Raw genomic sequence first — 142,095 nt, 5'->3', positions numbered from 1 at the left:
AACAGTCATTGCTTGTTAATTAATCTGGTGGTAGTGTCATCTTCCAAAACATGATTTCTTAAATTGATTGGCTTTTAGAAGTGGTATAGCTTTACATTTGTATAAAGGTTAAAACTCTGACAGCTACTATTCATGCCAAATAGGGGATGTTGTATTACACAGAATTTTGTTAAATGCAGAAGTTTTTAAATAAAGCTTGTTCTATGGAGGTAAAACACTGAGATAAAACTACTACTTTCTTACAGTGCTGTGCTGTTTCTTTATTTTGTAGTAATACAGTTAATGTATCGATAGTTCTAATATGAAAACATGAGCTTTGCTAATAAAACAATTTCATGGGTAGATGCTATAGATCTAAGGAAAAGAATAAAAAACCAGAATGCATTTATTTAATATTTTTTGCTGCCTCATATTAATATACAGGACACTTCAGACTGATGTTCCGTTCTATATGTATGGATATGTCCTGGGCTTACAGAACTGCATGTCCTTACGAACATACTTGTACAATGTGGTAACCTGTCCTGACTTTCACTGTTGGTGTGAATCTTAGAAGAAAACACAAAGCAGAGAACATTTGCATACAAAGCTTTGCATGCATCTGTGTGTATGTAAATATGCACACAGTGCTGTTAGTAATATAACTGGTGCTTGCCAATGGCATTTTATCAAAGTTCCTCGTTGTCTCACAACACTAATAGTAATAACGCATGTGCAGATGGAAGATACTATGTTGCAAATTTGGTAACAATATTATTTTTGGAAGGCTTAGTGAATGGAATGCCTAGCAGAAGTGATCATTCTGGTGTCCGTGTTGTGCCAACATCTGCTGGAAAATGAGATGCCTCTGCAAAAGTTCTCTGTAGATTGGCCAAAATTTAAGTCTGTCCAAGTGACATGTGTCACAGTAAATTGGTTTTGAGCACTGCTAACAGTCATTGTGGTGTTCCTGCTTCACTAATTAGCTGAGATGTAAGGCTTAGTATTGATGAAATACCACATGAATATAGCCATACTACTTTTCACTCTCAAAGCGAGCTTCAGACTTTCATGTTGACGTAGCACTGTGTTATGCATGACAACTGCTAAGAAAGTCACGCTAATGATTATCTTCAGCAATGCACTTTCCCTGAAGTGGCTGAACAACTTGTTGTTTCAGAAATAGAGCGTCCCTGTCAGGAATGTCCATTATACTTCAAAAGTGTAAAATTCAGTACAAATAAGATAAGGTTTGTTGGTGGCCCGGTGTCAGGAGTAGCTTAAGGTGGCAGAAAGGCAAGCAGGTGTTAGTGGAAACAGAAACACAAGACTACCTGGGACTGCAGACTGCATGGACAAGTAAGCTGCTTTGAGTTGGGGGCTAGCATTACTCAAGCAGCCACGCTTCGGTGTTCAGATGGTCTTGGAGCTTGGTAGTGAGACTTTGGCCTAGTTCACGTTTATGGAAGGACTTCAGTGAGGCAAGGTGCTATAACTTCTGGTTCTGCTAGCATTCAAAATGCTGCACTTCTCATTACTTTAATTTCTGCAATATGAATGGACCTGATCAGCAAATTAATAAAGTGTAACTTGCTTTGACAGAGCCAGAGGGAGTTATAAAAGAGATATACTGGAGACAGGAGAATGAGACATGCTGCAGAAGAAGCAGTGAGGCTCCCATGAGTGCCTGGTGATGGCATATTGTGCTTTGCTGTCAGTCTGTTGACTCGCGTACACTTCAAAAGAGCTCTCTGGGGAGCCAGTTATACGAGTCACTGGCTGATGCATTGTAAATCACGGCAGTACATTTTTTTTTTTTTGTTTGGATGGGCCTTGAGTGTGCCTAATGCTGCTTTGAAACATCATCTAATGCCATAGGAGCTTGGGGATTTCAATGAAAGTGGGGCAGAGGGATAAGAAAACCTGCCCTCACAGATGTGATCAGTCAGAGCTGCTTCTGGGTTGGCTGGTCATCTGTTCTTTAGTATCATGTACTGCTCCTGCTCAAAGCTAAGGAAGCAGCAAGAACCATGAGTGTTATGGAAGCTGAATAGAGACGAAACCGAAGACTTAGTGAGTCTGCTCTGTCTCCATGGCCTATCCAAGGGAAGCTGCGCTCCAAAGATCTGGCCAGGTCAAAGGCTTCAGGGGGTCAGGGTAGGGGTTGGTGCTGCCAGGTGCTGCTTTGGCATGGAGTTTCCTCTTAGGAACAAATGATTGCTGCTTCTTTAAGGAGCAGACAGCAAAGGGTACCCGGTAGCACTGAATGAGCCTTGAAATGTTACACTCATAACAAAGAAGAACTAGCTAAGGAGTTTTATCTGGGATTCCTAAGGAAAGGAGGTTTACAATTGTGTTGCCCTTGTCTGCTGGTCTGTCTGGGTTCCTCAGTAACTTTAAAAGTTGTAGGGCAGTTTCAGGTAAATTTTATGGAATTCAAATATCTTAAAAATGCTTTGTTCTTGATGACAGTGATTGAGTGGGCAAAGGCCTGAATCTCTGCACAGAAGGAAAGGCTTTGAAAGGAGTTCAGTTATGTTGTTAGACAGTGACACACCCCACAAGGGGAAGATACTGAATGCCACAAGCACAACAGAAAAGGTGGTGAGAGTTTGTATCTCAGTTGAAATGGGACAGTACAAACATGATACACAAAGCGGCAGGTACACATGAAGAGCATTTCACTCCCTGGGAAACTATTTGGGCCTTTTAAAGTTTTGATGAATCATTTATGGTTTTAAAGCCAAAGCTGGGCTGCTTACAGTTACAAACCCTCAGGCATAACTGTGGTGATTGCACAGATGATGAGTGACTTACCAACACCAAATCTGATGTCTACTTAATTCCTCTCCTCAAAAAAAAAACCCAAAACAAAACAAGAACAACAACAACAAAAAAAAAAAAACAACAACAACAAAAAAAAAAAAAAAACCACCGCACCATTTGTCTTGGTGAAGTTAGTTTGTGCAGAGATGTTAAAGCAGGAGCTTGGCTTGTCTGTCCCCAGTCAGACTTCAATTTCTAGGGTCCAGCACAAAGAAGTCAGTAATACATTCAGTTGTCTTCCTCTTCTTTTTAGTTACAGTAGATCACCAGTGGAATTTAAACAATAGGCATCGATGACTTTTATTTAAATTGCTGACAATAGAACAATGCCTTCAACTATGTTGTCAGAAGTATTTCTTTTTAGTTTTTAATAACTAATGGAAATCAGTTCTCTCAAATTAGTTGAAGCAGTGGCTGTTCCTATACATTGAAAGTACAGAATTGCCTATGTAAAGACTTGCAGATCAAAGAGGATATGGTTATGAAACATTAAAACAAACCGCAACATCCAGGTCAGAGATTATCTATGAACCCTTGGTGCTGGCAATTCAGGAGTTCCCAGAGCTGTGTGGGTTTGCCTCTTGCTTTCATGCTGAGAATGGAGGAAATCCCTCTTCTCCTGAGGAGAAGCCAAGGAGATAATTTTTATGTATTTTAAAATTAACAGGGGTGAACATTTGCCAGGAAGTTAAGGTATTCAACTTCTCATGGTTCTTCACAAAACCCAGGAGGGTTATTTTAGATGTCCTTACTTAGCTCAGAGATGTTGTGATTTCTACATACTTCCTGAGGACAGAAGAGGTTCTGATCTCTGACTCCCAGTTTACTAACTCATACTTTCATGGCTATCAAAGGTTGTAGAGTTGATTATCCTGCTTTGTCAATAGCAGTGATCATAGCAGTTACAGCTTGAAAAAATCATGTTCAGCCATGAAGACGCAACATAACCACTAGTGTCCAGACCTCAGATTTTAACTTGTTTCTAGGCCTTGTCTGGTATTTGCAGTGTCAAATGGCAATACTCTTATTTAATAATTTATAAAACACATGGAATACATTTGAAGTATGTGGAGAACTTTCATTAGAATAGAGGAATTAAAAGCAAGGGACCTGGCTTCCATATCTGACACTGAAGGACTTGGCACAGGGAAGCAGCAGTGGTCTTTCCATATGTGTAAAACTAGAACGGCTGTTACTGCTGGGCAAATACTGGGGAAAAGGTTATGTCCAGTTAACATGATGCCATTTGCATTGCCACAAATATGACCAAGCTCACAAGATTACTTTGTGCTGTTTTGGTATGCATCCTTTGCCTTCTTGTAAAGTTATTGTATATGCTGTAATATTTTCTGGGCATTACTACAGGTCGGTCAGTCAGTCTCACTTCTGTGCCCAGCAAGATCATGGAGCAGATCCTCCTGGAAACTATGCTAAGGCACATGGAAAATAAGGAGGTGATTGGTGACAGACAACATGGCTTCACTGAGGTGAAATTTACCTATCCAATTTGGTGGCGTTCTCCAATGGGAGTACAGCAATGGTGGATAAGGGAAAAGCAACTGACACATCTACTTGGACTTGTGCAAAGTGTTTGACACTGTCCTGCATGACATCCTTGTCTATAAAATGGAGAGGCATGGGTTTGATGGATGGGTCACTTGCCCTAGGAAACGAACATGAGGAGTTTCAGTTCGTATGGTCAAATAATGAGCATGTATGTGTGATTCGGAGCTCACTATCTATTGCCGTTGTCTCTGCTGGTGTTCCTTCAATAATATGGCTAAGTTATGGTTTACTCGATTGGTTTTGCAGGTGGTAGTTGAATGTAGAACTTGCTGCAGAGACAGGACTATAACTTCTTTTTATGATTGTGCTATCTTGTCCTCCTCTGAGTCAGATATGGATGTCCTAGCCAAAAAAAAGCCTATTCTTATCTGAGCTGTGGCTTCCCTGATTAGTATATCAGGGGAGCTGAACTAGTAATGAATTGCATATCTGAGTTCTAGCAAGGCAGGTGCTGTCTGCTGAATGTGTGCCAAAAGCGCCAGTGTCAACAGTAAGGGTGAATGATGTAATGCCACCTTACAGCCAGAACCACCCTGAGGTCATGAGCTCATTTCATATTAAATAATAATGATCAGTTGGAATTCTCTATCATTACTAATCTGCCAACAGATTTACTAGTCAATTTGCTCTCGATCATGGCAAGGAGATTGGGGCAGCTCTTTCTGGTAGAGCCTTTGTTGAGCCAAAACCACCAAATCAGATATTTTGGCTGTGCTGCAGCCAGTATCTAACCTAAAAGTAATTTTTAACCATTTGTAGAATGAACATTGAAAACCCCAGTGCAGAGGTAAAGATTGCAGCAGGAGAAAGGAGTGGGAGGCAGTAAGCTGCTAGGAAGGGAGTTTTGGCAAGGATTCCCATGTGCTACTTATATCTTTAGCTGTATTTTCCAAGCTCTTCTAGCTGTTACAGTGAATGATAGTCTTGGGAGACCTCAGAATTCTCAAGCCTTTCATGACAAACTTGGGTAATTCTCCTTTTAGGAAATATTACACTATTTTGAAGTAGTAAAATTCTGCAGAGATGTATGTAAGTGGGTTCATAAAGATAATCGTGGTGAATTTTATGGATCTGGGAAATAAATTGCCTCTGCCACCTCTCCGCGCCCTGTGTCTATATAGCTCAGTAGGTGTCTAGGTTAGTGGTAGGATGGAAAAATAATTTTCCTCCCTGTTTCTCCCTTTCACCCTTTGCTACTATTTCCCTCTTGCTATTATTTATTTCAAAAACATCTGTGTTATAAGAAACATAGCTATTACTGCTATTTATATTGTAACGTGAAAAGAATGAAAAAGAGTGTAAAGTAATGGTATATCTCACAGTTTGGGGGTCTGTTGTTTGGGATTTGGTTTTGATTTTAAGCATCAGGTTATTTATCAGAGGCATGGATGTTTCTTCTAACCTAAGTACATGTTTTTCTGCTACTGAGACATCAGTGCTAAGTAATTGCTGAAATCTTTTTCATTTTTCTTTTTATCTTCACTTGGCCTTCACTGACTTTGAAGTTTTGTTCAGGTCAAATTGTACATTCATCTTTTAAAGCATCTGAAGTGATAACCTCAGTTTGTCCTTTAGATCCTGAAAGCTTACATTTCTGCTCAACTTTAATTCAGCTCTTCATGGTCTGTGCTGAAATTATTAGAGGTACCGAGTAATTTCTTTTTAATGAAGAATAAAAGGCATGCATCAGGCGTTGCACAGACTTTGCAAGAATGTATCTTAGGAAAAAAGCTCTTGGATTTTGCTGCAACTATCACTGGTCAGTTTGTTTTCTAACAAAATCTGATTTATGGACATGAAAACAGGACCCTTGAAAGCTGCCTGTCCAGTGAGAACAATTCATTAATTAGCACTTCTTCACTTGTGATTACAAGCAATATAACCTTATGTCCTGGAATTTCCTTTTTGCCCCCAGAGAGTCTAATCTGTATAACACATCTGTGTCTCCACCTATGGTTATATGCACTGGGGTAAAAAAGTGTTATAGATACTTCACAAAATTACATACTTCATAAAGGTTTACATTTTCTGCATCAGCACTATAATCTATCTGGCAGATTTCTGTCATCATTCTGCTGGGGAATTTTGCACTCTCCAAAATGGAGACCGCATTAGGACATCCATTTTGAGTTATGTTTAGATATCTTAGAGAACAGCAGTGGTATGACAATTTTTTATTTGATCTCAGAACGAACAGAGTAGGCCCTTGAAGTAGAGGGCTCTAGATTCTTTTTTAATTTATTTTTATTTTTACTTTTTGCTTTGTTTTACAGAAGGGAATCATCATGGCTGACAGACATGGTGCTTCTCAGCAGGAGCAGATAACAAATGGAGGGAGAGCCTGCTTGTTCAAAGAGACAGGTAGGAGGCAGACCTGGATTCTCTGTGAACAGGGGTGCTTGGAGAGAGAGGAAGCAGAAAATCTTTGCCTGGCTTAAAACACTGAAAACACTTGGACTGCCGTGGAGGCAAGGGCAAGCTTTACAGAACTCTGGGACTCTGCAGCACTTCTTAGCAATAATGCAACTGGTTGAGAAATTCCTTTACCAAGCGTAAGTACCGTATGTTTTGAGTTGGTTGGGGTTTTTTTGTGTGTCAGATAGTACCTGGAGGTATCAAACTAGAATTACAACAGTGAGGAGGAGTTCTGAGAAAATATAAGATTTCTGAATGGGAAGAGGGAATCTTGGATATATATATAAGACTGCAGTTCAAAGCTCTGTGATAGCTGGGTCAGGAAGCAATGTAGCTCAGGGAAACCTTTACACAAGGAATCTGGGCCTGTGTGAGAGCAATGCTGATCCAAAGCTAGAAACAGTAACCAAATCGGTTTAAACATGGTTGGCTTTGGATTCAGCTGACTCTTACAGCAGGTCAGCTACTATCCCAGGCCTGGTGGCTCAGCCTTAGATTTCAGTGAAGAGTTGCAGCAATCTTTGATCCTGCAGCTCTTAATGCCATGAAGAATCTTGATTTTCAGAAGAGCAGAAGTTGCAGAAATGGCTGCTGTTGTCTTCCATGGCAGCTTTTGGGCATTTCTAGTTTGGCCGTGTTCGTGGAATGGGAACAAAGTGATGCTGCGGTTCTTTGTGAGACTTAATTTGCTGTGTTATTGTGGGCAAGGCAAGATCCATGTTTAAGAATGGAATATGGAGATGCTAATGGAGGAATTGGACCAAATGTTAATGTTCCAGTGCCTGTATTTAGGTACTGTATGTTCTTACTTAGTGCCTTACTAAGAGGTGACATATGTGTCCTGCATAATGAGCACTGAGACCTGTTGCCAATCTGATAGTATTTTATCATGAATTTAGCTTTGACAGCAGTGAAATTATTGCTCACAGGTTTTATTCTTTGAAGCAGAAGAATTAGGGTTTTGCATCTGTCTAACTCTGGGGAGACCTTGACATTGGTTGTAGTCTTCCCTTGTTCTGTGTAGCCTCACATCTCAGTGATAATACTGAGATACTTCTGAAGCTTAATTATAAAGCAGCTTTTACAGGATCTGCTACTAAGATAATGAAGTAGCTGCCAAAGTTCAGGTTTGTTAAGAATCACTCCCTTTTTCTGGAATTAACAGAATACCTTCACAGACACATGCATATAAACTCAGTTCTAAAGCATTACGATAAGGCCATAATGATCATGGACCAATTTGTAACAGTTGAGTACTTCCTTCATGAATTTTTATTTCACTGTTTACAGAAAAAACCCCCAAAACCAACCAATACCAAAACCCCAAAAAACAAGTAAAGAAGATAGGAGGAGAGGATAAAAAGGGAAAACTTTTACTGGAAATAAGTACATTAGCTTTTCTGAGAAGTGTCCTGTGTAAGAGACTGGAAGTTTGGAGATCTGGGTAAAGGCAACGCATTTGAATTTCTTTGCTCAGAGAGCTACTGCAGTAACAAGTGATAGGATGAGAGAAAATGGCATCAAGTTCCACCAGGGAAGGTTTAGATTGGATATTAGGAAAAAATTCTTCACTGAAAGGGTTGTCAAGCACAGGCTTGACCTGGATGGTAGAGTCACCATCCCAGGATGTATTTAAAAGATGTATAGATGTGGCACTTAGGGACATGGTTAAGTGGTGGACTTGGCAGTGCTGGGTTAACAGTTGGAGTCGTTAATCTTAAAAGTCTCTTCCAATCTAAATGATTCTGTGATTCTGTGTGTACTGTGTTGTGATAACTGCCACCGCATATGTGCTGCTAGGCTAGAGGAAGCCTAAGGTAAAACATGTTAGCATGAACCCCTAGGAAAAAGGTTTAATCTAAATCATCCTGTCTCCTTTTGATAAGCTGAGAGCAGCCACATACTGTGTTCCTGCAGCACCCTGTAAAGTGTCATCATTCAGCCATACATCAGGATCCTGAGGTGGAACTGCCCTGAAAAAGTAATTAAAATCTGGATCTGCAATGTTTCTTCTTTGGTGGCATTACCATTTGTTTTCAAAACAGTGGATTAAATGAGGAAGGTTTTGGTTAGATATAGTTATCCTGTTAGCAATTTTAAAAGTATTTTGGGACCTGTGACTTGAGTTCTTGCTGCTGGTCATCCCTGCATTTACTGAAGTGCAAAGTCTAGCTTTGTAAATGGTATTTGTTTGACTGGGCAGTCAGCCCTGGCTTAATCCCTAACGCTGACTCTGTCCAAGGAAGGCTTGGACTGAATTTGCTTGAAGGAATGAATACATGCAATGATATGCTTGCACTCTATGTCCTGTTCACTCATTCATACCAAGTGGGAAACTGGACAGTGTGTACACCAGCTCCTGTCTGGCTGTCCCATATGGAAGGAACAGCATAGGGAATGCTGAGTCTTGTCAGATCTCACCCTGGTGGGACTCACTTTGTGTGTAATGTTGCTGGAATGGTTTACCCCTTTACAATCAAATCTAAAATACATCTAACCTGACTGTTACTATCCCCATACCCCATATATTTATTTGTATCTGCATGTGTTTGTTTACAGAAAGCTGTTTCCGTTGTGCTTAGTACCATCTCAGATACCTTGTGATCAACGCTCACCCACAGGTCAATTGATAAAAATCAGTGATCCAGAGGTCTGGGTCAAACATGCCTTTGTGTGGTACGTCATTTTCTCCTTGATCTGTGACGTAGAGATCATATTAAAAAGGCCATGATTTAGAAGAACTAAAATTGGGTAAATTTGATTTTGATATTTTCCAGAGGCAAAATTCACTGTTTCAGGAGTTTATATCCAACATGGCAGGAGAGAGGCAAGGAAAACCAAAGTGGTCGTTAGAAACTTTTATGTTTTCAGACCATATTGCTAGTTTCCTCTGCTTGAATTTAAACACTGTAAATTCTAGGGAGTTTCATTTTTTGAATACTTCACCCCTGCCACTTGCTTAACTCTTTGTCAGGTATTCAGTTTCACATGTTTGTCTCGGTGACTGTTACGAGACATGTTCCTTGTCTTCAGTCCACTGTATGTTTTTTCAGTTTCAATTCAGACCATTGGGTTGCTCCTCTTGTGAGTAGATAGCTATTCTTGATGTCTTGCCCTTGCGTTTAAAACCTCTTTTGGAAGGCTTACTGTTTTTTCCAGGTCACTATATTAAGCTGGCTGTGCAAACAGCAGGGTGAACTGGAATAGCTGTGGTTTCCAGTATCACGAGGACTGTTCAAGTCCTCCTTAAGGCTTAAGGTTGTGATCTTTCTCTCTCTGTCATCATCCTCTCCTGGAGCTCTTTCCCAACCACACTGTGGAAACTTTTTTTTAAAGCTGTGATCTTTAAATCTGGCGAGTCATTCTGCCAGTCATTAGCTAGAACAAGCATATGCTGCTTAGTCACGAAGTGACACACATCCCAAGGGAATGTTCCAGCTGCTGGATTCTTGTATGCTCGGTAACAGATCTCTCCCAGTCTCTTGGAACTAAATATTTATCAAGTCACAGAGAATTACTTCCTCTCTCACTCAGCTGCATTGTCACAGAATGTGGTTTGTATTTTTGCTTTAATGGATATGTAATTATTTATACAAAGCTCTATAAAGTTATTTAAACAGCTTACCTAATAGACACTTACCCAACAGTCAGTGTTACACAGAGTTAGAGACCCCTGGGTTAAAGTCCAGTTTAAGGGCCTGAAACAAGATCTTCCATGGTAGCTGTAAATACTCTAACCACTAAGCTAATAGGAGAAGCGCTAAACATACAGGGAGAAAGGTCTTGGTTTACCTTTTGTGAGCATTACGTGTAGCTTAGGGATGTTCAGAGCTGACCTCCAATTGTCCTGGTGAACATGCTGGAGGAAGAGCCTGGTTGAAGGTTTGTGCTTTGAGACTTCAGGGATTTGCTTCAGTTAGTGACATACCTATGGAGTAACACTAGGATGGGTTTGAGGACATCAGATCATGAAAGCGGACCCACCTGCAGGGTTGGAAAGCAGCTTCTGCAGAAATCAGTAGTGCTTATAGTGGCCTTAGTCATCAAGTATCGCTTGATGTTGGATTTTTTTCTTCTGTGTTTATATGTTGTTTAAGTTGGAGTTACTGATACAGGGAGGCATTAGTTATATGTGTCCCAGTATTTTCATTTTAGAATGCAAACCAAAAAAAGTAAAATTGTCCTTGAAGGATTAATGAAAGTATCTCTGTTTCTTAGGGAACAAACAGATCTAAATAACTATTTGTATACTTTTAGGTTCTTGTTCCAAAGAAAGAAACACTTATTCTTGTTTCTAGATGCTTCTTCACCCATTTGAAAATGTGACTAGAAAAAAGACTGAGCAACTGCATTTCAACTAAAGATATGATCATAGTAGGCTTGGGGGAACACCACCTACCCCTTCCTTTCCAACAGGAAGGATTTAACAGTCAGGTTTTTTTTGCTCTCAGGAGCATTTTCATAGACTCTGGAAGACAGGAAAATATATAGGCTTTACATCATGGGCAGAAGATCAGTAGAACAATTGCTTTCAGTCTTGGCAGGCAGTGGGACGCTGAGCAACCTTTTTGGAGAAACCCGGCAGGCTGTACTTACAACCTGATAGATTCAAGGACTGCATGGAGCTCTCCAGAGCAAAACCAACCACTTCAATTCAGTCTGCTACTGAATAAGTAACCCATGCAGACGCAAAGCACAAACCTTTGATGCCTGTGAAAACTAAGTTTCTGTAATTAAGGAACTTCTCAACTCTGCAATAGTTTCAGTGCCTGGATATGTTTAAAATGCAACGTGACGTGAAGGAAGGGGAAGAACAGTTTTGGGGATTATACTTTCATCTGTGCTACTAAGCCTAACCATTAATTTAACATCAGGTTTAATTTCATTCCAGGTTTTCATTTGCTCAGTTACCTGGGGTAAATATGAAGTGGATTTAAGCGGCATTGTTTCAGGCTTGTGCTGAATTAAATCAGGATGTGAAATCAGGATGTGGCCTAAACCGTAGCAAGTACAACATATTTTTCCACAGTTCTCTTTTCAGTGCTTATTTCAGTTTACGCTGACAAATATTTCATGCTTTCTCTACTTGTCTTTTTTGCACTGTTGTTTTGAAAAAAAGTATGGTTGATGTTTAGGCCTGACTTAATGAATTGAGTTTGAAGGGTTTTTTTTCCTTGTCTCAGCAACAGCAAAGTAGATTTAGGAGAGGATTAAGATACATAATTACGTGTAAAAATAAATTAATTCAGTCACTCTTTTTATGGAGGCACTCATGCTGCTCCTTGATATGTTTATGCATATGAAGTTATCACCGTTTCTAACATGAAGGCTCGCAAGCAGTCTCCTTCCTTCTGATGGCACTTTTGAGCAGTGGGACTGCGCAGCCAAGCTGCTCTGATGCATCAGGCAAAGACAACACAGTTTTCAGTTAAACCTTAAAAGGGCCCTACAGCATCCTTCATCCTTGATTTGCACTATATGCATGTGGGAGTCATATCTGCAGTTGCGGTTTTGGGAAGGGCCTCTGTATCATTGGGGGGGGGGGCAGTTTTCCTGAGGGTAGGCAGCAAGGCTGGATGTTTCTGGGAAAGATGTTTACGGAACAGGGGCTGAAACTATCACAGACCAACACCATGCCTTTTGCGTGGAAGGCAAAACCTTACAAGCAGTGTGCCATCCCTGCTCTGCAGCACTGGGGAGAGGTCTATGGCTATGTGAGAGCTGGGACAGCCAAGTGGGAGCACCTCACATGCAGCCTGGCAAAAGGAGGATAGTCCCCTGGTAGAGGGAGCAGGTCTGGGAGAAACCTGCCTAGCCAGGGCTTCCCCTTCATCTGGCACGCTGAGCTCTCCTTCACCAGAAGTAGTGGTCTTGTCAGTGGTTCCTCCTCTGTGCGAAGGGCAAAGCACAGTGGCATTTCAACAGGGGGAATTTTCTTCACCTGCCAGAGGGGAGAGAGAATAACAGGGCCTGAACTGCTGAATCCATGTAAGAAAGACAGGTCTTATAACTACAGCTCTGCTCTACAGAGTTACACTGGGTGTTTGGCCCGGTGGGTGTGAAAAGTCTGGCCTTCCTTGGCAGGACGCTTTGCATACAGTGGCAATGTAGGAGGTTCAACCAAAGCAACAAATCCAGCAGCACTCCATTTGACGTGTGTGTCTCCTTTACCCAGCACACCCAGCTCCACCAGTGAAAGTAACCTTGTCAGTAGTTCAGTTTGTGAGATGGGTCCAGTCATGTGGCATTGCAATAGATTCAAGACCTTAGTTCCTTTGAGTTCTCTGTTCTGAACTTGGGTCTTCCCCAGTATTCAAGGCAGCAGCCTTCAGGGTGCAAGTTGAAGCTTGTGACCACCGTGCCTCAGCTAACTATGCAAGGAAGGGTAGTTTTGTCAGTGTGAGAACTATGCCAGCGGCCCACACAGAAGAGGGCTTCTCATTTAGTATGCCCTGATGTAATGGGTGCAGGGTATTTCCAGATCAGAAGGTGCCACTCATAATCCCTGTTTAATCAGATATGCTTCCCAAGTACTAGATTTGATGTGGCTGTTTTAATTTCCAGTTCTATGTGAAAAACTTTGGTTTTATTAAAGAACCCTTGTCTGCTTAAGAAGATAATTAGCTTCCTACCACTACCAGGATTTTGATGGAAAACTTTTAAGTAAATGTTATGGAAAAAGTGTTTGCCTAGGTTCAGAATGCTAGTTTAGTAGAATGGCAGTGTAATATATTAAAAAAGTTTTGCCCAGGAATGCTGGATGCATTAAAGATTACCTTGGTAAGTTGTTAAGCTAGGTGTCTGTGGAAAGAGAAGTAAATTCTGTGTTTGATACCTTGGTCTTTGCTGTACAGTGCATCCAGCAACATGAATATTTACCTCGTACATTATTTTCTCTGGTTTGAGAATGCAAATATGTAGTTATAGCTATGCTTATAGCTACAAGGTCATGTTAATTTTATCAGGAGATTCAGTTTGCCCAGTCTTGCAATTGGACTGTTGCCAATGTTGTGACTTACAATCAAAGAGGAGAAAAGGGGAATCCAGTGAGATTGCTCAAATATATAATAGGTGAGGCCTTAGTGAGTCAGACTGATTTGGTAAGTGACATGTTTTTCATGATGCCTGTATAACAGGATGACTAAGAAACTCAAACCCCAGTATGAGTATGAAAATAAAAAGGAAAAACTCTTTGCTCATATCCTGACCAACTGGGAACAGTCCAGGTCCAGTATTTGGATCCCCATTTTGCCAGCCCTTTTTCTAATGTTCAGAGAGCTGCACCAAAATAAATGGTATTCTACGGTTCTGTTCCAGCCTGTCATCCACAATGTCTGAGACTAAAGAACAGCAGGAACACTGACAGCAACAAAATACCTCCAGTTCAAGATAGAAATAGCTTTTAACAAAAGGAGGAAAAATATTTCTCCTTTGGACTCAGCCCACAAATGGGACATCTCAAGTACATGAAGTCAGAGTTTAAAATGGAGATCTGCAAATAATTTTAGCTATATGGCTTTTGCTGCACATGTTCTGACAGTGAGTGCTTGCTGCAGCAATAGTGCTGTGCAGTAATTACTTGCAAAAATAACTTCTGTCTCTCTGTTCACGTTCATCAGTCATCATTAAAGGGCTCCTGTAACATTAAATGCAAGTCTGCTGTTAAAGTGATGGTTGTAATGAGAAAAGGAAAAGATACAGGGTTAACATCTAAATAAACAGGAGGAGGTGATCCATGAATGACTGATCAAGGTTATTTTCACCCATCATTGTTTTTATGTGCAAGTCAAAAGTTTTCTCAGTAAAGAGAAAGCAGCTTCGGGAGGTGACTGAACTTGTAGTGAAATATCATTTTAATATTTGGCTAAGCAGAAAAGCCTTATTTTAAGTTTGGAGGGGGGTAGCAAACTATTTTGCTGTTACTGTTTCCGCTCAGGCAAACTTTCAAAGTGTAATCAAAACCATATCTATCATATAGTGTGTCTTTTCCATGTTCTTGCCAAAAATATTTCTATGTAAATCAAATGTTTTTCTTTCTAATCAGAAAGAGTGCTATGACCTCCAGAGGGCACCCAGCCAGAAACTCTTCAGTTTTAATCTCAGCTCCTATGTGGTTTTTTAGCTTGTTTCCCTTCTCTGAAGAGCAGCAATAGCTGCCTACATAACTTCTCATCTCTCAGGATGGGTCCTTGTTCTTGTCTGGAATGTGGAAGGGAGCAGGGAGCCAGCAGAGCCCATTAGGTCCAATATTTGGTCATCAATGGAGGAAGGAGGAGGAGTTGTTCTATTGAAGCCCCGCTGTGTCAGGTCCTCTGCGCATTAATGCTGCCAAGCAGTACCTGATTCAGACCTCAGTATTACTGTTTTCTGGACTTGGTTATATATTATTTGAATATGGGAGGATTTCTGTCTGCATGTCTCCAATGGATCTACTTGCCATCTAAGTCCTCAGCTACCTTTAGCATTTTCTTCACTGATAGTAGCATTTGTCCTCTCCTGAGCCCTGATAGTTTACTCAGTAGCTATATAAAGCTGTCTGCTGTAAGACCTTACTGGCAGCATAGGTGTCTCTGCCAGTGAAAGCCCATGCAGGATAGCAAAACAGTCCCAACCAGCCCAAAGTCCTGATCTTAGTCACTTAATGATGTTGCAGCACAGCCTTTGACAACAAAACCTATACACGGAAAGCTATTTTGTGGAGCAAATATTTATCTTGCGTATTACTTTTAGGTCACCATTTTACCTTTAAATGCTCTGTATGACACATTTATGTCTGTACATTTAGCATCAGTATTGAAATCTGTAGGGTCACTTCCAGGGTAAGAAGGAATCTGCATGAGTAAGGATGACAGATGGCTTCAAAAAATTCAAGAGGCAAAGCAAGAGAAGATTAGAAACAGGGCAGTGCTGTCCCTTGCCAGGTGAGTCTGTCACCTTCTCTCACCAGTTGCAGAATTTTCCGGCTGGTTCCCAGCCTACCTGCCCTGCCTACAGCCCATGTGCTGTGTTTACCTGGTCCCTCCATAGGACTTGTGCGCTGTGCAGCACTGCTGATCGTGGCTGTTGCCTCGTGTAGTGCCAAACCGTGAACTCGACAGGCTGTTCTTTTACCCGTCCACCTCTCTCTCTCTCCTCATCTGCTGGCATTCTCCAGTTCATAACACCCCCTTTCCCACAAACCTTTGCCTTTAGCTTTCCCAGCCTCCATCCCCTGTCCTGGGGCAGCACACACAGGATAGTGCTCATTGCAGAGAAAAGAGGAGTCTTGATCTATACACATATTTCCTAGAGAGAAAAAGCAGGGGGGCACAGAAGACAATAAAATTTGAACTTGATGGTGTTACTTTATTTTTTGTGCTTGTTCTGTACGCATCTGAATGGATTGTGCCAGCTGTATGGATAGCAAAATCTCTGGTTTCCAAGAAATTTCCTACTTTTGCTTTAAAATGGCTGTCAGGGTTCTGGGGTTACATTATCAAAACTGACTACAGAGGAGTGGAATCAATGCAAAATCTTGATTTCTATGATGAAATATTAAGTAAACTTCTTGATGAAGCAAATCAGCAGAACTGAAGTGTGGTTTGATCTGAATTCTCCTTTGTGTGTTGTTTTTTTTTTTTGTCTCAGTCTGATTACACTCAGTACAGTCAGTTCTGTTCTTGCCCTCGCTGGGAATGGTTCTTTGCTTGTCTCCCAGAACTGCTCCTGGGCTCACCTACCTGATGCTCCTTTGTTCTATATGTTTTTCTATCGTCTCATCACTCAGAAAATGACTAGCCAGTGCCTTTCTGAACATACTGTTCCTATTTCAGCCAGATTTCACCATCATCTTCTATCCCTTGCTAACCTTTCTCCTCTAGCTATTATGGATGTGAACAGTTATATTTGGCCTATTGGTATCTCCTTTCAAGACCAGGGACTTTCTCCATGCCTCAAGGAATTGCAGCACAAAGTAATTTGGGATTCTCAAGTAGAAAATACAAAGATAATGGCTTTCCTCATCTGTCAGATATACTGATGCCACAGTATTCTACACTGCTCTCAGCAGCACGCTGATTTCTGTTATTCACTGCTATCAGAAGACACTAGTAATTTCAACTCCATTTTCAAAACCAGTAACTTTCATCTCTCTAGTCAGTTTGTTTTCTCCATTTGGCCTTTTCCCTAAGCCTCATGCAAAGAATTTTGATCTTTGTAGTAATGTAAATTCTCTCCCTCCTTCAAATATCCCCCCCTCCCCAACTTCTATTGCTACTAGTTTGCCTCCTTCTAACTCATACCAGTAGGCTCTTAATCCTTCTCATCACTTAAGAAACCCTGCTATAACATTTGGTCTGGGCTCTCAGTCATCACTGTTGTTGCCCATTGCACAGATTGCCTGAGCTTGCTCTGTAGCGGGAGCCCCTCTGCACTCTGCTCTGATCAATCGCTCCTTTCATGTTGAAAGTCCGACTGCTTCCTGTTAAATCTCAAAAGCTCCCTTTTCAGCGAGCAAATGATGAAAGCACTGTTGTTTCATCTTCCTAGATTTTTCACCAAATACAGTTGAAATTTTAATCTTTATTAATCTTTTCTACTAGGTAATTAATAACGCTATTACTAATGCTTTTCTTTCTTTTGATAGTCTTTGTGTGTCTTGAACTTGGTACCACTTTATGTACTACTTATTGCTTCTATACTAGTTATGCAGGCATTTTCCCTGTTAGGATTCTTGCTTCCTTTAGTCCATAGTGATTCCCTTTTACTACCATGATTTCTCTTCCATGGCAGCCCAGAAAGATCGAATCAGACAGTGATGTTTAGTCCCAATTCCTTCTCCTCTGCAATCATGTCAGCTTGGACCAAAAGTATTTCAGTTGGGTATATTCTGACTGCTTGGACTGGATCAGGAGCTGTGAACAGATTGTCTTGTGCTGTTCTTGGATTCACAGAGCTTAGATAGAAACTGGGACTAGAAAGGTGTGGAACGTAGCACAAGCTGACATTGCTGAAATTGGCTTAGAAAGCTGAGAAGAGGCAGGCTTGTAGAGAAATGTGCCAGGAGAAAGGGAATGTGCTGACTTGCATAGCCCCAAAACTAAGAGCAGGATGTCTTGGGATGCAGCAGATATGCAAAGGGTTGCCTGGGTCAGACAGCTGAAAAAGGACTTATCTGGAGTGTGGAATAGGCTCAATTCCAGACAATTTAAAAGGAGCGTGGCAAACAAGCAGGCTTGTTGCATAATTTAGACACACATCAGAGAATGAGCCACTGGATCAATGCCTTGCCACCAATGGAACCACAGATGTGCAGCCAGAACCAGTTCACTTTCATGCCTTGCCATACCCATACTACTTCTGCCAGGATCTGGGGTAGGGACAGATGAATCCTCCCACAGTACACTGTAAAAACATTGACAGAGCTACACAACTTACTGCAATGTTACAAACCCCAAGCACTACATCTGGAGAAAATGGAGGAGTGTGAATGCATGACTTCACTCATGCAGGCACTTATATGCTCCCTTTCCCCCAGTGCTTGACCATTATGCTGTCATTGTCCATTATGGTAAGAAAAAACAATGGGGGTGTATTGAAGGTGTCCCTCCGTCAAATTAATCCTGCACTGGAGAGCCAGTCTGGCTGGGAGTTGAGGGCAGGGAAAATCCATGCCTGGAAAAGTAGCATTATTTAAAGGCATGGAGGTCTGTATGTTGGCACACTTGGGCTGTGGAATAACAGCTCTGCTGAGAGGGAGCTAAAAATTGGCAAGACTGGTGTTTGAGGGTAGCGTCGGGCAGGAACCTGAGCAAAAGCAGACGTAATGTGTAGCACGGATTTGGTATGTTCCTATGTACCACCCCTTCTCCTCCTACCTTTTACAGTTATTTAGGCTTGGCAAATGCTAAACCTCTGAATTGCACTTAAAACTTGAAACATTGCTTCAGGTGCTTTGGCACTGAAGACCATTCTAGGAACCTGAGGAGCTCTTCCATGATTTTCCTCATGTCATAGGCCTAGGCTATACCTGCTATGTAGGGCTTTTATGTATGGCCATCTTTCTGTTGAATATTAAAGAGGGGGCAGGTAGAGAGAGAGAATGCGTAAGACTTGTACATTGCAGGTGTTTTACCAGGAATGGCAGGTCCAGATTTGCCCTGTGACCTTTCCCCAGCTGGGGGAATTTTGATGTGCAGTTGCTTCCTGAGTTATGTAGTGAAGGAGTTCATCCCTTGCCTGCACACACCGCAGCCTCATCAGCAATTAGTTACAGCTGTGATGGAGGTTATACTCATGCTTTACTGGATGTATAGTGTAGGAGCCTGTATGCTCTACTGGATATATAGTGGAGGAGCCTGTAGATGAAGGGCAGAAAAGAGCCCTCATTGCCTGTGTGTTCTCAAAACCTATAGAAACTCACTGGCTAGAAGTTTAGACCCAAGCACCAGCGGAAGTGGAGAGTGTAGACAGCCTCTTTCTCCTACCTACCTATGTCCTTACAGAACACAGTACCCAAACCTAATCGACAGGAAATCAGGAAACCAGCACCTTAACTCTGTGTTTCCCTTAAATCCAGATAGAACAGTTGCCCTATTAAGAAAAAAAAATAAATGCAGTAATCCTTAATAACTCAGAGCCTATATTAGGAATTGCCATTACAACTAATGCAGCATATGAAGTCCCTTCACCCAGTTTGCGTCTGCAGTTCCCACTACTATATCCAATAAAAAGATAAAATTTTGTATGCAAAAATGAGACTGATGTCAATCATCGTTCTAGGAAGGGAAACCTCTTATTTGGACAAAAAGAAACACCATTAATAAGGGTATGTACAAAATAGAAAAGGAGGTGGAAAAAGGAAAATGCTGACCCCACTTTTACAGTTCAGTAAGAAGAACACTTCCTAAGAGAGAAGGTAGGCCTGGCTTCTTCTGAGGAATTGTTTGCTTTACCAAAATGCACAGACCGTGTTGGGCCTCACACTAAAGAAGCCCATTGTCAAGTGCTTCAGAAACATTTCAGTTACAGAGCCAGGCACACATGCTGTCTCCTTCCATCCTTCCTTGTCCTTCCATGAATCTGACCCTCCTGTAGAAGTCCAGCTTCAACAGGAAGAGCAGAAAAAGGTCTCCGTCTAGAATAGCTTCTGGTATAAGAGCCTTCAGCGTCCTCAAGCTCAAAAGGAAATCACACGCAGGTCTCTACTTGCTGTATGTAAGCTCTACATACTGAGCTGGAATGCAAAAGGCATGAATCTTGTCAGATGTGATTCTGCACTAGCTGCCACTGTGCTTGTACTTAATTCAGTGTTGTCCACCCTTACTAAACATGTTCAGCATATGGTTGCTGGACTCAGGCTGTGAAGGAGTGACACACAAGCTAGGCCCAAAGACATCATCATCATGTTGTAGACCACATATGGCTTTAGGTTGGAAGTAACAATGAAGTTGTTAATCTCAGCTCAGAACATTAGCTATGGTATGAATCTTCTAGGAAAAAAAAATAATAAAAAAAAATAAAAGGCCACTTCAGACATCAGTCACGTAAGCAGTTAGGACAGTAAAAGTACAGTTCACTCTGTAAAGAGTTCAAGTTCAGGATGGATTGAAACCTGGAAGTTTTTTGCAAAACCTGTGTGCCCATGTTTATAGGACATTGGTAGATGATGAAGTCATTTGCTATCTTAGTTATCTCATGTTCTCAAAAACAGAAGTTCCTTTCAAACACTTTAGGATGGAAACAGATCTTCACTTGTTAAAAAGTGAGTTGCAGGCATGGAGCCAAAGTTTCCCTGTCAAACTTGTATGAGTACTGGATTTACTTGTATGGATGTAGACTAGGATTTGTCCAATACAACTTGTCATAGTCCCAGGTGTTTTAAATGGCAATAACATGCTTTAACTCTGGCTAGCCATTAGGGTAAGGGCAAGAAGGTCAACATAATGTCACTGAACTTGGTTCCTAGGCTTATAAAACCAGTCTTGCTGAGGCTTCGGCACTGCTTTCACCTATGTGATTCATGCTTATATGGGCACCTGCAGCTATAATTACCTGGGTTAAGTGAGAAGCTCTTCGGGAACCTCTCTGAGGGCTCTTAGTAGCTCACTAATTTGCGCTACTCTAGGAATTAATTCAGACTTCATTTCCTCTTTCTCTGTGTGAAAGGACTTAGCCTGCTGCCACATTTAACCCAGTCACTTCCAGCAACATGTGTGTGTTGGTTTTGTCCATTCAAGCAAAGTGCCAAAGCAAGACGCCAGTGTAGAATGGACTTCTTTTGCAAGACAAATTCAAAGCTGCATAAGTTGAGCTCATTTAAGCCACAGTTTCAGACATCCAAATACAAGACAAGTTCTCTGAGGGGGCATTATAGCTGCAGACACCAGGGTGCAGAGCTGTAGGCTGTGCAGCACGACTGACGTTGAACAGCTAGCTTACTTATTCATCCGTGCCTGGGAGGGTCAGCAGAAACACCAGCACTTCCATAAAGGAACAAAATCCTTCTGGTACTTTACGAGAGGCTTTCCCTGATTCTCCTCACAACACACTGGTGTGGAAGCCTTACTGCTGCTAAAGCAGATCACTACTGAGGCTGGAAGCTAGCAATCTCACCTGACTGCTTGGAGGGCTCTACTGGATGTATGTAACTCAGCTCTAGTCAGAAGCATGCAAACCATATGGTGTCCAGATGATGCATAATAGCGTTTATTTAGTGGCCTGGAGATATGATGATGCACTGACTGGCAAAAGGAACAACTTCCCTTTAAACAACAGTTATCGACAGGTGCCAATGCTTGTTTGCTCTTTTGCAATACCATGCCTGGGTAATGCAGCCAAGAGGTGCACCGAGGAGCTGTGCAGACTGTGTCACAGAATGATGGTTAGCAACTTGGTGACAGCATAAGCCAAAATGCAAGATAAAGCACAGCATGTAGTTAGCAAACAAGGCACAATTGTCTCCTTTTGTCATTAGGCTGTGGGATAAGAAAGGATGAGGCAGCCTTGGAATATTCTGTTTGCCACTTGTTATCTAGAACACTGCTAACAGAAAGCTGCTAAATCAGCCTAGCCATAGCCAGAGGTGAAGATGATGTTCTGATGAATTAGAGAGGGCCCAGAGAAAGCTGTTCAAACAGAGCTTTTGTCACCTCCACTGGAAAAGTGCTTATTACTTTTATTATGGAAATGCCTTAAGACATTATAATTTTGCACACACACAACCCCCACCTGTTTTGCTAGACACTGTACAAACACTGAGAGACCTACTCACCTGTCTGGAGCCCTGGGAGCATTGTGAGCATTGGCACAGAAGTTGCTCTTCAGACAGCTTTTTGCAGTGTAGTAGTAGGAAATACATCAGCCTAATAGCAAAATTCCTACTGAAGCCAACTCAGGAGTCTCTCTCCCAGTAAAGACATAGCTTACTTTAGGAGTCCAGCACTAATTCTGACTATGGATTATAGGACAGACTGGCTTTGCCCAAAGTTCCTATCTTAACTCTGCTCTTATTTATTACTTGGCTATGGTAATAGCATATTGTATAAGATTATATAAAACAAGATTGTACTGTGCAAAGGGCCCCAATTTATTTACTCAATATGTCTCATGGTGTCTGGATGATTACATACAAATGCCAGGGGCAAAAAAGCAATAAAAGCAACAAGACACTAGAAGTATTGTTCAGATAGCTGTGTAATAATATTAAGCAATTTAATTTTCTGTGTTGAAAGTTAATTACTTACTTTAGGGAAAGGCCAATTTAACGTCTTCAGTCACCTAAGTGGCGAAGATTCATTAAAAGGAACCCATACTACAAATAACTTCATGCCACATTGCTTTTATTTCCAGGGATAAAACTTCTTGTCCCCTGCCCCTAGCCTAACTTCTGTTCTAAACAGATTTTATGCCATCCTTTTCTCCATAGCTTCAGGGGGGAGGGGAGGAAGCTTGAAACAAACCTTTGTGGACCGTGTAAGGACATGCCCAGATATTCCAGGTGTCTGACATCAGCCGCATATAGCAGAGAAATGCAAGGAGATTCGCCAGGTGAACATTTCAACTGCCACAGACATAAAGTGGGGCAAACTGTATAGGGAAGTCACTAATGTAATACTGATTAGAGGCTGAAACTCAAGCAAACTGTACGTTTAAAAAAACCACAAAAGTTAAAACCAAAATGAAAATAAAAGACCAAACGAAAACTAAGAACAGCAGAGTCAGGAAAATGAGCCAGGGTTATGTATTGGTATGTAAAGGTAAATACTGGTAATTCACATAATGTTGCTGAAATGACCTTTTTTAGGTAAGCTTCACTGAATTCAGTACAACGTCCCTGTAGAAGGAAAGCCTGTGAATAGGCTTAAGGGAGGCATGGAGGGATTGGAAGAAGAAATAACTAAAATAAACACACCCTAACCTGTTCATAATAACAGCATCTCCCAAATGCTTTCCCTGCTTTTATAGTCACTTTAAAAACCACCAGTAGGTAACAAAAACATTCCTGCAAAGGGTGTGTGTGAGCACTAAATCTGTCATGGGTAAGAATAATCCAGAATCAGTCACATATGTGTAAAGTACCCTTTGAGGCTGGAGAGTGGTTGTGAAAATAAGCAGCCAGCACCCCTTTGTTTGACATTTGCTCTTTCATAGCAGTACGTGCGATCAGTGGTGGAAGAGGCACAATTGAAACCCTGGCGTAGGGTAAGGTCTTCCAGGCATCGTCAGTAAGAATATCAGCCCAAACGGTCTCCTATTTTCCTAGCTTCCTTACCTACTGCCCTCAGCTGACAGTTTTGTCATGTGCTGCCCTATTGCCCTGCATCCAGCGATGTGCACAAGAATCTGGTTGAGCCAAGAGCCTGAAATGTCTGAGGTACTGATGTCCCATTTAGATACCGCCAGCATTTTCAAAGCTGACACTGGATTGCTCCTTAATCCTGGAGGTGCTTGAATTTTTACTCATCAAAATTTGCAAAGCCTGCCTTACAGCTTATTAGCTGCTTTGAATCTTATCTCAAGGTGAGGCCCAAGGTGTGGTACACAAAGCAGGGAAGGGAATGCCTTTCTCGCTTCAGGGCCTCAACCCTTAGGCATGTGTAAAGCTTGTAATAGAAGGGGTTAGATGCAGGCCCCTGGCGTGTGGAAGGCATTTAAGTGCTTGCATAAAGGACAGGAGGAAGGGGGGTGAGAGGGGGAGTGGGTGAAACATCACATATGAAACAACTCTGGAAGAGCTACTGTGCATTGCTAAAGTAAGGAGCTACCTAAAGAGTTGCCTAGGCGTTGGTGTCCAGCCCCTGTAGAAGGCAGGCTACTGGGATCTCAACCGAGAGTCATCTCTCTGATCAACTGCATCAGGAAATACTTCAGTGCCTCAGCCCTTATCTTCTCTCCTCTTTCTGGTATTTTAATATTCATCGGTTTAGATGGCTCCTGAGTTACCGAAATTCTGTGTCCGGAGCTTGGGGCAGAAAATGTCAGGGGCTGCAAGGCTGCATGCACTGCAATAGGAGCAGAGTACACTCAAGTACTTCCTACAAGCCTCATCCCTGTCTTCTGATTGCTGGCCCATCCATCCACATCGTAACTTGCCTCCAAATTTGGCTCTAGTTGCTACCAGGTAGGGTTTCCGCTAATCACACAGTTGTACCTAGCACTCCATGACAACAGTTTATCCTCCTTTTTGAGGTTCAGGTGACCTACAGTCATCTCCCAGTAAGTGAATCGGAGTTTGGTGGTTTTGCAGTGTATTCCTTACCATTTTGTACAAGTTTGATGACTTCTCCTTTGCCTTAGGTCTACCATGTAGTAAGACTTCCCCCAATACAGTTGTAACAGTGCTGCTGTTCTCTGCCCCACCCAGGTAAACAGACCATGGAATAGATGTACATGCTAAAAAGCAACAATACAAACACTGGCGAGACACATGCAGTGTGCGTTACCTATACCTATTACAGCAGAGAAACAAGTTAAATTCTAAAATTATGTTGAATTAGTTAAAAAAACCCAAACAAACAGAAAGTCTGAAAGAAATGTTGTCTTCTGACAACTGAGAATTACATTGCTACCTTTTTTAATCAGCAGAGGAGGGGGCAAAGTGGAAGGGTTAAGATTCATGGCCAAGTTCCCCTGGTTGCCAACAGGATAGCAATAACAGTGTCATCACTGATGTTTTGCACAACATGTATCTCAGGTTCTAATACATATACAATACCTTATCCCCTGAATCAGTAAAAGAAACAGGCAAGCACCAACTACAAGTAATTTTGTTCAATTTCTCTTCTAAAAATGTACCACAAAGTTCACGAGCTTATCTTTCTAACATGAAACTTGTCAACTCCCCTTTTAAGTGACTCCAGCCCTGGAGCTTTGAAGCTCCCTAAGGCTGTGGGGCACAGAGCGCAGCACATTTGTCGGGAAATCTTGTATATATGTGTGGGGGTCGGCGGCAGCATGCAATGATTGTGGTCTCACTGCAGCTTTTTGCAACCATTTCCAATGTCACAGTGACCTGCAGTTATTTGAAAAGGAAGTTTCCAGCTGCAAGTATCTTTAATTTGTAACTTCTACCTCCTCACTGAAAGAAGCCTGCTGGGACTGGTATGCATCCCTGTTAAAGTTGTGTGGACACTTTTTTACATTCTTCAACACTCAGGTTCCATGAGACCTGTGATCTCGTGGTGATTACAGAGGAACTCTAGTTAGGTTTGCCTTCCACAGCTAATGAGTGCTGCTGAAACAAGTTTTATACTTCAGCAATGGGATGCGTAGAGTGGAACTAGAGATGAGTCAGCAGTTAGCTAAGGTTGTTTGAATAGCGATATAAACCATGCCTGCCGCTAAGAAACAGTCCACAAAGGTTATACCAAGCGCCTAGCATTTAGACACCACTACCCTGGTGATAGGAATTCTCGTAAGACACTCATGGTTTTTCGACCAAGCATCATTCTATTTGACATTTGGATATCGTCACATTAAATACCCCCTACTTTGGTATCTGGGTGACAGGGAAGAATGCTTCACATCATTGGTACTATTGGCAGTGAGGCATGCCTGCCAGATTGACAGATGCTGCTTTCTCCCCATCTAGGGGAGTTAGGCACTAAAATTAGTGACTATTAAAGCAAGCGCACTGAGTAAGGATCTGCTGAATCTCATCAACAAGAAGAACTGAGGTGGAGGTAAGGAGTCACCACTGCTCCTTCTACATGAGTTTGGGCTGTAACTCACAAGCAGGGACAGCACAGCTTACAAAATGACTGCCCCTAGGGTGGAGATGGACGAATTGCTCAAGGATAACCAGGTGCTGAGCCATGGCAGATCACAGCACACCCCGTTAAAGGAGAGGAAAGCCAGTTACGACCTACACTGACAGCTAGTGTGTGTGTGTGTGGGGGGGGTGTCAGGCCAGATACAGGATGTGCGAGACAGTTCCCTGGTGACTCCCAGGCACTGCTTCTCACAAACAGCCCTAGAGAGGAAAACATTTACAAACAGCCCTAGAGAGGAAACAGTTTATAAGCTAAAACTCAGTTAGGGTTCAGCTCTGTTGCCTCTGCAAGCACAGGAAACAAACATACCAGCCCCACTTGTGAATCATAGCTTTTGGGAACTTCATCTTGAAGAGCAGGAAAGAGTCTTTCTTCAGGTAGAATTGATCGCTTTAATCCCTTCTGCTGGGATCGTTGCCTAAGATCCTTCATTTGCCAAAAAAAAAAAAAAAAAGGGAAAAAGCAGCACAATAAGAAACACAGCCGCTTGTGATGGTTCCACCCTCCCTCCTTCAATTGTTCAGTGGTTTAACATTCAGCCTGAATGCTGCAGACCTACTTTTAATTCTCTCTTCTAGCTGAGAGGATTGAAGGCCACATTGTTCCAGCCCTCCACTCAAGTGGCCTAGCTACAAAACAACTGAATTAATAATAATAAAAAGAGAAAGGCATCCCCCCACAAACGCCTTCACGTTCTGCTGACCCACTTCAGTGAGAACACTTGGAGACTCTGCGCGGCTCTTAGGGTTTTGCCAGGAGTGAGAACTGCAATTAAGTCTCTAAAACCAGTGTTACTGGTTCCAGGCAGACACAGACTTCAAGGCACCTTCTGCATCAGAGGTGAGTGGGGGTTTAAAGTGTCTTTGCAAGAGAAATCCCAGGCCTCTGAATTACCCACCAGAAGTCCGTTTTTATCAGTCTCCCTGACATGATTTTATGAGCATTAAATGCCACTAAACTTGGGAGAGTAAAACAAAGATTGTCCCCAAGGCAAGGGGAAGAACAATAGCATTAGTGAATTACGGTTCGTCACCACAAGACCAAACAGCATAGAGGCGTTGCTATATGGCAACATCATCACCCTGGCCAAGAAGCGAGAACTGGGGTTTAACAACTGGCTTTTATTGCTGTAGATAGATAAATACCAGCTGCCTCACTCCAAGCATCAACAGTTTAGTTTGTATCACAGGTTTTAGTCTTTCATATGTAAACAAAGTTATGCAAACCTATAAATTTGAATGGGGAGGGGGTAGTTTTTCAAAGCTGATCTCACAAAACAACAAGGGTGCTTACTGAGATGCCAAGAAATGAAATGCACGAGTGTGTATCTGGTTTGAGTTACAAGAAAGGCCTTACGTCTCTTTGAAACCCAATCTTTTTCAAACATACACCACATGTGCGTTTGTACATCCATGACTGTAACAACGGCTGGCAGATACCTCTTTTTACCCACTTCTGTAATGAATGAATTCGATTAGTGCCATACAAAAGCTGCAATTTGAAAAATCCCAACAGCACTAGTCCTTGTTGTGGTAGGAGCGGAGCTTCTGTGGGAACTGAACGGGCCGTGTTTTCCTCTGTGCACGGCAACAAGCGAGCTCTTCGGGAGTCAACAACAAAGTTGTGCTGGGAACCGTTTACCCTTCAGCCAAGCCAGCGCCGGGAGCTGCGATGCCACCTACCGATGGTGCTGGGAACTGGCCTCAAGCCCCCGGCCGGCTCCCTGGGGAGCAAAGCCAGGCCCAGGCTTCCGAGCAGAAACTGCACAGCTTTTTCTTACTAGTACCAGTGAACGACTTCTACAGCACTGTCCTTCTCAAAAGACGACAGCCTTCGTAGGTTACTCATGGAAGAACAGTGTGTTTCTAAAACAAATAACCACTGCCCTCTAACGAAGTTTACTACAAGTTCAGTTCAGAAAAGCAGCCTACCAAGAAACGTCAGCACTCTCTCCACCAAGTGACATTTATCCTAAAGGGATAACAATGTAATTCCTTGAAGTGACAGAAGCAGCACTGATCACCCTTTCTCTCAAGGCCAAAAAACCAAACCTACAAGTATTCTGATTATGGCAAAATTGCTTCAGAGTACTGGAGCCAATCTGCCGCGCATCCCTACCACAGGAATGGGAGGATATAATTATGAGAAATAGAACAAAAAGGAATGCCTCCTTCTCACACACCCAAAGCACCACTCTCAGCAGAAGCTCTTAAAAATATATTGTACATTGTTTCATTTGGAAAGCAATAATGTAATTTTCAGACAGAGAGAGCACACCTCCCTTCTTCATCCAGAAGATGAAGCTGAGCTTTGAAAAAAGATGGGAAAAGAAAAAAAAAAAAGGCTGCAACAAAATGTAATGAAATCTATATTGTTAGTCCTGCAGATCTGGTAAGAGGTATCACTCGAGCATTCTACTCATATATGGTATCTTTTTTAAGACAACACCAGGATTTACTATAGAAGTTTTTAATAGCAGTATTAATATTGTGCTCAGTGTCAAGAAATGGAGGCGCCAAAGTGGTAAAATACCCCCTCGATTACATCTGTAAGATTTAAAATGTTTAATGTGCAAGTCCTGGACAGAAATTATTAATTTACAGTGTAGTAAAATTTGAAGGATGGCATTTCTTCATTGTACGTGTTCACAGTAGCAAGTGAAGTTGCTGAAGTACAAACATCAGTACACTTAAGTGACTTATGCTTCATTTTTAAGGCAAAAATAGGTAACAACATGACTGCATATAGTTGCAAAAAATGATATGATTAGATAAACAGTCCACTTCTAGCGTGAAAATTTTAATGATGTGCTTAATATAGCAGTGTTTTATTTGAAAAGCTACCGTCACAAGTCTGAAATGAATCTAGGGTGAGTAGCACTGACATTTTTACCTGGGCCTGCACGCTCACTGATCTTTGTCTCTAAACCTCTATCACTGTAAGCTGTCCTCCCTCCCTGTTCATGTCCAGTCTTATTACAAATGTGCAAGTGTGTCTGAGCAGCCCCAGAGTCCACAGAGGTAAAAAGCTGGAATGCTAAAAATGTATGCAAAAGGTCCCAACAGGAAAAAAGAGAAAACAGATCCTGAGAAATAAAATTAATGTGTAGGGGGAAAAGCTATCTGCAGTTATCTACGGATCTGCTCAGTCATCCTTGTCTTTTGCTCCGTGTTTCAGGATGCGTGTGAACTCGATGTAGTTGAAATTCCCCTTTTTGTCAATGGGTGCCTCCCTGTACAGCTCATCTACCTCCTCATCCGTGAACCTGTCTCCCATTGTGGTGAGCAGCTCTCGCAGGTAGTCTTCTTGGATGAACCCTAGAAAGAAACACAAAAGGGAAGCTGTTTCTTAGCCGAGCCTTCAAGAGCAATAGGACAGACATACCGACAGACATGCAATTAACTAATACAGTGGGCAATATATCCGTTTGCACCAAGAACCCAAAACACTTTCTTACCTGGATTCTAAAGAAACTCCTTGAATGCAAAGGGGAGGAGAGGGAGGAGAGGGAAGTTTAATGCAATTCATACAGATTTTTGAAAAGAGGGCCTGATCTGCTGTTATCGGGTAACACCTATTTCCATCCACTGATCTTTAACAGCTGAAAGTGGAAAAACAAGTTCCTGCCACTGCTAGTCTTCATTACACAAGCTGTTCTCTTAATTCAATTATATTTTTCTTGACTTAATTAGATATATTTGCGTATGCTCTATAAACTAGTTTCCTCTGGGGACTAAATAACCATTGATTGGCTCTTCACTCTACACAATACTGTTACTGGAGGCGGTTTACGTGGATACAGAGAGCTGCTGGCAAGCGTCCAGGGGCAGAGTTTATAACAGAAAAGACTTTCAGACAGGATTGAGCAAGTTAACTCAGAAGGGAGGAAGAATGTTTACAGTGGAGACGCAGAGGTAGAGAAGCTAGGAAAAAAAAAGGTACGATATATTAAGTTATTTATGCTAAAATATTAGCAGATGATTTTGGAGGAAAGCAGTTGCTAAGTATGCCCTGTTAAGTCAATTTCAATAGATGAGCAGAACCACTAGTTGCCAAACAATTCCAGGAAAGTTTTGAGATGAAAAAAGGGATGCGCATAGCAAATAGCAGACAGAAGAATGCAGAAACCAATTAATGACGAATTAAGACCTACCGTGCCTTTAAATGCACAATAGTTGCTTCATTTGAGAAAGAAATTGGTTATTGAACTTTAGTTGGAAAAATATCAATAACTGAACAGAGGAGGTAGAAGTGTGTTCCAAAAAAGAACGTGTAAACTGTGCAGAGCAGCTGGAAATCATACGTAGTCACCCACATCAACTGATGTAGATTCAATTAGAATGTGATAAAAGAAAAAAAAAACAAAGCAGCTCTGCTTTGGAAAGAGAGTTGAAGAACTGTCGTGGTTTAAGCCCAGCCCCTCCATGAGTGAGTGAGCGGCTGCGTGGTTCTGACTTACCAGCTGGGCTTAAACCACGACAATAACTTAAGCAAACAGAGTTCATTAGAGAGACAAAACCGAAGAGGGAATCAGGGGACTGAAAGGCAGTCAGCGAACATGGCAAATTATCATGGGGTTGGTGTATGCTGCGGGGAAGGGAAAACGTGTTTCAACATATGCTAATTAAACCAGCATCATATCCCAGCGTAGGCAAACCCCTGACTGCTGACTCCAAATGAAGAAGGCTAACAGCAATGTTCTACTTCAAAAATGGGGAGAATGTTCAGTTAGCCAGGCTCATCTTAATCAGGTCAAACTCCGGAGCTGTCTCTTTGCAGATGTGCATAAAGAAGGGGGAAAAGCAGCAACACAGATTAGGCTCTCTATTTCTGCAGTCCTACAGAGATCAAGTGCTGAGAGATGACAAAAGGATTAGTATTCAAAGAATGCAAGGCTTTGGTGCTCCAAGTTTAGCCTCAAGGAGACAGATTGCTCCTGTCTGAGCATTAGGTGTTTAAACACTGAACTAGGTTGCTAGACTAGGAATACACTAGAAGTTTTAGCAGCACCAAATTGTACAGCAAACAGCAAACCCCCTCTCCCTCACACACAGCTTCAGTGTAGATGGGGAGTAACAAATTAATGAAGCAAAATTTACAATTCAGCCTGTAGCAGGCTGAAACAGATGACAATGCAGGATCAAAGATCAGACAAAAGATATAACAAATGCAGACAGATATAACTTTTATAGTTATAATTTATAGTTTTTATATACTATAATACTATAGTATAATTTCATAGTACTACACACGATAGTAATGCTAATGCAATATACCCAACTAGATTTGCAATATAGGAAATGTAAGTAAAAACCAGCAAGTACAACTACCTTATCCTCATCAAGAGGATCTGATTAGTATTATTCTCTTTCAAAAGAACTACACTGAGGTAGAGCTAGAAAATCAGGCCCATGACACACACACACTTGTGGAGTATGAAAACAAAACCAAAAAGGTTTGACATAACTGGGAACGCTTTTGCTTATTTTTAAAAGGAACAAACTTATCATAAGCCAACTCTGAGAATAAAATGAATAAAAGGCAAACATAACATGGGTTCTACAAATACATCACATTATTCTGAAGACTGTATTTTGACTGCTATGAATCAAAAATCAATAAAACAGCATAACTATCTGACATGTTTCTTGGTTAACATTCGAGGATGGCGTAAGACACAAAAGAGACTGTGGAACCATTATCCTCAAATCATCCTAGGACTAGACTAAAACATTTACCACACAGAGTTGAAAGATAATAAAATCAATCTTATCAGTACATGGGGGCCTGAACTAGTAACTTATTGTTTACATAGACGTAGAAGGTTACTGTTCAAAAGAACTGTTAGCACAATCATTTTCTTTATATCGTAATTCGCAGGCTCTTGTTTTGGTGCACACAAAAAACCCCTGTAGCACGGTGAGTCAGACTACCTGTGGAGAGAAAATAATTAACCTACTAACAAAACTTCCTGCACTAGGAGATGGTAAAGAGATTTTCCTTGAGAGGGAGGAAGTCAATTAACATTTGAAAAGGCCTTACCAACAGAAAGCCTGTTTACCTACACCTCAGCAGGAAGGGGACGCTCTTTGAAAAGGCAAAAAGTGCTAAAAATACACAGACTGAAAATAGCTGTTTGAAATGGAATAATATCCTTTGAAAGGCTCAGAGTACACGTCCACAGGTTAGACTGAAATACTGTGGTGGACAGTTGTGAGGAAAGTTATAGGTGCGGTGACATCTCTAGTACAGATGCTACGTAATTTTGGCACGCATGAGTGAGACGTTCACAGCATGTCAAAGCGCTGATATCCTGTAATTCCGCACAACTGCCCTAAGGATTCACCCACACTTCTCGGGAATCTTACCCTAAATAAATAAATAACCCCTAACCTCTAGATTACAGGCGCAACATTGTAAGTCTGATACAGTAAAACTGAGCTCTGTCTTTTCCTTTCTCCCCATCTTGCTACACAAGTCAGTCAAACCTGTCATTTCTGTCTTCTCGACCCCACCCGGTTTTTATCTTTAGATCACTAAGGTACAGCCCTTCCTGCAACCTGAAAACAAACTGAGCTGCATGTGAGGGCATGACACACGATATTTGTCATCAGAGCTGTAACATACGTGAGGCAAGATGAGGTTTCAAAAGAGTTTATGTAGTCTGGACACCTTGTCTTGAAATATTAGAAACATTGAAGAATTCGGATGCATCTCAGACCTACTGCAGGGAGTGGATACACTCAGTTGTAATATAGATTTCACATCTGTTACCTTTTTAATGCTGTAGAAAATCACATATTTCCAATTTTAATTCCACATCTTCTCAGAGCAAACACACCTTATTTTGCACGCAGAGGAACATACATGCTGCCCAGTTAAAACACTTCTTTTCAAAGACTGACAGAACATTACTACTAGTCCTCAGTACTCACACAGAACAGCCAGTTTTTACTCTCACTCAGTAAAAGTCAAATTCTTACTACTTGGTAGAATGTGCCATCTAGGATTACTGTTTCATATTTCATTTATAAAGGTGCAAAAATCAGCATACTATTTAGAAACCCAAATAAATAACACAAAAGTACCATCTGCCCCCCTCCCCCCAAGTGGCTGAGTTTCACCTACGTACCTGTTGCTTCTTCATCAAAGCAAGCAAAAGCATTCCTGATTACGTCTTCCGGGTCGGTGCCATTTAACTTCTCACCAAACATTGTGAGGAACATAGTGAAGTTTATGGGGCCTGGAGCCTCATTCATCATGGCATCTAGGTATTCATCTGTTGGATTCTTTCCTACAAATAAAGGGATTCATGCTGATTTAGCTTTCAAACTAAAACAAAAAGTAACCTTAAGAGTGTAACACAAACTGAGACACCTCTCGTAAGCTATCCCAAACTCCGTTATTCTAATTCTAACAGCAGAAATTTGCTTGTCAACCACAAACAGAAAAATGACCTTACCAAGGGAGGCAAGCATGTCATGCAAGTCCTCTTTATCAATGAAGCCATCCCTGTTCTGGTCGATCATGTTGAAGGCCTCCTTGAATTCCTGAATCTGGGACTGATCAAACATCGCAAACACATTGGAAGTGGCGCGCTGAGGGCGCTTCTTGGTGGTCTTCGTCTTTGCCTTTTTGCTGGACATGTTGGCTGTTGGACGCTAGGGAGAGAAGTAAATATTGTAAATACAGTAAACCCAGGACTTTAAAAAAAAATGTACCGAAGTTTAACATTACAGTTCACAGAAAACACCTCTTACACACTTCCATTTCCTCTCATCAATGTATTTCCCTAATGAAGAAGGAAAAAAGCGAAGTGGAAAATACAAACAAATGAAAGGCAGACTCCTAAGTAAAACAGTCACTAAATTAAGATGTAAGTTAAACTCGAATTTCAGTCTTCAAAGGGACAGCTTTTGTCTGGGATCCCTTCTTGATACATTCACCTGCAAGGGAACTAAAAGAAGAGAGGTTTTGAGAGCTGTCGTTAAGCCTGTGAGAGAGCTCTGTTTGGATATACAGATGGGTGGACAATAACTATGTGCAATATTAAGTAGCAGGGAAAGGAGAAACACAACTCGGTTAACCTGAACAAACTCTGAAGCGCCTATACTTGGCACTTGACAGCGGTAAGTAGTTGCTATTTTGTATGATGATGAGTTTCTTCCTCGCCTTGTTTTCCATTATTAAAAACACCCTAAAACTAGGAGAAAATCATGCAAGCTACTTTTCTGCTCATACCAATAAGTTCTGCCTGACCTCCATTTACTTTTACGCATTTAATTTTACCTGAAGTACACTACAGGTCTGTTGTACCTGAAAGCTCACTTCTGCTGCCTGCTTCTTTAAGCAAAAAGGGAAAGCAACCAACTCATACCTCTTTTGCTCATCTCCCTAGAAAAAAAGCTGCTCAGAAAAAGCCATCTTCACCTGTAGCACTCAGGCTGTGCTTGGGTCTGAACAACACAGCGCAATGGCCATGCTTTGGTCCATTACATCACTACCACTGTCATTTAATTAACCTGTTGCTGAGCTTGCTGACCGTTTCCATCCTATGGTGCTGAGGAGCATGCTTTTAAGATTTTATAACATGAACAGGGGCAGATTGCATTTGTCCTTTCGGTTGGCTGGGGGGGATTGATGGGGGAAACCTACAGGCAGCCCCTTTCAGCTTTAACCACACAAGCTGTGACCTGAAAAATAACCTGGCAGCCAACCCTTGCCCTAAGCTTGGGCGTGTGGGGAGAATCAAGCTCGGCCGACACACTCAGCTGTCCAGCGACCACAGCACTCAGGAGATTCTTTCAAAAAAGAAATACTCTTTATTTCTGCCGGCAGAAGGCTGATCTCTGTTCTAAAGCAGCATCCCGCCCTAGGCTCCAAGGGCGTACGGAGCCGCAGCGCTCCTGCCCTCCCCACGGAGAGACGACGCCATCGCTTCCCCTCAGCGGCAGCTGCCCCAACGGCTGCCGCCAACAGTCGCCAGCTCGAACGCGGCTCCCAACGGTCACTCTCCCCGTCCCCTCTCGGCCCCACCGGCAGCACCGGAACCCTCCCGGTCTCACCCCAACGGTCGCTGCGGTGGCCCGGTACGACGGTGACGCGGAACGCAGGAAGCGGCGGCGGCAGACCCGGCGCTTCCCGGAGAAACCATCGTCCTCCGGAGCGGCGGGTGGGGACCAGCGGCGGGCGGACACCGGGTGGCGGCGGGAGAAGCGGCGCAGGGCAGCGAAACGGCACCGAGGCCTTTCCCCTAACGACCGCAGCCCCCTTCACCTTCCAGGGGCGGCTGGCTCGGGGCGGCGCCGCAACCGCTCCCCCCCTCCGGCAGCGTTGGCGCAGCCCGGGGGAAGTGGCCGCTGCCGGTGCGGGGCCCTGGGCGCCGCCCGCGGGTGCCGGGCAGCGGGGAGGGATGGAGGGAGCCGCGCTGGTGACTGCCGAGCCCCGACAGCTGATGGGGAAGGATAAGCCCGCACCCGAGCCGGGCGGCGGCGGTGGGATGTCCCGCTCTGTGCTCGCCTCCTGAGAGGTGGAAGCGTAGCAGCAGAGGGCTGCTGCGGGTCAGCGAGTTCTTCCCCTGTGCTTTTCATGTATCACGTTGGAGACGGAGCTTCGGTCCGTATTCCTGAAGCCTCTACTGGCGACCGCGGCGTAACAGGTTGGTGGTGTGCTAGCAGTGAGATAAATGAAGCCTGATGGGTTGGTAACATACTGAATTAACAAGCGTAAGGTGTTAGCCTTACGGTATTCCTCATGTTTCGCTTAAGGGATCAGAAAAACGTCTGGTTTGCATCTTCTGAGTCTTGTAAATGAGTACTCGCGCACCTCTCACCTTCTTATAAAGATTTACTCTTGCTTGTATTTTCTTAATGAAAACAGTGTAGAGGATAACACTATTTTTTTTTTTTTTTCGTTTCTTCATTTACTCGTGTAGGATTTCAAAAAAATTGAGGTATAAGCTCTTTTTAGTGTTCACCTGAGGATGGGGTCTGAAATGAAGTCAGGAACTGCTTGGTTTTAGCCAATTTTAGACTGCTTCTGTATTTTTGAAATTCCTCTGAAGAGAGTGCTTATTCCCATTTTGCACATAGAAGTACCATATAAATCACTTGGGCTTCAAGAAGCTGTGGTTTAGCACACAATAATTATATTGTGAAATATTGTTAAATGGGAAAGCTACACTGTCAGTTCATCATTCTTTTAACTAATTTCCTGGCTGTTACCAGTTTTGTTGGTATACAGTCGGTATCTTGATAAACAGTAACGCCTAAGTTAGCATGAATTTATTTAAGGAGGAAAGTTAAAAAATAGGTGAACATGCTTTTGCTGAAATTACCAATTATATTTACAAATGTAAATGGATTACATTTAGGCACTGTACAATCTAGAATTTGCAGGCCCAAATTTGAAGGGAAACACTTTAATTGCTAAAAGGCCCAGCTTTCTTTCCCTGCTCTCCCTCAGACCAGAAGAGTTATTTCATGAGGTCTGAGCATTTGGTCTAATTAGCTATAGGAATAAGTTGGATGGGGCTTTGAGTAACCTGGGCTAGTGGAAAGTGTCCCTGCCCATGGCAGGGAGGTTGGAAATAGATGGTCTTTAAGGCCCCTTCAAACCCAAACCATTCGGTGATTCCTTGATGAATTTTAATATTGCTCTTCTAAAATTTGTCTGAAAATGCAATGGAAAAAAAACCCCACAAAACCCAAACAACTTTGCTGAGTTGAGAGCATCCTTACGGAAAAAGTTTGGAGAAAAGTGCTCTGTACTTACCAGACATGGCGTGTAGTTTCAGGATAATTATATGCAAAGCATGAGTGGGCAGAAAAGCAGTAGAAACACCAAGGTAGTAACAGAGTTATTAAAATGCTCTGTGATAATGTTGAACAACTGAATCGTGTGTTGAAATTTATTTATTAAAATAGTTATTTGGTATCTTAATTTAAAATCCTTTCATCAGTTACTGTACATTGAACCACCGCTGCAAACATGCTACTCTATATTTTATTGTTTCTCATGCTATTAAAAAGGTGTTATATGAAACCTGCCACTGTGGATGTTGTTCCTAGTCTTTAACTTCCAAAGATGTGAGAATAGGTAGAGTAATGTACTTACCCTGTATGAGATCAGTTCTTACTGGAAATTGTGTGTGTGTCTCTTAAAGCTTTTGTCTCCAGTTTGTCACATCATAATGGATTGAAAAGCAGTTGCTAATGCAGACCATTTTCTGCACGATTTAAATCTGTATAATGCTTTTACAGTGGTTCCATTTTACTTGATACCAGCATTTACGATACCACCAAAGAAATTTAAAAGGGAAAAAAGGGATTTATTTTGCCTCTTAAAATATTATATAAATATTATATTCTTTTACTCATTGACATAAATCTTGAAAAGGTAAAAAAAAAAAAAAAGGTCTTTTTTGTGAATGTATTAGCTTGTGCTTCATCTCTTAATTAAGATTTATTGTGATGGTCTTGCAAGTGAACAGGACTTTGTTTCTGCTGTGTAAACTTCACTCCGGAGAGGATGCTGCTTGAGGATGGTACCTGTGAGCTGCCCACAGCCTTGAACAGCTGTGACTGTCCATCCCTGGCTGATGATGGAGAAGGGTGCAGCTGTGATCCTATTCCCTGCTGCCTTACAGACTGGTTTTGAAGCCACATGCTGCTTTCTGGAGTGCGCAGGCTCCTCTGTGCTCAGGTGGTGCTCCCTGACTGCAGGGAGAGCTGTGCTTGCAGGTTGCTATCTGATGGGACAGCAGGCCTCGTCATGAAGATGGCCTTCGGGCTCTTCTCAAGAAAACAGTCCAGGCACATCCTAGGGAGAGCGTGTTCTGGGAAGCCCAAGGTTGTAGTTCTGCTAAGTGATTCATTCAGCCTTTTGCCATCACACGGTGCAGAGTAGAAATGCTTCGCTCCGCACATAAAATTGCTGTGCAGAAGGGGTGCCCCACAGCTGGCCTGCGCAGGTTGGGCACCGCGGGAGCGTTTGGTTTGGGTGCCGGGGGTTCTCACTCTGGCTGTGGTGCCGGGAGGATGCTCGGGTAGCTGGTGGTGCTGTACCGCCAAATAGTGCCGCCTAGTGGTGGGCCTCAGTTTCGCACAGCGTTTGTTTTGCGGGCTGGGGAAAAATGTTTGCACTGCCATATGCAAGAATGTATCCAAAAAAATTGTTTATTTCTCAGTACCGAATAATTTCCTGCACAGAACCGTGCGGAATAGGAATTAATTTATCCATTCTGAAAACGTTAATTTTTTTAAATTATTTTAATGCTGAGCTCTTAACTCCGTTTTCTTCTTTCTACTATTTTTTCCTTTGTTACTTCCACCTTCTTTCTCGTTTATGTCAGTCTTGTTTAAGAAAAAAACCCTTTTAAGGGAAATGTATAAAATTTTCCCATTCTTTCCATCAAAATACTCAAATACTTTGGTGCTGTTGAAATGTTTTCCTAGGCTTGTTTTCTTTGGATTGTCTAAAAGCCTTCAAAATTATCTGTTTCATGCTGAAGTTCTACAGCTGTTATAGACAGCAAGCAATTTACAGTGAACCTTTTCCCTAATTTCATTTCATTTTCTGCATTTCCTCACCTCTGCTGAGTTATGATGACCATGCAGATATTTGTGATTAACTTGGTTGCTTAATGAAGCCAAGTCAGTCTGTGTCATTTGATGTTTCTTTATGAACCTAATTAATGTTACAGGAACAGCTGCACTGGCTCACAGTGAAAGTCTGCCTAGTGCCCTAGCTGTAAAGAGGTGTGTATTTTGGATGTGGGAAGCAGGGAGTCTTGGCCATCCTTTGGCAAGCTGCTGTTCCCACAGGCTGTCTGCACTGTCTGCTCCACAAAGGCAACTGCGCTGCACAAGTGGTGGCCAGGGAACTGGTCTACTTGTTTGAGGTCCTGGTGTGCTGTTTGCTCGCTGCAAGGCCAGAAAAAATACCAGGATCATTCCCAGCGCCTGCCTTTGGCCCTACACGACAGTGAGGAGCAGAGCAGGCGTGTCAGGATTACTCAGGCTGGAGTTTTGCTCAATATCCAGATCTTGCTGCCTCCTAAGAAGATGAGAACCATGGAGCAGGGATTAAATGAGGTTGTCCATGTCTCACCCAGATTTTTCAGCAAGTCAAAATCAGTCGTGAGAGTGGGGAGGGGAAGCCCAGCAGCTGTGTCCTCTTCCTGCTTCTTGCATTTCTAGATGGAGCACCCCAGGATGTGTCTGCTGGTTTCTTGGATGCCTTCAACAATGCTGCAATGCTTTGAGGTCTCCCCTACCAGATGGCCGGAGGGTTTTATTGTGGTGTTTTGTTGTTGTGTGTTTGGTTTTTTTTTCCCCTGAAACTTGGAATCATCAGGTGTTTTTAAAATCTCTTTCTCTATACTTGCTCTTCTTTTTGGAGGAGAGAGCATACTGGGTACTTTTATCCTATTCTTAAGGGGAGAGCAGCAGCAATGGCCATATGCAGGTATTTAGGGCAGAATAAGAATCGTGGTAGCCTGTGATATCTTCTCAGAATCCTTTCCCAACCTCTACTGGTTTTAGCTCATGGAGGAGTAAGCCACCCTGAGCCAGATGTAGTATTTAGTAACCCATGATGAACTTCTTTCATGAGCTTGCCTAATATGTCATCCTTGAATTGATGTAAATCTAGCATCCACAATACCATTTGCAGGTGGTTTTGAATTCCTTTGCACGGTTGCTATTTGTTACATGAAGAACTTCACCTTACTAATTTTGAGCCTACCTGTTCCTATTTTTATTCGATAGTCTCAACTTTGTGCTGGAAGAAATGCTAAGGCTGAACTGTGTGTCCACCTTTTTGGTATTACTTTTGCTTCTAGTGAGCTCTTGCATGTTCTGCCAGCTGTAACAGAGTCCTGCTTAGGTTGTTTTTCTTGTACAAAAGCTATTCCACACTTACAGTCATTTTATAAGTAAGACTGAGGATATGCATAGGAAACAAACAAAAGAGTCTAAAAAGAGAAACTAGATGAAAAAGCATGTTTGTGATTTTCACATTGAATTACAAATTAAAAACGTGTGAAAGTTGGATGGAAGTTTTTGTCAGTTAAGAGATTTTTTCCTGATCATATTATCACTGTTCAACAGAAGTTGCAAATGCTAATTGCAGAGGTTATGTATTGACAGCACTATCAAAATCAGTTCTAGTTCAACAGTCATTTAATAAAATAATTTTGGCTGCCAATTGCTTCACCTCGTAATTTGATTCATCCTTCTGCCTTTCCATCCCTTCTTCCCTGATCACATCTGACATCTATTGTCTCTGTCAAGCTATCCCAAGTGCAGCACTGTATCAGCCAGAGTGACAGTCATTCTTTTTATGATGCTGGGAGTGTCACAGAGCTGTTCTGGAATTTCTCCAAAAATAGCTTCAGCACTGTGATCCAAAGGGAAAAGTTTTGAGAAGTCATGAGACAAAGAAGGGATTCTGAATGCATGTCTTCACGTGCGTCTCTTGGAGGGCCTCGGAGCAAGACTTCTAACCGTCTGAGGGGTATTCCCTGCTTTCATTCACAGATCTCATGAATAAAAGTGGTAAGTTAGTGCTTTCCCAGGTAGATGCTGAAGCATGAAAAATAAATACTCTTGGAATACTGGAGCCAGTAGAAGAAAGATATATTATTTCTCCATAGTGAAAATGAGAAATAGCTCTGTTTTGACTTTCTGGTAACTTCTGGTGTGCATAGGTGAGGAAAAGCAGAGAACATAAGTTGAGTATTGTATGACAGTGATATGCCAAGGACAAGGCAGAGAAATGTAATGCAACATAAATAAAATAAAGTCAGTCTCCAAAGTGTTATAAAACAGGAAAAACCCAAAACACCTCAATATAATTATCTAAATCTGCATCTCAATCACTCTATGAGTAGGCACTGAAATGTGTTTGATGGACTATCGAGGGACTGGAGCCAGCACACAAGGTGCTCCTTCCATTTTGCATTCCCACGTTCAAGGTCCATTATATGTAACATCGTATATAAGAACACAAATTAAAAAAAAAAGGGGGGGGGGAAGAAAGACTTGAAAAGTACATCTTGGGCTGTTGATTTCTCCTAGGATTTTTTGTCTTGCTACCTGTTCTCTGTGATAAAGAAGTCACTGCACTGCCACTTGTGATGTATGTCTATCACTTGTTTTTTATCCCAGCTGGTAAGTTGCAGTAATTTTAGCCAAATCTTAGTGTGTTCCCCCTTCCCCCCCCCTCCCTTGCACTAGTTTTAAGCAGAAATATTGCCAGACACCATGATTCCACAATGTTTATAAGTGAAATGCAAAAATAAGTGTTCATAAGGTATTCTTAGTGAGAAGAGGGTGACGCCTCCAGTCTTTCAAACACATGTAATTCTGCTAAACCTAAGAACATACCTCTTTGCCCTCTCCCTTCTATGTTAAATTTGCATTTGTATCTGTCTGACAATGTGTATGTACAAACAATAAAATGAAATATGCTCAGGCGTGGCTGAAGGCCTAAAATGGTATTTTAAAACATACTCGGAAAACAAGGAGCGTATTCAGTCAGGTGTTTGACGTATAAAAAGTATCTGTTACCAGTTTTCTTTAGCTGATACCCATGCAAGTTTGGTTGGTGGAGCAATTTCAAAATCAACATGCTTCTTGCGGGATGGTAAGATGTTGCCAGTATAAAACCTATTGCATTATAAGGAAGAAGGTGATAGAGGTAAAAAACCCCAGTATCTGTAAGATACAATGCTAAGTCAAGGCTCAAGTTACTTGTTTCTGATGCCAGCTCTATTTTAGCACATACAAAGAGAGGGCTTGCAGGCCTTGTTTTACACCCACTCACTTGAATATGCTGGACAAAGGCTGGAAATTCTTGTGACATGCTGCCTTTTAACTCCCAAGGAGCTATGCGTGCACAAAGAAAAAACAACACTGACAAAGAAAAAACCCAAAACATAGCGTAATATTTAGTGAGGTTGCACTCACTGATACCCCGACATAGTGAGAGAGAAAATTACAAATTGAGGATTAAATCTTGCAAAATCGAGCAGTGATGGTTTATAAGAATGCTAAAATGAATACTGCTGTCACGTACCACATACTCCGTTAGGTGCATGTCTTGAAGTTAGTCTTGGCCTGCCTAACCACGTAGTATTTGCAAGTGATTGTCAGTCTTTATCAAAGTGCAAGGCTGGCTTACTAAGGGGTGGAGCATGGCTGCGTGGCAGAGAATCTGCATGCAGCCGGTTGTTGGGATTTTCCAGGAAGCAGTTTGATTTCCTGTTCTGCTGTTAATTACCTGCTTCCAAGAAACATGTGAACACCTGCCCTTAGATTTATTACATTCATATAAACTGCATGACCCTTTACACCCTGTGATGCGATCAATGTATGAATCTGTTATGTATGATCTGTTCTCTAGGGAATATCGCACGTTTGGTGTGTAAACATTCCTTGGCAATTTTTTTGTGTGGTGTTGAAATTTGAAATACAAGTTGTTTTTCGCAAGGTCCAGTGCAGCAGTTCCCAAAGGGTGTGCTGCCACATCAACCCGCCTGTTTTGTCTGCCCGCAGCAATTGAGCTCTCTCCTACCTACCCAGATGAGTGGTCCTGGCGAAAGATGTGTGTATGGGCCCACGGGCTGCAGAGTTAAACAGCAAGAGCAGCCATGTGCTCCTACTTTTGTTTTTAAAGACGAAAAATTTTCTATCTATCTAGTATGTCTGAAGTTTAGGAAAATGGTGATCTCTGTGGAATTGCTGCTCAGAGCAAAACAAAACTGAGCTGTGTGGAATTTCGCGCCCACCCCCAGTATTGCTTTTCAACATTTCATGGTAACTTGTTTTCATTTTGCCTCTATATTGTTCCTGGCTTCTGTAATACTGTTTCTGAGTTACTGTCATCCTAAATAATTTTTCCACAGGAGGAGGCTATCTAAAAATATCAGTCAAGTGTGAAAAATGAAGCAAGCGAGCCAAAACAGGAGCATGGGTACATAGGCAATACCAATGGCAGATTAACTGCTGATACCTAAATGTTCCTGACTGTGCTTTGATTATTACTCATCCATTACTTGGACTTGGATTGTCTGAATGCCTTTACTGTGGTAAAAGAGCTATTCGTAGTCTTTTGAAAGTCCATGGGAACATGCCAAATAATAGGTTAGTATTATTCAAGACAGAAAAAGGCCACAAGGAACATGTAATGACAAGATTTCAGATATTTTCCAGCTTTTTGGAACAAATACACGGGGCAGGACACAAACGCATACTGTTACTGATGTCTTCTGCCAGGATGGGGCCCCTGTGCTACATTTTGTTTCTCTACATACCCTGGTGATCCTAGAAACAAGCAGTCTAAAGATAGTTCTTAGGTCAGTGGGGAAACAGATCCTTACTTCAAAGTGTACAAACACCGTCTCTGTGACATCAGTTAGCTGCTGACCTAGTATGTTAAGCTGACTTCATGTTGTGAAATGCTTCAGTCATCTGATCACTGTGTGATAAAGTATGGTTTTATTTCCGTAAAGGCAGGTGAAGAGCTGAATCAAGTGTATCCTGAGTGTTAAAATGTTGCGCATTACCAGTATCTCCAGCAACAGTCATGGGGGGTAAGCAGCAGACAAGCATATACTGGCAGCACATCAGACGCCCATTCTGGAGGTTTCTCATGCAGCTGCAGTAGCTCCTTGGCTTCAGTTTGGCCTCTGTGGATGTAGCCTTAGAACAGGGTAAATGGGTCACGCAAAATAAATCACTGCTTTTCAGTAGTGCTTCACAGGGCATTATACATCACTATAGATGTAGGGCTATTAAACGCGTGCATCTGCTGTGTAAGTAGTTTTTCACCATAAGCTTAGTCTGGCGTGGAACTTGGAGACCATTATATATGAACCTCAAGGGAGAAAAGATTAGGCTCCAAGATCTTGACTGTAAACTGCAAAGCTAAGTCATCAGAATCTTAAGCTGTTTCAGTGACCAAAGTTATTTTTATTTTTGGAAGTGGATTATTGATGACACATCCCTACAGCTTCGGCATGCAGCCTCAGCTGTCTGGACGTCCCTTGTGGCCTAGCCACAAAGCGCATTTGATGCTCTTATATGGTCTCTTGGCTGGCTCTGTTGGCTGTGTAGCCTTCCCCTGCTGAGGGGTTTGTGCCCACCTGCAGGTTAACTGGTCATCTATGTTACAACACCAACACTGGGGAAACCGGCACTTGGAAGGTCATCATTAGTTGTACTTGAACAGCCTTCTAAGTTCTCAGTAGCATGTCTTCCTGAGCAGGTATCTGTATATTAATGTGGTTCCCAATCCCTACCCCCTCATCAGAGAAAGCAGCCAAGAGCATAGTACCCACACAGTGCAACAAGGAACCTAGCGGCTATATCTCACATTTCAGCTGGCTGCTCAAGAATCAAGAGCAACAGTACAGAAGATTTTCAAGTGGACAATTTCAAGGAGGATCCCATATTTTCTTTTAAGTAACTCATTTATGGTTTAAAAATCACTACTTCAATACTTCCAGCAAGAAAAATCCAGCTGGCTTCTGTGCCAGTTACTCAATGTAACATACAAGCACCTAAAATTTACTGAGAAGATGGGATCAGGAAAAGAATGGTTCAGGGATCCGGTGTTTATAACACAAGGATACTGATCCTCCAAACCTTGCACCATTTAGACATTTGAAGGGAAAAAATAATCAAGATGATAGTCTAACATCTATCCTTCATGAGGGCTGCTTGCATGTACACAATATTGAATTGCACAGAGGTGACAAGATCAGTCTGGAAGTGACAGCATAACTGTTCTCTGGCTTAATGCTACATAGCAACAGTGCAACAAGACAAGTATTTCCTAGATCTCTCTGTTGTCTTTGTCACATGGGCACTGAAGCTAAAAACTTCTATACATACTTGTAGGCCACCTTCCAAAAAAATTAAATCAGCTGTTGCTAGAACCTTCCAGGCATCCCATGGAGAAACACCTCAGCAACCACACTGAAGAGTGCTGAGAGAGTTTGAAAACAAACTCTTGAGAAAAGGAGTAGGTGCAGCAGCCTGAAGAAGTGCACCAAAAAACATGGTCTGAGTGGGAGAGAAAGAAAAATTGAGGCTAAGCTCCAGCTAGCAGACCAAAACTGGGACAAGAAGGGCTGAAAACTTGTTTTAAGTGAGCCCAGAAGGGGAAGAAAGTACCCAGGAATACCAGAGTATGCCTACCAAGCACACTTTGTCAAGTTAGCTTATTTACAAAGCTAAAGGCAGAACATCTTCAGGAGCTGCCGCACAAGGAACATGAGCAAGATCAGCCAACCAAGCATCCATGCTACCATATGGAAAAATGAGACAAACCCTCTTTACAGTACAAGCTGCCCCAGCCTTTACAAGGGTGAACTTAAGACCCCAAGGAAGAGGGGTCTTAAGTAGTGCAAAATAGCTGAAGGCATAGTTTCTGGACAAGAGGTCATCACTTCAATAAATACGTAGGTAAGATAAATCCCCATTACACTTTTCAGCTTGCAGTAACCAAGAGAATGAGACCTACGCCAGGACGGAGTCATGTTAAGAACTAAGAGAACAACCTTCCTCTTTTCTTGTTATTTGAGACAACAGCATCAGCACAGCTGTTTTTCAATCAACAATTCTTGCTCAAAAGCCATCTTATCAATGTAGTAAGGAATATGTGTGATCTTCTATAAAAGTGAGAGGGACTTTAATATTTATATATAGGGGTTTACCAAGTTAATTCTCATAACAACTTTGCTGACATCTCACATGCAAACACTTCTTAGCTGCAGAATAGCAAAGCTTTATGTAGGTTTTCTGGCCATGTACTCCTGTTAATTAGTGCCAGGACAGATGCTGTAGCTCAGAGAGATCCCTTTGCACAAGCTTCCTTCAGCAGAAGGGAAAAAATATGCCCAATTCCCTGCTAGTAATCTGGCAATAGCCAGCATGAAAACTTGGCACACAGGAATACAAATTCTGACACGAAAATATTGCTAAAACCGTATCAATATTAGAAGGAAATAAAAGCTGGGCACGGTATCTGTTGGCAATGAGGCAATTGTAACAACCTTCTCTAACCATTCTTCTGGTGAACTAAGTCAGACCCCACTTCAAGAACCCAAGGTAAGAGATTTCTACAGCTGCATTTTTGAAGTCACCAGCACACACTACAAGGAGCACTTTGGAACTGTGACACCAAACATTATGAAAATGAGTTTTCCAGCTTGATTTGCAACAGCAAGTAGAATACAGTTAAGAGCTGCATTTACAAATGCATAATAGAAATATTCTTCACAAAAGAATTTGAGGTATTTTATCTATATAGCAATCTTTATTTCAAAATGGCATTTATTACAAAAATGTAAAAATCCAGCTAAACCAGAAACATTGAGATTATTTTCCTGGACTAAGAAGCCCAGGGATCTTTGTCCCCATATCCTTTTCCTCACAATATTTTCCCCACTTCCAGTCTGATTACACAGGTGCAAATGTGCCTAAATGGCCTGGAATAGATAAATACATTGAGAAAGGCAAAAGCTGTAGAGCTAAATGCATGCAACAAGTTCTATCAGGAAGAAACCCTCAAAAATAAACGTAAGTGTAGAGATAATCTGCAGGTATCCGGAGATCCACTCAGTCATCCTTGTCTTTTGCTCCGTGTTTCAGGATGCGTGTGAACTCGATGTAGTTGAAGTTCCCCTTTTTGTCAATGGGTGCCTCCCTGTACAGCTCATCTACCTCCTCATCCGTGAACCTGTCTCCCATTGTGGTGAGCAGCTCTCGCAGGTAGTCTTCTTGGATGAACCCTGGAACACAATGTACGAGGACGTAAGAAAAAGGAGTTTTTATATTTATCTGCTAATAGATGGGTGATAATGTCTTACTCTGAATTTGTTTCATTTAAAGATAGCTACAGTCTTTCTTGCCAAATGAAAACAAAGCCATTAAAGCCTATTAGTACAGTTGCAAATTAATTACAAGCATCTAATTAAGTCAAGCCTCTTAGTGAATCTGCCTGGTCTCACTACTTCAAATAAAGGCCATTTTATGATTGGCCTGTTTTGTTTCAAAGAATATACAAATTTGTCAGTATATGTATTGGACCTTCTTCCCAATAGCCAGGCTATACTCCTGGTAGTACCAAAAGCCTTTAACAATTGTGTATTTTACACAAAGGGGATCTGTTTGTCTTTAACATTCCTAATGAAAACTACTAAAACCCCAAAATTACAGAACTTGGCAACTACCAATGTTCAACAAGTGCATGAAAACACAGCAAGTCTGAAATACTTCGGAGACTTTAAATTGATCTTAAATCAGTGACAAAACTCAGATTTACTAGACTGGTTGCACACATTTGGGGCATTGTTTATTAAACAAGCAGCCTTATATAACTTGTGACTCCTATCAGCACTCTTGTGAGTCACACAAGGATTTTCTTGTATTTGGTTTCTTCTCCTTTAAGTTCAGTTTAACAAAGAGAAGGTGGATAGAAGTTGCTGACAGAAAACAAGTTCTTCATAAAAGCACAACAGCTTTGAAGACACGGATTCCCCTCAGAAAAGTGGCCCTAAAGCTGAATTTTAAGTCAGGAAAAATTTAAGACCCTGGTTCCCAAATCGACATCTTTTTTACCTTCTGCTGTCTTGAATATCACCAAAGGGCCAGAAGTTTGGGATCTTAAGTTTCATACTGTTTAAAAAGTAATTTTAGCTGATAGGGACACAGGCATGATTTTTATTTTGCAGAAATCGGAATTTTCACAGTTAAAAAAAAATCATCACCACTTCTATGAATACAAGTATTTATTGTTACAAAAGTGGAAGTAATGCATGTATACTGTTATTTCACCTACGTACCTGTTGCTTCTTCATCGAAGCAAGCAAAAGCATTCCTGATTACATCTTCCGGGTCGGTGCCATTTAACTTCTCACCAAACATTGTAAGGAACATTGTGAAATTTATAGGGCCTGGAGCCTCATTCATCATGGAATCTAGGTATTCATCCGTTGGATTCTTTCCTACAAATAAAGGGATTCATAGTTGGTTTGGCTTTCCAACTAAAAGTAACCTTAAGAGCGTATCCCAGACTCCATTATTCTAATTCTAACAGCAGAAATTTGCTTGTCAACCACAAACAGAAAAAATGACCTCACCAAGGGAGGCAAGCATGTCATGCAAGTCCTCTTTGTCAATGAAGCCATCCCTGTTCTGGTCGATCATGTTGAAGGCCTCCTTGAATTCCTGAATCTGGGACTGATCAAACATCGCAAACACATTGGAAGTGGCGCGCTGAGGGCGCTTCTTGGTGGTCTTCGTCTTTGCCCTTTTGCTGGACATGTTGGCTGTTGGTTCTAGAGAAACAGAAACAGACCCAAGATTTAGCCTTATTAAATCAGATTGCAAGTCCTTGGGAGAGGGGTGGGTAAAGGAATATCAAATTCTGTGTTGTAAATGTGAATTTGCTTATAAAAACTGGTTATAAACATATTATTATTTAGTATCTCCAGCTTAATTTTCTTTCATTCTGCTTTCACTTGCTACTAAGCGCATCTTTTCAGACTCAGGGACTGGCACTGCAAGCCAGTAGCAGGCTACATTAGGAAACCAAATCAAATCATAAGTTCTTGGAATGAAACTCACACAGTGCTTTTGTTGCTGATTCAATACTTTATCTGCACCTTCCGCAAATTAAGATGACTACATATTTAGCAGTTTAGGAGGCACTGCTGACCTACCATGCAGAAGGATATGGGCTGCTAACCTAGTATAGTATGTAGTGGTTAAGTCAGTCAAACAGTATGATAAACTAACATTTGTCAGGAGAAGAGTATTTTAGGCTCTAAATAACATTTTGTTAGAATAGCTGCCATTAAAAGAGCAATAGGTCTCAGGACGCAGAATGACCCTGGTGAGAGCCTGTGGTTTTTGTACAGATTTCTGCATGGTGCTGAGAGAGAGATCTGCCAAAGAACTCCAAAGTAGGAGTTCTTTCATCACAGTTAACTAGGAGATTGTGTGTGTTGGAGAAAGGACATTGACTTGGTTCAAAAGCACTACATTGCTATTCAGTTACACAGTGGAACTATTACACAACACATGCAAATGCAAGCATACTCTCTTCAAAATAAATTAACAACATAATAGAAGTTTCAGAATAGAAATCTGAACATGGTTTCTCTTAAATTATCAACCTTTCAAAATATTTATATATTCTTATAGACTTTATATAGTTTCATGTATCAAATATACTGATTTCATTGTTTCTTTTGAGCTGTCAAATGAAGAAATAAATGTGGTAGTTCACATGTTATAACACTGATATCAATAGGGTAGAAGGGAGGCTTTCAAGTTAACTGCTGCTATTTAGCTGGGAAGATACAATTTAGTGATCAACTATGGTTGACAGCACAAACAGGAAAAGCTGAGTCATTGACTGAAATGCAAACACAAAAGACCTCAACGTTGCTATTGGATCAGAAGAAAGTAAACCCTGCTTAATGTTGTTTCCCGAAGTCTTCTTTCACCTCTATGCTTTAGTTTTACCTAATGCAAGCAATCCATGCTGCTATCATCCTTTATTATGCCCAAACCAAGTGTTATGCAAACCACATTCCTTCTATCCTCTACTTTGAATTTTACAAGGAGCACTGCACTAACTGTGTCCTGAAATAGGACAAATTTAAACTTCACCTGCAGTCAGGTAAAATTTACACCAGTTTGAAATTTACACCATGTATTCATTTTGTAACTTAAAAATTATCTGGTCAGATATGCAATTTAATTGGAGTCACAAGACACTTCTGTTTCTTGGACAGTTTGCTCAAAGTTACAATATTTTGTTAGACTCCTGAAAAGCAAGACTGAAGTCACTCACTGTGATTCATCCTTAAAAAAAGGGAGTAAATTTAAGCAAAGTAACTCCCATACATGGTTAATCAATCCAATATTCAGGCAAAAAGCAGTTAGTTTGGTTTTTCTTTGTTTGCTCGTTTTGTTTTTAATTAAAAGGAAAGACGTTTTACCTTGCTTTTTATCAGGTACCTGACTCGCTGTACCAACCATCTGGATCATAAAAGGATATTCCATGGTTATGTCCTTCTCGGTCTGTCTACAAAGAGCGTTACTGATCTCCCCTGCTAATTCCACACTTTTAAATCCTACGTGCATATACAACGTTCCTCTGACGTATAAAACAAACCATTATGTCCTGAACTAAAAATAGCTTATGAAATGCAACCACACATCCTTCGGCACTGAAGTTCTCTTCATTGCATTCACTAACCACAAGCTATCAGAGATGTCTGGTCTCCAACAAATACTTCAACACTTCAACAAATAAACATGAACTCCTGACATCTAGATACTTACAAAGACAATAAGGCAGTTTGCTTTCAAGCTGCAGTCAAGGCTTGGGCATAACTTCAGTGTTTTTCTTACCTCTGTAAAAATACTCATGCAAATTACTGTTAAACTCCAAATTATTTATTAAAAGTTCCACTACCCAAAAATAGAGTCAAGAGTAGTTTTCAGGATGCGGTCCAAGAAGTTCACTTTGCATGTGCTGCAAGGCAGCGCTGCCAGCAAGCTGCTACCTGCGATTCTCTCATGTACAATTCCATCCTAGTCAAGAGGCAGTAAGGGAAGCAGACTACTGCCAACTGCAGCTACACATGGCAAGAGGAGAGCCTCTTTTTAATTGTTCAGAAGATTGCCATATCAGAACACTGTACTAGAGAAGATTCAAAATTTGCTAATGTTTGCAATATTATTCTCCGAGTTTCTCTCCAGCAGGCTCGGGAGGCAGCTGTACGGAATACAGAAGGCACAACTCCTTCACTTTGAGAGACCCGTCAGCCTGCATGTAGAGAAACATTAGGTCTCAAGAGATTGTGGTGCCTGCCAGCACAAGTTTGGTGCAGCTGTGCCCATATGGTGCACTCCACTCTGGGCAACTCTATCAGAAAAACAGTGATAAATTTGAAAGTGCTCAGACAAACAAGGACATCAATCCAATTAGCCAAAGAGATCCATTTATGATGAAAAAGTTCCAAGTGTTTACATGTAGTATACCTCTCTGTGTACAACAGTGACTGATGTAGCGAGCCAGAACTAACCTGAGTCAAGCACCAGACCCACTAATTTTAGCAAAAATAGGATTTTACACAATAAATCCAACAGGTCATTTACATATAAAAAACCCCCATGCTTTTATAATTGAAATAGGATAAGTACAGGCTGAAAATAGAAGAATCTCAGTAGATGTAACGAGGAAATACTTCACGTTAGATAGTACAAGTCATGACAGGCAGGTTTAGTCTGTTGTTTAAAACTATGATGCACTGAATGGTCTGGGGCTTGTTTTGGAAACAGTTCAAGTTTAGTTCAAAACTTCTAATGCAAGACCTTGCCTGTAAAACCTGCCATAAGATATTTCCAAAAACATAACCTCTACTTGGGAAGATTTTAACATATTAAAAAAAAGAGAAAGAAAGAATAGAAAGGTAGTAATAGCATGTGCTGCACTGTGCTGCTTGCACATGTACATTCATTTGCTTTGATATTAAGCAACTGATATTAAACTACAGAAGCACAGAAAGTCATCCTATGGTCGTTACCTCTGGGCAAAGGATAGACTCAGGAGGAGACAAAACTGAGCAACTAAAGAGCTTGAGCCAGACAATAAGATATGAAACTTTATAACCCACTAACAGTGCTGCAGGCTGGATCTGTTTACAGGCAGTGACCAAAAGTTACACTTCAAAAAATACTCTCATGTTTCAACATGGTTTTTGTAATGACTGGGGATGTCTACCATGAAAAGTTTGTTCCAATATTTAAAGGGTGACTACAGGGAAGATGGAGACTCCCTTTTTACAAGGAGTCACATGGAAAAGACAGAGGTAAGGGCCACGAGTTCCGCCTGCAGAGATTCTGATTGGACACAACATGAAAACTTTTTCACAAAGAGAACAATCAGCCATTGGAATAATCTCCCCAGGGAAGTGGCGGATTCCCCAACACTGGACGCTTTGAAGATTCAGCTGGACAGGGTGCTGGGACATCTAGTCTAGGACATGGTTTGCCTAGAAAGGTTGGATCAGATAATCCTTGAGGTCCCTTCCAACCTGGTATTCTATGAGTCTATGTCCGAAATAAAAGAACCAAACAACCCACAAACAAAACAGCCACATAATAAAGCCCCATAACCCACACTCAAGAAAGCCTCTACGTGAACTAAGAACAGTCACCTTCCTTTCAATCATCAAATTCAAAAGTCAGCCTCAAAGCTCAATCCCAAGTCCTGTCCACATCATCAATTACAGCATCAGGTACAACCACACATCCATCACAGTCTGGGTGGTAGCAGGAAGAGATAAGACTACGGCACTCTGATCTGATCTGTAGCAAAGCTCTCTAAAGAGCAGATTACACTTTTAAAAAAGGAAATAAATACCATGCCATCTCAGTTTTGAAAGTCATCTTAATGCACTCCTCATGAATAAGTTTTCCTAAACCCTTGTACAGGAGTCAAACTTGCCTCAAAATCCAGTGCCTGCGATTGCACAGGGTCTCTGTCAGCAAGTCAGACAGCGGAAACCACTACGGGCTGTCCCTCCGAGCTCTGCCGCGGCCATGGTTATCTCAAAACGTCCGCAGGAAAGGGGAGGCTCACGGCCTCTCCTGCCATCTCAGCCTCGGGAGCTTTCACACTGGCCCTTCCCCTGCCCTAACTATGGTGAGGAAACGGCTGCGGAGGGCCGATGCGGCCGGAAGGCACCCGGCCACTTCCCACAGGGCCCTTGTGCCAGCGGGCGTGTCCACGGTAACGGCCCCACCGACCCATTCACAGGGCCGCGCTACGACGCAACGCAGGGCTCCCGCCAGGCCCGGCAGCACCGGTGCGAGAGCCGAGAGGGGCAGCCCCCGAGGCGGGCGACGCCGCAAGCGACCCCGGGCCCGGTTTCTCAGGGGCCCGGCTTCTCAGGGGCCCGGCCCGCCGCCCCCCTCAGCGCTCCCCGGCTTCAGACCCCGCGGGCGGCCGCTGCCGCCCCCACCCAGCGCCGGCCCCGCCTCACCTGGCGGCTGCAGCAGAGGGTCCTCGTCCGAGCGCGGCAGCGACCGGCGGCAACAACAGCACTTCCGGAGAGCCCGCGGCCGCCGCCCCGCCGGCGCAAAGGAAGGAAGGCGTGGGCGAGACCATCGGCGCGGAGAGGCGGGGGGGGGGTAGGGGCCAGGCTCGTCGCTTCGGTAGCAAGGTGGCAAAAGCCGTGCGGCGCCACCGCCCCGGAGGTGACTTGTGTGTTTCGTGCTTCCTCTCGGGGGTCTCTACCCACCGCGAGAGCATAAGGTCAAGGCTGGGGGCTCGGCCTGTGTCCCATCGTGTCCCCCCCCGGCGGAACGCAGCATTGGTGCAGCGCGGTGTGGTCACCGCATTCCACTGATGGGGGGCGGAGGGAATGCCGCGTCTGCCCTTATAAGGCAACGGCGGGAGTTTCCTGCGCGTCCGGCTCGCGGCGGTGGGCGAGGCCTTATCCCCTCGCCCCGCCTTCCCGCCCGCACGCGGGTGTGTGCCCCCGGACGGGCCTTACCCGCAGCGTCCGCCCCGCCCGCCGCGTCCGCCCCGCCCGTCCCGCCCGTCCCGGGCTCCTCACGCCCCTCCCGCCGCAACACTGCTCTTCCCAACCGCCTGTGCCGCCTTCCCAAGGACCTTTCTCAGTGAGGGGTGCGATGGCCTCAGAGGGCGTCACGGTCCTAGGCTGCTCCCCTTTTCTGACAGAAACCAGGGCATGGTCCCAGCTCTTTTTGGCCATCCAGGGGCGGGGGAGCCGGGAACCGGCCCAGCAAAAGATAAAAGCGCGTTTTATGGCGCTGTCGTGCGCGCTCGGGGGGAGCCGTGTAGCAACAACCGATGGAGCTAGTTTTCAACATTGGTATTAACAATTTAACTGCTCGTCCCTCTCGGGGTCGGAGGCAATAAGTGAGGCTGTGTGCCTGTCCCCCTTTCCTAAGAAAAAGGGCTTATGCCGGTTTGTTGTCTGTGTGTTATCCAGTCTGCGAATAGTATTTGGTGCCGCAGCTAACGGCAGCAGTAAAACAGGCGGCCAGAGACCTTGTGTGTATTCAGTTCTCACACAGTCTGAAAACAGTGAGGGATTACACTTATTTTTGACCTTTTTTTGAGGGAAACAAAATAGAAGGCTTCAGGGAGACCTTATAGCAGCCTTCCAGTACCTAAAGGGGCCTACAAGAAAGATGGAGAGGGACTTTTTACCAGGGCATGTAAGCGACAGGACAAGGGGGCATGGCTTGAAGCTGAAAAGAGGGGAGTCAGTGGCAAAACTGACATGTAATTTAGCAGTTAGCTTCGACAAGAGCAGGAATGGGAATCTCTATCTGTGTTAGAGGTATTTTTATCCAAGGAAATAAATAATATTCAGTAACAATGAATTCCTAATTTTTTCCTTCAAAAATTGATACAGTACTAACTCAGTGATTTATATTTCCTTTTATGATCTATTCCAAAATAATTTTTTGGCTTACCCAAAATTGGACTAATGAAAAATGTATGACTAAAAGACCAATCAAAATGTGAACAATGAATACGTAGGAACACCTGTCAGAAGAAGCCTTCATACCTGCGATCTGTGTTTGAAGTGTCTGGCTATGAGTAGCTGCCAGGTTTAATATTTAACATAATGAGTAATATTTAATATATTTCTGACCACAGAGGACTTCAGCCTATATTACTAAATCACCATAGTTGAGTTTACCTTATTGCCCATTGACCTTTTGCAAGATTTTTTTCTTCTGAATAATTTTTTTAATGGGAAAAGGCATGCAACCTTTTGTTTTGGAAAGCAGGGAGAAATTTAGAGATCGATAGATTTCAGGCATCTTTAAGAACTACAGGCGGCAGTAATACTGATTCAGGAACAGCAATTGTGTTTCCAGAAAAAAATAATTAGCCAGTTGTAAAAAAATATGCATGATTCGTTTGTAACCTTCATTAGCTCTTATTAAACTTCTTTAGACTGTATAAAAGCTTCATGAGTTCCACTTTGCAGATGGTGAAACTGAAGCACAGATGGGCTAGACAAACAATAATACATGAATGCTAAAAATGTGGTTGGGAATGTAAGATTTTCAGTCAGGTGAGTAGTTTCTGAGTTTGCCTTCACTGGGATTTGGAAGCTTGCACACTTCCAAAATTCCTGTGAGCATCCAGTCTTAGGAACGTAAATAACTTAACCTTAAAGTGACTTTCCTCTACTTCCTCGGAGGCCAGAGGTCCCTAAAGGAGGAAGTTTTCCAAGGCTGCTTTTGAACTCCTGAATATATTGTAGAATCATGGAATGGTTCAGGTTGGAAGGGGCCTTAAAGCTCACCCAGTTCCAACTCTCCTGCCATGGGCAGGGACACCTTCCACTAGACCAGGTTGCTCAAAGCCCCATCCAACCTGGCCTTGAACACTGCCAGGGATGGGGAATATGCTAGACTAAGGTTAAACTTTTTGGTTTGATGTGCCTTCTGTATGTGTGGTCTGCCTTCTTGGGCCTGCTTGGTCACTGGCATCATTGCAGTTTGCATCTTCTGTGTCTTTTTATGCTCCACCATTTCGTTGCTCTCCACTGCTGCGTTCTACACACTTTTTGGGAACTTCTCACTCTCAAAAATGCTTTACTCTGCATACAAGAAGAAGAATAAGCTTAATACATTTGCAACAAAGGTCAAGAGAATGTATTATTTTATGGTATTCAGTTATATAAACAATAGTATAGTCAGACTATTAAATAAAATAAACCAAGGAAGCCAGACTATAGTTACATTCTGGGAGTCGCCAGTACTGACAGTCAAGAAAGAAGGAACATGCTTTGACTTGTTACCAGCTCCAGCAATCAACACACATCTTCCACACTACAGTGAATAACATGAGTTTACTTAAACAGTGCAATTCCAGCTGGTATCAGCCTGTGGAAGGTGGGTGCCACATGGCGGTGCTGTTCCTAGAGCATTCCTGGCATGGGAATATGGCTCCACACCTCCCTGACCCAGGAAGACGTGCCTGTGGAGAAGCCAGAGGTGCTGCCTCTTGCTCACTCTGTGCAAGCTGAGCTGTTTTAGCCTTACTATCCGTTTGCTTCTCGCGCAACACAGATGTCCCACTCACAGTTGAAGAAACATTTTGAAAATGCAAAGCAATGTCAATGCACTTGAGAACAAACCAAACAAAAGCACTGGCTAAGCCAAGCCGCCGTTCCGCACCACAAGGCCGTGAACCATGTGAAAGAAAGAGAAATGACCACCATGTCTGAAGTGCTAATAAAGGGCACTTGGGTGGGCTCTCCAGCTGTGTCTGTGCACTGAGGTAGTCCTTTGGTTTTCTGAAGTGCAAATAACTGCAAAGTAATGATTAAAAATACAGTTATTTTTGATTACAGTGTGCTGGATGACAACAGATCTTATATTCATCTTTCTTGCTCTTTCCAGAGACTTATATCTGCAATCGATCATGTAGGCTATGTCACTTTTTTCCAGCCGTGACCAGTACTACAGGAACTGTTTTTAGTTTGAATAACTCTGCATTCTCTGTAATCTTAGAAATACATCTCTCTTATTTGGTACTGTTGCATTATATATGAAGTAGAATTGTCCTTCCCTTTTGGGACAAAAACTGGTTTGTCCTTCTGCTTTGAGACAAAACCTGACTCCAATGCTGAATGCAAGAAGTCAAGCCATGCACTGGGCATTGCAAGTGCTGGAAGCCAAAGGAACAGCGGCCCATCCATCCTCCCGGCCCATTCTGCTCTGTGACAACTTCTGTCCTACCTCACCTACCTGTGGGTGGGTTATGCAGGTTGCGCAGGTTGTGCACAAACTCGACACAGATGCCGTGTAGCAGGCAGGTTTGGGAGCAACACAGCCACATTCCCACAACATTGACTGTGTGGACTCCCAGGCCTCCCTGGTTGGCAGGTGAGACATCCTGCTCTGCATAGCAGCATTCCTTCATTCGTTAAGTCCTTATTGTAATCCTCATCCTGGAACTTATATATAGCTTGTACTAGAAATGGTTTTTGTTGTGTTCTTACCCTGACCCCCCAGGTTATCTTTTATCCCTGATTGCTGTGGGTGTACTACACTTCAGATGAAATAACTCTTAGGTTGTATGACTGTGAGGGTGGTGAGGCACTCGAACAGGTTGCCCATATCATTCTGTAATTCTGTGATTGTGCTTTAGTTCCAGGAGGAAGATGCCTGGTTTATTTACAGCAGTAGTTGGCTGCCTTCCTGTACTGTCCTGACCCAGCCTGGGACAGAGGGGCTCCATGCCTGAGGCAGCACAGCCATACGGACACTGTGTACCTGGACCCGGAGTCCATCCCCGCGGCAGCTCCCTTGTTTCCTCAGTGCGAGAAGCCTGCACTGGAGCCCGGCTTTCAGGCGCTGGGGAGGCTGCTGAGGGAGAGTTACTCCGCTAGAGCTATAATTCTGGCCTTGAGCTGGACGCGCTGGTGTCACTGCAAACCGCCCGAGCGACGGGCAGCGGGCGGCAGCTCCGGTACCGGCTGTCACCAGCAAGGGGAGCTCCTCATTTGGGTAGGAACCGAGAGACAGGCGAGGCCTGGTACGGCCACAGGCAGGAGGGGAGGCTGCAGGATGGCATCGAATCGATTTGGGGCTAAATCCTGCTGTGGCCTGGAAAAGGAAGGAGAAAGACTCTGTAAGTGCCGCGGGCTGCAGGGTGACACTTGGGATGCGTCTGAGCTCCTCAAACGTCTGTAGCACGCATCTGCCTACCTCTGCTGAGAGAAATTGCTGGGCGTTTTACAAAGTGGAGATCTGCCTTGCTATCCTAGCCCCTCTGCCCTGCTTCAGCGCTGCTAATGGCTTTCCCCCAGTCACCAGAAACTTACAGAAGTGTCTCCAAGCTCTGGCTGCTCCAGCAGCTTTCCCAGCTTACACTCTGTGAAAGCTGACATCACAGTTTCACCTGTGATGAAACCCTGAGCAGCCACTCTGGTTTCGGTACACACTGGAAATCAGTGTGTTCATTTTATGAAAGCTCAAATACGTTTTTCTGGGATGGAAAGCATTTTGCTTTATGGTATTGCAGTCAAAGTTACAAATGCAATAAGAGGTACAACATTGTACTAATCAACACCACCTGTGGTAAATATGCTTTCTGCTTGTATAACAAAATTAGTTTCCTTGTTTTCAGCAGAGATACCCTGTGTGAGCTAGAGCTAATCTAGCACTTGAACAAGATTTGCAAATCTTCGCCTGAAACTGGATTGGATTTAGAAGAGGCTGGAAGGAAATTTTGTATAAAGCTGGGTCGAAAAAAAATCCAGGTGCTTGGGAAGTATATGAAAACAAATATTCTAGAGGAGACCAACAGCTGGAAAAAATGAGATTTGGGGTGAATTTCATTCAAACCTGAAAGCCAGTGAAGAACTCATGGTTTATGAACCCTTTTCAGTGAGAATTGAGGAAATAAGCACATGGACAGCAGTGAACAAACAAACAAGTTACAATGGGAAAATGAGCAAACACAGCAAATTAAACCCAGCCTCACAAGGCTCTAAGTACACCTTTCTTTTTTAGCTGTGCTTCCTAGTTCAAGTCTACCTGGATAGCCCACAGGAACATATTAATTTTGATGTTAGGAAGAACATGTTCTCTCCCTTGTGTAGCACAGGAAAACTAATGAGGACTTAATGAGGGCCGTTAAAAATTCATGAAGGACAGAAATGCTTTTAAAATCAAATATTTTGAATTTTTCCTATCTGTAAGGCTATCCCACTGAACCTTATCTGCATGTTCTGCTTGCACCCAGGACTCCACTGGCTCCCTGTTGCCACCTATGGGAGGAAACACCATTTTTTCTGTTAATGAGCAGGGAAGAAGTCTCAAAAGCCCTTGCTTAGAGAGCCAGGTTCTGTGCTTTTTAAAAAGGAAATCTGACTTAAAAAACCCGAAGTATTAAATCTCTGGCTATTTTACTCATGAAAGCAGCCCTGAGACCAGAAATCAGGTATTAAGGTGAAATGGCATGCGTAACTTGACTCAACTTCTCCAACTTAAATTGGGGGTAAGGAAAAGTATAACCATTTTCCAAATGCTCCACCCAAAACTGTAATCTGACCCGCGGCTCTGGAGTGATAATAGTGAACAGGAGCTGATTGCAAATGGTAGGGGGTATCAAAAAAACCTAGATATTCACATTTTAAAGGTAGTCTTCTTGTGAATGTCTCATATTGCAGAATGGTTGCTGACAGACCACGCTCCCCCAAGACTGCACCCCCAAAAGGCTTCCTTGGGGTATCTGACAGATGTAATAAAGTGGTTTTTATTCACTTTGCTCCCCTTGTACTGATTTCAAGGATGAGAAAAGGACAAGCTCCCACTTTTCCAACTGGAAGTTTTGAAGCCCTTGTCCAGTCCCTTTCTCACCAGAATCCACTTGCCGAGCCCTCCCTGCTCTCTCTGGGGCAGCTGCAGGGGGGAACACGGGGCTCTGGCTTCCTTGCTGCGGGCTGGGTTTTCCACTGCTCCCGCGCCCTCCTGGGAAGGAGCCCCTCTCCTGAGGCAGGCAGTGCGTGCACAGCACCAGCCACCTCTCACTAGAGCTTTGCCAACAGGCAGACTTGTTCCCCTCTTCATTAGCAACCCAGCAGCAAAAGTAATGTAATTGCTCCACTGGGAATTTCTGGAGCTCATCAGCAGCTGTTATTAACCCTCTCGCAGTCATTACGCAGCTGCGCTTGGTCGTCAGTCCCTGCTGGCATTACCAAAGGGAAGGGGCATACTCCCTCTGTATTTACTCTGCCAGCTAGTGTAACAGTCCCTTGAGAGCTGTAACGAAAGAGTATAGTTTTACTCAGATGCAGGAGGGTAAGCAGAAAATCAGCCCTGTGTCAGAAAGCCGCTAATACCTTTGGCAGGGCTGTTCTCAGCCATGCCCTGCACTTACAGCCGGGGCTGAGGATTCAGCTTTCAGCTCTCTGCCCGCCATCACTGCCGAGGCAGCACACACCCTTGCACTCTGAAACCCCAAACTTGGGGCTTCTGTTGGTGGGAAATGTAAAGTACTGTAGTGCATTTAATAAGTACATTTTTTCTATAGGCAAAATAAGAGAAATCTGATATCAGCTGAAAAATGTTCATTGTGCATTTGAGTTTCATGACACTTTCAGACCTGCAGATGTAATGATAGTGAGATGTGCTAAAAATTTCAAGGTGTCTCTGAATGGCTTGATGAAAACTGTTTCTTCATCATATAAATACAAGACAGTACTGGCAAAAATCTTTAATATATTTCCAGTCCCAAAATATTGCTATTTCTCCCCAGTGTGAACTAATTGCAAAGATTTTTCCCAAAATCCCATTGGAATCTGAAACTTTCAAGAAGTTCAGCCTCTGCAAGTGAAGTAACTTAAAACTTTAATTTATAAAACCACAGTATGTGAAAATAGGCTTGAACTGTCCAGTTTGATCACTCACTTGTAGTTAACTTTAATGTTCTTTGGCATTTGGCCAGAGTAGAGGGGTGTTTAAATAGTTTCGGTTTTCTTTTTGCAAGAGCAAATACAGTAACTGTGGCTAAACTTCAATGAATTGCCAGGAGGTGATAAATGGTCAACAGATGGGCTCAAATTTGGACTATCTCATAATAAATAAGATACATCTAATGGACAAATGCTTCCCCTCTGTTTTTGCATGCGACTATAAATAGTAAACAAAGATATGCCCTATATTTTTGCTGTGCATATCTAGTCCTTGGGTTGGTATCAGCTTTAGAAACAGCGAATCATATGAACTCCAGACTCTTCTAACTTTATCTAATAACTATGAGTGTTGTGGGTCTGTATCACTGTTCTAATTATTCCTACAATGATTATGCTGTTATCTATAGGAATGTTTCTAGTTAATCCAAAGTGCGTGTATATAGAGAGAGAATAATTCTGGAAGCTATCTCTCTTCCACTGTTTTTCCTTTGATAGATATAAAGATAAGGAATCATATCCATTGGGGTTAGCAGCATAATGGGCCATGGAAAGCGGCATCTCTTGCAATAAAGAGATTGCATTGCAGTTATGTTAGTAGGCATTTTGGGATCATGTACTGTGCATGCCTATCCATAAAGAGTACAGCCCTCTGTGTGTAGTTCTCTAAATTACTCATCTAGCCTGTGGTAACACACAGGGGATGCGTGCTGGAGGAACTGCTATAAGCAGCTCAGAAACAAAAAGTACCTGGGCAAAAGAGGCTTTTCTGCCCCACTCACAGCTCACTACCAGGAACAGTGAGATCAAGTAGTAAGGTCATGAGCTGGCAAATTTTTCTATAATACATTTATCAGAATAGTTCAGAAACTTACAGAAAGACAAAACCCAAGATGCCGGTATCATTCCAGCTTCCTGAACCTGAGACAGCTAATGTTGATCGCAACAGAAATGTATATGTGGACAGTAGAACCAAAGATATTCAGTGACAAAAATGCAGAATTATTAGTGCCAGATCCCAGGCAGGTTTCCGATGGCTGCCACACTGCCCATGTCACACATTTACCAGGTGAGCAGGCGAAACCCAGGCAAAGCAAGATCACCGGCCTTCCAAGTTATTGCTGAGAATTAGATTGCAGCATCTTCCTTGGCCAGTGAAGTTAATACTGGCACTAAGTAGGGGTGGTACGTGCTTTCCTGAACAAATTCTCAGAGAAACCGTTTTCAGAACAAGACATAGCTGTGCAGCAACAGATTGTAACTCAACAGGCTGAGAAAGTTGGGGCTGTTCAGCCTGGAAAAGAGAAGGCTGCCCTAACCCTCATAGCAGCCTTCCAGTATCTGAAGGGGCCTACAAGGATGCTGAAGAGGGACTCCTCATTAGGGACTGTAGTGGTAGGACAAGGGGTAATGGGTTCAAACTTAAACAGGGGAAGTTCAGGTTAGATATAAGGAAGAAGTTCTTTACTGTGAGGGTGGTACAGTACTGGAACAGGTTGCCCAAAGAAGTGGTAAATGCTCCATCCCTGGCAGTGTTCAAGGCCGGGTTGGACAGAGTCTTGGGCGACATGGTCTAGTGTGAGGCGTCCCTGCCCATGGCAGGGGGTTTGGGATTGGATGATCTTAAGGTCCTTTCCAACCCTAACTATTGTATGATTCTATGATTCAATGATTCTATGAAATAGTTCAGAGATGTACTTTGGAAATAGATCTCCATTTAATTGTGCTACAGGGAAACAAGAGAAAAAAGTTACAAAGCCAATTATGTAGCAGGATTTTAATGTTTGTAAATTTGACTTGGATGAATGGAGTTTGAAATACATCTCCAGTGCTACATTCTCTGGTTAGTCTTGTGCATATTTGGCTCTTATGTCATATCTCCTTGTTGCCTTCCACCTCCGTGGACAGACTGAAAAGCCAGAGGTCACAGAGCGGAAAAGCCAGGAAGAGAATAGTCCCCCCTGCATCCAGGCCCTATCAGTGCCATTCCCTGAGACTGTATTCAGATTTGTCAACCCTACATCTGACTGCCCAGGTTCACAGTGATAACAGTGAATGAATCTTTAGTTTCCCATGAACCCTTAAGTCCACTGTCATTAAAAGCCAGATGTTAATTACGCATATATGCAGCTCACCCAGTAAGTGCTGTTCACAAACTCCCTGAATACTATGTCTTGCATAGTAATGCAAGCCCGACTTATAGTCTTTCTTCCTTGAAATATTTTGGGATTCTTAAGAGGTGTCTTTCCCAGGTAATTGCTTCTCCTAAGTAAAATTATTTGAATTCCAAAATCAGTTTGACATTACAAGCTTGTTTTAAGAACTGGTGCTGAGAAGGGACTGAAACTAAAGAGCTTTGTGAATTGTACCGCTGGTTTCTGTTTGCTCATTACTTCGAAGTTATTTTCAGTGAAATAATGATATGCTTATATCTGACACTTGGAAAGAAAAACTAAAAAACAAATAAGGCTTTGCTATGTTTGCTAGAGATTGTGAATATCAATATTGCTTTCAGCAGTTTCCACTGATCTATGCAAATAACCATGTGGTTGATTAGTTAGTCTGAGCTTACATTTAGAATACAGATCTATTAATTATACACATAATTTCATGTCTATACACATGTATACACAGAATTTCAAGATCGGTCTGCTAGACTGATCTTTGGTAGTTTTGAAGAAAAGTCTATTTAAAATAAATTTAATCTACACTTGCAATCTTCCTGCCTGTTTTCCAATCTAGTAAGAAAATAATTCTTTATGGGCCAACACTCAGAATTTTTGTATTTAAAAATTCATTACTTAGGTAAAAAAACCCCAACTGTTTTTTCAAATGGAAAGGGATTCAATTTAAAACATATAGGGATTTACCTTTTAGCTGAGATGGCCATGACAGGTACTACATGTAAAAGTTTTGACACAAGAAAATAAGAACAGATGAAAAATCTAGGCTTACAAATATGAAGTAATACTTAAAATATAAAACTTCTACAATATCTTAAGTCTAAAAAGTGGATTCTTTTGAAAGCACATCAGCATTTGGAAGATTTTTGATGAATGACTTCACATGGGAAGCTTGAATCTTCTATCCCTACAGCTGCCACAGCTCTGCTGTGATTTATGCAAAGCAATAGTAATCATCATCAGAGTCAGGAAAAAAAGAGAGCAAGAGAATGTTTCACCCTTAAATTTGCATATTCTGAATAAATTTGTATTACATATGCCTGTCAAACTTACAAGCACATATAAAATCTTCGTACAGTTTCCACACAGATATTGAGCAGTGACAAAGCGTGGAAGAGATTCAAAGAAGCTGGTGTGAAACAATGCAAAGATTTTTAATAGAAAGATTTTTAGCTCAATTGGACAATGATTTGTTTTCAACATCCTTTTAAAATGACTGAAGCACTAAATGGAGATGAGAAGCTGAGTATGCAGAATGGGCCAGGTTGTACACTCAACAGTGCTCCAGCCTGTTCTTTGCACAACAAAAATGGTCTGTATGTCACTTGTTTCTGCCATATTATGTCGTATCTCTGCCTTTTAAGACCTTATTTAAGGTCTCAGAAATTGTGCTTCTGGGAAACCATTTATCTATTTGACAGTATGTAGAATGGTAACTTTATATATATATTTCTAAGACTAAATAAAGCATGCCAAATCATAAAATCACAGACAGGTTTGGGTTGGAAGGGACCTTAAAGATCATCTAGTTCCAACCCCCTGCCACAGGCAGGGACACCTTCCACTAGACGAGGTTGCTCCAAGCCCCATCCAACCTGGCCTTGAACACTGCCAGGGATGGGGCAGCCACAGCTTCTCTGGGCAACCTGTGCCAGTGCCTCACTACCCTCATAGTGAAGAACATATGTCATTCATAAAATATGAACATATGTCTTATTTTAGCTGATGCTGATCCCTTTTATCAAGACTCCAAACCTGAACTTGAACAGAAGCATAAGAAACCTGTCCTACAGCATGGATGGAGAAACAAGAGTACTGGCTCATCACATAAAAATCAGAATTGATCCACTTCGAAGCTAAATACACTGCTGCCCTCATGGAATATGACTGCACTGCATCCTGCAGCCACCAGCTATATAGCAGATGGTTTAAGTGACTGGAAAAAACCCCAACTATTAAAATAATTTGATTAACTCTCTAAATGCTTATAAAAAAGTCCTGGTGGGTTTGGCAGTTGTTTCAAAATAATTTGCTGCTGCAGCTTATGCTGATGGTGTTTGAGCTACTTCATTTAAAGCTAAATCACACATGGCAAATAAGCACCAAAATGATCTCTGACTTGTGCCTTCACCCATCAGATCCTTCTAATCTCAGTTCCTTCTTTTCTTCAGTGCATCTCCTTCTCTTCTTCAAATACTAAGCTCCAGTCTACTTTTCCTGCTTTGTCTTCACCAAGTCTTTTCACATCATGGCCCCGAATTCTGGAAGAGTTCTTAATTCGTAATATATGTTTTAAATTTGGTGGCTCTGTCCATTTTTTTTTCTATTAAGACATTGCCACTAGCCTTTCATTGAATGGAAACATTTGATTCATAAGTATTTCATCAATCAATGTGAGGATGAGTAAAATGAAAGTTGTTACTGCATAATGGGTGGTAAATTTATGTTAGCTATGCCTGAATGATTGTGTTAATGATTATTGTAACACCCGAGGCAATTGCTTCCTGTTATTGCAACTGTGGCTTAAATCTCAGCAAGATGATATCAACAGGTTTTTAAATTTGTAATGAAATAGTGCAGTTAAAAAGACATTTGATAAGGAAAGGGGAAGACAATCATTTCAAAGTCCCTGTTTAAGCATTCGGGCTCCTTGGGGGACATAGGAGCTGCCCATAGGGTCCATCAGGGCAGGTTCTGGCAGCCAGGGCCAGTCCCACCACCCCAGCCAGGAGCAGGGCAGACGGGGGGCACCGGGGCAGCCCCAGCCCCAGGCATCGGGCACCTCCAATTTGGCCAATATCCTGACCAAACTACTTCACTCATATTTTGAAGTATATTATCTGCTTCTAAAAGCTGCTTAACTAAATGGCAAGAGCTCAAATATTATACCTCAGTCAAGTTTTCTGCTTGTGGGTTATCTGTGGTTGGGGTGACACTCTGGCCCTTCAGCAGTCATGTGTCAAGGCATTTTGGCCAGTCTTTCTGAGATGCAAAACTAAATACAATCAGGGTAACAAACTATCCATCATTATTGGAATAAAAGTAGCAGGAACTATCCATTGTTACTGAAATAAAAGGTATTGAAGGATCTGTAGTGTTTGGGAAAGATTGACAGATACAACATGGGACAACATTTAACAATCATCTGTTTTGATATGTAATTTAAAATGACAGGAGATACTATGGGTTGAAAAATCATGTAAGTGCCAAAGGCATTTAAAGAAATGCTAAGAATTTTCTGTGGAATAGCTCTAGGAGTCTGTTATAGGCTCTCAGGGTGAGGTTTTAATATGAAAAAAACCTTTAAAATGTTATGAAGGAAAATAAATGCTGCCAGCAGCAAACTTGTTACAGGACACTTCCAGTTCCAGAGAGACACCTTGGAATAGATGTTACTAATAATGGTAAAGCAAATATTTCTAAAATTTATGAATAATATTTTCCATCAATGCCTGTCAGCAGGCAGAAGGAAGCAGTGCAGACTGGTCTCTTCTGTGAGTGTCTTGGTAGTGAGGAAGCTGGGACCAGAGGTGGAACTGTGCAGTCGTCCTGACCAGAGACCTCTGTACACGGAGGAGTAAGTGATCCACAAAGTAGTAAACCTGAGCACACTCAGGCCTATGCTGTGACATGCTGTGCTGCAGGTATGGCGTGGCCTTCAAGGCTGCGTTGCAAAAAAGGAGAACATAACTATAGGCCCAACACAGGATGCTTGAATAGCCTATCAACTCTAAGCCCCATCACGTTCAAAAGAGCCAGTCAGGTTCAAGAATAATAGAGTTTATTCATATGCAACATATGCAGTTCTTTAAGATTGCTGGTGATAAATGCATTAACTGCGGAACAGCTATATAGCACTAACAATATGATGGCAATCACAAGCTTAATTTCCTGGGTCAAAGCACTTGGCATAGCCGAGGATGTGAGTCTTAAATAAAGGCGTCTCTTCTGGGGAAGGCAAGGAAGACAAACCCCTCAGTCTGTCTCTGTCCCTAGGATTTGGTGTTAATTCTCATGCCCCAGCTTGGTATGAAATCAAGGTGCTTTTGTACCTCATTAACTATTATTGCACAAAGTGCTGTGGGTGGGACTGTGGTCAGACCTCCTGTGCCTTGTGGTTGTGTGGTATAGAGCAGTTGTACTTGGGAGCAGTTGCTGGTAACCATTTCTTGCATGATTTTGCAACATGAGTAATGGCACAGATGACAGTTGTGTGTTTTCAGTTATCAAGAGGAAGAATGGGACCACGCGGCTTCCGCCCCACTTCATGTTCCTCCCTGGTGCCACAGCAACACAAACCACCAATCTCCATCTGCTTTCCGTGTCTGCTGCGGTCACCCTGGGCCCCATTACCCACCTTGAGCTTTTGCATTTTACACTGTTTTCACGCTTCCAACGTGCTGCCCACATCCATTGGCTGCAGGTTTAACCTTGCCAGCTAATTGCACAGAGGAGCTTGCAGGCAGCTCCCACTTGGTACCAGCACTCACACTACTTACACCACCTACGCAGCCTTGCCTGTGTCCAACAGTGCAGTCAGAAGGTCTCTGTGAACATCTCTTCTGTTTGACAGCAGAAATGATAAATAGAGCTGTTTTCTTGTAAGAAACTGCTGTAATAGCTTAAATGGCTTCAGAAGGGGATCCTCTCCTCCTGACAGGGTCTGCATGGTGTGCTGCATATGGGTTGGAATCCTGCTTGATGCTACACTGCTTGGGCTTCCCAGCATATAAGGGGATGTAAGGTTATCTATGATATTTTCTTCATATAGTGTTAACATTAATACTTTACATTTTGACTAACACCTTACAGAGTCTGAGTGCCTTTCTTACTGGGAAAATAGCAGACAAGCATCTCCTGATGCAAAACAAGCAGTAATGTTCAGCACTCCTAGTGAAAAACTTGCACCAGTATTGGTTCATTTCCTACCAATTTCCCCCTACTTTTGCATGCTAAAATAAAATCTGAGAAATACCTTTCTTATTTAACCTTCGTTTTCATGTAAAACAGCAACAGGAGAGCTAGAGTCACAGACTGGCAGTGCAGGAAATGGCATTGTCCTCCTCTTTATCCAACCCAGCCTCCACATCAGTGAGGAGAACCTCTGTGATCAAGAAGCCTTGAATGGAATTTCTATCCATACCAAGGAGAAAGTGGTCTTGCACTTGATCTTCCAGAGAGGAGGTCAGACTCTCAAGCTGCAATAGGCTGCTCCTAATCCCTTCTGACTCCATGTGAAATACATGTACTGAGAGTGATGCAGAGAATAAGCAGAAACAGAGATTGACTTCATCTGGAGATTGAGACCTTCTCATGGATGAAGGTAAGAGAACACAGATCTTCCTTGTCTTCAGTGGGTTATGAAGACAGCTAGTTAGGGTATAATGGAGAATAGCACATCTTTCCAAAGGGATTTTTTTTTTTTCCTTGAGAAAAATGTTTTTTTTTGGGAAGCCATTCAGAAAATTGGACTCAAGTTTGAAAATAAATTCCAGAAGACAACACACACACACAAAAACTCTGTCCTCCAAAAAGTGCTTTGCTAGTTTTATTTAGGACTCCACTCTAGTGAAAGAGATGGACTTGGATGCTCTGGAATTTGACTAATATCCACAGCTAGAGGATGCTGTAGTTCTTAAAACTTCAATGGACAGTCTAAAAAGCTAATTTTTTTTTTCCGCTATGTAAGGTTCTAAATTAATCTTCCAGCTTTTCTATTCAGAAAAGCAAACCAGTCTCTGGCACTGTGTAATTCTAATTAGCAGAAAACAGAACTAACATTTCCAAACAGTTTCTCTCCCAGGACCAATGTGACTAACTACGTGTGGATACACAGTACTGCAGGGATTCTGAAATTTACAGAGCTCCAAGTGGTTTGAAACGTTTACTTTGATATTCAAATAAGAGTTAAGTGGTTTAAAATCTGCTGTGAAAATTATCTCATTTAAAGCCAGATAAAAGTATGCAAATTTAAGTGAAATAATGAAAGAACACAGAAGGTCTTGCTGTCACATTCTATCTCCATTTTAGTTACAGAATAAACAGAGGCAGCGCAGAATTTGAAAACTGTATTGGACTTGGTAGTGTCATTATTATACCCAGAAAAACACTGAAAATGTTGTTTAGATTTTAATATCCCACCTGTGATTTATACAAGTTGTATTGCAATGAGAGCAGAGAAATGAGATGTTTAATTGTTCTCATTTCTCTACATCTCTCTGAATTTTTAAAATGCAGTTTGGATGTCATTAAGACTTTTAAGATGTCAGTGCTAATGACTCACTGTGAAGGAGTAGATCAGGAGTCTGTAGTAGAACGCAGGAATCTCTCCACTGAGGCCCCTACCTTCTCTAATTAAAAATATGTATTAGAGACCAAATTCTATAGGTCAGTGGCACTGCTATTGGACAGAATTTGAGGGGAGGGAGGGAGGGGAAGAAATAAAAGGTTATATTAGGGTTCCTGTTTTTCATTCTGCCTGTTGCAGGTTTGGCCAGTTTTCTGAGCCAAGATACAGTTTCTATGACTGTACAACTTCTTGCTGGCCATATTTTCTGCTCGGGATCAAAGACCAAAAGCGCATATGGTTAATATAGCTGAGGCGTGTGAACTTACTCCATGGTGTAGTATCAGGTGGGGGGTAATGGCTCCCCAGGGAGTAAGTAGACAGTGGGGTGAACGAAGAGGTTTCAGGTGGAGTCAAGGCAGTGAGATGAAGAGGGTACTGATGAAACACTGAAAAGACTGGAATCTGCTGGTCTTATCCAGAGCTTCAGCTGGTGGTTCCACACATAAAGAAGAAGGTCTCAGTGGAGGAGGAGGATCTGGAAAGTTCTCAGTTGTGTCATATTGTGGGTATGGTGGAAAGTGGCTACAGCAGAAATGAAAGGGTTAATATTTCTGTCAATGCAAATGCATAAAATAAAGTGAACTAATCACTTGTACTGAAAATTAAATGTACAGTGCAGGGCAAAATCTGTATTTACAACAAAGTGGCAGTGCGTTCCACATATTTGACTTCCGATGATGGAAATTGTTCTGATGTTATATTCAGCCACACTGATTGTACATCTCTGTGCCAAAATGCTGTGACCAAAATGAAAAAAGACAAGCTCATTTAATTATCCCTAGAGGTAATACTGATTAGAATCATAGAATCATAGAATCATAGAATCGTAAGGGTTGGAAAGGACCTTAAGATCATCTAGTTCCAACCCCCCTGCCATGGGCAGGGACACCTTGCCCTAAACCATGTGGCTCAAGGCTCTGTCCAACCTGGCCTTGAACACCGCCAGGGATGGAGCATCCACAACCTCCCTGGGCAACCCATTCCAGTGCTTCACCACCCTCACTGTAAAGAACTTCTTCCTCATATCTAATCTAAACTTCCTCTGTTTAAGTTTGAACCCATTACCCCTTGTCCTACCACTACAGTCCCTAAGGAAGAGTCCCTCCCCAGCATCCTTGTAGACCCCCTTCAGATACTGGAAGGCTGCTATGAGGTCACCACGCAGCCTTCTCTTCTCCAGGCTGAACAGCCCCAACTCTCTCAGCCTGTCTTCATACGGGAGGTGCTCCAGCCCTCTTATCATCCTCGTGGCCCTCCTCTGGACTCGCTCCAACAGCTCCATGTCCTTTTTATGTTGAGGACACCAGAACTGTACGCAGTACTCCAAGTGGGGTCTCACAAGAGCAGAGTAGAGGGGCAGGATCACCTCCTTCGACCTGCTGGTCACGCTTCTTTTGATGCAGCCCAGGATACGGTTGGCTTTCTGGGCTGCAAGTGCAGAAATTTAGAAATAACAAGTTGGGTCTTACAGCTGTATTGTTTATATCTACTTAAATGCCTTATGAGGTCATGTTCTTAATTTAGTGTTTTATCTTCAGATGATAAAAAAAGTAACACTATGTCAACGGAACAAAGAAAGCACATTTTTATTGAATTGTAATGCACATTGTAGGGCTTTATAGAGTTTTGCTGCTAACTACTTCTCTATATTGTCTGTCATTAAGCTGAAATATCTAAATTACATGCACTGTGGCTTGACATTAAAAAATAGAAAGAAACCCATAAAATATTTATATTCTTGTACCATGGCAAAGGTCAGTACTGGGACTGATATTTCCTAGTCTCTGGTTCATGACACAATATTTTTTTTCTCTCCTAGAGGTAAAAAATCCTAGAAATAATTTTGAATGGGAATGCTGATTTCATACAGAATTTAGCAAAGATACTTAAAAGAGACAACTGTCAGTGTGAAGCTGCTGTCATCGTGTCTTTGCACAGAGATAGCACAGGGTATCGGTATCTGTCTTTCTCCCTCTTCGATGCTATATTTATCACACCGCTGGCCATAAAAGGTCTGGAGTGAGGCTCTGACATTCCACTGACTGCAGGCATTATTTTTGTTCTGGACCTTATGCCCAGTCCTTACCCCTCGTCCTGGCTACCTCTTTCTTTGCTGGCTTCACCGTTGTTATATTTTTCTGCTATTCATCCACTTGAGAGCTATTCCATTTGCTGCTGTTCATTTGGGCCCTGGTAAGTGTTCCTTTATGACAGAAGATTTTATGTGTTCAGGTTCTTTTTAATCTGAATCTGTAATGCTGAGTTAATAGTAGCTTCCTTTAATCTTCTGAACTCAGCAGTTATTTGAGGGACTTGTGGACATGAACCAAAGATATCTTAGGGGTTCAGCAGTGAAACAAAGCAAAGTAGTGTAAGGGTTCACTCATTATCAATTCAGCTATCTTGCATATTGTCACAGTACTCTCAAGTGAAGCATGGGTTACTGAGATACAAGAGGAATTTGCCGTGTAGCCTCCTTTGGGCTTTAGAGAATATGTAAATAATCTAAATACTTTCTAGTTGCATAGGTTTTCCTGTAATTTATAAAGCTATTGGCTGAGCTGAAGGAAATGTTGTATTTTTTTCCCTACTTACAAGAGTTTCTGGGTTTTATCTATTTCACTGTTTTCACTGATTGATGGAGTAGACTTTTAGAGAATTACAAAGACTGGTAAACAATGCAGGAGATAATGCAAATGAAATCTCTTCCTTTAATGTGTAGCTATGACCTATGAACAAGTACAGAACTGTCTGTCTGCTCAGTAGCAATTTTCAGTTCAACAACTGCTAACATATAGCTCCAAAGACTACATATTCATCTAACTATGGCCACTAACATTTTAGGCCAAACTCTACAGTTATGAAATGCTACACAGATCTTGGGAGAGAGTGTTTCACTCACACTAAAGGGGACTGATTAGTGGACACAAACTAAGCAGGTAGCACAGATTTTATAAAACTTAAGAGATGGGAGTCTCTGATAATCTGATAATCACAGTGCTCCAAATAAAACCAAAATTCTTAGAAGGTTCAGAGTTTCTTTTCGACTCCAATAGTGTCAGACTACTGTATCTGATCAGATTAGTGTACCTAACTGATCCTGACCTGTGAGCAATGCCTGATGTTTCAGAGGAAATATAAAACATAACTCATAGTGTGATAAAATGCCTATAAAAGGAGTTTCCACTTATATGAGGAAACTTCTGTGAGTCAGTGTTGGCCTTTGGCTTCAACGTGGAGAGCTGACTTCATGCTCAGCTCTGCCTTATTGCCTTAGTTTTTGCCCTTGTTATAGATGACTCCTTTTACTCCTGAGGACAGTGAGGTCCAGACCTTGTTTCTAAGAAAAAGGTTTCCTTTGTACATTTAAAATATTCTGACCTGAAGTTCTCTGCTTGTTCGTTTGCTCTGATAAGGTGTAAATAAAATTTAACTTCTCCTTAATGGGCAATACATGTAGTGCTTTATACTTGTGGGTTGTCTTCCTTACTTTGGAGCCTGGAGGGTTGTGGGAATCTCTGAGCGACAGGACTGAATGGCTGTTAGCCATGATAGCTGTGTATCCATGATGAAGCCAGGCAGCGCTCCAAATGAAGCCAGTGAAGATGAAGGGAAACAACTGTACTACTCTATAGAAGAAAAACAAGATGTTCTCATGTTCTTTCCCTTTCAGTGTGCAAGACAATACTTACCTGTACTCCTTAACTTTGCCTAGCAGAGATCACAATGGCTTGCAAACCCTAGACCTAGCTCTAAGGAGCTGGGAAAGAAAGCAATGAAGAAAAATGGAGAAGAAATAATCTGAAAATAGGGAAATTAGGAGGAACTATGCACTACTGGAAGCTAACAAAGTGAAATAAACAACAACACAAACCATTGATAGTATTAAAAACATGGATGCTAGACAGAGTAATTGGATTCTTTAGACTTACATGAAAAAATGAGGGAATTAAAAAGGAACATCGGGTTTTGCCATGGAGAACAATGGGCTAACACCCTTTCCCATTCCTCCCCCTTCCTCAGATAAAAGTAAATGCATAAACTGGTCTCCTTGAAGTCACAGTTTCGCTGTGATCAGGATATCAGATATTTCATTTATGTACTTAAAGACTTCTGAATTACTTTCTTACTTGCTGACTTTCTGCAAACAAGTGATCTGTTCCACCACACAAAGAGCAGTTCCCTTGAAAGACCCTTGAAATATAAAAAAGTTGAAACATTGGGGTTTTCTTTCATAATTTGCTTTAGTCAGAGTGAATACCTCTAAGGAGTTACCAAAGAGAATATTTTGCAATTTGTTGACTCACTATCAGAACCAAATAGTAAAGAAAAAGCCAAGGACTGAAATCTAGGAAGCATAAAAAACAGGGAAGAAATATCTTCATTTTCATGAAAGCATGATTACACTCCAGCTCTGTAAGTGCATTTTAATGTCAAAACATCATATCATTGTTCATTAACATGAACAAAATCAGAAGCAGAACAAGTCTCCTATTGTTGTGATTGATACTTAAAAAACCCAAACCCATGAAACAATAACAAACACCTCTCACTATTGTTTTTGGATTTTTATAGATTCTTCGGAACACTTCCACACTGTAGCTCATTTCTGTTCATAACCATGTACCTTTTCAGAGACATGTTGTAAGCCTAATCCCACAAGTGATAAGAGAAAGGTTATCATAGGGATTAGTAGAGCCAAGTTTGCACATCAAAGAAGAAAAGGTCAGTTTTAAGAACAGCAAAATAAACCAGTAACAAAACAAAGATTGAATTGCCAGCTTAAAAAAAAAAAAAAACACCAAACAAAAACCAAAAAACGAAACAAGGGAAACCCTTTATGCATTCAACCCTCCTCCCATTTTGAGAGGGGAACTACCTCTCACTTGATCAGATTTCCTACGACAAGTGACTGCAAGACAATCTACTGATCACTGTGCAAAGTAAAACTTAGATGGAAGTACGGTCTGGAAGAAGTTTCTTGACAACATTGAACATGACATTCTAGGTTAAAGAAAGGGTCATTTGGACTGAAGATCATGGTATTATTTTGCTCATTGCATACAGACTGCATCCTTGATCAAACTGTAAAAGTATGATAAGCCATTTTTAAAATGGATCTCTGGTATCACATACAGAATAATTAATGTAATGCATGTTTACAGAAAAAGTGACATCCTTCTCAATCTGAATGTTTTTAATTCACTGCTAAAATATTAAATGGAATATTAAATTCAGTATGAAAATTTGATTACCAAATGAATGATATATTAATATATTTTTATTTCAGCTAATATAGCCTCATTGGAATTGCTCATGCCTTTTTAAATAATTTATTACTTTGTTCTCTCTTTTGTAATTAACAAAAATATTTACATTATCTCTGAAGAAGCTGAGTACATAAAATTTCATTAGTTCACGGTAATGAGTGGAGAAGTTGAGCACATAAAACTTGAATAGTCTGCAGTTACAAGACCAACTACAAATGAACAGACACAATAGTGCAAGGTTTTCTAGTCATGATGAATGACACATGAGTGCTTGAAACTTAAATACAAATCCATCTTAAAGTCTAAAGCATATCATTAAAAGACAACCCTTAATTCACTGCATTTCATTTTTGAGATTTTAAGTTCTGTGTTAGTTTGTATGAAGTTGTATATTATTTGTATGCTAACTCAAAATTTTCTTGGAAAATAGTCCTTGATCTGTTCTTTTTCAGACACTGTCCTTTTTATTTACATTCAGAAATACACAAAAAAAAAAAATAATTAGAAGACACCCATGATGTCTTTACCTTTCTACCAAAGACACCACGAGCACTATGACTGTGCATATCGCCATAAAGCACTGCAGTCCACTGTAAGTCAGTACCAAAAGGAAACAAAGAACAAATCTGCTGTCTATGCTCAAGGATCTACAGCTTACGCGAGGGGCTCTGCAGCCTATCGCCATGCATCTGCAGCAGACTTCAGCCTTGAGTCCTCAGCAGCACATAGTCATGGCTCTTCAGCCTATGACCTTGAGTCAGCAGCCTACAGCTATGGATCTACAGCCTATGACCACTCTGCTGCACAAAGTAAAAGATCTGCTGCCTACAGTCTTGACTCTGAATCCCTCAGTAAGAGCGCCGCTGCCTACAGCCATGGATCTGAATCCATCAATAAGCTGGCTGCAGCCTACAGGCTGGGATCTGAATCCTACAGTCTTGGGTAAGTAAAGCTGTTATATTCTGAAACGAAAATGTCCAACCACCTCTCATTTAAATAAATGTCAAAACTCTCCCCCTTTTCAGCAGAAATTTTTTCTGTAACTTGGCTTTAATGTATATTTTCCAAGTTTGGTATCTTCCTTTGGCTTTGGCAATAGGAAGGACTGTGATCAGCTTAGTTTGTTGTACTAATTCATGTGTGATGGTTGGATTGGCATAAGAGCACTGGCAATGCTGATGTGGCTGAGTGATGCTCCAAACTGGTTAGGCATGAGCCACCTTTCCTTCCAAGTTGTTTAGCCATGTTACTACAGCTGAATTTAAGGTCCACTGTTGAGATGATAGCTTTTGGATTGAGGCTGTCTCTTATCTGGCCAGACTGGAGTAGTAAAAGAACTTAGGGCTGTTTATGCAAGTTTGAGCTGACATGTCCGTATATCATTAGACAATTCTTCTTTGGCCTAATGGTTTCATTTCTATGCTGAGTGATTCAAGAAACCAAAATTTTCACAGTGTATATTGGTTGAGGCATACTATTTCCAAAGTAGGAATACCATGAAGTAAGTGTTCATCTTGCACTAGAAGAACAGCTATGCTTAGCTGCCATGTTTTTTGTTTAATTACGATAATAACATTGTTCAAGCAATTACATTAACAGAATATTTTAGATATCATAGCCTCACATTATTTGTATGTATCTCAGAGATTTACAGAAATTAGAGGAGTATTAAAGTAAGATTGGAGCAGCTGTTAGCAATAGAAGAAATATTCAACAAATCATAACCCAAAACATCTGCTCACTGTTATATTCATACAAAATTTAGAGTATTATTAGCAGAACTGATCACGAGTTGTTCATTAGAAAATTTAAATTTTGAAAACTGAATATCCTCCAAGAATTACGGATGATGGTGGAACTTTTGGCCAAAACCACTGAGGAAAGGAGAAACTGTACTGCAGTAAACAATACATAGTGATTACAGCCCTCACTTGTTTTTCAGGAGTTCAGGGTCAAGTCTCTATTTGCTATGGTCTGTTCAGGAATTTGAACCTCAAGCTGTTACAGCCTAGATGAATGACCTGACTATTTGACTGTCTTGGACTGGGTAATATCCAGTCTTTGTTGTTTAAACGATTTCACTTTTGCAGATAATTAACCACTGAGTGTAGCAGTGAGAAGCTAATTTATAAATAGCTGATGAAGGGAAGCAAACAGGAGATGCTGGGACTGAGGGTTACATTTCCAGAGCAAGTTGGGTAGAAGATAGATATCCCAAATTTCTGCAGTGATGCAGCTGTGCCTTCGTGCTGTTGCTGACCCTAATCCAAAGCCTCCTCCTTCTCATAGAAAATGTTCCTACAAGAAATGAGAACATTACTTGAAGTTGAAAAAAAATATTGCAAACAAAAGGCTGCTTCCAAATCGCAGTTACAAACACTTCAGTGACTCTGGCTTGTTAGATGAGTTTCTTTTGAAACCTGTATATTCTCACCAAGAATTCTAACATCAGCAAATTAATTCATATTAAAGGAAATGGAATTGCTTAATTGGGAGAGAAACTTAAAACATTTCCAGGTTTTCTGAGGTTTTGTTTGAGATAATAGCTTTGGTTTTAAAATAGTGTATTTTGTGATACTTCTAAGATTCTCCATAGTACAGGAGTTGCCAACAGATGGGTAAACTATCCTGGTAATCAGAGATAAGAATATATCAGCTGTAACTTCTTATTTTCTGTGATCCTGTCCTTGTACTGGATGTTTGAGAAACTCAGAGCTGCTTTGTAAGACTGGGGCTCAGGAGATTCAAGCCACGCAATTCAAATCTCTCTTGCACAAAACTTAATGTACGAGAGAATACAAATCTGAATGATAATCTTGAAATTTAAGCTAATTTTATGTTTAATATGGCCTCTGAGTTGGTATTTATTTGGTTTTTGGAGCCCATTTTTCTGCAATTTGCAAGAGGTAAATTAGCATGTAGTGCAAATTTGAAGTAATTCTTTCCAGTTTGTACTGTGACCCCAGATAGCCCAAAACACTTCAAGGGATAACGTGGAGATAAAAAATATCACTAAAATAAATCAGGCAAATCAGACTTTCTGTTTTCATCTATGTGAAAGAAATAGTGTAGAAAAAAAAAAAGACGCACAAAAAAGGTAAAATGAGTCTCCAAACTCTTTCAATTTTCAAAAAGTAGAAAGGGCCTTGAATTGAAATGCTGTGTCTGAATGTCCTACAAGAGTGGTGACTGCTTGAAACCTGAATGGACACATGAATCCAAACCCAGGTAAAATTCTTTGTGTAACAATTGATTATTGGATATCACTGGATTTTAACATCAAATATACATTTATGTATAATGGACGTACTTTTGTGGATAAACATCATTAAGCCCAACAGGAAAATATACTATTCAAATACTATGCTTTTATTCAGGTTACTTCTTATTTTTCTCTAAAGTAGCTTTTGCTAAACTTCATTACACTTGCAAAATTTAAGTCTCATCATCTTCTGTAGCCACCATACAGAAAAGATTGTTCATATAACAACAGTGTTGAGATGCAGATGGTGCTATGTGAGGAATTTATCATGGGAAAGCAGCGGAGAAGGACTGACTAGGTAACCTGCAAGGTCTTGACCTGAACCCAATTCTCTGATGTCAAAGCCTCACTTGAGCGAAAAAAAGTGCCCAGAGCATGGACATAGACAGCTTGAAGGAACTTCAGCTTGCTTTTTCATGAGGACAGAAGAGTCCCCATTTGCAAGTGGGCTGTCCCTTCCCCACATTTCAAGTCTTCACACCATGACAGCTTGAAGAAGTAAAAGGAAAGAAAACAACTGGCAAAACCAAGAGCAAGTACAGCAGCTTGCAGCTTTGCTGGTTACAGTTTGCCAAAGCTGCAAAACCCTGGGCTCCTAAAAGAAAGCGAGTGTCACCTTGTAATGGTGACCTCCCTACCAGCTTGTGGGGCATCTCTAGCCATATGCAGGCAAGGTCTGTAGAGATTAGAGGTGGCAGCTCTCTCCTACAGGCTGTTGCTGTGGCCACCCATCCTCTTCCATGTCCCATCCTCAGAGGCTGCTCTCCTGTGGAAGAACTTTTTTCCCACAGCAGCACTCCATCCTCTGTGTGCTTCTGAGAAGCTTTGAGGCAGGTCTGCCAAAGCTGCTTATAGCACTACAGGCCTGTCAAACAGGACTGCTGGATTAAACCCCTTTACCTCTTTTTTTGGAAGCTCATTCAATTGCCTCTGCTCAAGCTTTCACTGTTTTTCCATGAGTTGTTTTCCTGGCCAGCAGCATCAGACAATTCCATTGTGTCACAGACAAGTTATCTGCCACCAAATAAGAGACATGCTTACAGAGAAAACAGAAGTTATTAGTGTGACTCAGGCATTTGCATATATTTTGCAGGTCAAAATAGCAAAGAGCACATGGCATAATTCAGGTGAACCAAGCAAACAGAGGAGAGATGCCTTACTAAATTGCAATTAACTAGGCTACCAGACAGTAAGAGTGAATGCTTTTCTGAGCAATATTGTAATCAGGATCAGGGCAGGGCTGAGTAAATAATACACTTTAAGAAACATAAGAAGACCATGATCTTGGCGCTGCTCATCCTCTGATTTATTATAGGTGAGGGTTAAGAAGGTGGCTTCCAAACGTCACAGCCAAGCATGGAAATCGTTTTAATGAGACCTGCTATGTGGAAACAATTCCCCTTTAAAAAAGTTTGTTGTGGAAGCTGTGTTAGGGAACAGCATGATTATTGCCAGCAATATTGCCCAAGCCTGTAACAAATCTGTCAGCAACTTAAAATTAATATAGTCACCGGAGAGTGCCTCTCATCTGTAGAGGCTGACTTTAAAGAGCTCTCTTCTGAAAATCCTTTGTTTTTCTTTCCTGTAACTGGGTTTGCCAACCCACTAGCTTCTCTTTATGTGAGTAAATTCAAACATGGCATATTGTGTAATAAGCAGCTGCTAGAAAGAGATCCTGGAAAATGCCTCTTGGCTAAGGGAGCTCCTCCAGCAGGTACAGATGGTACCGCCATTGTGCATACCAAATGCATCCCTTTCTGCTGTGGGAATAAAGTGAGAGAGACATGTAACAAAATCATGCTAAGGACAAGATACATGATTTCCTACAGGTGTAAAAGAGATTACAGGTGGCTTTTCATGCAGGGGTGGAATAACAAAGTAATAGCGTTTGTGGTCCACTCATAGACCGTATTTCTACGTCCATTGAGTTCAGACTCTGTTTGTACAGGGGTGGAAACCTGGCCCTTCAGGCACAGAAACAAGGGCAGTGCCAATATATTGAAGTATATTTCTATCTGAGAATACAACATCAAAACAAAAGCCTCTGCTTGGGAGTTTTAGAGGCCCCGTGCAGTGTTGTTGTCTTTAGCTCTTCTGTTGGCCTAGAGGGAAAAGCTAATAGCATCTGTATGTTTTTTGTATCTCTACAGGACAATGCCTGTGTCTTTAGCATTTACAGTCACCGAACTCCCAATTCAGTGACTCTGCTGAGAAACTAGGAAAATGCTGGTGTTGATATTTTAACAAGCTGAAAACAATTAAGAAATGAGGATAGTAGGCTTGGGTCACCAACCTTGATAAGGCAGTACAGATAGTATCTGACCTGGAAAAAAAACACACATACGTACACTAGCTGGGCATATCAAATGAGGCTAAAAGCTGTTAAAAGGTCATGGTCCTGTTCCTCCCTGTGAAACTAGAGAGCACTGATACTCTGCTCCTTCTCCTGCAGGAAGATTCTGTTCCACATATCAGGTAAAAGGTTGGAACATTTTAAAATAAAGGGCAAGATTTTAGAATCTGGTTCAAGAAAGCAGAGTACCCCTTTGGGCTACTTAAATAATGGTTCCAAGGTTTAGTTTTTGTGTTGCAGAGAAAGAAATAGTAATAACCAAAAAGGAAAACAGGGAAATAAACCTCATGACAGAAATAGTGATCAATTCGTTTTCCTATGCAAAGAACTCCATTTGAATGTGCATTTCTACTAGCCTCCATATAGCTCTGCCTGAATGAAAGCAAATGATAGGAGGATTTGGAAAGGAGAAACATTTTCTGCTGCTTCAAATTTATTCATTTCAGCTCTTGATTTATGCAGTGCAATTCTAAAAAAGATTTGGGAGTGACTCTGGATACCTGTCTGAAAGCACTAGCTGGATGCTCTGATGTGGCCATGAAGCAATTAGATATTTAGCAACAGCTGTGAGAGAAAGTGAAAATAAACCAGAAAGCATATTGTGTCAGTGTGTTAATCTAAGGTATGCTTATAGCTGAAATACTAGATGCAGTTCTGATAATATCATCTCAGAAAGTCTCAAATCATCTGAAACTATAAAAAGGTCAGATATCAGCAAGAAGGGTAACAGGAGGTGTGGAATATTTTCCGTTGGGAGAAGGTAAGACACTGGGGCCCTTACTTCAGGAAAGACACAAATATGGGTATGTAACACTCAGGTATAAAATAGCGAAAGATGTGCAGAGAGAACAAGGAACAATTTTCCACACAGAGCAGCATGTAAGCACAGAAGAGAATATAAAGTGGCAGATTGAAACAGGTTCAAAAGAAAGTGCTATTTTCATACATAAATAAATCTTCAGATCACTGCTACAGTCCGGATGCAACCTCTGGCTCAGGATGTCCCGAAGTCTTTGCTTGAAATGAAAAGGATTTATCAAGGGAGGTATTTCTCTACATGAACTTTCTTTTTACGTGCCCTTGACCATTTCCGGAATAGGAAACAGGCCTAAAAGCACCACTGGCATTATTCAGTGAAACACTTCACACCAGAGCCTTGGTTAGTCCAGGTCAAGTTTCTTAGGTTCCTGTTTCTCAGGCTTCATTGTGGATGAAGATCTCCAGCATCAATCTGAAAGATTTGGGGGATATTTGCAGAAAGCCAGCTGTGGTGGGCAGAAAAAAATTAAAACACTTGAAGTGTTTGGTTAAAAAAACAACCATCAAACAGACAGAACCTATAGCAATTCTTTCCTTTTCAAATAATTTTAGAGAGCTATAAGTGAAACATAGGAAGAAAACCCCCAAACACATAGAAAAGATACCAATAAAAGTTCTAAGAGAGTGATGGAAAGTACTATATACACTCCGCATTAATTCGCTGTGTGAGTGTGTCATCTGGACCTTAACTGAAAACTAAACTGACAGGGCAGCCAAATTCTTTAAGAACAAAGAGCTAGTCTGGATTTAACAGTGCTGAAAATGCTTGAGCTGCAATTTTCATCACATTTCATCTACTTTTATGAAAATAGAAACTTTCTGACATTTAAACTGATCTTCACATGATATACTGAGATCATTTTCAATGTAGAAACAACCAGGAATCAAGTGGCCTCCTAAAGGGCTCAGCCTAAAGCCCCTAGGAAATCTGATTGCAGTCAGAGTCAAAATTCCAGGTTTGTCCCATTTTAAATTAGGACAGGAATAAAAGTCACCTGCTTGGTAAAGAACTGCTGCTCCTTACAGGCTATAGTTCAGGTATGAAAAATAATGAAAATACTTTTCCTTTGATATTTCTTACCACTTATTTGATGAGTTCTCCCAATGCATTTGTTGTTGGCCGTAGTGATTGTATCACATCATTGCCCAACCCAGGAGTGGGTCCACTGTTTCACGCTGTCTCTTCCTTTTTGTTTTACTCTGCCTGGACTGTTCCCAAATGTTTTCTGCTTGTATTTCTGTCCGTAAAGCTGGATCTACCTCCCTCTGACTATCTCCCTGGCTGCCTTGGCCAGCGCCTGGCATCAGACCCTGGAGGAGGCAGCATGTCTCGCCTGTAGACTTGGTCTATGCCTTGGCTAACCCAATGATATCTAATGTTGTAAACCCTTGGCCCCAGTCCTGCGTGTGTGCAACAGCCCCTCTCTGGCTGTGCTTCTCTTTGCATGGAAACTAGGATACAGGGGGAGGAGGAAGGAAGGAGAATGAATGCAGGGTTGCTTTTAGCTCCTGTACTGAGTTTTCTTGGCAGTGGTGCTGTAGGAGATGGTGGCTATAAAATGGGCACCTGGGGAGCACAGAGGAGAGGGCTGCCTTACTGCTATGCTAGGCAAGCTGAATACAGTCAAGTCTGATGAGAAGGGGACTAAGCAGAAAGGAAGGGAAACTTACATACAGTGCTGGGAATGGCAAGGCAAAGAGATGAGGGCTGGAAAGCAGATGTGGGAGGAGATGTGAAGTTCAGGCAAGGAAATAGGTGAAGAAGGAGAAGAGGTGGCAGTAGGAAAGCCATTAAGAGAGGTAGAGGAGACTGATATATCAGGCACTGGGTAGGGAGACAATTTGGTCTGAGCAAAAGGACAGGCACAACGAAAGGAAGGAAGGAAAGACTGGAGAATGAAACTGGACCCATGTGATCTCATACACACAGTCTCACATGGGTAGATTATTAACACGTATTTTGGAAACTAAGCACTCTTCCCGATATGACTTGTGTTGGTGGCAACTCTGGACCTTGGTACTTTCACAGGGTTGCAGCCAAGGGAAAACATTAGCCCAAGCATGCATCTATAACCTTACATTATGCATGCGTAACATTCTCCGGAGCCCAGTACTAGCATGAATTTGGATTATATGTGTACAGCATGCCACATAGAGACACCAGTGTAAGCTACACAGGGTATGGGAAGCAGGTTAGCCATGTCTGGGCTAATGAGCCTTGCTGAGAAACCACGTGCCTGTTCCTGTACCTCTGCACATAAGCGGTAAGCTTATCCTGTGTAGACAAACCCCTAGACCAAAAGCAGGCTCACATATGATTTCCCTTGATGATGTTGAGACAGATGAATAGACACTTTGGAGGTTAATATAAGGGTGACAGCTAATTAGGATATTCCATGGACCTGGGAGTTAGAGATGTGTTGCACTAGGAAAGGAGGACAGAGGTATTTGGAGCTTTGCTAACACAGTTTGTAACCATCTTAAAAATGAACCCAAAATGACTGCCTCAGATATGCTTCACTGGCTGGTGGGAAGGGGAAGCCTTCCCCTTGGTTTGCTCTTCTTTCTCTCCACTCATTCTCTATTTATCTGTGCTATGTGAAATGGCGTTTCTTTACTTAGCTCTACACTTTCGATGGATTGGGGTGATATGGGAGAGCAGTGGTAATGGCAATGCTGGTTACTGAGCAATATGCTGCCCAGCAATTTCGGTATAGAGACTTACATGCATTATTACGTTGAATACATTTGCACACCAACATTTTGTTTGGGAACTAGACAATTTCAGGACTGTAAATTTTGGAAAAGTAGAGATTATGAGTTCAGATACAATCTTCAGAATTACTCAGTGGCCTCAGTGACTTCAGGATCTACAAAACTGGGTATGCAAACTCTCCAAGTCCCAAAGCAAGAAGCTATTAAATGTGCATTGCTATCAGGTATAGTGTTCATTGTATCCATGTAGATTTAGTATCACAGGGCATCAATATTATATTATAATGATGAGTTTGTCAAAAGTGCATTTAGTTACTTGTTTAATAACTCTGAAGACATGGCTATGAAAATTATATTTTCTTAATTGTCAATAGAGCAGTAATTTTCAGTACTTTAGTCTTATTTTGGAGTGTTTCTTAACAGCTTTTTTTTTTCTTAATTTAACAATATTATTTTTATTTCAGACTGAAAAATTCCAATTTAATGATTGAAGATCAATCCTATAAGATGAGTCCCAAAGCAAAGAGAGCAAAACAGAATTTTGTGTCTGAGGGCAAAGAGAACGAAGCCGTAGACTACTCAGTGCCCATATTCACAGGACGGTATGTTCACTTTCCTTTTGTTTGGTATTGTCTTTCTGACATTTTATTAACAAATTATGAAATAACATCCATTAATCTTTTCTCACACCCATGGATCTCAAGGTGATTGTTTGCACTTCACATGAGTGATAAAAAGACAAAGAGAAGTCAGCTGACTGGCAGAAAATCAGACATTGATCACCCAGAGCCAGGACAAATGAACCTAGATGTCTGGACTTTGTTTTGAACACAATGCCAGGGTGCTTTCTATGAAATTAAGATATAATTATAACCCTGCTTATTGGGAACCAGACAAGCATGTTGTACACATTATTTAGTTTATTCTTTTGGTTTGAAGACAGTTCTGTAATTCAATGTCTCTTACCAAGCATTAAACATAGAAACAATGAAATTCTGTGTTAATGTTTTGTTCTGACCCAGGGAAAACCTGGAATGAAACCAAATACTTTCTCAAATCCATTGTAATGGTTCATACTGGTCTCACATGTTGGTATTTATTGCATGATTACTACCGATGTAATAGATCTTACTTCAGCAGTGTCCTCAATAAAGCTGAATGTGAACTTTATGTGGAAGCCAGAACCAACATGAGCAAGGAGGCTCCCCTGCCCTTTTTGGGGTATGGCATATTGATTTTATTAGGAGTCTCTGGCAGCTCAAGCATAGTCACTTGTTCAGATTTATATATACCAGGGTGTGGGGTGGAAAACTCGTTCCTGATTGGAGGTCAGGAGTAAAATTTCTTGTTCGCCTGCAGTTGAACAGAACCCTTCTTTCAACTTGTCTTTCTTCTGCCACGCAGCATTTTCATGGGGCACATCCAAGCTGTTTCTGGGAGTCAGTGCTTTTCTGTCTAGTGCTTAATCAACACCCAATGTCACTTCTGCTTTGTGTTCAACTTGTGCTTACATGTGAAACCAAGTTCCACTTTGTCAGTTGGAGACATTACTGCTTTGGCCTTTTGAACGTTTGTGATGCTTTTGCAATGAGACCAGCAGTTTTGGTTTTTATTATTTCCCTCCACTATCTGGAGCAAATTTTTTTCACCCTTTGTAAATTTCTGTGTCAGATTCATTGCTCTTTGATCCAAACCACATTCAGAAGCACACACTGTTGCCTTTTTAAGCCATTGCTTTGCAGTTTCAGCTATATCTTCTGTGATAGAAATACACAAATATGTCTCATACAAAACTTGCAGTGACATTTTCAAGGCTTCTCACTACCTTTGTGTCTGTCTTCCATGCCCTCAGGCACAAATTTCCTCCCTTTTTATTGTGTCTTGAGTCTACAAAAGTAAAATTTATAGTGTTGGTCAATAGCTGAAAATCATGACTGGTGGCTAGGGATAGTGTGTAGCTTCATTTATTTGTGTCTGTGCAATATTTTGGCTTCCTACATTAAAAGATCCTTTCGGATTCTTACATCATTGTTACTATGCTGCTTCTTAGTGTTTTTGGTATCGATCTTACTTTTTGCACATGGTAACTCAGGAAGTTGTGCGTGCTTTTGTGCTACTGAAATGACCCAAATATTGGTTTTAATTAGTAAAAAAATATAAAAAGAGCATATGATGATTGTTAGGGTGCAGAACTAAACATGGCAGGAAATGGTTGGTGTGTCTTTTTTAGGCTTTTTTTCTGCTGGCATCATGTTCATGACCACATGCCAAGACTGCAGAAGTTGCTTGCCACATTCCTGTCAGATATTTATTTTTGTTTGAAAGATAACAGCTGAAGCCCATTGAACCACGTGCATGTTTGTTATATGTCATTCCCAGATTCCTCTGTGAAATTGATGTGTTGTTTCCTATGGGCAGATAGCTTTTACAAGGCATAGTTACTTATAAAGGTCAGCTCTCCATGGGTTCACTGGAGCTGTTGCCTGTGCTGTTGGATGACCTTCAGCACCATGTCACTGTTTCCATTATTTGGTTCTATTTCAGAGCCATCAGGTTCTGCTGTAGAAAGTTCCCTTGCTCAAATTATTCCATTCACAACTATTCTTCTAGAATACCTAGCCTAATTCTTGCAAGATAAAATTACGGACAGACAGCCAGCATTCTAGATAACAAAACACCCAGAGCTTGATTTAATACCATAGGTGCTAATGATACTGGATGTGTCTCATGGAACTATTTGCAGCCACTAATAAGCCTCTGCCAAAGGACTGCAGATGGCAGATACCCTTTAAATAATATTTAGTGTGTGCCATATGGGGTTTGATCCTATTGTTTCTTTTTGAAAAAGGTTTTCTACTGAAACCTCTGAGACCTGACTGCAGAATCAATTCTTAAATGGTACTGTGTGCTTTTTCTGATGCATTCATCTTTTCAGGGAACATGTTTCTCTTTGATCTGGGAAGATTATGGCAGGAAGGAATGGTTAGCAAATCTAAATATTTAATACTGTTGATGAAAAGCATCTGGGGACCACTACTGCAGATGACTATGCTGAGACCTATATTAGTCTGAGTATATTCATGAGCCCCCAGAAGATGCTTTATGCCTTGAGGAGTGGGCCTATCCTGTGAAACTGCTGAGATTTTAACTACTGTAATAAAGGAGGAAATAATGCCAGCTTGCCTTTGAAAGAAAATTTGACTGACTCATTTAAACTGAATGTAGATAGCTACATTCGTATTAATTAAAATGGGCTTTGAAAATCATCTTTACATATCTCTGCCATATATCTGCAGCTTCAGATGATATTTGTGGGGAGAACTGATGTGCCTAAGTGAAGGGAATCAATCATGCCACTGATACTTTTAATGATCATCCTGCTAAAGAAGCCAGAAACACAGAAAGTTCAAGGCAAAGTTTGGATACATGAGGGAGGTCAATTTGACTCTTCTGAGCAATTTTTACATGTAATTAAGTTTACAGTACATTCCACTGCTTGGATGTCTTGCATCTCACTGAACTGACTTCTAGCCCAAAAATAGGGGGCTGGGTAGTTAATTATAGGCTTGAATCCAAATTTTCTTGAGCGTTGAGATGTGCTATCAAATGCATAATATCAGCAGTCTTACAGAAAATGAAAAAAAAGCATTCATCCTCATCTTTTCACTTTGCAGCAGTAGTGAGCATTTTACGATAAAATAGCGAGGCTGTGCTTGAGCACATTCTGGAAATCAACAGAGGCTGCTGTCTCTATAGTGCTTGCAAGATGGCACTTAACAAGAACTTAAACAGAACCTCTTTTCAGTGTGCCATCTAATGTTACCCTAAAGTAACTAAACTCAGCAAAAAGATATTACTGCTTCTCCTTAAGTCAAGGAGCTCTCATTGTATATGCACTACTATAGCAGCTTTTATGTTCTGACAGTGCCAAAACAATATGGCTGCAATGGTACTTCCACATGTGCATATGGAAACAAGATTGGATCCACTGAGAGTAATTGTTCTTTGCATCTTACCTCTGTAGAAAACCTGAGGAGGGTTCTTCAACACATCTTCTCAAAAACATTTGGAAGAACAGTAACCCTACAAACATTGCAGGATTGAATTTTCTATAAATAAAGAGAACTTTTTGTGACATACAGTAATGTGGTTTTTTTGCATAAATCACAGGTGAGGACATTGTTATACAGTCACAATTACCTCCTGCCCCTTATGTAGTGTTGTTATGAATACTGCAGCTGTAAGTCAGTAATTTAAGATCTGTGGGTATGCCTTACACTAATTTTATAGTGATGGAGATATAAAACCACAGAAGGATAATGGTTAAACTGAAAATGTATATGGCATGGTTACACAGAGAGGCACTGAAAACGGACATGACTTTAAACAGTGAGCTACTCAGTTGTTCTGCGGTAGCCTTCCATAGAATCATAGAACAGTTTGGGTTGGAAAGGACCTTAAGATGATCCAATTCCAAACCCCTGCCACAGGCAGGGATGCCTCACACTAGACCATGTCGCCCAAGTCTCTGTCCAACCTGGCCTTGAACACTGCCAGGGATGGAGCATTTACCACTTCTTTGGGCAACCTGTTCTAGTGCCTCACCACCGTCACAGTAAAGAACTTCTCCCTTATATCTAACCTGAACTTCCCCTGTTTAAGATTGAACCCATTACTCCTTGTCTTATCACTACAGTCCCTAATGAGGAGTCCCTCTTCAGCATCCTTGTAGGCCCCTTCAGATACTGGAAGGCTGCTATGAGGGTCTCCACGCAGCCTTCTCTTCTCCAGGCTGAACAGCCCCAACTTTCTCAGCCTGTTTTTGTATGGGACATGCTCCAACCCAATATACTCGTGGTCCTCCTCTGGACTTGCTCCAACAGCTCCATGTCCTTCTTATGTCGAGGACACCAGAACTGCACACAGTACTCCAAGCGAGGTCTTACGGGAGCAGAGTAGAGGGGCAGGATCACCTCCTTTGCTTCTTTTGGTGTAGCCCCAGATATGGTTGTTTTCTGGACTGCGAGTGCACGCTGAAGCCGGCTCATGTTCAGTTTCTCATTGACCAACACCCCCAAGTCCTTGTCCGCAGGGCTGCTCTGAATGTCTTCTTCGCCCAACCGGTAGCTGTGCCTGGGATTGCCTTGGCCCAGGTGTAGGACCTTGCACTTGGCTTGGTTGAACTTCATGAGGTTGGCATCGGCCCACCTCACAAGCGTGTCAGGGTCCCTCTGGATCGCTTTGAATGGTCCCTCTGTTTCTGCTTTGAATACATATGAAACTGCTATAGCAGAAACATGTTATGAAAAAGTGTTGTCCCTTGTAGTTGGCTAATTTGATAGAGAGTATAAATGGAACATGTTCTCAGCATTTTCCAACAGGATTCTGCTTTTTAAAAATTCTTTCAGAGAAGTGAGTGTCAGCGGGATCACAGACACAGAAGAAGAAAGAATTAAAGAAAGTGCTGCATATGTTGCGAAGAGGAATCTTTTTGCCACAGGTGAAGGAGTTAGTGTGAGCAAGGTGGCCAAGTCAACTTCTGAAGAGGAACATCATGAGAAAAAATCAAGGAAGGTAGCGATCCGGGAGTCTGCTGAACGTGTGGCCCTGAAGAAAAAGGTAAAAAGAGTAAAAATGAACACCTATGCTGTAATCAGCATGGGTCTTTTTTGTTTGGTGTTTGCAAAGTGCCTAGCACAGCTGGGCCCTGATTTACACCATGAGCAATCACAATAATGGTAGTAAAACCCGAAGCATTTTCAATGGAAATCTTTTCAGTGGCTTAAAGTCTTCTTATTTTGGTGTCAGATGGGTAAGAAAAGAGGCACTGTGCTGGATGCAGGCACCAGGAACGCTTCTACTGTGCTGGGAGGAAGGGAGGGAGAATGAGGCTGGGGGATGCTCTTTGGTGATGCCCACACCTAGTTAAACGGCACAGCATCCTTCACCTGGGCAATGGAGTAGTTGCTGGGCAGAGAAGAAAAGTGCCAGTACACATGCCTTACTAATAAGAAGGTGATGGGGTAGTTTGTGGATTTTTATGGCCTAGGAACAAGCTTGTCCATAGTGCTTATCCCAGAGTCTTAATCACAAGGTATAAATTAAGGAGGGAATTGCCAAAGACATCTGGAACTGAATCTCTAATTGTGGATAGCTTTGATATTATTGTGCAACTTCTTAAAAAATTAGAGTGTACTTACAAATACCAGACTGGCAGAATATATCAAGCATAAACATTTAGCAAATTTACTAATCTTTTGAGCAGAAGAATTGACAATATGCTTATAAAATATCCTCATGACATGAGGTTGGAAAGGGTGTAAACACTTTAAAGGACAAGGTGAATATTCAAAATCATCTCAAAAATTGAGAAACAGTGAAGGTGACATATGATAATGACCAGTGGAAGTTACTACACACAGAAGGAAAAAGAACAAGTAAACAAGGAATGCCTGGCTAAGTAGAAGTACCTGAGGATTTGGGAGTTATAACAGGTCACAGATTTAATATCAGCCAATATAATGTCAGTCGTTGTATAAATACAAAAGGCATTCTAGAATGTGTTAACAAAAGTATTGTCATGAAAAAATAAGGGGCAATTATTTAGCTGTGTTGGAGAGTGTTAGGCCTCTGATAATGAGTAGTTAGTGTTTCATGAACATTGAGGACAAGTAGAACCTGTCCAGAACTAAGAAGCAACAATTGCAAGGAAAATTGGAACTGCATAGTTTATAAAAGACTGAGACAATTATGAAAGCTGTCTTCTTCTAATAAACTTAATTCAGGGATCTGTAATTCTCCATGTAAGTGAAAGTCAGGGCAGACAATAAAGAGTTTAGTTTGCAGAAAACAGGATTTATAATATATTAGACTTTTTTTTTTTTTTCCAGCTGCATGGGTAGCCAAGTAGTTGAAACAGTTGTGCCTGCGAGGAGGAAAGTACTCATCAGCAGTAAGGTTTGAGAGCAGGTCTGTCAGACATGATCTGGCATACACAATCTTGCATTGCAGAAGACATCTGAGTTTCAGACCTGTTTCACCTTTCACTCTATACTAAAAAAATTAATTAAATGTGGAAAATTATTTTACTTAGGGTAGTTTTCAGGGAAAAAAACCCCCAGTAAAATCAAATCTAGCTATTTTGGAAGTAGAACTTCTGGAAGATGAAAACTTTGTTAATACTTTCATATTAATAATTTGCACTTATAACTGCTGAACTTCATAATCAAATGTTTCTTTTCCAGCTAGAAGAGACGCAGGCATTCCACAAAAAGTTGAATCAAGATAGTCTTTTACATGCTCCTGAGTTCGTTATCGAGCCTCGTTCCCACACTATCTGGGAAAAGCAAAATGTTAAATTTCATTGTTCTGTTGCTGGCTGGCCAGAACCCCGTGTTACGTGGTAAGTTTGTACCTCTAGCACTGAAAGTCACCACATAACCAGTATCTGAAGTTGTCCCAGTGAATATGGTATTTTTTCTGGAAAGATACAAGTTCAATTAAAAAAATTGGTTACAGAGGCCTTTCAAACACCTTTCAAGTCACCTTGTACAAAAAAACCCCAAAATATTAAAAGGCAAAAAAATACTTTGTGTAACAACAATAGGAATATATAGATTTTATTTTTTTTTCATAGAGACATCCAATAGATTATTTCTGTCTGCTGATGAAGGAAAAGTAGCACAGTGTGATTTATAGTCAGTATTATCCTCACAATAATGTTTTCCAAATACTTCTGTTTAGTCTACAAATGCCGTTAATGTCCTTGAAGCATTAAAGCATGCTTTGGTCATGAACTAGCTGTTTGGCTGCTGAGCAGTTACAGTACTGAATTTCCATGAAACTGAGATCTCATGGTGCAGGATGTTCATAGCAGACGCATCATAATTATTTGAAGTCAAAGACTGCAGATACATCCAAGACCACTGAAAGCTTTGGAGTCTGTTGGAAACTTTCTTTTCACCTGAATGGTCTTTTGAAAAAATCTTTACTGTAAGAACTCCAAGATATACTCTCAGTCATAGCTGAAGGTCTGATTTGACTCTTGCATTAAGGTTTACCCTAACTGGAATTGAATTTAGCTTAATTAATAGTGACTTGAAGCTTTCCTGTCTCACCATCTATTGAGCTGATCTTTCTTATCTGCTTCATGCTATACTGATACCATCAAGTAATTAAGATAATAGGTAATTTTTTTTTTCAAACATAAAATGAGATTTGATGCTCATTATCTAATTTAAGAGATTCTTTTAGAATGTATATATAAAATGTATGTTTGTGTTTATAAAATGGACAAAGAATAAGCGTATGTTCAGCATTAAGCATTAGTTAGGAATAAGTCTTATGGAGATTCTATTTGTGGAGACAACAGAAAATATTTACAATATCATGACGTCAAGTGATACTTATATTTTGCAATTTACTACTTGAATTGCTTAAAGGACTTTGTATTTATTTAGGTCTTAGGATCATAGAATCATAGAATAGTAAGGGTTGGAAAGGACCTTCAGATCATCTAGTTCCAACCCCCCTAAAAGTCTTAAAAACCTTAATCTCGGGGCTTGATAAAAAGTGCTACTAAGAGGCACATTAATAGTCCAGAGCCGATGCCTATGAAGTCACTTGATCTCTGTGACAACCAATAGCCAGGCTCTGCACACACATTTTCCCCATCATGTAAGGGTTGCAAGTGTCCTGTTTTGACATTCCTCCTGGAGAGGATTCCAGACAAACCCTTTGGGTCTGGTCTCAGCTGGATTTAAGGAATGGTCAGCTGTGTTCTTGGGTGTAATCCAGCTCTAAGAACACGAGAGCTGGGCCATTTTCACTTTGGTTGAGATTCACCTTATCCCAAAAACCTGACATGGATAAACCAAGCCTTCAGCTGTTCGCCTTTGCTCTCACTGTGAACCAGCTTTTCATCTAAGTGCTAAATGTCGGTGGTAGAAATTAATGCATCATTTTACCATACATCTGAATTCCAAAGGGATTTCAGTTTGCTACAGGCTACTAATGATAAAAAAGAGTTCACAGCCATTTCAGCAGGTGTCTTTCTTTGCTCTGAGATACAGAACAGTGCTGACCTGGATCTGTCAGCTTTTTTCAGCATTTATACTGAAATGTCAGTTGTGTATTCCAAACAGTCATTCTTTGTATAAGCAATGAAGACCTTTTCATGCTATGCCTGAAAAATTATAAAGCTTCATGAACTCTCTTTAAAGAAAATCTTACTGTCTGATGCAGCTGTTCTGACTCCCTTGGAAAAAGCATATGGAAAACCCAGGACATTTGAAACCAGTAGCAGAAAGCATAAACTATTGGTGCATAATGACAGTGGGAGGCTGCAGTCCAACATTAGCTAATGACTTGGCTGTTCTGGAATTTGTGTTTCCAGAAATAACGAGTGGTCCTTCTAACACATGAGCCCTATTCTTTCAATAGATGAATAGGGATAAGTGAAAATTGAATCAATTATTTTTTACTAACCTGATAATGAAGACAAAAGAAGTGAAAGTCTTCTCACTGCTGGCATGCCTGAGTTAAAGCTTGTTTCTGCACAGCACCACATGCTACTAAATGCCTTCACTGCCAGCAGGATCCAAGGGTTGCCCAGCCCTTTGGAGAAAAGTTAAAGATATTATGGAATCAAGTCCTGTGTCACAGGTGTAATATTCCCTGAAAATTTTAAGAACCAATGACATTATTCTGTTTTCTAAACTATTAGACACATTACACAGAATATAAGATGTTCCCAGGCAGATCAGTCTGGGGGGCATCATTGCACAGTGAGGTGGTGCTCTCCAGAAGAGTGGAGGTGAACCGATTACCTCTTACTGGACCTATGTATTATTCTTTGCAGTAAGTCAGGATAATGCAGTAGGAGATCCATAATAAGCTGAAGCATCTCTGCAACTGTTTGAAGTCCAGAATAGAGAGTATTGCCCTGCATTGAGTCCCTTATTTATAGACATCTTGCTGAGAGGAAGGGTGAAAAGCATTATGATCCTCACTCACTTGGAAAAACCACAGTGTATTACTGTGTCCAAATATTTGTAGCCAGGGAAATATTCTTTATTCCATAACACTGAAAGTTCTGAAAGGTAGTTTTCAGATTTACTGCAGATATAGTTTCACCTTGAGATATATAAAACTAATAGTATTCTTGGTAAAAATAAAATTACTTATTACTGACTTGTTTGGTGAAGTGGTCAAGCCACTGACACCAGATCAGTTCCCTTTTCTGACTGAAAATCATGAGAGATTTAAAATTTAAAATCAGAAATGAAGAAGCAAAGCTCTTTGGCTGGATATCTGTTATGACTTGTAAAGAGAAAGTTTTATTTAAGTTATATCAGACTAAGAAATGAAGATACTTTTATCTCTCATCATTCATATTTCTGCTTCCCTTATATATGTACCTTATGGAGCACAGCGAAAGCTATGTTAGAAGACACTATCTTAGGAAACATTCTTTCTTTATAGACCTCAAATCAATCCTAAATGTACTGAGTACAATTCAGTGTGTAATTTGATTAGACTTCTATCAGAGCCTTGGACCACGTGGTTTAGGGCAAGGTGTCCCTGCCCGTGGCAGGGGGCTTGGAACTAGATGATCTTAAGGTCCTTTCCAACCCTTACGATTCTATGATTCTATGATTCTATCACCAGTTTGTTCCGCATTAGTAGTACTTACTTAAGACAGGATTCACTCAAACACTTACTTGGTTACACCATGTATTGTTCTAAATGAGTGACTTTTTATGCAACAGTTGGTCAGGAGGGATTTACATGAACTCTTCCTCTGTGAGTCTCAATTCTGAAATTAGCAGTACCAGCTCACTACTTGATCAGTACTGGTTCATTCTTTCAAAATCCTTACTTTAAACTTTCCCTACTTGAAGATATACCTGTACCAGAAAACACTCATAGTATATACCTGTAAAGGCAGAAAAGTTTTTGACAGCATAGCATTTGCTAGATCCCTCACTGCAGTGCACTTTACCCACAAGACAATTTTTCTTTACCATTCTCACCCTGTTGGGCCTTCTGTCAACTTAGCCATGCAAGTAAAAAAGAAAAAAACCCAAACTTTCTACTTGATATTTTTGTAAATATGCAGATTTTAAAAGTAGGTCAAATATGGAAACAAAACAAAATGTGCACGATACCTAATAGGTAAGGATGCCACAGAATTTTAATTGTTTACAATTGTCAAAACTCTTGAGATGTTGCTCATGTGACTCCTCCATTTCTTTACAAGTAGCAACATGAGGTTCATGGTAGTACAAACTGATTCTCTTCCCGTTCAAGACTATGTTCTCCTGCCAAAGGGGTCAAAGAGAAAGGGAGAGAGATTACCCTTCCAAAGATGTGTAATGTCTTCCCAGGAAATTAGACTGCAGTTTATCTAGAAAAATATGCAGAAACTGGTGTTTTATTTCAACCATCAAGCACTTGACCTTTTAAAGCGTAAAATTATACAATTCTGTTTGTGACATACTGTTTCTTTGTTTTTCCATAGGTACAAAAACAACGTGCCCATCAATGTACAGGCTCACCCTGGCAAGTATATCATTGAAAGTCGATATGGGCTGCACTCACTGGAGATTAGCACGTAAGGGAATACAAGATAATACAAGAGAGTTTAATCTGAAATTTTGTCATAGATTAAAAGACCTGCAAAATGTGAACAAATCTCTTGGGGATGTAAGAGATATCAAGTTTGTACAGCTGAGGTGAATGTTGTCTACTAAATGTTGAAGCAGGTCTGGTTTTCCTCGGTAGAGGATATGGAATTTACCTAAGTGAATAACTTATCTGGACTATTATTCTATTTATGGCTGAGTCAGAAACATGTAGGACATTGTGATTACTTTTTGTATTTGTCTGCTGCATGAGTACAGTTAAACATGAGAAAAATCTAGTTCAGAGTAAAAATACGTGAGTTAACTGTTTTTGGAATATAGCAAAGTTCCTGATTCATATGGAAATGAGGAACAGAACTGAGATGTCCTCACTTACACACAAGAGAGAGCTTTAACAGTACTCATCCTCCAAATGGGATTTTTTTTTCAGTCACTTTGCATTAAAAAACATTGAAAACATGAGACCTAATCACTTAATCTGACAATCAGCAATGATCTAGATTTGACAATTTAGATACTGGTAGGTGCCCATTGAAAATATGTTATGATAGCTACCATTTCTACAGCTTCCACGTTAGGAATCTCTCCAGAGAAGACAGTAAATTAGAGATAATTTAGAGATAACTTAGATAAATATTATCAGACATTTTCTCCTACTTCTGCTGTATTCTCAAATTCAAATCTGCAAGTGGTATTTGAAGAGGGACATTTATTTCAAACACTGTTTTTTAACATTGAGAGAATGTAGCTGTTAATGGCTACAATCAATCCAGTGTCCAGTGTGTCTGTCTCCCAAGCTTTTACTTCTATATAGATTTTACCCAGATTTCTAAGGGTTTCCTTAATCTAAAACATAGGAGAGGCTATGCCAAGGAGTAAACGAGTGCCCTGCCTAACAATTTCTGTCTTTTCAGATGTGATTTTGATGACATTGCTCAGTATCGGGCCTCTGCTATGAATGTTAAAGGAGAAATTTCAGCTTTTGCTTCCCTCGTGGTAAAGAGTAAGTTTAAAAGATATTTCCTTCGGGATTTTTTGGTTAAGATGTACATTACCACTTTTGCTTTTGTGGCTCAGAGAGCCCTTTACCTCATGGTGATAGTGACTGGAGTTGTTCATTTTCTGTCTAGGGTACAAAGGAGAAATTGATGCAAGTCTTTTGCATTCTGGAACTGTTTCCATGCCTCTGGGCTGTAAGTTGCTATATATGTTTGTTTGACATCATACCCATTTACAGTTGCAACATCATGCCAAATGACTAAGTAGAATATTATTTAAAACAGAAGCAGGTCTGATTTACAAAGGTACTGAGTTCTACAGTTTCAGCTGGTGTTAGCCTCACCTATAGCGGAAAATGGTTATGGGAAAGGAAGATAATGATCTGCATATACCCATTGGTCACAGGAAGACTGAAAGCTACCACTGTAGGGCAGTTGTGCAAAAGGAAAATGTGACCCTAGGTTTTATCAGCTGAGCTGTTTTGAAAGAAACATGGAGGCCCCTGTGCCATGTGTGTGCAGTACAAGTGTAAGGCACGTAGTATATTCTGTCCGGAACACTGCACAACTTGGGTCACACACCATCAGGAAAGATAAATTCAGGAGCAAGTACAGAAACAAGCTACCTGAATGCCTGGGAGAACGAAGAGCTCATTTTATATTAAAAGCCCCCCCAGAAGGCTTATTTAGCTTATAAAAATGAGGGCTGAGTGGACACATGACTGCCCTGAGATGGAGCAAGGAGTTAAAACAGGGAAAGAGAAGAACCATATAAGCTAAAGATCAGCTTAACTGAACAAACCCTTAGTCATAAACAGAAGTCTTTTTAAATTATTAAGCAAACCTTATGAGAAAATGATAAAACACTGCATCTGAAATTGTGGAAATTCTGGAATGAAATTCTACAGGAGCCTCTCCCTTACAAAATGAACTAGCTGTAAGAACTAGAGTTCCATGAATAAAGAAATAGTTGATTCTCTGTGGTAGTAAGAGCTTGCATTATTTAACACTGCAATTACCTGTGAAGATGATGACTTAATATATATTTTTGCTATTTTTACCCTAAACTTTACCTGAGATTGTATTCGTAATCATTGGGTACTTTTGCTTCCTACTCTTGTCACAAAAGGAAGGAAAAAGTAAACAGCCAGATTCTTTTTTCATTATACAGTTGGCGTTACCCCTCACGGCTATGCTTCCAGGTTTGAAATCAGCTTTGTCGACAAGTTTGATGTATCCTTTGGGAGAGAAGGGGAGACAATAAGTCTGGGCTGCACAGTTGTCATCAATCCTGATATCAAGCGCTTCAAACCAGAAATTCAATGGTACAGAAATGGTGAGAATGTTTGACAAGAAAAAATATAAACTTCTTTCACATAAACCTTTACTCACTTCAGCATATGTGACTGTTATATTTTGGTCATCACTTTCTCAGATTTTTCAAACAGTAATATTTTCTCCTTTTCAGTTAAAAGTTTTTCAAAATTTAGCATTTGGAAGTGCAACCACAGCTAGAAAACTGATGAAACACCGTGAAAATGTCTTCTAGGGATTTTTTTCTGTCTTAAATTTTTTTTTAAATTAGAAGCATTTTGATCAACTCCAACATCTATGTGTCCCATCTGCATAGCCCACATAGCTTTTACTATTTATTTATATGCCAAAACATTTCTTTAGTTGCACAAACGTGTTGTGCAACAGCTGATAAAAAAGCTATTGCTTTCTGAAGTTACACTTTGAAATTGAAGACAAAATTGGCATGAGAGCAGAATTAGCTGTACTTTATGATTGTATTTGAAGACAAAAAGTGGCATAATAAGAATGGTCTCTTGTGTATTTCCAATCTATTCCAATATATTCTCTGTATTCCGAATGTATTCCTCAGTAGATCCAGCTAGTTCTCATCATTAAATTCTCTAATTTTAAGGTGTTCTTATTACACCATCCAAATGGGTCCAGATGCACTGGAGCGGGGAGCGAGCTGCATTAACACTGAATCATGCAAACAAGGAAGATGAAGGTCTTTACACTCTACGAGTGGTGATGGGAGACTACTATGAAGAGTACAGTGCTTATGTCTTTGTTCGAGGTGAGTACTGTCTTGTGAACAGAATTCACTACAGAAATGAAGAAAACATGCTGGCAAAATCAGTATCAGGCATTTGAGGTACTTTTTTCCCTACAAAAAGAGAATAATTATTTTCTATTAATAGCTTCTAGCAATATAACTTCCAATTGTTATTTCTGGGAAAAAAAAATAAGAGTTTTTTAATTAAGAGGAAAAATCTACCTCATAACTTAAAAATGTAGTTCTGTAACCATCTCACTGCTAGCTAAACTGCACTGTTTTGATCAAGATTTTATGCACCATTTGAGGGGTTCTCTCTAATGCACAATGTGGGAAAAAATATGGTGGAAGAGAAACACAAAGCTCTGCACCTGGGGAAGAATAACTTTATGCACCAGCATAGGCTGGGGGCTAAATGGCTGGAGAGCCACTTTTCAGAAAAGGCCTGGGGATCCTGGTGGACACCAAGGTGAACATGTGCCCTTGTTGCAAAGGACAGCAGCATCTTGGACTGCATTAGGAAGACCATTGCCAGCAGGCTGAGGAGGTGGTCCGTCCCCTCTACTCGACACTGGTGAAACTCATCTGGACTTTTGGATCTAGTCCTGAGCCACCCAGTACAAGAGAAACATGGACTCTGGATTGAGTCCAGTGAAGGACTGTGAGGGTGATTAAGGGCTTGCAGCATCTCTCATATGAGGAAAGGCTGAGAGAGCTGGGGCTGTTCAGCCTGGAGAAGAGGGAGCTTAGGGTAAGTTTATCCATATATATAAATACCTGATGGAGGGGAGCAAAAAAGACAGAGCCAGGTTCTTTTCAGTGGTGCTTAGTGCCGGGACAAGAGGCAATGGGCACAAATTAAAATACAAGAAATCTCATTTAAACATAAGAAAACACTTTTTTTACTCAAAGGGTAGTTGAACACTGAAACATGTTACCCAGCCAGGCTGTGGAGTCTCCATCCTTGGAGATAAACAAAACCCGATTAGACACAGTCCTGGGGAACAAACTCTAGCTGACCCTGCTTTGAGCCAGGGTTTGAACTACGTGATCTCTGGAGTTGTCTGCCAATCTCAATCGTTCTGTGATTCTCTAAATTAAAGCAGCAAAGTGTGGAATTAAAATGTAATTTCTCTGGGTGTTGTTTGCTTGTACCATGAAAAATTTCTTTGAATTTCTGTTAGAGAAATATTTCTTTAGAAGGAGCCATGGCTATCAGGTTGCCTGCTGATTCTATATCTGTCTCAGCTGCTAAAAGCAGCTGAAGTGCGTAATGCTAATTCAAACGGCTCTCAAAATTCTTGGTTCTGAGATCATGCCCAGAACGGTACTGTGCTGCCAAGTCCAGCAGAGCTGTGCGAGACAACGGCCTGCTCAGAAAATATGACTGAAGCAGATGTTTTCATCACCTGAGGAAAGTACTGAAATGAGCATCTGTGACAAGAAATAGGATTTGTCTTTCTTGCTTTGTTTTAAATTGTGCTGCTCTATAAATAATCACCCTTGTTCCTGTTACATCTTCTGCCAATGCAGATATGACCTGACTGCAAACCCACTGCCACTTTCACCAGAGTATTTTACTAGCCAATCAGCGTGTTTGCCAAATTCTAATTAGATTAATTCTACATTCCTACTTAAATGGTCCCCACAGTCTCAGCTGGCTACTATATTCCTCACTGCTCCTCTTAGATTGTAAACAAATTTGCTATAAATGGCTAGCTGTGGTATTTAAGCACAAGTGGTTGTCTTTCTGTGTCATGCATTGAAACCCCTGTGTATTGATGGAAGTAAGCGATGCACTAATCCAGCACATAACATTAGGTCTTTAGACAGGCTTAGGGCGTGTGTGTGACTCTTCTGCCATGGCTACAGGTCAGCATTTGTCAGCAAGCCATCAGGGATGAAATCCTAGCTCCCCAGAGGCTGATCAGAAATGCTGGTTGTCCCAGCTATTTCCTAGTCTGTCTTGGAAACAAAACTGCGGTGTCTCATGTTCTGTTAAGCGGAATATATGAGCAGTAAAAGCTTTCATATGGAGATCACTGAACACATGTTGTTGTTACTCTTCAGGTTCTTGTTTTGTTAACTGGATTGCTTATTCTGTACATTGTCATTAAAAAAAAAAAATGCTGTAATTAGAACCTGAACTCAGTAACTTTGGTGCAGCTTCAAAAGCTCCATGTGATGTTAATCTGCCTATAAGAGAAGACAGTGTGGGTTCTTTTTTTTCCTGAAGACTACTGTTTTACTTAATGAAGCATGTTAAATTCTCTTATAAGGCTTTTTTTTTTCTGAAAGGCAAAAACATGAAAAATAGGGATTCCTGTATATTATAATACAAAATCCTGTAATGCCTTGGAACATCAAACCTTTCTAAGAAGTCTGGGATTTAGATGTAATGTATGAATAGTATTTACTAGCAAAATATTGTTTTCTTCAGGTATATACATCTTTCATGTCTATGTCACGTCTTTTGAAGTAGCTCACAAGAAGGTTTGAAAAATGCTACATGTAATTGTACAAATTGATGTTATTTTGCAGAGAAACAACCTCTCTTCTTTGAAAGTCTTTCATACAGTCTTTCTGCAAAGGTTATTTTTCTCTGCATGAAAATGACCCTATCTCACAAATCAAACTGACTGTGTAAACAGTAAGATTCCCCAGTGACCAGCACTGTGCTCTGGTTTTTAAAGCTTTAGATAAGATATGTCCAGAAGCTGATGCTAGAGTCAAGGCCCTTGAACACCAGCAGTCCCAGGTTTGCGATAAACACTTGAAAGGAACACTATGCTTATCCTTATGAAGGTTATATTCCACAATGATATATGTGTATGTGTAATATAATTGAACTTCAAAAGGTTTGATACCTTTGAAGTTCATAGCTAAACAAAAACAAAAAAGGAAGGACTATGTCTGGAGTTATTTAATTCAGTATTGTATATCCAATGTGTGAATATGTTTGTTTGAGCTATTGCCTGGTTGTAAGGCAAGATACCAGCCTCTTCCGCTAAGTGGAAGAGCAGGTAAATATATAGTCTGCCAAGTTTTCAATTCAGCTATGTCTTTGACAGCTACCTAACCAGAATGCATGTTATTAATTTTATTTAAAATGCTTAGGTGAATTACATTTACAGTATGTTGTAACTTATTAAGCATTTGTAAATGTGGCAAAAAGAAAACCAAAACCTAGAAAAATGTTGCCAATATAAAATCAAGCACTTTTGGAAGCCAGTAATGGAACTTCTTTTTTTGACTCATTAGGAGCAGATTTCAGTCCTTAAAGATTAATAATTGTTAAAGAACTGTTCACATTTGGAAACATATATCTCCATCCTCATAGATGCTGATGCTGAAATCCCTGGAGCCCCTGGCGCACCGCTGGATGTGCAGTGCCTCGATGCCAACAAAGATTATGTCGTTGTCTCCTGGAAGCAGCCCGCTGTTGATGGAGGAAACCCCATCCTTGGATATTTCATTGACAGGTCAGTGAGCACGCCAGGCTGGAGAATTTGTACTGCTGTTCATTCTAACTCAAAAACCTAAAAGCACATTGAAAAGCATGAGATAAAACGGTCATTTGTTATTTTAGTTTTCTTTTATGTTTACCTCCTTTATTCTACATTTGCTTCTAGATTCAAAGTTGTGTTATTGTTCTCCAGTATTTGATCCCACTGAAGGTATTTAGGCATCCAAATATTCAGCCAGGGTAGCCCCTAACTGCTTGTAAAGTGAGCAGGTTTCCCAAGGAGGCAGGACCAGTCTGTGTTAAAGCTAGAGGTGAAATTTGGACATCCTTCACCCCAAGCAAAAACCAGAACCGCAAAAACCAGAACCGCAAAAACCAGAACCACAAAAACGTTCTGAGCAAGACCATAACAATTCTCAAGAAAGAGATGCTCACGTGTGCCAAGAAATCTGGGTAGGGACTGTAATATTCCCTTTGGCAGATATCAGTAATAAAAAGTCTTTCCTAAGCTGCTAGTTCATGTTCCTGTTGACCATGTTGCTGGATAATGGACAACCATCTCCACAAGCTCCCCCTGGCTCCCTGAGCAGAAGTCGCTGTGGTCCTTCCCTGTTGCTTGTTATATCTTCCTTCTGCCAGAAACCAGCTTCCTGCCAGGTGTGAGGCTTCGCAGCAGTGGGACTAGCACCACTCCACCGGGTCTTGTCATTGCAGTGGCTGCAGCCACAGCACTGCAGGCTTCCCTTGGCAGCCTCTGTGGTCTTTGAAACAGGGTCCAGCTGAGTGCCTGACTTTAGCCCTGTTCACAGCCATCTGTGTGTGGGGCTGGTCGCAGAACTCATAAGGGAGGTCTCCATGCCCCATGAAGCCCATCATTTTACGGGATGTACAGCGGAGCACTGTGTGTGATAGATGAACTAGTCACTTTCTGGCAACTGCAAAAGATACATGTATTTCCTGTGCCCTCAAGGGGTTTAGTGCATGCCCAGATGGTTGTTCATCCCTGACCCCTTGGTGCAGCTGCTTTGATGTCATCAGTAAGTAATGGTGTGAGGAAGCTGGTATGGACCAGCCAACAACCATGAACAGATGGTGAAGCTGTAAAAGGGGGTGTGCCCCGAGTTTGTGTTTCTCCCTTCCCAGCACTGCTCGTTGTTGGTATTTTTCAGGTGTGAGGTTGGCACCACCCACTGGACCCAGTGCAATGAGAGTCCCGTGAAGTTTGCTCGTTTTCCAGTCACCGGTCTGATTGAAGGCCGCTCCTACATCTTCCGAGTCCGAGCTGTGAACAAAGCTGGTGTCAGCCTACCATCCCGTGTGTCAGAGCCCGTGGCTGCTCTGGATCCTTCCGACAGAGCCAGGCTTAGAAGTAAGATGTGCTTTTTGCAGGGTGCCTGAGAGGTTCAAGAAGTCACAACTCATTTGAAAAAAACCCAAAACCAAACAGTATGACTATCTATTCATAAGCCTTCGAAATCCCACTAGGGGGAGCAATGCAAAAACAAAATCCTCTTTGGAGACAGCTCTGCCAAGAAAAAATCATCTCAGTGCTCTTTGTACAAAGTGCTCTACCTGCTGAAATGGCTTTGGCTGGCTGCAGTGCCACGCTCCGAACTTGCAGGAAGGAGGGAAAAGGCAAAGGAGTTCTAATTGCCTAAAGAGATTCACTTCTGTTCAGCCAACAAAAGAGCTGAACAGATCCTGTGAATAGTCTCTCTCCAAGCCACAGACAAGGGTGGCTGATTCTGTGCTCTTGTGAATATCAAAGTTTTGCGACAACATCAGCACAATACCAGGGCTGCCCAGCAGATCCCAAGCTGTGTGTGTTAAATTTTACATGTCAAGGATATATCTCCTGTTGCCTGGTAATGTCCCAGACATTTTGTTTCCAAATCCCCCTCTCTACCCATATGCCAAAATCATATACCTAAAATCCAGTTATTTCTACTCATTTCTGAAGTTTTACTATGAAGTTTTAATGGTCAATGTTAAGGGGTACTGTATGCAAAGCTACAGAGCTCCCATGGTCCCAGCTTGTGTGTTTTAGTGTATCGTAATGCTGCAAGCTATAGACTGCAGTCAGATGATCAAGGTTCCCATTCAAAATAAAAACAAAAGGCCAGAGTAAGTAGGTTTGACACTCCCAGGAAACACTGTGCTCAGGCAGGCATGTGAAACCTTAAATCCGGGGGAGGCTTCTTCTCAAGGGGAAGCATGGAAGCTGTCTCAGGAGATGAAGTCTGCTCTTCAGGTGGCCTACTCCTGTTATATGTCCCCATCTCATCCCTTATGATCCTCTTTTCTCCCCACCTGCTTCCTCTCTGCTTGCATCTCCAAAATGGATCAGCCAACATAGGGTGAAGCACATGGAGGTGGAGAACCGCGTTTGCAAAAATTATCTCTGAAAGTGCGTTGACCTGGTTGATAGCTGAATGCGTAACTGCAATAATAGGGTAACACTGAGAGTGCCACCCAAATCATATCTAGTGGATATGTTGAGTCAGGCTGAGCCATTTCTGTTGTGACTGTGACCCATGATTTGAAAGCTGGTAATGTGAGAGAAAGTGGTTAAAAAGAGACAAAGAGCAGCCTGCAGGAATTTGGCTGTTCCTTTAATGAGTGAGCTGTTAATCCAAATGAATAGAGTATAGAAAATAAAGTTGAAGTTAATTCTCTGAAAACAATGATATGAGTGAGCCAAATACCTCTGCTTGTCACCTAGGTGATTTCAGTGACATTTTAGGAAGGAATAGATGTTTCAGTGGATTAAATTTTCTAGTTATATTGATTGATAAGCTGCTCTCAATATTCAAGCTTGGGTAACTAGCTTGCTACATGAGCAACATTCACAGCAATGACAAAAAATGGAGCTCACATGAATCTCGTGAATCTTGGTTTTGAACCACAAAAGAATCATTTTCCTCATTATTTCAAAACTTCCTTAAATCTCTCATTTCTGTGATACCTCTGACATTTGTTTCAGGTCACCCTTCTGCTCCCTGGACTGGACAGATTATTGTCACTGAGGAAGAACCTGCAGGTAAACATAGCCCTTTTGCCTACAAAAGTCTAATGTGAAGCTGGCTGAGTAATTAGGATAACTCCCAGTGAGTTCAGTTGACTTTGGCATGCATCCAAAGTTAGTTGTTCTGAGAGTCGCTTGACCTTGAATAACACAATTTGGTGGTAGAGGTGAGGTTTCATTATTCAGGACTTAAAGAATAAACATGCTTAGAGTTAAAGGAGGACATTTTAAACCAATATTTAGAAGACTCTTAACTCTACATTTAAAAAAGAAAATAATAAATCAGGTGCCAAGGTATACTCCTATATTATAGTTAAGGCACTAATTCTGATAAAAATGTGAATGTTAAATCTCAATTCCCTCTCCTATTCTTCTCCCCTGTTCTTCAGAGGGTGTTGTTCCTGGTCCACCTACAGACCTCCAAGTTATTGAAGCCACCAAGAACTACGTTGTGCTTAGCTGGAAACCTCCTGGACAGCGTGGCCATGAGGGTATCATGTACTTTGTGGAAAAGGTAAAACTGGACAAAATCAGAATAATGATATGGTAACCTTATAGCTTTGTTTTGTCATCTCTTCTGGACTTTCAGTTAACTTTCATTTCCACCTGAGACTTTCAAACTAGGGCCAAGACAGTTATCTTCATCAAGATAACTGTTACTGTAGATTAAGATAAACTAGGAATAAAAAAAAATGGGAAATAGGAAAGTAGATGCAGAATGTGTCACACACTGTAATATCATTTTATGAATTGTGTCATTGACCTACCCTGGAGTAGACAGGCTTGCAAACTCCTTCTGTAATGAGAAAGCACAGAGAGAAAGCACATGTTTATATATATATACACACACACATACATGTATATATTTTTTTAAATACATATACATATATAACAAAATTTGTATAAATGAAAGCTTGTTTGGTGGGACAGATTGTTTGGACAGAGGCATTCTGCAAGAGATTCCTGGCACCAGCACTTTCTCCTCCAGCTGCCTTTTCATATTTATCCTCTACATTACTTTCCATTTGCTTCACCAGCTCAAAAAAGATGACAAAATTTCTTTTCTAGAACAGAATCAGTTTTAATTTCAGTGTCCTGCTTTTCTGGGATGTTTTTACATGGCTGCTAGCCTAGAAAATTCTTCACGCCATCACCCTTTTTACTTGTGTCTCATGGTTCACAAACTTCTTTATCAATGCTTTTTCCTGTCAGTCTTCAAGGTGTCATCAAGGGAGACATAAATATCTTCTCATTATGTGTTTTTCATCTCTCTCACAAAATCTGGTCTAAATAAATGAGTTTCACTTAGCAACAGACTTAGAGAGGATGAATATATGAATTTTGAGTTTCCATATAAGAAAGCTTTTTAATAACCTATTGCATGCTGAGTACTGAGTAATAATGTCACATAGTCAGATAGTGTTCTGCTGAGAATTTGAAGTCCCTCAGAAACCAGAACCAGTACTTGACATTTCCCTTAATATAAATCAGACAAAAATTGTTCACTAATATTAATGGTATAAGTGATCATTAATAGTGGCATGAGAGCATCTAGAAGCAATGTGGTACTGTTAGACTTTTGTTATTTGGATGATGTTGAATGTCTGCAGAACTTATTTTGAAAGTGGTCCAGAACTGGATGCAGTTAATAATAACATCACTTGCTGGCAGTGAAAAGGAGTTTAGCTTTGATATATAAAACCCAGTAAGCTTTTATGTACGTTTTCTGGAGTAGGTGGACATCTGGCAGATTCATAAGCTTTGAAAGATGCTCATTCTGCGGAAAGGCCCAAAAAAGGAACATGACTTTCTGTTCTTCATAGCAGACATGCCTTTGGTGGTCTGGGTAGAAAGTCTTGTCGGGTTAGACACTCAGCTTTCAGGGACTTTTGTTCCAAACATGGTTTCTGGGTTTGACTGCAGTGCGTTGCCGGCACGGAGGACTGGCAAAGGGTGAACACCGAGATCCCTGTGAAGTCTCCTCGTTTTGCAGTTTTTGATTTGGCTGAAGGCAAATCCTACTGCTTCCGAGTTCGCTGTTGCAATTCAGCTGGAATCGGTGAACCTTCAGAAGCAACCGAAGCCACTGTAGTGGATGACAAACTCGGTAAGTGTATGGTCATATGTATTAAATTATCTTTTCAGTTTATGATGTAATTGTTTTATCTGAAGACAGATAGCTGCCCAGTAAATAATTCAAGTATGAAAAGCAGTCAGTGATTTATTCTCTTTAGCTAAAATAATTTTGGTTTGGGTTGTTGAACCTTTAATGTACAGCCAAATGACAGATGCAAACCAAGGGAATTAACCTGTGAATAATGATGCCAAGATCTGCAAAGGCTGCAAATAGTGAAAGAAAATGAAAACTCAAGGAAGTACAAAAATGTTTTGTTTTACTTAGAGTCCTTATTGAAAATAATCCCAAACATCAGCAGAGTTTAACCTTCCTTGTTTGCCAAATTAAACAAAAGTGAAGAATTTAATTCTAACATGAATGCAGAGACTATTTCCACTGGAAGAGAAGCGAAAATGTTCACCACAGTAAAGCATCAGTAGCTACACCTACATTAGCAATTTGTTTCCAAACAGCAGTGCAGATTTCAATCCAATTCCCAGATTGTCTCTGTTTGCTTCATACTGGCTGAGTTTTCAGAACAGTTTGATGCACATGAACTACATTCGTTAAGAAGAGTCAAACAGCTCTTTTCAAAAAACACTTTAGATGCATTTTGCTATTTAACAGGGGCATTGGTTTCTGACTTATTCTGTGGGCTGCACAAAATCTTCAATGTGTACCTTACACATTTTCCCTTTAAGAAAGCTCAAAATCACATCTCTGGTGTAGATGTTCAGCACAAGGGAACAAACTAAATCTAATTTGACAGAAATGCGCTTAATTATAGGCAATAGAGAAGTAAGGAACCTCACCACCAAAGGCTTGAACCTACTGATCCTGTCCTGTTGTGTCAGGTTACTTAATTTAAATCAGAGGAGTTTTTTGAGAGTTAAATCTGTAATAGTCATGCTAATATAAGAATATAGAATGAATATTCCACTAAGAATATTCATTCTATAGAATGAATGTCAAGAATAGAATGTCATCCTGATTTCGTTTGTAAATTTTGACTGGCTGGTTACTAATTTATTTTTGTTTCTCTCTCACAGATGTTCCCAAAGCTCCTGGACGTATTATGCCATTTAGGAATACAGATACCTCAGTTGTTGTCACTTGGGCTGAGCCCCCAGATGCCAAGGAGCTGGTTGGGTACTACATTGAATCAAGTGTAGTTGGATCTGGTCGTTGGGAACCATGCAACAACAATCCAGTGAAAGGTACAAGGTAATGGATTTTCAAGCATGGAAATTATGGTCACCAATTTTTGATTTACTGGATTTATGTGCTTTCCAGCCATTACGAGTAGTAGTAAAGTTAATCACTCTGTAGTACCCAGCAGGTTAGAATCACTCTTGCAGGTGAAGTTCATAAGAAGTTATGAAAATGTATTTCAAACTGTGAGCCTGGTCCAAAAGGAATTTATAATCAACCTTATATTAGAAACGGTCAAGGGGCGGGGGAAACGTGGACATTGCTAGTGAAGAAAAGAGAAGCTGTTTGCTAATGTAGCTGTTTGCTACAATAGCTCTTTGCTGTTGTACAGCCTATCAGTCTGATGAAAAACAGTACAGTGAGGAATGGCTGAAATTACAAGTGTGGAAAACTGAACCACTTAACATTTGGAAGCAAAGTCTTATGTTTTGGAAGACAGCTGTAAACATTTCTGGACTGTATATGTAGAATGTCAGGAGGACATGTGGACTATATCACACTAACAACGTTACTTTCTAACTACTCTTTCACTTGCAATTATCAAGACATTAATGAACACTCTTCAATATTGGGTATAAACTCACATTTCTTACTGACATGAAGCTCAGTTTCTAGTCAGAAAAAGTAATCAAGACTTAAAACTTTGCAAGCTAAATCAGATTTGGTTTTGTTTGAATAAGGATGTAATCTTCAAAGTCTAAAGGAATAATTGCAGAACTTGATCTCAAGTGGATTGATGTCAATGCAGAAGCAGTCTCTGCTTATTATGACTGATTGTGCTTATTTCTAATTGCTATCTATGACAACCCTTATTACAATAACTAAGGCACTGCTAAATACTCTTGGACCAATTTTGTTTTTAAAAAGGCATTGTAAATGCTTAGTATATCAAAAATATCTAAACCCCCACTTGCTTGAACACAAGCACAACAATCTCCTTCAAGCATTCTTTTGTGCATTTATATTGCAATAGTTGTATGTGCCAATTTATATACTTCCATAAATACTTCTATGATTTATATTGTGGTTACATCAAGTGTTGGTGAAGTTTCATGCTGTTTGCTTATTTTAAAAAATGAAACATGATCTTTATTGACCATAGAAATAAAAATAGTGTTCTGAGATACTATATATTGTGATGTAACTACACTGCTTAGGTTCCTATCACTGCATTTTTAGTCAATGTGACGTAATGTATGATGCAAGGCTGTCTGTTAACTCTTGGCTTTTCTGGTTGAATCAATCTTAGAGCATTAGTTGTAGCTCATAGTTTGCATTATGCAGTATAGTTTGATAGTTTGAAATTTGTTTTCTGGAGACATCTTGGTGAAAGCAAATAATTTTGAAAAGTCTGGTAGAATGAGTAGGAAAAATACTGCTCTGAAAATTTGGATTTGGGTTTTATTTTTTTTCCCCAAAATAAAATGTTGACTTTGAAATACATTTTGTTTTCCCCATTATATTTGCTTCAAACATCATTGCATGATGTCAGCACTGGCAGTGCAAGACATGACATTATGAAGTAGAACAAAGAAAAAGTAACATGAAATAAAATACACTTAAAATAACTATTGAAAAATAAGTTTTGTTTTAAAGAAAACATTAACATTTTCAAAACAAAATTTTTCCAAAATAAATTATTCCTGCCTTGGGTAATTTTGTGTTTTCAGGCTGGACACTAGACAAAATGTATGAGTTTTTTTATGTAATCATTAGGTAACTCAGTAGATTATTGTGTCATGTATAGAAGCAAGAAAGTGAAATAAAAAAATTGGGCACTTTTTAGCTCTTGTACCATATCCTGTAATGTTTTTGAACACTATGATTTGTCATTTATTATTGGAAGTGAATTATGGGAACTTGTGCTACAGGTGTCTTTCTTTTACTTATGTCATGAAGATATTCCACAAGGAAATATAGATATTATATCTGCAGATTTTTGCATTATTTCCATTAGGAAGTGTGGACTTTATATACTAGCAGAAGTAAGGTAGACCCTCTGGTAAGTAAGGTAGACACTAGCAGAAGTAAGGTAGACCCCTTGAATAGAAGGAAAGAATGTTGGTAAATGGTTTATCTGAAGAGACATGGTTTTAGACATTGTATTTGTTGCATGAATGAGGTGCTGAGATACATTCTACATTCTCTGAGCTTCATTTAAGTCACTGGAGGCATGGTTTATCCTCAGTTTTTAGAAATGAGAATACATTTTATGGAAGAAATGCTTTCTTTTCCCACTTAAGATTTATATTTTCTTTATAATACTTTCTAAGTATTCCTCCACTGATTTGTTTTAGATTCATTTGCCACGGGCTTGTCAATGGTGAGAAGTACATTTTCAGAGTCAGAGCTGTTAATGCAGCAGGGCTCAGTGAATTTTCACAGGATTCAGAGCCTATACAAGTGGAAGCAGCCATTGGTAAGCTATTTTCCATTGCTTTTTTCAATGGCAAATACATTGGGTTTTAATTAAGAGGTTTTCAGCAACTATTTGTAACTAATTGTTTTGTTTTACAATACTGTCCACAAATAATAATTTACCCATAGATCCTATGGTCTCACAGCCATAGTTTCACGGTCTCTGCACTCTTTTGGACTGTTCACCCTCACCATCCAGTCTTCTTCAAGTGTTTCTTGTGAACCACTGTAAGCAAGCACTGCCAAGTTCACTTCTTAGGTATCCTGGAAAATCGAATGTCACTCTGATTCCGTAATGTGGTATATATCATCTCTAATGCACACCATCCTATATAACAGTCAGTTCCTAAGAAATTTGTTTCCATACCTAAACCTAATAATAAGTGCAATGTGTCTTTTGTAAAGCTTCTATAACCCTGTGTGTTCCCCCTTTATGAATAAATGAATTATTTTTGTTTGCCACTGCCTGAACTAATCCATAAAGATTAATGGTATCATTGGCTAGAATAAACTGCACGTCTGCAATATCTTCACTCTCATTTGTATTGAAACTGCATACCTCACAACCTTGGAGCAGAGAGATGTGGCTTAGGGCAATTTTGTGAGATCATCTTGAAGGGATCAGATATATGACTCAGAAGATCTAATACTAAAATAATTGTTGCAAATAAGGATTACTATTAACTTTCCATATTTCTTCTCTCTGAAAAGCATACATTATTAAAAGAGTATTACTTGTGAGCAGGTTGAGAGGTATTCTATGCATTTCAAATTTTTGTGAGTTCAAGCTTAACATTTTGTGTGTAAAACCTGTGATTTGTCATACTTTGGCTGTATTGTTCACTGTACGCATTTCTTCATTCTGTTGACTAAATGAAGAGAAAAGAATGTATTCTAATTCAAAATGTCTTTGCTGTTTTCTGGCAATTATAGGGGGAGGATTGCTTCATGGTGTGTGTCCTGAACTGAGTGGTAAAGCTGGTGGACTAACAGACCGCACTGCCATCTGGGAAGGCATGCATGAGTCCTCCCAGCCTATCTTTGACACAGATGCTTTGCTAAACCGCAATGCTAAGTTTAATAGAGACACACTACTCAGTAGCTCTGACAAACTGGCAAGTACAGGAGACAATAACATGAAAGAAATGGTTAAGGACACTGTCACATCTTCACTACAAAAAGTTGCTCCTAAGCAGGCAAGTAAGTCTCGACCTGGGGATCTTTTGACACTGGAAGAAGTGACAAAGAAGAAACATAAAGGTGAGAGTTAACAAAATAAATAGATTTCCCCGCTTGGGTACATCCGCTTCAGATGGTTGTAAGTTCTGCTCATCGATGTCACAAATGAACATGCAAGTGATTCATCTTCCATCGGACCCATTAAGTGCATGCTCAACTCTCCATTACATTATGCATGTAATGGTATCGGAAACCACTACAAACTTAGTGCCTACTGAAAGTGAAACATTTAGATCCATTTACTACTTTAATAGCTTGCTTGACTACATATTAATGTATCCAAATACGGTATTATTTCTAAATCACTTCAGTGATTTTTCAGGAATCTTTGTTATCTTGTCTCTGTGTTATGTACATGTGAAGGAAACAAAACCTGATTATGATGGTAAGCATGAAAATCTGTGCTGTGTTAGAATATAAGATTTGTGGATTTCTGCCTAAGCTACAGCTTCTCCTCTGAGACACAGTGCTAATAATGAATGTTGTGTTGTATCTCTGACTGACAGCAATATGTAATGAGGAAAACCTGTCACGTTAAAGGCATATGCACAAAATCATGCTTTATGTTGTCAGCACCTAAACACCCTTTATGCCCAAGAAATGTGGGGCTTGAATTTCATTTAAGTCCTGGTACCTGGCCAGTTACCTGAATTCCTCCCAAGGCCTCTGAAGTGAGACTCAACAGGCTTGTGCAAAGTGTTGAACAGAAAACAAAGCAGAGGCACCTGGGGCTAGCTGGCATTAATATAAAACATTAAAGACAAAAGCAAACATATAAGATGTAGGATTTCCACCAAAAGTAGGACTTCTGGGTTACAAGTAGGGCTCTTCACTGGTGCATGATGTATTGGGTGTGGGCAAGCATTTCCCCACTAGGTACAGAAAAGGCTTTATAAGAAAATGGGTTGGGATGAAGTTAATGATTTCTTTATTTTTAAAAAAAAACATAAATAGAAAAGAAGATTGTGCCACAAATTTTTTAATGTCAGTTCAATAACAGACATGTTCAATTTCTGGTCAGTCTACAGTGCCTATGATCACGCCTCCTTCTATTAAGGTAAGATCATGTGATGGGTGCAATGATAAAATTTGCACAGTATATAAATTAAGAAAAAAAAGAAAAGGAAAAAGAATTAATAGATAAAGTCTATGCTCAGAAGGGAAGCATGTGGGCCTATTTAAAAAAAAAAAACCAAACAACCAAAACCCAACAAACTAAAATGAATATTGTAGGTGCGAAAAAGGGTTTGCTTTCCGCAAAAGAAAACAAATCATTGCATCTTCTTTTTTTTCTTTTTTTACCTTCCTGTAATGTTAGTTTTAGTTCCTCATTTTTCACAGTTTTAAAGTGAGTCCTGATCACTTACATCAGAGCTGCAATTGCAACACATTCTTTCACTATGTATCAGCTTGCTTCTCAAAAAACAAATCATCCTGAAAACTAATTCCTATGCAGTTTGGGCTTCTTGATTTGGTTTACGGAAACTTTTATCCTGCATTTCTTATTCCAACTCCAGAAACTTCCCTTGACCACATAAATATTGTTCTAATTAGGAAATGCAGGATGGGAGCCACCTGAATACGTTTATTGAATGCCAGTCTGATTATTGAAATATTACTTCCTACTTACATGTATTCACATTGAAACAGCTGCTCCATCTCCGCCTTATGACATCATGGTACTCGAGAGTGTTCGTGACTCAATGGTATTAGGATGGAAACAACCTAAAGTAACTGGTGGAACTGAAGTTACCGGCTACTACGTGAACTATCGTGAAGTGGTTGATGGAGTTCCTGGGAAATGGATGGAGGCCAACATTAAGGCCATTAGTGAGAGGGCATACCGGGTAAGTGGTTAACTTCTGTAATTTATGTGGGTGCAGACAGTATTTCCAAAACAGATCTCAAAGACAGATTTGGATAAATTATGGTTCAGTGTACAGATTGCTGTTCAGAGGGTTTTATATCCACAATGATACATTTACTTAGTTCTATGAAACTTCTCTGCAAAACTGTTCTTCTACAAACTTCTGTTTGTAGACTGATCTGTTAGTCTGGCACCAACTCTCATCTGTGAATTCACTACTGTAGACAGAAACTGATTTTTCATGTCAGGCCCTCAACAAATGGCATTCCTACTGGGTTTGGTGGACCTACCCCAGTGCTTACTGGTGCTGGAACCAGCTGTGTGCCAGCTGCACTTTGTGATCAGTTCTTGACCTAATTTAGAGAGAGTGCTAGCTACAACCTTGTTGAGCTGCTTTACAAATGAAAACCAATGCCAGGACTGAGTTTCACCCCACTGTGAGGACAACTCTTGCCTAAAGTGAACTTGCTCTGTATCATGAGACAGATTAATATGATTGTTGAGCAATGCCCTGCTCCCTTCCTGACTACCAAAGTGCCTATTAATGGGAAAAGTGGTTTAAAATTTGCATGTGCTAAGACCACTCACATATGCTCCACCACTGATCAGAGGAAAAGCCGAGATAGTTATTGCCTTAGGTATGGTGTCAATAATGCTTTTATCTCTTCATGCACTCCACACATGTTCATGTGTTCAATAAAGCCTTAATCCAAAGTTAATAAGTACCATCTTATTGATTATGCAGATTCAAAACCTGAAGGAAAACATGGTGTACCAGTTCCAGGTAGCTGCTGCTAACCTGGCTGGAGTTGGGACACCTTCCCAACCCAGCCAGCCCTTCAAATGTGAAGAATGGACCATTGCTGTACCTGGTATGATCCTGAGCGGAAGGCAGAGGTTACTCACTGCCCAGGGGTGCTCTGTAATCGATTATCCATCTAAGTTCTCAATGCCTTCAGTTTCCAGGGGAGTCAACAGGCACTTAAGTTCATACCCAGGCTTGAATCTCCATCACTTTGATTTAGTACATTTACAATGATGTATTAAACAACCCCTATTTAATCAGCAGCATTTTACAAGCAGCTTGTACTTTCGTTATGTTTCCTGCTTGGTTCCTGTACTGTGTCTGCCACTTTGCTTCCTAGTTTAAATGGTAGACATAAATATCTGTCTAAGGTACAAGGCAGAGAAGAATGAGGTCCTGTAACGCTTGTCTAAATGTATCACTTCAAGGCCAGATTGCTGGCCTTTTAACGCTTGTTGAAATGAATGAAAACAAACTCCATTGACTTCAGTGGACTTTAGAGCAGTCCTTGAAGCAGCACAATAGCTTAATAATTAACTTATTTCCCAGAGTTAGGAGATTATTTAGAAGTTTTGTTTGTTCATGAATATTTGATCAAGATACCAGTCTCAACAAATTGGATTGTTTTTTGGGCTAGTCTTTCTAATAGGCATAGGTTGTATTTTATCAGGTCTAGATATGATACAGAGGAGTTGCACGTTACGTCAGTTCTGGGTGTACAATATGATGTCTAGTTTTGGTCTAGTCTTATGCATTAGCCACTTTGGGATTTATTTTGATACCACAACTCCAACTTTTACCTTTCAGGGCCACCCCATGATGTCACATGCTCAGAAGTTAGGCAGGACTCTTTGGTTTTACTGTGGAAGGAGCCAGTTTATACAGGTCGTAGTCCCATAGCTGGTTATTATGTCGATATGAAGGAAACTGAAGCAAAGGAGGAACGCTGGAAAAGTGTCAATGAGAAGCCACTTCAAAATAAATACTTGAAGGTAAACAGCTTAAGATTCAAATACTGGTATAACAGTATAACCTTGAGGAAGTAAGCCTTCAATAGCATCATCATGTTCTGATCATGGTTCCATTTAATGAAATACTTAGTAGGCTATATTGTGTTGAGGATACACACAATGTAATGCCTGTACAATCAGACAACACAGTAACTCAGAAGAGAATCTGGTATGACAAGCCTAAAAAAAGAAAGCACTGCTAAACCCAAATACCATTCTGTAATACAGGAGGCATCCCTAGCATTTTCTGGCTCAAAGGGCAAGATAGGTATCACTACACAAAAGCAGATAGCATAAAGCTAGATGTTATGATAATGTGGCAGGTGGTTCTTTCGAATACAAAGTACCATCATCTCACATTTCACAGCAAGTTAAACCCAAGCTGTTTGCACTATTATGTCTCATCATTTTGTGGAATGACTTCTAAATAAGGGGTCAGCAGTGTCTCAGTTCCAGAGATACACCTGAAGAAGGTTTGCTATTTGTATGCTTTTCAGAATATTTGAAAGACAACTCACTTTAAAGTAGGATACTTTCATATATGTTTTAAAGGAGTAGTCACAGGTGTTATAATGTATGATTCCTCAAGTCACTACAATTAAATCTGTACAATTAAATGCTCTCCTGTTTCTAAATAGGTATAGCTGGCATTTATTACCCTGATAATGTCATTTTTAAAAGACAGAATTTACCTGCAGTAAAAGACTGTGATGTTCCAGAGGTCAATGTAAATAAGTTAAAAACATCCTATTCAGCAACAGTGCTCCCCTTGAAAAGAAATCATAAAATCATAGAATCGTAAAATGGTTAGAGACAGAAAGAAACTTAAATATCATCTAGTTCCAACCTAGAATCTAGTTCCAACCCCACCTGCTACTAGACCAGCTTGCTCCAAGCCCCGTCCAACCTGGCCTTGAACACTGCGAGGGATGGGGCAGCCACAACTTCTCTGGGCAACCTGTGCCAGTGCCTCAGCATTCTCACAGTAAAGAGTTTCTTCCTCATGTCTAATCTAAACCTTCCCTCTTTTAGTTTAAAATCATTCCCCCTTGTCCTATCACTACATGCCCTCTTCAGATTTCTTGTAGGACCCCTTTAGTAATGAGGCTATCTAAATGTTAGCTATGCATACAAGGAAGGAGCAAGCCATACAGATTGGTCAGGTCACTCTGGAACTGGGAAAAAAAAAAAAAAGAGGAAGAAATATTTATCAACTGGAAAAGAAACAAAACAGGAAAAGAAACAAAACAGAAAAAGAAAGGAAATATGATTGTCAAGTGTTCAGACTGATCTGTAATAAGCATGAAATTAAAATCAATGTTTTGTAACACATGGTGCATGTATATTTGCTCCCTCCAGATAAGTGGCCTAAAACAAGGCGTGAGCTATGTGTTTCGTGTGCGGGCAACAAACCAGGCTGGTGTTGGGAAACCATCAGACGTCACGAGTCCTGTCATAGCTGAAACACGACCAGGTTTGTTAGAAATACTTCCTCTTTTTCATCATATTTAAACAGGTTCCTGTTTGTGCTATGTGTTTACATACAGGCTGCATGTGGACAGTCTGACCCCTCTCAAGTCAAACTTCTTTTCTAAGTAGAAAATGAGTTGAGGGTCATATCTTACTTTCTTGTCTGGTATACTTTAAGGTCAGAACAGATTTTCTTACCATAACTACAACTTCAGGAATATAAAAAAAGACAATTAAATTGTTAGATTTGCATATATCATTTGCAATAAGTAGAGGACCCACTAAGATCAGCTCAACCACAAAATAGTACGTATGTAGATTTTGCCTATCCTATAGTAAACCAGTTGTTTATGCTTTATCATTTTCCTTTCTTTAACCTAGTAATGCGCCCGAGAAAAGCATACAAGAAATTACCTTTTTTCCCTTGGCCTTTGAAATAAAGGCTTTAAAAACACAATGAAGTCACTTTGGAGACCACTTTCAGTAGGAATTCAAGTGCAACAGTTTGCTGGAGTCACCCTTGAAGGTGGGCTCCTTATCTGCAGATATGACATCCACAAAACTAATCTCCTTAAAAGTACTAAGAAAGGACAAAAGGCTTATTAAAAACATTATTTCAGAAAGCAGCCTCTTGGTGAGGCTTCTGTCTTTCTCACTCAAACCACACAAATCTCAACACCAGTCATACCTTTTTTTTTTTTTTTAATTACCACAAGTGTTTTGGTGTTGCCCAATGAATGCTGCCTTTATTACCATTTTGGATGGAGACAAAATATTGTCAGGTGTCTCCAGACAATTCCTGCTGGAATTTTGCTTTTGGCAAATATGTAAAATCTCAAAACAACTGAGCTTTCTAACCAGAGAATGTAAGTAAAGAATATCCGAATTAAAATATTTGCTGTAATACGAACCGTATCAATTGTCTTTATTCAGTGAAATGTGTAAATATAATTATGTGATACTTTGCATCCACTTTCTCTTGTTTGAAAAACACATTTAATTTTTACAGTTATCTCCTAAAATTAGGTTTAAAAACCATACCCCACCAATCCAGGCTACTTTTGAGCTGTAACTTTGTCTTTAGACAAGAGAGCTTTGGCATGTGTGGCTCTCACAGGAAATAGGGAAACCCTAGAGCAGACTGCAACTTTTCCCCATTGCTGCCCTTAATCCTTGTGCATCTTGGTGCAAAGCAAAATTAGATTCTGCTCCTGCATCAGTCACTTGAGAAGGGCTTGAACCTCAAAAATTAATGAAACCCTGTCCCATTCAACTTTTCTGAATAGCTGCATTCAAAATGGTACCATTAACTAGTGTTTTGAAGCTTTCCGGTTTATCTTCATATTATCTCTTTCCTTTCAATGCAATAAACCACTCAGATAAATGGAGATTTTATGTGACATCTAAGTATTTTATTTCTTACAATGACTTTAAGAGAAGCTCTGAATGATATGTTGAAACCACTAAGCTACCTAAAGGAGGGAAATTAAGACTGCTACTACTACAGGGGCCTCTTTGATTCCACTTTGTAGGATAGGTGGAGAATTCAGGTCAGTAATGTAAAAAGATTTTTTTTTTTACTTATATAAATATTACAGATAAACACTATAATCACTTCTGGAAATAAATGCTATGCATTGTTATAATAATGAGAATACTTTAAAACAAATATAAAAGATCCTGTCCTTCAAATGAACCTTTTGGCTGTAATTCTTTGCACATTGCATAATCTGCCACCAAAAGATTCATGTGCCAATGATCTACAGGAAACAAAACACTTCCAAATGTTAAGTGATGAATTTGCATATAATTAATTAAATCATAGAAAGATAACAAATATGCTGCTGCCTAGTAAAATATTTGTGGACCTTAGACTTCATTTATCATATATTGGTACTTAATGTGCTTCCTTGCTGTGAGGGCTGGTAAGTAACAGTACAAAAATGGAGATATTAAATCTTTCATTAAATGGTTATGGGAAATTATAAATACTAAGAAAGCTGCATGTACACAAATCGTCATTACAAGAGCTACTCACAGTGCTGGAAAGGACGTGTATAGTATTAGGATGATGAAACACAGAAATCTGCTTGTATGCTTCAGGCTCATTAAGAATTATGCTAAAAATAAAGCATTTAATCTCAATGTCAGGAATAAGGATTTTGTTTTTAAGGTACAATACTTTGTGGAGGAAGTGTGTCATTAGCATTCTGGGCAGCCCAGAACTGTCTTAGTCTAAGTAATATAACATGAGTGCCTTATTCAGATGGGAGACCCAGCTCAGAGCTGTTCAGAAAAGGAGGCTGGATGTTCTCCAGCACCTCTCAGTGCGCAAGCCCTCCCTGACATCCTGACAAGTTGTTGAAATGAAAGTTAACACCACAGATGACAGCTTGCCCAGCTGCCCGAATCCCAGACAAAATTCCCTCAGCTTCACTGGTGTGCGAGGGGGCAGGAAAGAGGTGCCTTCAGGTTTCTGATCTGGGATTCATCCTTAGAGCCTTTTAAAGGACAAACTGGGTTACCTTATCCAGCTGAAGGACTTTAGGTACTGGCAAAACAGGGTGGGCAACTTAAGCAGCTAATTGCAAATATTCACTCCTTTGTGGGCCCAGGATTAATGCTGCAGACGGTGGCAGGGCTGGATGCCAAGCACAGCAATTAAACCAACCTCCCGGAGTGAAGCCAGTGCTACTGAAAATGTGCCTCTATTGCACAAGTGTGTGCTGCTGCGGCAACTCGACTGTTTCCTCTTCTGCCTCCTGTACCTCTGAACACCCACAGTTGCACACAGTATTCCCTTTAGAGCTCTTACATTATTAGGGAAAAAGAAATTCATGTGGCATAATGAAAGCTCTGACTACCCTTTACAATGGAAAATATTGCTATTTAATATTCAAACATTTAGTGGCTTTAGAGAGTTCTTTTTTTTTTTTTTCCCTTTAGGTTTTACAGAACAAATATCATGACTCTCGTGTGCTTAGGATTGCTCAAATAAATCAGTTGATTTACAATGCTCTTTAATCTGTGGATTAGAATAAAAACTGTTCTTGAGAATCAAAGACTGAAGATGCCGAAGTTTGAAGCAATTTATGTGCCAGCTGAGAAAATGGCAAGGATCTGCTTAATCCACCCTATAAATGATATCTATATAAACTTGTTTGCTGGTTTCTCAAAGTGGAATTGCCTTGTTCTTCTCTTTCAGGAACCAAGGAAGTAGAGGTTGTTGTTGATGACAATGGAGCCATTTCCTTGAACTTTGAATGTGATCAGATGTCTCCAAACTCTAAATTTGTTTGGTCCAAGAATTATGAACCGATTGAGGATGACTCTCGACTGAACATTGATACTAAAGGCGGAAAGTAAGAACCCTCAGGGACAGCAATAGTCAGGTGTTTGAGAGGTCTAGACTCATCACAGAAACCCATCCTTTTGGGTGTATGACCTCAGTCAGAGTTACTAGAAGGCTACTTGATGAGCATGCTGTTCTCCAGCAAGTCCATATGCAGACCATTTGGAAATTGCAGCTTGTACAGAATAAATCAGACTTCCTGCCTAGGCAATTTAGTAATGTTTAAGAATAGGGAGAGAAAATCTGTGCTCTTTCATCTTATAGCTTGTCAATCAAGGCAAATTATTATTATTTCTACTGTTGTTATTTTAATAATACATACTGCTATATTTTAATAATCCTCAAAGGATAAAATTATCTGGCTGCTTGCAAAATGCTTTTGCCATGTAACACTGTTGCAATATTTGGAGGTGCTGGAGTAAGCAGGACTCTCTTCTGATGGCATTACATGGCCTGATTTGGAAACTTCTATAATGTTTTACAAGCCTACTCTGTTTCTTCCGGCTTTTAACAGAGAGGAAGAAATGGCAAATGCACAGGCTCACCCTGTGAAGTGCCCATGCATTCTTCTAGTAATTGAAACCATACAGAAAGAAACAGTGGCTCATCACACTCATAGGATTGCTTATGAAAATTGAATCAGCCTCTGCTTACATCACACTTCCATGCTCATCAAAGACTTGACAACATAGAATCCATAGAATATCTGAAGTTGGAAGAGACTCATAAGATTGTTAAGCGTGCTTGAGCTACGTTAAACTAGCTATCTCCAGTGGTTTTGGCAGTATCTGAGTGTTGTGCCATCATCATTTGTACCACACGTGGCAGGACCTGCCTTGGTTTATACTGGCCAGAACCCTACATTTTCCTGTTCAGTCAGAGCAAAAGCTAATACAAGACTATTTTTATCTGGTGTTATAGACGTAAAGGAGGGGTTTGGTTCAGACTGCTCTCATCTTTTTATCAAAATGTTTGTTTGTTTGTTTGTTTGTTTTCTTAAAGGTCAAAAGCTACCTTTAAGGACCTTGGAGAAGAGGACTTGGGAATTTACTCTTGTATTGTTACAGACACTGATGGAGTTTCATCAAGCTACACAATTGATGAGGAAGGTAAACAGAATGTCTATTAAGCATGCCTGTTTTGCTTTCTCGCCTGATTTTCCCTGCTGCTGTGCCTCTGAGATGCATAAGGCATGCACACCTTGTATTATTTCTTTTCTGTCTTTTGCAGAAATGAAACGCCTGCTTGCTCTGAGCCATGAACGCAAATTCCCAAGTAAGTGAACCAAACATGCCTGTAGGGGAGAGTTTTGCATGCAGTGGGGTATCACAAAGCTCCTGTCACCATTAGGTGGGGAAGTCATTACAGTAATTTCAAGTGAAAATACTTTTGCATTTAAAATCTAAGTTTCCTTTTTTTTTTTCCCTCTTTCTTTCAATACATTTGTGTATTACTGATGTTCTTCCCAACCTATTGCAGGGTATTGGTCTAGGCATGTAACAAGTCTATAGAACAGTTGGAAAATAAGTACCCCATTGGCTTTGTTTCCTATGCAGAACAGCCTTTTATACTTACTTACTCAGCATACCTAACCTGATTTGAAAACCAGAAGTTGAAAAACTCTCTAACTTTGCTCCAAATTCAAGGTTAACAAAGCAGGCAACTGTAGTAAATTCAGCTGTAATGATCTATATATATATATATAACTTTCCTGCTGAAAATTCATTCCCTCCTTCTTTCCTTAACACTTGACAATATGAACATCCTTTCTGCTGCTTGGGATGGTGTTTTTGTGAACTCCGCAGACCTCCCATACCTTTGTGATATCCTGGTAATAGCACAACTTGGTTATTTTCACTGGAATGTAACTTGAATAATTGGTGAAAAAAAAAATAAAACTGGATTGTATAATGAATCCTATTACACACAATGAGACAAGACCTAAACCTGGTTTCACCTTTTCCCACAACATTCTCTTTTTTTTTTTTTTTCATTCCAGGCACTAAAACTCTTGTCTATGTCTTGACATCTTCAGCTTCGTGCATGCACTGCTGGCACTTCTGCCAACTCAGCCCATATCACGCCCCTCAGCCCAGTCAAAACTTGGCTAAACAAATGGCCTCTCTTTTTGGCCACATCATTTCTCTTTCTCATTTCCTTCTGTGTCTTTTTCATACCAGCTTTATTCTTCTCAACATATTGTATCACCTTTTGACATCTTAATGACAGCCCAAGCATCCCCTTGTTTACTCCTGCTCCTCCTTGTTCTTTCCTCCTAATTATGTCTTCACACTGAAAGTTAGTCATCACAAAACCTTGCTGTTGCCACATGTCCTTACTTGCCCTGACCTTTCTGAGTGCTCTTGCACTCTCTGTGTTCATAACTAATGTCACAAAATAAGCTCCTCAGGACACAGATAATGTCTTCTTTTTTGCATCGTATTAGTTAACAGTACACTTCTAGTTGTGCATGAGCTTCTAGGAGGCACAGGCAAAAAGGGATATCACTGCAGAACATATCCATAAGGACAAAACTGTCTTACTTGCTTTGGCCACTCCAGGCCCTGTGGACACAAAAAAAATTACAAATAGAGGTTGAGATTCATCTGACTGTGCCTATGAGGCTAGAAAAATAATAATGACCTCCTGTGGATCAACACGAAACCTTAGTTCTATCTCCAGATAATCTATTTGAGGATTACCCAAATTCTTAAAAAAGAATTAGTTGCTAGGCATTTCCGATCCAACATAAGCTCTTGACTGCTGCTTTGTTTGGACTTCTGAACTGCCTTAATTGTAACTTCTGCTTAGAAACATCTGCAGCCGGTAACTCCATAGGAAAATGGGTTGCTTGAATAATGCAGCCTTACAGAACACAACTACGTATGGGTGCGATAGTGTATTGGTTCTAGGTAAAAATAAATTGTTCCAACTCTACAATCTAGTAACTGCCCGGGGGCTGTCTGTCAAGTGGTCACAGTAATTTGTGATGCTATACAAATAGGATGTAAAACCTTGTAAGCGTGATGGCTGGAAAATGCCTGAAGTAACTCTCAGTTGGTGCTTATGGAAATATTCTAAAATAAGACTTTGCTTATGGAGGACTGTAACACAGATTCATCCTTTGTCTCACTTCATGAGAAGTGATGAGCCTGTTCTCCAAAAAGAATCCTCTTGCAACTTTTCAGCCCTTTATTTAACAGCTTCTGAGATACCTTCCTTTCTCCCATGTTAGACTAAGATATTCATAGTTAATTACATGCAAATCAAGTGTGGGTTTAAAATTGCCATAGAGCTGACAGCGAGACAAAGGCAGTGCAGCCTGATGTCTATTCACATCCTCTCTCTCTTGCTTCCTCTGGCTCCTGTAGCATTTCAGTTGCTTTGTTTTGAGAAATTATGCAAGACCTGAGATTCCTTCTGTTTCTTACAAGCAAAGTGGTGCGCTGGGTGAGGAAGCTTCACACAGACCATTTGCTCTGCTGGGGCACACACCTGTGGGGTTATTCTTTGCTCTGCTCCCACATGGTAATGCTGTCCCTCCAGGCTCCAGGCTTTCCTCTCTCTGGTTAAGCCTGTGTCTTTTTCATTATTCTCTTTTTTTTCCTGTGACTGTCACCTTATTTTCACCAGACACAGGTCCTGTGCCGCTCAGGCACCAAAAGCACACATGCTGGTGTGGGATGATGTGCATGTGGCAAAGGGGTGAGCATGCAAAAGGAAGATGTGGGGGGTCTGCGCCCCTAACTTTGTTTGGCAGTGGGGTTGGATGGCAGCTCTGCTGCAGAAGACAGAGTTGTTTAGGATGGTACAAATAGAAAAATGATACCTTTGTCCCAGTCCTCTCCTGCTGTATCTGAGCCTTTGCAGACACAGAGCCAAAGAAACAACCCTCCCCTGGGATTTGTCTGGGAGGAGGTGTGTCTTTATGCTATCACCAGACTATATCATCAAGCATTTTGCAATGTGTTTGTACAGTGCTCTCAGCTGTTCCATGTTACACCCTAGCAATGCAGACTTTACACTGCTGTGAAAGTAGAGACTGGGGGAGAGTTCATGTACAGCATACGTACTCTCCAGAGTATGATTTTTGTTGAGAATCTGAGCATCACCTAAGACAGCTAAAAATGATGGAAGCCAATAAAATGAACAATATGCCCCAGTATCAGAGTCTAAATGCTTATGTTTAATGTTGCTAAGATATCTTAACAAGAAGTTAAAATGAAAGCAATATGAGGACATTTACTATCTAGAACAAGGAAAAATAAAAAATAATTAAAAAAAAGACTATTATTACCTATGCTATAGTACTCTTCACATGATTTTTTTTCCTGCTAACACAAGGAATTGGTCTACCTGTGGGGGATTTCCATTATCCACAAAATGTACTGGTAAACAAAAAATGTACTGGGGAGACCAAGGGGGTGTTGTAATACTTGGTGAATTCTGGAGATGGAAGTTGCACTCAGCAAAGGATCGGAGCGCTTACAGAAATCTCTCAACCTGCAGCTCAGCAGCTGACTTTCTGTCTTCATACTTGGGGTTTTTTTGTTTTTCTGCTGAGTCAGTTCATTGTCTTACAGTAATGTTGTTAGGCAAGTCATTAAACATGGGTCTGCACCATACAGAGGCACATCATGCTGCAGAGATACTTGCAGTTTACCTCTGAAATAGCCTTCTATTAAAATGCAGCATAACTCAAATCCTGAACACTTCCAGTCTGTAGAGACCTAGTGATTGGAGGCTCAAAAGATTAAATCTTGTCTGTCATCCTGTGTCTGTGTGGGTGGAAAGGCATTCTGTCTATATGAAAAGCTATCATAAGCTAGTTACCTTGCATGCAGTAACCAGTATGAAAGGAAGAAGTGGCTTTCTGATTATAGAATAAAACAGTTGTTGGGGCACAGGCAAAGTATATGCTTCATTCTTTTCTTTCTTCTTTGTAGCTGTCCCACTTGCCTCTGAGTTGGCAGTGGAAATCTTGGAAAAAGGGGAAGTGAGATTCTGGTTGCAAGCTGAAAAACTGTCTGGCAATGCAAAGGCCAACTTTATATTTAATGATAAGGAGATTTTCAATGGAGACGTAAGTCTTTTCATTGCTTATATGTGTTTACATTTTTATAAGTACCAATGAGTATTGATGTCTGTCTCCAATATACTTCCAACTAGTGTTCCACACTACTGCATTTGCATGAGAAATAGCGTATGTCATCGAGAGCATCATTAGAAAGATTTTATCCAAAGTTCTGAGCTCTAAATGAGTTCTTCTAGGTGCAGTTTACAAAGCGGAGTTAAATGATTTCCTATCACCTTTGTGAGTACCATGCATTCTCTTAACTAGTGGAGACCATAGGAGTCCCAGGTAAGCAGCTACTGTGGTCTTCAAGGAGTCACTGCAGTAGACCAGATTCATTCTACCCTTCATTTGCGGCCCTAGAATACCCTTGTGGTTGGTTGTCACCTCTCTCTGCTGTCTGAAGGAGTTTATTACACCAAACAAGGACTCCCAAGTGGTTGTTTCCAGGCAGCAGGACTTGTTACTCCCAAAGACATGACATGGCATGCTTTTGTTGCAACACTGATATCAGGTAGAAGGCAGAGATGGAGCATTCTACGCAAAACCTTATAAAAATACAATCATCCTTAAATAAAGTGTTATTCTGAAGAGATGCAAATCTAAGTCTTTCCAATGAAAAAAAGCACAGTAATCACTGTACAACAAGCATGTCATGTGCTTGTATAGCATCAGTAAATAGGCTTCACCTTTAACAGATTTCTTATTTATTTGGTTGTACTAGAGATAGTGCTAGAGATAGTGGGAATCTGTATAAAGAAAACAGAATTTCAACTGAAGACACCCTATAACATTTGACAAATATTTGCTGACTCTGATATCCATTAATTGTTCCCTTACTTTCCATTCCTGAAGAAATATAAAATGAAGGTGGACCAGAAAACTGGCCTTGTTGAAATGATTATGGATAAACTTGAGGACAAGGATGAAGGGACTTACACTTTCCAACTGCAGGATGGAAAAGCAACCAATCAGTCCAGCCTTGTCCTCATTGGTGATGGTGAGCTAATCTATATTGCGCAGTAGGCCAGAAAAATAATACTGAGGTTACCTCATTTGTCATCTTCACTTTGCACTGTTTTCAATACCATAGATGTTCCAGTGGTTTTTCATGTCACAGTACTTGTCTGCCTCATATAGGACAGGGCATGTGTGTGAGCTGAAATTTTTAAACTGCTGAGAAGAAGGGGAATTGTTATAGAAATGTAAATATTGCAGCCTGTCATGGTTTGCTTTTCTATAGGTGGAATGAAAATTTCCCATGTAAGAAGCCCATTCAGTTGGGAACAAGTAGCTGCACCTTTTAGAGCTTGAGGAGCTTGCTGACTCTGCTGGAGCTAATTTGCCTTCCTATCAGGAGCAGAAAGTAGCTGTATGATTGGGGATTATGCTTCACCAGACACAACACATTAAACTCCTGATGTCTGCAAGCAGCTGGGGAAGTTGAGTTAGCTGTAATCAGCTTCTGACACTTTGAAATGTTCAGTGAAAACTTGACCCTATGGCAGGATTCTTACTGACCTCCAACGAACAGAGTTGCAGCTAACTGTGTTCAGTACCATACAAATAGCACATGATGTTTAACCTTGTATTTCTTGCTGGTTTTAATTCCTAGTATTCAAGAAGCTGCAGAATGAAGCAGATTTCCAGAGAAAAGAGTGGCACAGGAAACAAGGTGATAATATGGATATTTGTGTGAATCTCATACGTGTTAGTCTGTTAAGAGTTTGTTTATATTTATGTATGTTAATTGGAAGTAGATGGGGTTTGTTCTGTTATATGGTTGATTACCTTCTGAAGGAGAAATAGGAAAAATAAAACTACATGGAAAGATAACACTATTCTTGTCAAGAAAACCACATTTGTCTTTTGTTTTGTATCATGACTACCATTGATGTGACCTTTAAAAATACATCTGTAATCTTAAACAGGTCCTCATTTTGTGGATAAACTGGGATGGGAAGTTACTGATGACTGTAACGTGATGTTGAAATGTAAGGTAAGGGACAAAGAAAACATTGAGTACAATGTTCAAAGCACTTTGACCTACCACTACTTAGATGGTGAGGATGGGAAGGGACTGAAGACATGCCCTTTGCTTTTGTACGAATATGCCCAGTGGCATATTGGATAATGACAGAGCCCCTGAGGACTAATCACGCTGGGGTGACTGCTCATTGTGTGTAACAAAATACCTTGAAAAATAGCTTGCACTTTTTCTTCAGGTCTGTCACCCACCCACCTAGGAAAAGACAACTGAATGAGAATGACAAGTCTTTATAAACCCTGGGACTTTCTCTGTTTTGGCTGCTTTATGTGTGTAGAAATCCCCTGGGCAGGATCCACTGGTTCCCTGGGCTCCTTGAAGCTGTTAGCAGTCCTTTTCTTTCTCTTTTCATCCCTGCTGTTTTCCCTCTTGCATCTCTCATTTTAAAATGGAGGCCTGCAATTACTCATTGCAATCAAGTTGTAAAGCTGGCTATTCTTTTATGAGAGACTTGAGCAGGCTAACCCATGCAACACTAAGTTCCCCTACTCAAATAAAGAGAATAATTACAATATGGTTTTCATCCATCTTAGGTGGCTAATATTAAGAAGGAAACACACATCTTATGGTACAAAGATGACAGGGAGATAATGGTAGATGAAGAACATGACTTTAAAGATGGCGTGTGTACTCTGCTGATATCAGAGGTGAGTGACTGTCCTTGTTAGCCCTCAGCTGAAGTTGTGTTATGAATTCAGATGTATGATATGATCTAATCTGATATTTCAGCAAAACAATCAAAAAAGGAAGTGGGTTTTAAAAATGGAAAAACAAGGCGTCTGTGTTTTAGCTAAAGCAAATGTCTATAACTGCTCATTCAGATTTTCAGGAAATGATGACAGAGGAGGTAATAAGCTTGTCACTTCCTCTGCATGTCAGTTTAACAGCAGAATGAGACCACATTTATGTTTCAAACGGCATTTGGAAACCACTTGTCTCTCAGGCTGTCAGAGGACCACCCTCTTGGAGTCATCGTGGTCTGGTCCATACCCAGCCTTGCTGCAGACTCCTGAGAGAGTGACCTGCATTCACCACTTCATCTCTTCACTCTTTGTTCTTTGGCTGTGGAAGAGAGGAAGTGTCAGGGCCCCCTGGGGCTGGGGACTTCCCTGCGGCTGTAGCCCAGGACCTCCCAACCAAGGCCCATCCCACCACCCCAGCCAGGAGCAGGGAAGCTAGGGGCACCAGGGCAGCCCCAGCCCTGGGCATCAGGCACCTCCCTGGGGACAGGGATGGGACAATATCTGGGTTCTGAATTCTAGATTTTTCTACAGCAACTGTTCTGAAAACTGGTTTCACTGTTACAATATTGCAGTTTTCTAAGAAAGATGCTGGCACTTACGAAGTCATATTGAAGGATGACAGAGGAAAGGACTCCAGTCAGCTAAAGCTGAAGGACACAGGTCAGAGCCACTTTCTGCATGCCATCTGTCACACCTGCTGACAGCCTGACTGCTTGCCTACAAGTGGGTTCAGGGTAATACAGGCAACTGCATGTGTCACCTTCCTGTGGCTTTGCTCCTGTGTACAAGACCATTTCATTAGAAAAAGTGAGATTTTTCAGTTCAAATAATGTTTGACTACAGCTTATTGTATCTGGATTCTGTATGATGATAACAGGCTTCCTCAAGGGGGTCATCAGTAACGTAAGTCTACAAGTATAAAAAGAAACTATAGAACCAGATAATTTTACAAGATTTCACACTTTTATTCTGTTTTGCCATTCATTTTTTTAGGGGCCTTTCCACTCATTGTGATTACTATATTTTTAAAATTTCACTTAGGTTTCTGAGCAAGTGGAAACAAACCCTGTCCATTAAAATGTATAAAGATGGGTTGGCATTCCAACTGAATAGTGTCATTTACCAAAAAAATAAATAGAATAATACAGTTTCGTTCAGCTGCAGCAGTATTCATTGAGGCTGCATTTAAATGAAGTCTGGAAATTGTGGAATAACAGGCTATATTTTTGCATCATGTAAATTTTTAGTATGCTTTATAAGGTAGATCTGATTTCTTTTTCAAACCTACTGGGGGAGAATATTTCAGAGCCAGTACTTGTCCTATTATTGACTGTGCTTGAACTGTAGACACAGGGCCTTAGTCTCTGGATTTTATTTCCACAGCTTTTGCAGATCTGATGAATGAAGTATGCAGAAGGATTGGTGAGCACTTAATTCTCTTTTCAACTGAATGACTCATTGTGACACACAATGAGTGGCTGCACGGCTGCATAAAACCATGTGCTCTTCTTTCAGCTTTATCTGCGACAGACCTGAAAATCCAGAGCACAGCTGAGGGTATCAGGCTGTACTCCTATGTTACTCATTATGTGGATGATCTGAGAGTAGGCTGGGTGCACAAGTAAGTACACAAAACCTGGCAAAAGTCAGTGCAATTTTGTTTTTATAGATTCAGGAAAAAAAAAAAGGATATATGAGAGAGACGTTTTTCATGAGTCCTCGTCTCATATGAGTTAGTTTCAGTGAATTACATCCACGTGGAACCAGTACAAGAGTCAGGTATTGGTGGTGCAGGGTCCTCCTGTTGTTTTCCTCGTGAGACAGATAGTCCCATGCCTTGGGGTGCTGTCAGGGCCGTGTTGCTTCAGAGCACTTCCCACCTCACGGATGGGAGCTGCATCGTTTCCTGAATCAGTTTAAAGGAATGATGCAAACATAACCTGAGAGACCAACAAGCTTTAAAAGGCCAGCACCATACCTTCAGAGACACCTAGCCTGGAGGTCTGCTTGTCTAGAAGCCACAATTCACAGGAACGGGGACAAGCAGGCACATCCTCTTCATGCATGGGTTCATGGTTAGGAGGCAAAGCAAGTTCCAGCGTGTGCCCGGGGCAGTAAAATCCAGAGAGCTCCTCGTGTGAGCACTACAGACCTAACCAAGACAGATAGAAGAACTGAGATTTTTAAAAAGAATTTGAATGCCCAGCTCCCCATAAAATTAATGGGAGTTGCATATCCAAATCCATGAGACAGCTTTGAATTCTCAGCCAGCCAAACAACATGCACTGGAAAACCCAAAGAAGTAAACAACTTAGATCGCTTCAAATATATCATTACTATTCTTGCTGTTTCACTTCCTGTGGACATGGTAGTAGTTAGTCTTTAGGATGGAATGTGAATTACTGATCTGTCAACAAAATGAGGCCCAGAATACCCAGGATGTGCTGTAGCAGGCTGTCTATAATTATTGACACTGATGCTAACCAGCAACCCTGTCAGAGAAATGAAAGCAGTTTGAGGTTTTCCTGTTTCTTGGCACCCATTTGGGCCTAGTATCACCAGGAGTCCTAAGTATTTCAAAACTGTAAATGAATATAAAATATTCTGTTTTTTTCCCCTCTCTCTTAAATTTATCCTTCTTTCTCTGTCTTTTCTATTTAATTTTTAGAAACTAATATCATCTTGAAGCACATCAAATTAATCTAGCAAAAAAAGTTCTTTGTGCCTCCAGTATATTTGAAATTATGAGTTTAAAGATCAAAAGAAAATGAGTAGCTTATTTGACAAATATCTTTTGCTTCATCCAGGGCAATTAACTGCTGAGAAATTAATTAATTAACTGCTAGGAAGCTGAGAAACTGACACTTTTTGTAGAAGAAGATATACGTAGGTCAAAACAAGCTTAATTGTAAACGCCAAAGCATGGCAGAGCATCAGAAACCACTCCAACTGGACAAACATCTTTTGTGACAGAAGTGTGTTTTTTTGTAGGTACAGCCCTGTACAGTTTTGTTTTGCCTAAACAGAAATAAATCTATGCTAAAAAGAGAACTTGAATGTTTGAGGATGCATGGATTACCTTTCAGAGATCTGGCTTTTAAAGTTGTATAACTCTTCTACAGCTCAGGTCACAGACTAAGGTGCATAACCTTTCTGCAGGCTTTGAGGGGAGCTAGACCTTGAACAGTGAAAGACTGCCATACCAATTATGTCCAGTTGGCCCACAGCTTTAGCAAGAATTTGAATTCAGAAGTTTCAAAATATGGTGGCATACTATAGCAGCTTGGAAATCTGCAGATGTACTCAGTGACTCAACATGAGCAAATCCCATTTATAGTCCAGTAAAACAAAAGGGTAACATTGTTTTGTGTTTTTCAGCGACACACAGATTAAGTTTACAGACCGAGTGAAGACTGGTGTCACCGGGGAGCAGATCTGGTTGCAGATCGGTGAGCCAACTCCACAGGATAAAGGCAAATACACAATGGAGCTCTTTGATGGTAAAACAGTACACAAAAAGACAGTGGATCTTTCTGGACAAGGTAGGCCATTCCCTCTGCTAACATCATCTGTATGTGGGCATTAAGCTGTGGTAAGGTAGGAGCATCTTGCTATGGATCTTGCTACAGACCTGTTACCCTTTGGGTTGTAGGGTCTGTGTGCATACCCAGCAGCCTGGCAGTGTTTGTGGGGACAGTGCAATTTGTTTTCCCTAATCTGTGTTCTTGGATCATAAATTATGAAGGGCTTTTTCCTATTCCAAATACCCACTTACAGTTTGCTTACTCAGACATCAGCCCAGCTTCTGAGCTATCTTAAAAAATCCCTTGTGTTACTGGCATTGATTGGCAGTTTTAAATACAAGTTGTAGCACTGAATGCCTTCTGTATCTCTCCCTTCCAAGTAATATTTGGAGGAGGAAGTGAAGAACAAGTTCATTCTGTTACTTTGCTACTATTATTTCTTTGATGGATATAATGAGGTTCCTTATAGTTCAGAGATGTCAAGACCTTTCATCATCATGGTGAAGGACTGTTAGGGGAACAGCTAGAATTATTTGGATTGACTGTTTGAAGCTTTTACTCTGAGAGACATCTCAGATCCTAAGGAACAGATTAACTCCTTCCAAACCGATGAGTTTCCATCCCCAGTCGTTCCCAGCCCTAAAGCTTCACTTAGGGTCTGCAAGCTCTGTGTAAGGGCAATAACCTTATAATCATCTCCATTTTCTATACTCTATCTCCATTTACTGAGAGACCTCTTCTTCCCTTTCAAGTGGGAGAGGTTGACCTCCCACATGATGGTAGCTTAGCCTGAATTTACAAAGGAGACAACAGTTTGCTGTTTGGTTTGCTCATGGCCATCAGTGTGACACTTCAGACCAGATGGGAAAAGCACTTGGGAAAAAGAGGTTGCTTGTATTCTGTATGCCAGTGTTCTCTGAACTGAGGTACATGCAAGATGATCTGCTGGGGTGCAGGAAGAGAAATTCAGTAGTATGTCTACATAATTTATAAACAAATATACATATATTGGGGGTGAATACTCAAAAAAGTTTTAGATAGGGGTGTACGATCAAAAACATTTGGGAGGCCACTGCTATAAGCTATCATTTAGGTGGTGAATTGTGGGTTTCTTCCTCTCTTTTGTGAAATTACTTTAGCCTATTGTTGTCCTGCTATTTCTTTTCTTAAAGCCTGACTTTTAGAAGAAAAAAGAAGTGTGTTTATGCATTCATATGTATATATAATAGCTGCCTTATACAAGATGGCCTTTATTAGTTGAACAATTCAGCATTTTAATGCTTATACAATTCACATGCATCCATCCATTATTATATCTTTAATGATGTCTACATTTTTAATTTATTTCTACACTTTAAATCGGTAATGATTTATCTCTGATCTTTAAAATTAACTTTTCTCTTTATAAAGCATTTGATGATGCCGTTGCTGAGTTCCAGTCATTAAAGTAAGTATTATGCCATCTAAATACAGTAATGGCATAATGGCCATAAAATAATAACAGTATTTGTTTGGTTTGTGCTGGAGCTAACTGTATCCTATGAAACGAATATTAGTCCTACAGAAGCCTGTAGGAGTTTTGCATGTGGCTTCTTTGCTGTAACTCTTATGTAACAGGTAATGAAAAAAAAGCAGTATTGCCAAATGATGAGAGAGATTTTCCTTAACAGATTAAAGGCAGTTGAAAAGATAAGCTATTTTTAAATCACTCTAAGTAAACCTTAACTGAAATTGAACTTTTTTTTTTGTTTCTTTCAACTCTAGGCAAGCTTTAATTGCAGAGAAAAGTAAGTGGGCCTTCTTTGACAATGTTTGCCATAAACTGTTTGTGAAGGTTTTCTTCCTCTCCAGGAAGGATGTGTGTTCGGAAAGAGAGGGCATGTATACATGTGTATGTGCATGTGCTTATCCTAAAATGTGTTTGAGCTTATACCAAGGAGAAGCAAAGAGAGCAACTTTTTAGTCATTTAACACTGGTGCACATTGCAGCTAATCACATTATATTTATTGCTTATATTGATTTTTCCCATCTAAGCTCCTGTTCTTGTTATGTTAGCCTGCTCTAAAAATTAGCTTTATTGCTGAGATTTCTCATACGTGTTCTCTGCACAAAAGTCACTTTGTTTTCAAAGGAGGAAATAACTAGGCTAGTTTTGAACCATCTAAAATGTCAAGTAACTGCATTACATACAGAAATGGGTAAGAAAACAGCAGTAGCTTTTGCATTGCTTAAACACAGATCCCTGAATCTCCTCATACTTCTCCCCGTGTGTCAATTCCAACATAGCTATTAAAACAAAAGTAGGTATTAATTACTTAAGGAGTAAATAATTAGAATTCAACTTCAATTATTAAGCCCAATCTTCTCCCTATTTACAGAAAAATACATGGAATAAAATCTAAGACATCAAAGAATTCTTCCACTGCAGATGACTTTCAGACATGTATAAAAACTGGAATTTGAAGAGTTATTGGAGAAAAATGTGTAGGGAGATCTGAGCTAACTCGTCCTGGATATATACTCCACATAGAGCAGGGCTTGGCTATATACAGTGATCCCTACATGTCCCAGCTGAGACAGTGCAAAGGGATCAGTAATAGCCCTGCCCTGGGCATTTCATTTCTAACCCCGGACCATTTATAAGGGGCTGGCAGGTTAAGTGACATAAGACAGTCCCATTCCTGGTCTCATAAGGTTGTTATCTCTGTGCTCAGAGCATATCTTTTACAGAATACATTGGAAGGGAACATTCTGTATAGTCATTTCCTTCCTCTGCCAGGCTCCACCAAGACATATAATGAACAAAATCCATATTCCAGAATAAGTGCACCAAAGCCTGCACATGATCAGCTTATTTGTATTTGTGTAAGATTCCTATGGGACTCTGAGCTTAAAACCAGATCAGGTATCAACCTGATTTACACACAGATATGCTCAAAGCGGTGGAATTTCACTATTGTTGCCAAGACTGAAGTCTGCCTTGCATTTAGATTAAAACCTCATCTGAACCACTTCATTAAGTGTCATTTATTTCCTTTTGGAAACTCAACGTTTTTAGTTTATGACACTAAAAATTTAGAGCACCAGATCTCAAAAATTCAGATGTCTTTTGTGCAATCAGAAGTAACACTGAATTGATAGCAAATTCTGCAGGACACAGCATATATTCTTTAGTCCCCCTCTGTAAAGTGATTGACACGAGCTATTAACACATCTTTTGCTGTGATTTCAACGTGGTTTTTTAAGTCCAAATGGTGTGTGCTAAGAATGCCAAATAGTTCTCTGGTAGCGCAGATATCAGAGACAAGTTGTACACAAATAAGACAAAAGGAAAGAACTAGAGGGGAAACAGAATCTGCAACATAGCTGATTTTAAGACACTAAAGAAAATTACACTTGTTTATTTCCAGATCGCGCACGGGTTGTCGGAGGTTTGCCTGATGTTGTCACCATCCAGGAGGGCAAGGTACAGTAAATTAACTGAAGCTTTACACAACAGCCCGACAGCTTGAATGCCTTTTAATAATGGGAAAATATTAACTTTTTTCTTTTAAAATCTGCTACATTATTTACTCATCGCCTGCCTTCTGTACATAATTCAACAGTCTTGCACAGATGGGTTTATGTATTCAGGGCAGTGTCTTTTCTTAAGAAAAGATAAAAGTGAGATGACAATTTAAGTTGAAACTAAAACTCCTTATATAACCAGCTCTTTAAAAATTCATGCACAGGTTTCACAGTTAGATTTTCTTTTATAACAGGGTATCAGGGAAGCTTAGTTCCTCTTTCTACCAGATAGCTAGTCATTCTGTGTCTTTTGCAGTTAACTTTCTTGCAATGTGGCAAGATAATCACACCTCTCAAGGCTGGCTTTTAAACTGTGTAAAAATAGTAAACCATAATAAACCAACTCTTGTCCAGACAAAAGGAGAGAGTTTTCTCTATTTCATGAGGGTAAACAAGAAGGAACTCAAAAGAAGTCACTGGTGTTACACTTGATTATATTAGCAGAGTTTAGCCAAAAGGTTATGTTGTGAGGCACTCACAGAGGAACACAGCTACATTGATGCTTGAGCACTGAACGGGTGACCCAGAAAGTCAGTTCTCAATCTCACAACCTTTTCCCAGCACACTGGTTCTGCAAGTTGCTGCTTAATAGTGCTGAGACCAAGAAGTGCCTGCTCTTCACTTCCCACTGGTCTGCCACTAGCCAGTTCCTCTTTACAATACGTGTGAACACTGAAATAGGGCACGTGAATGTCATTGAAAACCTGTGACATACATAACAACTACAATAAGGCAGCTTCCTGATGTTTCTGGCTTTATCTGGCAGTAGGTCAGCTGGGTTAAAAGTATTTGATTATAAGCTGAACAAAAGTGTTAAGAATCTAAAAGCTTGGCCTGAATCCAAATCTCGCATTGGTCTTAATAATGCAAGATATATCATGGCCTACAGATGACTGCAGCAGTTCTGGGAAAATTAAGTGTATTGGCATTACAAAATGAAATATTTGATTAAACCTTTCATTAAAGGATTTAGCAGTTTGGGAAATGCTGTAGAGGTAAGAAGCACTCATGAGCACTTTAACTGTAGGTAGAAGACACAAAGAAAGAGAATGAATTTGCAGATTCTCAGCTAAAGTGCTTATGCTTGGAGCACTAATGGCGATCACGCTTGGAGATAAGATTCTCATATTGCTTTGGCAGAGGATAAATTTGGGTGGTTATTACCTGTTTTAAGCTTTCTGCCAAGAGAGAATTGATATGAAGTTGAGTATGGGCTTACTAAAGCAAAATGTGTACTGTTTATAAAAAGGGAGTTTGTGAAAAATGAATTGCAAAATCTTACCCAGGCACACATTGTCCTTGACAGCAAGAACATTTGTAATGTTTGAATAAGTGACTGAAAATCTCTGAGTACTCAAGACAAATATCCTTGATCTTATGTTTCTGGATTGAATAGATTTCTGGATTTGAGAATCAGAGTAGGACAGAAAATGATCAGGGAAAACAGTGCTCATTTGGCTGGTGTTGGCTCATCTTCTATTGCTTGCATATATGCTGGAGAAAGGGGAATGAAGTTCTCTGTTGTGTAATGCATACAAATCGCACAGTCATCAAGGATTTTGAAAAAGGAAGAAATGAGGTAGCGGAGGACTGGCAGTTGCAAACTTTGATTCTAAATACCAGTTCTGCCATAACTACAGCGTTATATGAACAGACTGGTATCCCTAGATTAAATTTCCAAGTATATGCATATTTCAAACTTAACACCATGACTGTGATGCTATTTATTAGCTTTTTGCATGTGAGCTGAAGGATATGTGTGAGAACGAATGAACCAGTGTTTACCCAGTGTTAATCAAACAGCATTCCAGATGGCCTAAGAAGCTTCCACTGATAGACATAAATGCTTTTCAGCAGTGTAGTATAATTGGAAAAGACTAAGTTTCAGCTCATATTAGGAATTTGACCCGACAGAGAATACTAGCATAAGTTTTGTGTACAGCCAGCCAAATTAACCAAAGTGACTCTTTTCATGAAGGTCTGTAAGTGGGTAAGGGGGTTTTATTTTTAAAAGGAGAGGCTTAAGATTCTGACAGACACTTTCAGGCCTACACGCAACATGTTACATCCTTCTGTCCACCAACTTCCCATTCTACTCTTCTGCCAGGGGTAAGTGTCCTCTCAGGTAGGCTGGAAGACAGGAGCAGGTTCCCCTGATTGAGCTGCTTCAATTCACTCACTGGCATTTGTCATGGTTTAACCTTAGCCGGCAATTAAGTCCCACACAGCCACTTGCTGACTCCCCTCCCCCTGGGGGATGGGGGACAGAATCAGCAGAGTAAAAGTGAGAAAACTCGTGTGTTTAGATAAAGACAGTTTAACAGGTAAAGCAAAAGCTGCACGTGCAAGTAAAGCAAAACAAGGAATTCATTCACTACTTCACATGGTCAGGCAGGTGTTCATCCATCTCCAGGAGAGCAGGGCTCCATCACACGTAATGGTTACTTGGGAAGACAAATGCCATCACTCCAAACGTCACCCCCATTCCTTCTTCTTCTCCCAGCTCTGTATGCTGAGCATGAGGCCATATGGCATGGGATATCCCTGTAATCAGTTGGGGTTCAGCTGTCCTTGCTGTGTCCCCTCCCAGCTTCTTGTGCACCCCCAGCCTGCTCACTGTTGGGTTCATGTGTGGAGCAGAAGCAGCCTTGGCTCTGTATAAGTACTGCTCAGCAGTAACTAAAACAGCCCTGTGTTATCAATATTGTTTGAAGCACAAATCCAAAACATAGCCCCATACCAGCTACTATGAAGAAAATCTAACTCTCTCCCAGCCAAAACCAGCACATATCTTAGCACAAACCACCCATGAATATGAGTTTGTGCTAATAAGCAAGAGGAATGGCAATACATGAAATACAATGATACATTTCCCTCTGCCACCTGTATTACTCATGATAATCTGCAGTGAAAGGCAGAAAAGGTAGTGGCGGCACAAAGACTCTGGACTTGCAGTTGCTGGCTGCTCCAAGGGCACATGCCTCAGTGCCCCAGGTCCAGACTTGCTAATGGGAACTTCTGTGTGGAGCTCTGAAACACTAAGATCCATCTCAAAGAGGTAGGGTTTTCTCACTCAGCATTTTTCAGATACATCAGATTTCCTCATAGATTTCATCACTAACCACAACAACTTGACAGGTTTCCAGCCTTTTTTCCCACCCCCTTGCCCCAGATAACCATTAGAGCCAGACAACTACTGGAAAAGGGGGATTATCTTGAAGGGGAAAGGTGCCTCTTCCCCCAGGAGTAGAGGGCATGCTTTTTTACCAGGATAAGGATTTCAGGTTGAATGCAGCATTATAATCAGTAATATATGAGTAATATATGAGTAATATGAGTAATAAAGATACACACGAGCAAAGACAATATCCTGCCCAAAGATGAGAAAATCTGAAACAGATAGGAGCAGTCACAGCGGGCAATCACTTCTCCTTGGCTAAGGCTCCATAATTACAGGATTACCTTCTAGAGAACCAAAGACCTCACCATCTACGTAGTGAATGAGAAGATATATCTCTGCACATTAGTAGCTGGTAAATAAATAATAAGAGCTGGGAACATCAAGAGGAGCACTGATGTCAAACAGGAGCTAGTGATGCAAGAGGAAGCAAAATGCAGCTATTTTAAGGGATGATTTAGAAGAATAGTCATCACTGCTGCTTGAATCTCTTTGAATTAAGGAGTACTGACATCACTTCAAACACCCAAGGTTTGAATGATGTCACTAACAGTGTTGTCTGGACATGGACATCAGCTCATTAGCATCCTGGAGTGGCAGCTAGGGCCACTCAGTGGTGATCTTTTGCTTGCTAGAGAAGCAGAAGGCAACATAGACATACCAAGCACTTGAAGGGGCCCATATGCAATGCATGGCTGAGGCTGAGGTCATGTTTGTTTCAAGTGATAAGGAAGAGGAGGAAATGTAAAACCTCTTGTTTTCCCCTTGTTTTTCAAAAAGATGGACTGATATGGCAATCCAAACCACATTCACATTCACACCAGAGGGCTTTGAGAGGAGGCAGTCAACAGCCTCACATGGTCACCAGCTGTAGGTGCTGCAAGAAATTAGACAGGGTCATTTCCACCATGCCGTAACCACCTTTCACTTGGAGTCTGTCTTTCCTTCAGTACCAAGAATTATGTGTTGTTGATGGAGGAAAGACATGTGGGATTTATTTGATTTTTATTTTGTTCCCAGAGGTACAAAAATCTTTCATTTTTATAGAGGTATCCATTTTTTTCTACCTGCTCATTTCAGCAGCCTCCTGGATGTCTCTCTTCTGTCCCATCTTCCACTATCACACTACCAGATAAGAGGCAGAGAGGTGAAGGAAAGGTAGTCTGTTAAATAGATTTCTCATAGTAGATTTTATCATGGCAGCCTATAGGGCTAACAACAATGAAGATACTTTCTTCAGTCTGATGGGACTGAATCCAGTCCTTCGGAACATTACTAACAATAAAGGGAAATACTCATATGAACACCAAAGAAAGGGTAAAGCCTGTACTGATTTCTGTTAAGAACAGTTTTACAGGAGTGCATAAAAGAGTTCAAGTCTTTTGGAAGAGCTGTCAGGGCACAGCTTAAGAAGTTTCTAAATTAAACGATATAGTCCAGGGACACTTTGTTCTTAGTTATTTAAAAAGGCAGGCACACTTTTTTTACTTCTGGGGTAAACACATAGTGAGCTGAACATGAACAAGTCCATCTGACGGTTCCTCAAATTCTCATTTCAGCTCTAACGCACAAATGCCAATAATAACTAATTTTATATTAAACAGTATGCATGGGAAAAGCTCTACTGATGATTATGAAAGTAGAGAAGAAGGTCCATGAAGTATTTAAAGGTTTTAATGGAGTTTTTGAATTGAGTTCCTTACTTTCATTTATGATACAGAAGACTGACAAAAATTATTGATTACTGATGTAAATATACATCTATTTACTAAACGCAGGAAGGTAAATGGAGAGTTGGAACATTTGGAGAGTCAGGCATCAAAAATCTCAGCAAATATTTACTGACTGACTTACAATCATTTTTACTTCTTCTATAGGCACTTAATCTTTCTTGCACTGTCTGGGGAGATCCTACCCCAGAGGTCTCGTGGCTGAAGAACGAAAAATCATTTGTATCAGATGCTAATTGCATCCTGAAATTTGAATCTGGAAAAAATGTCAGCTTCACCATCTCTAATGTGTCTACGCTCGACTCTGGGAAATACTCCATTGTGGTGAAGAACAAGTACGGCACAGAGATGAGCGACGTCACTGTAAGTGTGTACATACCTGAGGAAGAGAGACAGCCTGAGGAAGAGAAAAAAGAAGATAAGAAAACAAAAGCATGAACTTAAGACTAGAAAACAGAAGTATGGGGGAGATTTTGGATGACAGGGTGACATAATCTATGTGTGTAAATGGCTTTCTGCTTTAGCAGGCAGCCTTGGATTTTTCCATTCACTTCACTTTTGTTTCTAACACACTTAATTGTGCCAGGGAAAAAAGGGCCTTTCCTAAATGTTTTCTTACTGCTAACTTCACAGAACCTAACTGTGGCATCTTCAGTCAGGCCAAATGCATGCTGGCTGTACGCACAGGTCCACTATTTGACTCTCTTCCTGGAGCATTTCACCCTACGACAAAAATGGAAAGGGTGAAAAATAGTTTTAACGGAGGCAACTGATGAGGTAGATGGAAAGATAAAAAATTTTTGAGGCGTTTTTGAGCAGCAGGTTAGATTTGTTCCAACATTGGCAAAGTAGCATGGATGGAATGTGTTAGAGAATTAAATCATGGAGAAATTAGTGCTGGTTTTTGTCTACATTAAGGCCCCTTTGTATTGCTGTGTTAATTTACAGACACCCACTTAATATGGGTGTCATTTACATCCATAAATATTGTTTAATCTGCCCAATTGGGGTAAAAGTACTGTAACATAAATGAAAATTAGGCTTAGGAGGCCAGAATATTAATGTGTGTGTGTGTGTCTGCAAAAATGTATGAACTCTCCTCTATGTTCACAAATAAACTGAATTCACTTCTTTCCTTCCATCACAAGCTTGTTTCACTGTGTCTTGTTTTACTAGTCACGGTTCTGGTAGTTGTGCACAGTATTTTAGTGTCTTAATGCTTTCACCACTGTAATTACCTCTAGCTTCCCTGTACATCCCTGTTAATCTTCACTGTTCACTACAAAACCCACAATGGCACCCCTTCACACCTCTCTGTCTGGACTTTCACTATGTCATGTCTCAACAAGGTATTTTTGCACATTCAGGCACAGCATCTGACCCAGTTCATTCATTCAGTTCATTCAATTCATGGTTATGAATTTTTATTGAAGGGTGTTAGGTAAGTATTTTGTTAGACTGAGACCTCAGTTAATTCAAACTTAACACTGGAGATCAGAAATAACACATTTTGTCAAGATGTTTTAAAGCTACAAAAAGAATCTTCACTGGAGCGTAGAAAAAAAAGTGGGGATTTTTTCAGATAAAAATGTTTCAGACAAAAAAACTATTTGTCCAGATCTTTGAACACACTTAAAATGCCACTGATTCTTATTAGCTGAGGAGGAACAACAGCAAGCACATGTATGTCCATTCTGCTAGACATATATATGATATATACATGTTATAGAATACATATACATCTATGTATATGATCAGAAGCAGTTATCAGCCCAATTGCTAATTAGAAATGTCCCATATTAATAATTCTTTTCATTACTAGTCTTACAACAGCACAACTCTTCACATCAAAATCTAAAGAACTAATGTATATGTTTTCAGTATAAGCATGATCTGTGTGTGACCTTCCACATACTTTCTCTAATCATTTTAAACCCTTGCCATGTGAAGTTTAGTGTCAGCTACTATTAAAGGCAAAGTGGAAGCATAAGGGAATTCTCAAGAAATGGTTAAACATTATCAATGGTGTTATCAATGGTGAAAGTGGCA

General features: G+C 40.7%; 3 protein-coding genes across 5 annotated transcripts; 1 reads left to right on the top strand and 2 right to left on the bottom strand.

Annotated features, from left to right (window-relative positions):
- Positions 1-27,915: 27,915 nt before the first annotated feature.
- LOC115612266 (myosin regulatory light chain 2, smooth muscle minor isoform) lies at positions 27,916-35,205 on the bottom strand. 2 transcript variants are annotated; one of them, XM_030496338.1, is made up of 4 exons: positions 34,353-34,371; positions 33,499-33,697; positions 33,169-33,330; positions 27,916-29,353 (listed from the first exon to the last, which is right to left on the bottom strand). In XM_030496338.1, exons 2-4 carry the CDS (start codon positions 33,680-33,682, stop codon positions 29,181-29,183), a joined length of 519 nt encoding a protein of 172 aa, XP_030352198.1. In that variant the 5' UTR covers positions 33,683-33,697; positions 34,353-34,371; the 3' UTR covers positions 27,916-29,180. The 2 variants fall into 2 exon arrangements, with proteins under 2 accessions (XP_030352198.1, XP_030352205.1); XM_030496345.1 differs by lacking the exon at positions 34,353-34,371 and adding an exon at positions 35,102-35,205 and having other exon boundaries at positions 28,299-29,353.
- Positions 35,206-46,332: 11,127 nt separating this feature from the next.
- On the bottom strand, positions 46,333-53,476 carry LOC115612260 (myosin regulatory light chain 2, smooth muscle minor isoform). 2 transcript variants are annotated; one of them, XM_030496314.1, is made up of 4 exons: positions 53,110-53,476; positions 48,187-48,384; positions 47,890-48,051; positions 46,333-46,836 (listed from the first exon to the last, which is right to left on the bottom strand). In XM_030496314.1, exons 2-4 carry the CDS (start codon positions 48,368-48,370, stop codon positions 46,664-46,666), a joined length of 519 nt encoding a protein of 172 aa, XP_030352174.1. In that variant the 5' UTR covers positions 48,371-48,384; positions 53,110-53,476; the 3' UTR covers positions 46,333-46,663. The 2 variants fall into 2 exon arrangements, with proteins under 2 accessions (XP_030352174.1, XP_030352184.1); XM_030496324.1 differs by lacking the exon at positions 53,110-53,476 and adding an exon at positions 50,056-50,225.
- A 21,372-nt stretch (positions 53,477-74,848) lies between these two features.
- On the top strand, positions 74,849-141,193 carry MYOM1 (myomesin 1). The gene is made up of 37 exons (XM_030477150.1): positions 74,849-75,284; positions 83,956-84,093; positions 88,900-89,110; positions 90,736-90,893; positions 95,013-95,105; positions 96,051-96,139; positions 96,267-96,329; positions 97,306-97,470; positions 98,062-98,223; positions 101,543-101,684; positions 102,838-103,037; positions 104,652-104,708; positions 105,083-105,207; positions 106,617-106,800; positions 107,859-108,033; positions 110,319-110,440; positions 111,373-111,699; positions 113,329-113,525; positions 114,291-114,417; positions 115,158-115,342; positions 116,720-116,834; positions 120,036-120,192; positions 121,185-121,291; positions 121,413-121,457; positions 125,129-125,265; positions 126,112-126,256; positions 126,872-126,931; positions 127,188-127,255; positions 127,837-127,950; positions 128,619-128,706; positions 129,430-129,468; positions 129,562-129,667; positions 131,425-131,588; positions 132,981-133,017; positions 133,335-133,357; positions 134,982-135,037; positions 140,194-141,193. The coding sequence occupies exons 1-37, from the start codon at positions 74,857-74,859 to the stop codon at positions 140,482-140,484; spliced, it is 5,100 nt and encodes a 1,699-aa protein (XP_030333010.1). The 5' UTR covers positions 74,849-74,856; the 3' UTR covers positions 140,485-141,193.
- Positions 141,194-142,095: the final 902 nt, after the last annotated feature.

This window comes from Strigops habroptila, chromosome 1, assembly GCF_004027225.2.
Source record: "Strigops habroptila isolate Jane chromosome 1, bStrHab1.2.pri, whole genome shotgun sequence".
In the NCBI taxonomy this organism is placed as follows: domain Eukaryota; kingdom Metazoa; phylum Chordata; class Aves; order Psittaciformes; family Psittacidae; genus Strigops; species Strigops habroptila.
The sequence above is the reverse complement of the archived record's forward strand: the minus strand, read 5'-3'. Positions and strand labels throughout refer to the sequence as shown.

Bases quoted from the DNA above. Each gene is read 5' to 3' on its own strand.
- MYOM1 (XM_030477150.1), top strand. From the start codon at position 74,857: ATGATGTCTTTACCTTTCTACCAAAGACACCACGAGCACTATGACTGT. The intron at 121,292-121,412 runs GTAAACAGAATG...TGTCTTTTGCAG, and splicing joins CTACACAATTGATGAGGAAG to AAATGAAACGCCTGCTTGCT. The intron at 125,266-126,111 runs GTAAGTCTTTTC...CCATTCCTGAAG, and splicing joins AGGAGATTTTCAATGGAGAC to AAATATAAAATGAAGGTGGA.
- LOC115612266 (XM_030496345.1), bottom strand. From the start codon at position 33,682: ATGTCCAGCAAAAAGGCAAAGACGAAGACCACCAAGAAGCGCCCTCAG. The intron at 33,331-33,498 runs GTAAGGTCATTT...CTTTATTTGTAG, and splicing joins TGACATGCTTGCCTCCCTTG to GAAAGAATCCAACAGATGAA. The intron at 29,354-33,168 runs GTACGTAGGTGA...GTTTCTTTCTAG, and splicing joins CTTTGATGAAGAAGCAACAG to GGTTCATCCAAGAAGACTAC.
- LOC115612260 (XM_030496324.1), bottom strand. From the start codon at position 50,200: ATGCACGTAGGATTTAAAAGTGTGGAATTAGCAGGGGAGATCAGTAAC. The intron at 48,385-50,055 runs GTAAAACGTCTT...CTGTTTCTCTAG, and splicing joins GGTACCTGATAAAAAGCAAG to AACCAACAGCCAACATGTCC. The intron at 48,052-48,186 runs GTGAGGTCATTT...CTTTATTTGTAG, and splicing joins TGACATGCTTGCCTCCCTTG to GAAAGAATCCAACGGATGAA.